The 143,218-nt window shown below is 35.5% G+C and overlaps 8 protein-coding genes and 1 long non-coding RNA gene across 20 annotated transcripts in view; 5 read left to right on the forward strand and 4 right to left on the reverse strand.

Annotated features, from left to right (window-relative positions):
- Positions 1-2,132: 2,132 nt before the first annotated feature.
- Positions 2,133-10,617, forward strand: sycp1 (synaptonemal complex protein 1). Its single transcript, NM_001118894.1, has 32 exons — positions 2,133-2,215; positions 2,468-2,594; positions 2,710-2,791; positions 2,905-2,948; positions 3,125-3,289; positions 3,390-3,457; positions 3,537-3,610; positions 3,725-3,783; positions 3,871-3,937; positions 4,453-4,526; positions 4,699-4,807; positions 4,878-4,972; positions 5,053-5,237; positions 5,369-5,436; positions 5,526-5,587; positions 6,325-6,441; positions 6,526-6,630; positions 6,771-6,874; positions 7,214-7,331; positions 7,418-7,488; positions 7,582-7,663; positions 7,752-7,814; positions 7,895-7,957; positions 8,095-8,211; positions 8,308-8,418; positions 8,513-8,605; positions 9,013-9,138; positions 9,221-9,361; positions 9,448-9,522; positions 9,603-9,710; positions 9,804-9,887; positions 9,979-10,617. Exons 2-32 carry the CDS (start codon positions 2,469-2,471, stop codon positions 10,123-10,125), a joined length of 3,003 nt encoding a protein of 1,000 aa, NP_001112366.1. The 5' UTR covers positions 2,133-2,215; position 2,468; the 3' UTR covers positions 10,126-10,617.
- si:ch211-105j21.9 lies at positions 10,400-12,420 on the reverse strand. 2 transcript variants are annotated; one of them, NM_001386781.1, is made up of 4 exons: positions 12,394-12,420; positions 11,187-11,694; positions 10,941-11,096; positions 10,400-10,722 (listed from the first exon to the last, which is right to left on the reverse strand). In NM_001386781.1, exons 2-4 carry the CDS (start codon positions 11,671-11,673, stop codon positions 10,481-10,483), a joined length of 885 nt encoding a protein of 294 aa, NP_001373710.1. In that variant the 5' UTR covers positions 11,674-11,694; positions 12,394-12,420; the 3' UTR covers positions 10,400-10,480. The 2 variants fall into 2 exon arrangements, with proteins under 2 accessions (NP_001373710.1, NP_001373709.1); NM_001386780.1 differs by having other exon boundaries at positions 10,941-11,099.
- Positions 12,421-12,686: 266 nt separating this feature from the next.
- Positions 12,687-27,661, reverse strand: slc5a8l (solute carrier family 5 member 8, like; the record flags this gene model as incomplete). The annotated part of the gene is given in 15 exon segments (NM_001034969.1): positions 12,687-13,105; positions 13,644-13,732; positions 13,810-13,919; positions 14,386-14,576; positions 14,703-14,789; positions 15,131-15,198; positions 15,318-15,430; positions 17,491-17,579; positions 17,657-17,786; positions 18,302-18,442; positions 20,485-20,639; positions 21,946-22,013; positions 23,465-23,516; positions 23,734-23,799; positions 27,218-27,661. Coding segments are annotated over 15 exon segments (1,833 nt in total). The 3' UTR covers positions 12,687-12,985.
- A 623-nt stretch (positions 27,662-28,284) lies between these two features.
- On the forward strand, positions 28,285-34,684 carry tshba (thyroid stimulating hormone subunit beta a). 2 transcript variants are annotated; one of them, XM_073952639.1, is made up of 3 exons: positions 28,285-30,593; positions 32,269-32,382; positions 34,108-34,683. In XM_073952639.1, the coding sequence occupies exons 2-3, from the start codon at positions 32,281-32,283 to the stop codon at positions 34,393-34,395; spliced, it is 390 nt and encodes a 129-aa protein (XP_073808740.1). In that variant the 5' UTR covers positions 28,285-30,593; positions 32,269-32,280; the 3' UTR covers positions 34,396-34,683.
- Positions 34,685-45,352: 10,668 nt separating this feature from the next.
- slc25a55a (solute carrier family 25 member 55a) lies at positions 45,353-56,764 on the forward strand. 9 transcript variants are annotated; one of them, XM_005172109.5, is made up of 11 exons: positions 45,353-45,432; positions 48,280-48,389; positions 49,735-49,860; positions 50,687-50,742; positions 51,561-51,634; positions 52,738-52,828; positions 52,908-53,026; positions 53,537-53,726; positions 53,817-53,971; positions 54,946-55,021; positions 55,136-56,764. In XM_005172109.5, exons 7-11 carry the CDS (start codon positions 52,933-52,935, stop codon positions 55,293-55,295), a joined length of 675 nt encoding a protein of 224 aa, XP_005172166.1. In that variant the 5' UTR covers positions 45,353-45,432; positions 48,280-48,389; positions 49,735-49,860; positions 50,687-50,742; positions 51,561-51,634; positions 52,738-52,828; positions 52,908-52,932; the 3' UTR covers positions 55,296-56,764.
- tspan2a (tetraspanin 2a) lies at positions 56,765-108,809 on the reverse strand. Its single transcript, NM_001018150.1, is given in 8 exon segments — positions 56,765-59,377; positions 62,225-62,308; positions 64,661-64,717; positions 64,802-64,885; positions 64,962-65,036; positions 65,795-65,892; positions 89,603-89,705; positions 108,592-108,809. Coding segments are annotated over 8 exon segments (636 nt in total). The 5' UTR covers positions 108,661-108,809; the 3' UTR covers positions 56,765-59,311.
- Positions 67,536-70,396, forward strand: LOC137496020 (uncharacterized). The gene is made up of 6 exons (XR_011016089.2): positions 67,536-67,595; positions 67,916-68,028; positions 69,002-69,128; positions 69,311-69,396; positions 69,715-69,757; positions 69,855-70,396. It is a non-coding gene; the product is annotated as an uncharacterized lncRNA (long non-coding RNA).
- LOC103909845 (uncharacterized) lies at positions 100,548-108,026 on the forward strand. The gene is made up of 2 exons (XM_073954618.1): positions 100,548-100,664; positions 101,200-108,026. Exon 2 carries the CDS (start codon positions 101,423-101,425, stop codon positions 107,075-107,077), a length of 5,655 nt encoding a protein of 1,884 aa, XP_073810719.1. The 5' UTR covers positions 100,548-100,664; positions 101,200-101,422; the 3' UTR covers positions 107,078-108,026.
- Positions 108,810-119,190: 10,381 nt separating the features above from the next.
- Positions 119,191-143,218, reverse strand: part of ngfb (nerve growth factor b (beta polypeptide)) — a 46,471-nt gene continuing 22,443 nt past the window's right edge. For both annotated transcript variants that reach the window (NM_001351718.1, NM_199210.2), the window contains 2 exons: positions 123,518-123,630; positions 119,191-120,173 (listed from right to left, as the gene is read on the reverse strand). In NM_001351718.1, the coding sequence (NP_001338647.1) occupies positions 119,575-120,173; positions 123,518-123,593 (675 nt within the window). In that variant the 5' untranslated portion in view covers positions 123,594-123,630 and the 3' untranslated portion in view covers positions 119,191-119,574. The remainder of the gene's footprint in view (positions 120,174-123,517; positions 123,631-143,218) is intronic.

Consider the following 143,218-nt stretch of genomic DNA (forward strand, 5'->3'; position numbering starts at 1 on the left):
GATCGTCTTGACCATGTCTACATGCCTAAATGCATTGTGTTGCTGCCATTTGCTTGAACAAGCAGTTAGACAGGTGTACCTATTAAAGTGGCCTGTGAGTGTATATATCTTTTGAAAAGATACTGCCCAAGTGAAAGTTCCTGTACTTTTATTTCTGAGAGTGTGGATTTATTTTCGTCAAAGTTTACATTACCTTTGGACCCTTGTGCAACACATATTTTAATTCATATTTAATATTATATTGCTATTATAATGTAATTATAGTTTAGTTCATTAATAATTTATCCGTTGACTTCATATTTTAGCCTTTCTTGTATATTTTGCAATTATATCTTACATTTTAAGCTATTACAATTCATTTTTTATTTAGCCTAAATAATGAAGAATGTAGCCTATACGCTTTAATTATGAAGCAAAACCACATATTTGTACATGACAAATGTGAACTTAATTTGAAAATAAAAGAGGCTTACTCTGAACTCCATGTGGATCCACATAAAATGAGAAAATTAAAATGATGTTTTTCTCATCAAACGTTTGTATGCCAGCAAAGAGGACAATTATGTTGTAATTATGATTCTTTATAACAAACTGTAGGGTAAATATTTAATTTTAGATAAGTTTTGACTGATTTGGGACAAGTGTGCATTTCGATTGAGAGTTGTCCAACAGCTGTTTTTTTTATTGTAAACATGTACAAACTTAGGAGAAGAAAGAAGAAGATACATCTCTCAACAATTATGAACATTCATTTTCTTTTCGGCTTAGTCCCTTCATTAACACAACGGAATGAACCGGCAACTTATCCAGCATGTTTATGCAACGAATGCCTTTCCAGCTGCAATCCATCATTGGGAAACACCCATACACTCATTTACACCCAGACACTACGGGCATTTGATCACCCAATTCACTCATAGCACATGTCTTTGGACTTGTGGGGGAAACCGGAGGAAACCGACGTGAACAAGGGGAGCAGGGACGGATTTAGTGATTTGGGGCCCCAAGCAATTGCAGCCATGTGGCCCTAAAGTTCTAAAATGCACCTTTTGTACTTTCATTTATTTCAATGCTGTTATTTTCGCCGTTATATAACTTGCTCTCTTTTTCTACATTTTATTTTAATGCAGAATAACATGTAAAGCATCTTGTAACACCTTATAAAACTTTTGAATTTGAAATCACAACTAAAAATTGAACTAATTCAATAAATGAAGAATTTAGTTTTTAAAATTAAATCTACTGATTTGTCTGGTCCATGATTAAGGGTGGGGGACACATTTGCGCAGATGTAATAACTACATCCAAATTTTCATCATACAAATTATAATGGGAAAAATGTTATATAATTTATATAGGTATAATTCTAGGTATTTATTTAGGGGTCCTCTGATTTCCTGGAGCCCTAAGCGGCTGCTTACCTTGCTTATTGGTTAAATCCGTCCCTGAAGGGGAGAACATGCAGACTCCACACAGAAATACTAACTGACATAGCTGGCTCGAACCAACGGCCTTCTTGCTGTGAGGCGACAGCGCTACCCACTACACCACCAATTATGGACAAAATGAATAAAAATGAGAGAAGTTATTTTAAATTATATTATATATTCTTGAACAATACGACAAAAATTGCAAGAGTTTTCTCCACTTCAAAACGTTCAAATAAATCTTTTACTGGATAAATTCTGTGTAAAATTTTAAAAAATACCCATCTTCATTATTACTTATTAAAATGTATCTTTTAGTAACTATACTTCTACTTAATGTTTCCAAATTCAGATGACCTGAAGACTGTTGAACATTTGACCATTTTGACGGATGTAAACAATGCCATAACGTATCGAAAACAAAACCAACTTAACCGCGCTCTTCCAGTTTTACATTTTTTATTTTTATAGCTTTCCGAGAGTCCAAAAATGGCACGTAGCGTACTAATAATGTTATGACAGCTGCTTTAACGCTAAGTTATGACAGAATTACCTCTTGCTACAGTTATGAAATAGTTTGAAATGCTTATGGGCCAGCGACATCAACATGAACACACTGAAATGGTCTATATGAGTATTTGTTTGTGCGATGTGACAGCTGTGTTGAATCAATTAATTTAAAATCGACGTCACGCGTTTCAAACGGAGGTCAGTTAAAAACCGTTGGTGGTCATTAGAGTCCTATTCAACACAAAGTCCGTCGAGAAGCTTTGGTGACTTGTTTAAAGGTAAAACTTGTTTTTAAAAATATGTTTACGTACATAAACGCGACTTATAATAAAACAACAGTAACAAATAAGGTTACTTTAGCAGTCTTTTTTGCTTTTATTATCAGCCGAATTCCATCAATCGCATCTACTCGACTCGACGTTTCTTATTCTGCTAGCATGTCAAAGGGGAAAACCTCAACACTAAAGCATTTCGGTGTATACATTAGTTCTGAGGGTTTTTGAAGTGATATATTTCGTTTGACTCCACAGCATGCAAAAAGCATTCAACTTCAAACTGTTGGTGCCCTCAAGAGCTCATTTACATCAAGTGTCTGCAGTGAAGCCTCAGGAAACAGGCTTGTTTGAAGAAAAAACGCTTTTTTCTGCTTCAAATCAGGTTGGCAAACTTCTTTGTTTGTGGTACAATGTTGCTAACGTTATTTGACCTCTGGCTGCTAAAACTACTGTGTGAGCGTTTAATTGTTGGATGATGCCAGTATTTTTATTTGTAGAGTTATAGTAAGTGTTCAGATATGGAGACGAGCCTGCCATTTCCATCCAAAATGGTGCTTCCTACTAAGTCACCAAGGGCTGGTAAGGTTTAAATAAATTCAAAGGTGTATTGTAATAAATAGTTGGCTTTATGTGAATGTCATTCTTAAAAGCAACATTGGACGTACATTATTCATATTCCTTTATTCTTCAAGAGGGTATGAAGAAGGCTGCAGTCTTGCCAATGGAAAAGGAAGAGGTCTGATTTAATTCTTATTTAATTTTGTATTGAAGTGTATTGCTTAAAAGGTGAATTAAACATTCATTTTATGTTTTACAATGGTTTAAGGCCTGTGTTGTAAATTCATTGCATAATAGAAATATATCAAAGTACTGTAAATTACCAAGGAGCTTTTTGTTGTTGTTGCATTGTAGACGTCTTTAAGATCTAGCCAGCTGTACTCCAAACTGCTCGATGAAGCTGAGAAAATCAAACTCTGGAAGTTCAGAACCGATTCAGATATTTCACAAAAAGACAGAAAAATTCAGGAGAACAGAAAAACCATAGAGACACAGCGCAAAGCTATTCAGGAGCTGCAGGTAAATTTCATCAGCAAATACAAGTACATTACATGCATTTGTTTTTGCCTGCCTTATACTGAAGAACGAATACTTAATTTATCATGTATGTCCTTTGCAGTTCGCAAATGAAAGTCTAAGCATTAAATTAGAGGATCAACTCAATGAGAATGAAGACCTTAGAAATAAGTATGTACATCTCCTTTGTTAAAATCTATATTACATTTTGTATACTATTGTTTTTATCATGATTATTTTTATTATGCAGAACTAATGCAACCAGAAATTTGTGTAACATACTAAAGGACACATTTGAGAGAACTGCTGAGAAAATGAATTTTTGTAAGTGTGACAGAACATTATAACATGATTAATGTCATATTGCATAATAGCAAATTATTAATTCGATGCCAGTTATTAGTGAACAGTAATGTGTTTTTTACTTTGCCTGAATAGTTGAAGCTGAACGAGAAGAAACTCATGATCTGTTCATGCAGATCAGTGAGAATGTTCAGGTAACTATATCATTTTTATTTTCCTATTTTATATATTGTGTATATTTTTTATTTATTCACCTGGCACTGTAATTTGTTCATTTGCAGAGGATGGTGGCAGCATTTGAAAGTCTTCGGAAGCAGGCAGAAGCAGATCAGCAGGATATGTTAAAATGTGCTTTTTTATTATTCAGGGTTTCTGCGGGGTGTTAAAGTCTTAATGTTTAAAATCCCAAAATCTAAATTTTCTGAGTTAAAAGTTTTAAATTTACTGGAATATTGAGTTGTAGGTCTTAAATCTTTTTTTAAACAAGTCCTAAATTTAATGTATGGATACAAGTAGAGGTTGCTTGTTTTTACACAATATTTAAATATTTTAATATTTAAAATATTTTTCTAAGAAATGTCTAAAATATTTTTTAAATGTATTAATAATTTATTATTTTGTTATTAAATGTATTAAATTATTTCTTTTTTTGATTGGGCAAATAAAAATCTTTTCTATCTTGGCCATTTGAAAAATTCCTTAGTCTTTAGCTCTTTATGAGTCTATAATTTAATTCAAACGGTCTTAATGTCTTAAAGTCTTAAATTTAACTTGATAAAACCTGCAGAAACCCTGTTATTCATCGGTTTTACGAATGTACTGTATTTGCAACAACGTAATGAAATATTTAAACTATCCTGCAGTAAGAGAATGCCTTGCACAGTTTGAAGATCTTAAAGTGCAGCTTGAGAGTGAATGCCATTTCAAGGAGGAGCAGGTAAGTGCCTTTGCTTATGAGTCTTTCGTTCATCCTGAAGAGGGCAGTGTTTGCTTGAATAATTATGAGTTTGAATAGTGTTACATTCAGTAACATTCACCTGTATTTGTTTCCCTATTGTAACTAAACACTCATTTTGTTGATTTATTTATTTTTTATTATTTTTTTTAAGGTTGCCATTTTTCAAGAAAAACTCCAAAAGAAAGAGAATGATTTCAAAGATGTTTCCCTCAAACTTCAGGAGACACAGCACATCTGCAGTGTGCTAGAGGAGTCTTCAAGTATGAATTAATGAAACATTTGTATCAACACTTCCTTGAAGTCATTTAAGATTCTTTATGTTGTTTATAGGAAAACACCAGGAACTACTCCACAGTGCTACACAGGACCGAGAAGCACTTGAAGAGAAGCTCAATGTGATACAGCAGCTCAAATGGGAGCTGGAGGTTTGTTCTTGTACAAAATCTGATTATTCAAACTTGCTAGTAAAAACATTAAATGCTACATATTACGTCACCTTTCCAAGGAAAACCAGAGAGTCTTAACTTACAAACTTGAACAAACCATGGAAAACCATGAGAAACTTTTTCAAAAGAAAGACACAGAAATAGAGGACCTGAACAACATCAAAGAGCAACGGACAAACCAACTTGCGGATATGCAGCTGACAGTGAATTCTTTGCAGTCCTCACTAACGTCTGAAATACAGAGGTATGTTAAAGAGAGCATATCAGGACAAGTACTAGCATGTTTTGCAAATCCAGCTCAAGCCCATAGCACAAGTAAGCAAGAAATGCAATATTTAAGACCTTAAAAAATTCATGATTCCTTTGTTTTCTTAGGGCACAAGACCTTGAGACAAAACTAAGCTCAGTGATGAATGATCTCAGTGAAAAAAATGCAGAAATAGGTGTGTTAGAACTGTTCGTGTTAAGAAAAAATTACACAGCTGCTGCTTTATACTATTCTAACATCACCGTTTCCACCGTCTCTAATCAGAAGTTACCAAGAGCCAAAATGTGGACCACTGCGAGCAATTACAGATACTCAGAAAAGACCTGGTATATATTTACAGCTGTTTGAGCATTCACATTATTTGCTATATGCATTTATGAAACACAATAGCTACATTTCCATCCACCTATTTTTAAAAAATCACTTTATGGAAACGCCAAGATGCACATAAATCTTGAAAATGCACATAAAAAGAGATAACAGATATGTGCATAACAGATTAGGAAAAACTTTTTATTCGATAAGAAAAGATGCGCATAAACTATGATGGTAACACTTTTACCAAACAAATTACAGTATGAACATTGAAAATGGTCATGTGATGTTATAAGAGATCATGTAATGATAAAAATGTGAGTGAATGGGCAAACCAGAAGGCTGAGCACACTGTAAAACATCTGAAATTTAGTTTTGGTCATGCTAAAACACCTTAACTGTTACAGTATTAGTGTTATTATATTATTAATGACCTCCAGAACTGTCAAGAGCGTCTGCACTCCGTGTCTCATGCCTTCAGAGGCCACCGGCCATTCATTGTGTTATGGCATTTGTCTGCTGAGGTGCAAGTCATTTATTAAATAACGAAAAGCTTCTCCTACCCTAGCAAATTTCATTTTTACTGTTGATATTAGGTGCCAGTTTATCAGGCATTGACGATTTTGTTCTTTTTGACTAGTTGGATGGAAACGCTGCTGTATTTGCTCATCTTTTATGTGACATTCAAGTTTTTCACAAAGTTAATTTGCATTTTTGGATGGAAACTTAGCTAATGTTTGTGTAACAGGATGAGAAGTCCAACTCTCTTTGGTCCATAAAGGAGGAATTAAAGGCTAATGAGACTCAGATACTCAAACTGATTACCTCACTTGAAGAGAAACAAAGTGAAGCAAATCATTTGAAGGTAAGAGAGTCTTTAAGCATTCATCAATGTTTGTGAAAACAATTTTTAATAATGGGGATCTTAACTAACATTTAACTCCCTCAGGACACAGTAGAGAACATCACCACAGAAAATAAAAGCATGCAGGAGACCCTGACTAAAGTTAGATGTGAAAATGAAAACCTTCAAGAACAAGTCAGTTTGAAAGAGGTAAAGAGGTTGTTTCTATGTTTGTGCATTTGAGACGCATTTTGTTTTAAGTTTTCATTATATTACACAGGAAATATTAATTTAAATTAAAGGATGTGAATGAATGTGGTCAAACAGATTGCATGTTCGATTCATTCTAGGCTAAATTGAAAGAGATGGAGGAAGAATTGTCAGGAGCTTTAGAGAGTCGTTGTAAATCATCAAAAAAGGTGGAAAAATTGGAGAGGGACATAAAACAAGAGAAGTAAGTTTAAAATGTTTATGTATTATTATTATTTATTTATTTTAAATCTGGAACTGAATCTCTCATGTTAAAAACAATGAATGTAAATGTCTGGTATATATAATGCTTACTATTTAATATACTGTACAGCTACAGTCTGCACAGGTGGTTATACAAGCAATGGAATTTAGCTTTTAGTTCCAAAATATATTTGCAGATAATTGTGTTGCGAGAACGTTTATGTGGAAACAGGGTAAAAAGAATATGAGATTAAACTGATATGCAAGTTACAGTTCCTATAATGCTAAAGAATAAGTGAGATCTGTTCAGTGTTATGGAACTTGTTTTCTTGTCTTCAAGGGAAAAAAATAAGGAGCTGAAACTGAAGCTTAATGACCTGCAGACACAGAAAGACACCATTCAAAAGCAGGCAGAGAGTGGTGCCTTAGAAAAGAAAGTCCTTCAGTGTCAACTAATGGTTTGTAAAATAAATCAAGATTCTAGGTGCTTTAAATATGAAATTTGACCTGTTTGACCTTATATAATGTTTTTGTTTATTTACAGGAAAGCAAAGCAAATGCAGAAAGAGAGAAGACTGAAGTAGAGAAACTTGAGAGAGAAAAACGACAGCTTCAGTAAGATTAGAAGAGACATTTTATTGCAGCTTTGAAGATTTAGTTTTATTTGTAGTTTTAGGTTTTCTACTATGAACACTTTTCATTTTTCAGAGAGCAGGTAGATATTTTATCAGCAAAAATCACTGGGCAAGATGAAGAGAGTAGAAATGTTCAGGAGCAGTTGAGAGAGAGTGTATGTTTATACTATTGTACACTTACAATTCTTGAAGTTTGGAAGGGTATTTCGTCTAACAGCAATTCATGTTTAATAATTCCAATAGGGCAAAGGTGCAAAGAAAGAACTTCTGATGAAAGACAAGCAAATCAAAGCTCTGGACACAAAAGTAAAGAAAACATATACAACTAAATTGTGCATATATGCACTGTTGTGCTCAAAATCATTATGTCATTATCTTTTGTTTAGCTGACTAATCTTAAAACAAAACTAGAAACCAAAACAAAGGCTCACGAAGAATGTCTGAAAGAGGTATGTCATTTACTTACTATTATTTTGGTCAATGGATCATGTTTAATTCAATCATGGTGACAACAGTTGTTTAAATGGTATCCAGTAAGAGTGTTTTATATACCTTATTATACAATATTTGACATTTCTTCTTGTAGGTGAAGGAATTGAAGGAAGATTTGGATCGTGTAAAGAAACATCACAACGAGGAGCTTCAGAAAATAAGATCAGACCTTCATGAGAAATCCACATCTGAGGCACAACTCGACCTTGAGGTGTTTTTTTTATTTTATTTTATTTTTTATTGTAATGCAGTACCTACAAAAGAAGCATAAAGTGATCCTAAATTGTTTAAAATATTTTGTTTGCAGGTGCATAAATTGAAGCAAACAGCCACGGAAGCATTGAAGAATAAAGATGAGACCGAAATCAAATGCCAGCAGAAGATATCAGACATGGTTGCTTTGATGGAGAGGCACAAGGTATTTTTCATTTTTTTTAAGTTCCTTTATGTTCACTGAAGTTCTAAAATATGTAGCATTTACACATTTGTTATGTTTTTTCCCTTTTTTCCAGCATGAGTATGACAAAATGTTAGAAGAAAAAGATGCAGAGCTGAGTGAAAAACGAATGAAAGAAGCTGAAGTCAATGCAAGCAAAGCCTCACTGGTATTTATTTGAACTTTTTATGGCCTAACTTAACAACTTGCAATTTAATTTGGTAATCAGAATTCAATTATGAAATATTATTCATAAATCCACATTGTTTTTGTGGCGGTCAAATAAAGTCTGCATAACAGGACTTAGATTCTTTAGTTCAGGGGTGCCCAAACTCCGACCTGTAGGGACGGTGTCCTGCATATTTTAGTTTCAACCCCAATTAAACACGCATAAACCAGCTAATCAAGCTTTTTCTAGCTATACTAGAAACTTCCAGATTGTGTTCAAGGAAGTTGGAGCTAAACTATGCAGGACACCGGCCTTTTAGGTTGGAGTTTGGACACCCCTGCTTTAGTGGTATAATAAAGAGTTTTGGGATTGAAAATATAACTGCTAATAAATGCCTCTAAATTTAGGAACTGGAGCTGTCCCACTTGCAAGTGGAGAATGATGAGCTGAGAGAACAACTTGAAAAGCTAAAAGCAGAAAAGGTGGTCCTGAAGACACCAGTGTCACGTTGTGAAAAAGACACACTTCAGCAGGTATCAAATCTTGTCAGTTGAAATACCAAATGTGTACATGGCAATTGAAAGAGAACAGTGAAATATAAAAATCTTGTTTTAGATAACTGACAACAAAGCAAAGAAAGGTAGAAACAAAATGTCCAAAACACCTAAAGCTAGCTGCACGAAGAGGAATGTTTACAATCTTTTAAATGATGAAGAAAATGAATCTCCAACAAGCAATGCATCTTGCACTCCTGCTGTAGGTTTCATTCCATTATCATTTTGTATGTTCATATTATTCACATCTACCATCTAACAGTTTCTTTGTTTTATTATTGATGTAAGCGAGAAGTGCAGGAAGTCCTTCATAACCCATTATGGACCCGGAGCAAAGCAACTGGAACAACGCCTCAAATAAAGGTATGGTGCAGCCTGAACAGTTTACGCTAGTCATCATTCATCTTAGGCGTTTATATGAGCCAGTCTATTTTCTGCTTCAGTCATTCCGAATTCGCACACCTCCCACACCTGCGATTATGGGGTCTTGGAAGAAAAATATTTTGAAGCTGGACCCGAAGTCAGACACCTCAGACAGCAATGATATACTGGTAATTTTTTAACACTAGTAACTTACCTACACATTGACATTTAGGTTTGTGGCTTGTGCTACTCTTTCTTGATATACTATATCTGGTGTACAGAGTTTCTCTCCAAGACCCGTTAAATCAAAGAAACCAATGCAGCCAAAAGATCCAAACACAGAGAGCCTGGACATGTTTAACAAGGTAAAAAGAAGCACACATTAAAACAGTTTTATTAAACATAGACTTTTTATCATTCTTTTTTTTACTGTCAACATGTGCAAATGATGTACAGGTGCAGGTGCAGAGTTCATTCATGAATAAGTCTCCAGGTACAGCGTTGAAACTGGCTGCGATAAAGCGAATGCGAGATGCTGGATGGACCACCGTCAGCAGTTCAGATAAGAAGAAAAAAAAAGTAACAGACAAAATCTTTGCTTGAAAGTGTTTTTGTTAAACATTACAGCTTCTGCTGAGTGAGCAAAAATATTTACATTATTTATTCTAAGGTTTCAGTAAACATTTTCTCCGTAATATCTTCGTTTAATATACAGTACCTTAAAATCTTTATTTAAATAACCTGTTCTGTCGCAGTTAGTTAAATACTTTGTTTACATTGTTTTGCTGTTGTTCAGTGACTTCATCAATTTGGAGATTTTAAAAAATGCAATTTAACAGTTAAATTTAACAAAAAATAAACTGTTCTTCTCTTGAAATTGATGCTTCATTTTAAAGTAGCATTTTCAGATTTTTTTAAATTTTGTTTTCTTTAATAAAAGTGGTTTGTTGCTGAGATCTCAAGGCTCTTGGTCTTGTGCTTGGAATGTCTGAAAGGTGGAGGTCTCATGGTCGAGTGCTTTGTCTTGATCCTCTCTCAGAAACTCTAAGCGGAACTGAGTGGGTCTGGAAGCAAATCCATATGCGTCTGTCTGGAATTCTTCCTCGTTCTGGACTGTCATGGTGGGATTGTAAATCTGAGGGCCGTCATAGAGTCCTCCTGAAATGACCATTGTGTCATCTGCCACTGCAAATGGCTCACCTGTAAATGTAATATACAGACAACAATACTATTCTTAGTTTTCAGTGAACATTACATCTTTTTAATGACCGAAAACTAGACTCTAGATTAAATGTGCATGACTGATGGCATAGTGTTGAAAATGAATGATTTTCCTAGAATATAACCTATTTCTAGACTATTGTGTGGACTTTATTTAGTTAACATTGCTAATAAGATCATAAACAGTTTTACTTTACCTGTATCATCATTCTGGAGACGGCGATGAGTATATTGGATACTTCTTTCTTTGCTCCTGCTGAACTTGTACACAAAGTGTACCAGAGTTACCAAAACTATTAGACCAAGGAGAACGCTGAAAAAAATGGTCAGAGACTGCTCTGAACGATTCAGACCTGCTAAAAAAGTAAAAGCGGGAATAATTAGGGAGGGTAAACACCTTTATTTGCTTTACATTTTTATTGCTGATTTATGTTTAAACCAACCTTGAGAGTCAATGACAGAATGTGTGCTGTTTGGAACTGTGTAAGTTATCGCTGTTGTTTCGGTCACTGGTTTCGTGCTTAACAATGTAGCCTTTTCCGTGCTGTTTGTGAAAGCGACTGCTGTTAAATTGGTGGTGGTGGTTGTTGAAGATGTGACCTTATCATTTTCTGTTGTAGTTGGGTGTTCTGCTGATGCTGTGACTGTCAAATTGCTCAGGGTGGTTCCTGAAGTATTGTTCGTGGAGACAGTAGGGGTCATCTGGGTTGTCGAGCTGCTTTGAGTTGTTGTATTATTACTGTATACTGAATTGCTGGATGCATTTGAGGCATTGTTTGCTGTGTGGTTTCCTGTTGCATTCAGAGGTGGAGCTGTTGTTGCATTCTTCAGTGACTCATGGGTCTGTTGTGCATCCGTTATTTTATTTAAGACTAATGTAAGTAGGATTAGTTGGCCCCATACCAAATGTCGAAAAGTAAACACACCCATGACTGTTGCAATTGCTGTCAGCTTTAAAACAAAACATAGCATATATACAGAGCATAAGTCACTGTAGGTTCAGAGTTAAGAGTTGAGAGTTTCATACAGCTCATGGCCTAGTTTGCTGTGTTTTATCTGTATGTGGTGTTGACATGTGGTTTCCTGCTAGGCGGTTTGCAAACTTTCCATTTGCGAAAGTATGTTTATTTCTGGTAAAGTGCATCAGCATGACTTCCTTTGTATTTTATCACTTATTAATTCAACTTTACATGTTCTTGTACGAAACAATAGTTACTTCTGTGCTCAATATTTAAATGAACAATATGTACAATAAAATGAAATGCACACAATATGCGAGTTTAGAAGAACTCAGAGATATTTAGAAGATGACTCATAATGACTAAAATGGCGCTGACATGAAACTGAAGACAAGAAAGAACCACATGGTTTTGAATAGACTAACAAACAACCATGACCGACCCATTTTTATTGATGCCAACCATCTCAGAATTTCCTCAAGTGGCCTCATGCTCTCGCAGACAATTTTAATTACTTTGCATCCAGTATAAGAACAAGTCATGTCAGAATCTTTTTAAAAACAGATATTGCTTGTCTCTTTTTGTTTTACAACTATCATCGCTTTTATCTCACATTCATTCACAGTGTTTGTGTTCTTGTAGTTTATATATAAAGACAGTATTTACATGTAAAAACAAGAGAAGAACTTACCTGTAAGCTGAAACAAACTGTTGTAGTATAAGCAGGAAGTGCTTCGCAGCAGTTATTACCCTCCCCCCACCTGCTCGAGTCTTTTTCCACTCCCTAAAGAAAACAACTCGCTCGGCTCCACGTCAAACAAACAGGTAGAAGGGGCTGGGCCTGAACGCCTGACTGCCTATTCTGGCAGTGAGGAGGCAGGTGTTCAGCCATTTTTAACACTTGCGCATACTTTACACTGATGCACATGTACTGTGTTTATCTTTTTGTATTGTATGTAAGAGCTGATTTATTAGATTGACACAGTCGTTCATCAATTTTTATTTCAAAACAGATTTAATACAAAGCATAAAACAAAATATTGAGGGGCAAACTATTTCATACTTGATCAGGAAAATCATAGAATTTAGCATTTATGCAAGCCCCTATAATATCATTTAGAACACTTGCCTAAAAATAGAAATATTTACTATTCATTTATTGCTTCTCTTCTCTTGTGATGCATTATCATAATTTAGCAATTTCCACATGCATATATACATATATCTATAAAACAGTTATAATTTACTATTTACATCATATGCAAAATGGTTTTATGTTACATTTAAAGCTTTGTGATCTTCTCCTGCTGGTCTTTCTCTTTCAGTACAATTTCATTGTCATAGAAAACTGGACTGTCCAGACCCTGAATATCTTTTGGCTTAGTCTCAATTAGGTCTGACACCTAAAAAGGAGAGAAATGCAGTTAATAAGTGTAAGTAAAGCTGAGCTGGGGATAAACGATATGATATCGAATCGCAATAAAATTGATGTCAATAACAATAAGCGCTGATGATAACTTCTTTACTCTATATTGATCTAAGAACCAATCAATCACACAGCTGAAATGTGCAACAATGGGAATCTAAAAGTGTGTTAATAGTGATGTACTGGATTTTCAGCAACTGAATTTATTGGCTGAAAATGTTATGCTCTTTAATGGACCCTCTAATTTTTGTGGCTTCAGTCATTGTTGACTCTTTGAAATCTGAAATAATAAACAACTTATATCAAAATATATATTATTATTGTTCAATATAGAAAATACTAATCGAGATTGCATTTTTTTCCATATTGCCCAGTCCTAAGTGTAAAAGGAAAATTTCAGAGCAATCACTTCATCAGCATTTGTAAATAACAAATGTAAAGGTAAAATCTCTCAAAGACATCAACCTTTTCAGAAGAGAAACAAAGTATACTTCAAATCATTTAATAAATCTCACCTCGGAGTCTGATTTTTTACATCTGAAGCAAATGAGATCTGATTTGCTGATAAAGAGCTCAGGTCGAACCTTCTTCTGCTTACAGCCACCTAAAGTACAAAATTTTACGTTTATGTTGCTTGAATGTTTGCCTCACTAACAAGACAATACGACAGACTTATCTTACCTGAGATTGCACTAACTATTAGTCCGATGAACATGGTCACAATTATGCCAACAGGAGAGAAATACAGATATGACAGAGAATACCAGTTGTCTGCCAAAGCTGGTCTAGGCCTAAAGGATAAAATGAGAAATTACAGTTTGCATTGATTTCAACATGCTTATTAATCAATTAAATGTGTATAGATTCAATTTAAACAAGTGAAGGAAAAATATACGATATGTGTTTAATAGATTTCTCTATAAAATATCCATTAAATTGATAGATGACAATTAAAACAGATTTAATGTTACCAAAACTAGCAGATTGGTATGATTTCTGAAGGATCGTGTGACAAAAGGATTCATAAGAGTATTTAGATTAGCCTCACAAAAATAAATTACATTTCAGTTATTTATAAATAGAAATTGGTTGTTTTCAATCATAATAATATTTAGCAATATTACTAATATTTCACTTTATTCTTAATAAAGTAAATGCAGCAATGGTGAGCATAATTGAATAATATAAAATTTTTACAGACTCCTCCAAAAATTTCATTTAATGCGTATTTACAACAACAGAAATAGCCATACTAACTGTGGAGTTGTGGTTTGCAGGACTGTGCTGAATGGTGTCATAGTGGTGGTTTCGCTTGTGTTCAGAGCAACACATCCTTCCACACTCAAGGGAAGCCTGAGGGTCTTCTCTGGCAAAGGAGGATATAACTGAGCTCCAATCCCCACCCACAGCGTTATTGCCAAGCCAGAAGCCAAACCAGCTAAACCTCCCTATAGAGAATCAGTATACAGTAGCTTTTAGTTCGATACTAATACACATTTAAATGACACTGCATATTTAAATAAGTCAATATTAGCAGTATAATTTATAATTTGACTAGTAAAGATGTTTCTTACAGTGGAGTTTGCGCAGCGGAAGAACATGCCCAGCATGTATAGACCCAGAAGAGGCCCGCTGATCATACCAAATATGGACAGAGCTGCCTGTGGAGGAAGAGATCGATAGTGTGTCATTACAGTCTCTCACCAGCAGAGGGAGCGGTCACACTTTATTTTAGTGGTCTGTTTGTTGCATTAAATTATAAATAAAATAGACTGTTAGGATTGGGGTTAGTGTAAATTGACATGTACTTGCAAAGTTTCTTATAGTCAGTTAAATGTCTGTTGATGGAGCAGTCAACAGATATTAAGTAGACAGTCTACTACTCAAATGGAGCATCAAAATCAAGTGTTACAGAGGGAGTTTTAGATACAGTGAGGAAAGTCAGAAGATTATACAAAACTTCAAGCAACGTTTGCATTAAATTGTTGGCTTTGTGTATTACCTGCAGTATATTTCCCATCATGGAGGCAACACCAGCCATGCCAATGCAAACAGCGCCATAGAACACACCTAGAGACAAGCAGCATTTCTATTACACTTATACAGTAAGCTTTCACATGAAAGTCAATCCGTTATCCACTGCTTTACACTGAAGGAAAGCATGCGGATGTTAGTGTATATGGACTCACTCATGCCCATGTTGATCCAGGACAGCTGTCGTTCTGTCAGTGAAGGCCATGCAGGTTTCATGAAGTCTTCCACTGTCACAGCCACAAGAGCGTTGATACTCGACGACACCGTACTGTTGAAAACAAACTTGTGAGAGATCTAACAGTGAAAACCAATGTGTGACATGACTAACAAAATTTAAAAATTGTTACATCAGGCCAAAATTAGAGCATCTAACATCATTTTGTCAGATAAAACACAATGATTTTGTTTAGGTATTTTTATGTATATTTTAGTTTTTATTTTATTTTAGTGTTTACATTATGGATAAGTACTGTAAATTTACAATGTTGGAATAAAATCGAAATGAATATAATATCAGTTACTAACAATTCCTTTGTAGTTTATATATGAGATCTATTAGAGCACAGGTGTCAAACTCAGTTCCAAAAGGGCCGCAGCTCTGCACAGTTTAGTTCCAACCCTAATTAAACACACCTGATCAAACTAATTGAGTCCTTCAGGCTTGTATGAAACCTACAGGTAAGTGTGTTGGAGCAGGGTTGGAACTAAACTGTGCAGGGCTTCGGCCCTCCAGGAATTGAGTTTGACACCCCTGAATTAGAGCGTTTCAAACTCGCGGCTGACGCCAAGAATATAACGAGATTCGGTTCCCCCAAACATGTTTTAGAATCACTATCGTTGTGCATATAGCCTCTTGTGGTTTTCACCCCTCAAACCCCTCCCCCCACCCTATTGAACTTTTAAGTATTGCGCTATATTTTCCTGTATTTCAGTTTACTTTTTTTTTACTTAGTTTTTTTCTTAGCGTGCGTTCGGAAGTAACGCACATGCAGATTTTCTCCGGCTAATTAAAACATTGAAATAAATGTGCATAAGTGCTCTATTTTTGTAAATATTCAAGGATCATTTGATTAATTTCAGCTTTATACCACCTGTATTTTGTTAAACAAACTCTTTCATGGCGTACACGTTATGCTGGTGGTGTAACATGCTAGTTTTGTTCATATTCGATTCAAATGGTCTCATTTAATAGGTTTTCCTCATAGGCCTATTTAGATTTATATGAAAACTATGTAGATTTTACTAGTGGTTGAATATAATATGTTAAAATGGGAATGGGAATATGTCATTGTTTTTCCCCCTTTGTTGTAGTTTTACAAAAAGAAAGATACTAAGACGAACAATTGCCAGTAAAGTTTCCCAAACTTTTTCTTCTGTTCTTTCGCTATCTGTTAAACCTTTGGTAATGCAACAGTTGGTTGGGACAGAAAAATAATAATTATTATTATTATCATAATGACAAAATTATGTCAAAATGCTAATTTAAACAGCCAAAAATATATTTCAGCAAATGTGTGAAGAAAAAACGTGCTGATTTGTTGATTTGTGAGGCAGTGCTTGAATTAGAAACATCATGTATGTTGTTCTAAGATGCACCAATTACATCACTTTTTTTCTTGTGCTTGAATGTTAAAACAGCCCTCCTATGAATTGTCAGTTACTGAAATGGCTCTCTGCCAAATTGAGTTTGTGACCCCTAAACTATAATTACAAATAAAAATAATTAAAATATGTTCATACACATGGAAATGCATTAGCATATAGCAAGTAAGCTTATTGTAACTTGAAACTGTTATGGTTTTACCAAGCTAAATAAATTTTTTTATTTTTAAATGTTTTTTTATTTTTTTCCTTTTTTAAAAGTATAAATGAATCACAGTGGCGCAGTGGGTAGCACAATCGCCTCACAGCAAGAAGGTCGCTGGTTCGAGCTCCGGCTGGGTCAGTTGGCGTTTCTGTGTGGAGTTTGCATGTTCTCCCCATGTTTGCGTGGGTTTCCTCTGGGTGCTCCGGTTTCCCCCACAGTCCATAGACATGCAGTATAGGTGAATTGTCCATAGTGTATATGTGTGAATGAGTGTGTTTGGATGTTTCCCAGTGATGGGTTGCAGCTGGAAGGACATCCGCTGCATAAAACATATGCTGGATAAGTTGGTGGTTCATTCCGCTGTGGCGACCCCAGATTAATAAAGGGACTAAGCCGAAAAGAAAATGAATGAATTTGAATCAATCTTTTCAGTTGTTTCACTCTGATGCTAATGTTTGTGCCAAAATGATCAAGATGAATTTACATAGATTTACAGCAGATATCTTAATAACAGTGTTCACCTTAATGTCCCACTGTAAGCTGCAGCCACGAACAGACCTGGCAGTCCTGGGAAATCTGCCAGGATGTCCATCACTAGATAAGGAAGGAGCTGCAAAACATTTTATTAGCTCAAATTAATTGTAAACTGAGTAAACATGAAGAGGTTATTGCTGGGATGAGTTTTACCTGGTCCGTGGCTCCTACGTCTTTATTAGTGAAAGGATCACAGTCTTTATAGATGGAGTACATGGTGAGACCAGACATCATAGCCAAACTCACTGTCACCCACAATCCCACCATGTTCACATACAGAGATCTGTTAAAGCAACCATTTACTGTTAACATGTATTCTTTAAACATGCTGTCTCTTTTATTCAAAGGGGAATAGGGCAAAAAAAGAACTTTAGTACAGATATACAGATAAAAACTAAATAAATTATTAACCTTTCTTGCATTATTTTACAAAATAAGTGCTCTTTGAAGGAGAGATTTTTTTTCAACACCTTTTAAAAAAACTATTTTTTTTATTACAGATTTCTTTTCTCTTTTTCTATGAAGATACATTACATTTTAGTAGTTATTTTGCCATTTAAAGTGCAATTCAAAGACTAAACTAGGTTAATTAGGCTAGTTGCTGGACGGTAGTGTTCTGTAGAAACTGGAAAAAAGAAATAGTACAAAATGGGTTTTTATTCTAGCCAAACTAAAACAAATAAGAAAAATATGTAATGAAAAGCAGTTGTAAAAATCTTAAAAAGCACTGGAAGTATTTGAAAAGAAAAATGGTTTTGGAGGATCAAATGTTGATCATGTTTTGAGTGAAATACTCACAGTTTGGCATGAGTCATTGTCCGGCAGGAAATATAGCGCTGGACCTGTGATTGGTTGATGGAGTACATGGATGCCCACATCAAACTGCCACCAACAACGATTGTCCAAAAACTGTGACGCCTCAGAGGGTCAGGGTCAAAGCTGAAGGAGCATTTCAGAGGTATGAGTTGGTAAGGGTTATGTTAGGTTCTTTATTGATTATTGAAGAATGTTTTACATCTATGCAAATGTTTTCATTCCCAAAATATTCATTATAGTGTAAAACGCTCTTAAGATGATTGAAATGTTTTTCAGACAAAGAAAAAATGTTTAGATCTAAGGTTATTTGGGGAATGTGTGTTGTCTTTCTGTGGCATCATGGTAAAAACTATTTTGCATCTACAGTGCTGAGCATAATTGAGTACATTCATTTTGAAAATGAATATTTTTATCCATTTCTCAGTGAAAATAGGCAATACATTTTACTGCATTTAAACGAAACAGATACATTAAACAGATATATTTATTAAAATAATGTCTTAATCACCAAACACATGTAGAAATTGAAAGATAATACAATTAAATTCAACCTACAAAAACTCTTTTTCAAATAAGTATTTAATATTTTTCTGTAACACATAAATTTGGCTGTACTAATTTTTGGACTGTAATCGTAAGTTCAAATTGTTAGATAAGCGCCAGCTTTGTCTTCAGTAATGACTATTTTATGTATATGCACAAATATAATATTGTATAGTTCCCTTTAAAAAATATGAATTTAACAGATAGATTTGTGAGGGGTGTACTTATATATGCTGTGCACTGCATTTCACATTTCAGGTTGGACACAAAGAATCATTGTTTCAGAAATTTTAATAATAATAATTAAAACAAATTTCCATATCAACAACTTCTTATTTTTGAGTGAGCGTTTATTTATTCTGAATTAAATGGTGAAAAAAAATATTTCTTATTCTATGAAAGTCAAATTTAATGTAATTTATTCACTTGCTTGGTCTATAGTTATCCTGCGTTTCCTGATGTGTATATAATGGGCTGAGGGATGGGGGATATATACGGGTAATAGCTGTTAAAAGCACTTTTATATCTGATTGTAAAAGTTATATATTCATTGTGGAAATAAAAACTGAATTACAAATATATATATAATTTTTAAACTTACTTACTTAAAACGTTTTATTTTTAAAACAACCTAAAATGTATTAAACCTATTCTTATTTATTTTTAAGAAAATCAACATGAAAACAAAAATTATAGTCTGAAATTTATTAAAGAAAAACAAGTTTATATTTTTTTTTTTTATACTCCAAACACACATAAAAAAAAGAAAGGATAAAGTTTTACGTATAAATAAAAATCTGCAACAGGTGGCACGGTGGCTCAGTGGTTAGCACTGTCACCTTACAGCAAGAAGGTTGCTGGTTCGAGTTGGCATTTCTATGTAAAGTTTGCTTGTTCTCCTCGTGTTTACGTGGATTTCCTTCGGGTGCTCCGGTTTCCCCCACAGTCCAAAGACATGCGCTACAGGTGAATTGAATAAGCTAAATTGGCCATAGTGTGTGTGAATATGAATGCCAGAGTGTATGGATGTTTCCCAGAACTGGGTTGCAACTGGAAGGGCATCCGAGGCGTAAAACATTTGCTGGAATAGTTGGCGGTTTATTCCGCTGTGGCGACCTCTGATAAATAAGAGACTAAGCCGAAGGAAAATAAATGCAAAAGGGTCTTAAATATAAATTTTGTGTGACAAAATTTCTCTAATCATCCTCAAGTGGCTTCAAACCTTTAGTAATTTCTTCATCCTGTTGAACACAAAATGAGTTATTTTGAACTCTGTAAGTTTTGAAAAAATTATGTTTTTTCAAAAACATTGACTTCAGTAGTGGGAATAATAGATGTTGTGAATAACAGTGGTTTCTTCAGAATATCTTGTTTTGCATTCAGCAGAAGAAAGAATCTCAAACAAGTTTGACAAGTGAAGGATAAATGTTGACAGATGTTCAGTTTTGTGTAAACTCGCTTTAAGGCAATTTCCAAGCTTTGGTTCCCTTACTTAAAACTATGCCATTATTAGAATTTTATATGCATTCCTCAAAAGGCAAATTACACTGTAAAGGTTCAAATGTATGTTGCAACAGTTGCATATACTGAATGTGACCTGCTTTTACACCAGTTTTCTTTACCTGAATGTCTCCAGGCGTCCTCCATAGAAGCTGTCATTCCAGACCCTCCCCAGTCCTCCCTGCAGAACCGCCCCGCGAGCGATAACAGCCACAAAACCACCCAACATGATGATCATCTGAAACACGTCTGTCCAAATCACTGCCTTCAGCCCTCCCTGACGACAACAATACAGTCAGATCCAACACGCATTCATAAATCATGCAGGATATTCTTTGTGCACACCATAAACACAGGAAGGACAAAAAGAGCACAAAAGACATCAATGAGTTTACAAACTGTAGACCATATTTACATTACTTTACATTAAATTAATCGTGTATACTTTTAATTTAATTTGACTTTATTTTTCAATTTGTGAAAAAAAGGTTTTCAATAAAGGGTTTCTAAAGTTTAATCTTAAGAAAACGTTTAGTTTTTAGGATATCTATAAACTAGTGTGCTCCAAAATAGTGACAAAATTCACATTTAGAAGATATAAAACTGATATAAACATGTAAAGCTTGTAGTTTGTCACTCCCGCCCAAATGGATCCACCGTTTTATTCACATCACCTCATACTACAGTTTCTCATCACATCATAACCAATCAAATGCTAGTTAGTATCTGACATGACCCGCCCCTTCAAGATGCTGTTCATTTGCTTTTCATTTGATGCACTTCAGCTCAACCACTCTCACAGAGCAGTGATAAAACAAAACTCTACTGGCTGATTTTTAAAAAAGGGAGGGCTAACTCTTTGTAAGACCCTCTGACCGTGTTTCAGTTGAGATTATGTCAAACATCGAATAAAAATGCACATTTCATAGCACTTCATGGAACCTTTAAGGCTAATAATAGATAGAAAAAAAATAAAATTCTCCTGCATTGATCATTAATCTTAAGTATAGTAGTATTAACATACACTAAGATATAGATACAACATTTTATTCTGCAAAAAAAGTAATTTATTTTTCCTGGATTCTTGCAGTATTTACTGAATTATGGAATGATTTTTCTGAGATTCCCAAAAAATCTCAGCTGTAAAAACATTTGACTTTATTTTGAACTCAACTTTAACTGAAGTTAATATTTTTGTTCTAGAAACTAAGAGGTTGCCATTGCCAGTGATGGTTCCATAAGGAACAGAACACTTAGCATATATGGATCATTTTGCCATTGACCCAAAGATTATTTCAGGTTCAGGTTAGTTTATTCATCCCTTAGGAAATTTGATTTGCACAGGTGAAACAGTTGATTGACAGTTACAAAAACGAAGAACAGAAAACAGTTTCACACATGATCATTTAAATACATAATATAGACATCCTGAGCACTAAATTTATGGTTATTTAGATATTTTTCTAATTATGAGCTTTTCAGAGCGCTTAAAAGATGGCTAAAACTAAAATGTGCATATGATATGTTTATTGCAGTAACAAAAATTCAGTGAAGTTGTGATTAACACGAATGAAGTTACTGACCAGGGTGCAGTAGATAATGCAGACAGCCCCCGTTGCCACTAACACTCCCCACAGATCCAGACCAGTAACTGCAACACAAGATGTTTTCCACAAATCTTAGTAAGATTTTTACTTTTAAATGGGTCAGTATAGACATTTTCAATTTATTAGACATGACATTTTAGATATTCATTATGTTACAGAATAGTTTTTATATACATTTACTTACATTTATTTATAATTATATTTTTGATTGGCTACAGAACAATCACTATTGTCCAATGACTTGCTTAATTAACTTAGTCAAGCCTTTGAATTGTATTTTAAGCTGAATACTTATATCTTAAATATTATACACTACCTCATAAAAGTCGTGTCGCCTATCTAAGTTTTAGAAAGTTAGTTTATCATTTGGCATCAGAAGTGGCTTATATAAAAGGCAAAAGCCTCTAGATTACGCTTATTTTACCAAAACAAAATATGATCATGCCTTGATTTTTAATTATTTAATTAGGTCAGTAAGGTCTAACTTTGCTTAGAAAAAAGTCTTGTCACTTAACTGAAATAATGTACAGTATAGAATATATAGTCATGGTGCAGTGGAAACAGAATTAATATTGTGTATTACTCCCATGAGCTTGGAGGACTGCAACCATACATCTCTGCAGTGACTCAAATAACTTAATAAAGTCATATGCAATGGCAAAGAAAGCGTTCTTGCAGGACTCCCAGAGTTTATCTGGATTCTTTGGATTCATTTTCAATGCCTCCTCCTCCATCTTGCAGCAGATATGCTCAATAATATTCATGTCTGGTGACTGGGATGGCCAATCCTGGAGCACCTTGACCCTCTTTGCTTTCAGGAACTTTGATGTGGAGGCTGAAGTATGAGAAGGAGCCCTATCCTTCTGAAGATTTTGGACTCTCCTGTTGTTTGTAATGTAATGGGCAGCACAAATGTCTTGATACCTCAGGCTGTTGATGTTGCCATCTACTCTGCAGATCTCTAGCACGCCCCAATTCTGAATGTAATTCCAAACAATGATTTTTTTCTTGACCAAACTTGACTGATTTTTTGGACTGAGAATTTTGGTCTATGTGAGTCCCATAGGTCTTCTGCAGTATTTGTGATGATGATTGGGATGCAGTTCAACAGATGATTCATCTGAAAAATCTACCTTCTGCCACTTTTCCAAATTATCAACTAGAAGTCATTATTTTTTGCTCTTATAACTGGGATCGATGACAAGACTTTTGTCAGGTAGTGTATACTGTAATCATGTCAAAAACATTAGTATATTAAAATGGTTTCAGAAGAATAGTGTGACACTGAAGACTGGAGACGTGTTGCCATAAAACACTATCACGGGAATAAATAATTTTTTATATTGAAATGCTAAACATTTGTTTTAAATTGGAAAAAAAAATATTTCACAATATTGTCATTTCAATCTACTTGTTGAGAACAAGAGACTATTTCTTTTGTCAGGCTTTGCTCTGTTCTTTGGCATTAATAAATGTGACGTAGTTATGTACTTACTCTGATTAAGTGCGAGTGCAGGTGCAAAGATAACCATGCCTGTGTATAAAGCCTATAGGAGATAACACAACCCATTAGACGATTAGACAAAAATCTCTTTCACAGGAAATTGTTCAATATATTTATCACTTATGTGACTTTTAGGAATTGTAAAATGCATAGACGCAACAGACAATGATTTTCCAAAACTATATGCTATAATGCAATCACTCATCATTTGCATCATTGGTTATGTATAAAGTCATGCACAAAGCTAAAAGCCAACTCACGGTTTGAATAATATACATGCTGGTTCCAATCACTCTGATGAGCTTGTTGTAACGCATTTCCAAGTACTGCAAAAACAAGTGACCAATTCAATTAATTATTAGCAAACAAAACAACACATTTGCTTTATATAATTCACACAATTACACCAAACTCACGCGTGTACGATGAACTATTACATGCTGTTTTTTCTCAGATTAACATCGATGTTGTTTTAAAGGTTAATCATAAGAATAAAGTGTGATTCGAACACTTCATCGCTGCTGACGTTGAAATACACACCATTTTCTATATCGATTAACATATTTTTATCAGCAAAAGTAACGACACATTTGCTTTATTTAATTTACACAACATACACATGTACGATGAACTATTACATGCTGTTTTTCCTTAGATTAACACAGGTGTTGTTTTAATGGTTAACCATAAGAATAATGTGTCATTCGAATAGATCAGCGATACTCATTAAAAACAAGCTATTTTCTATTTTGATCTATTAATTATTATTAGCAAACGTAACGACACATTTGGTTTATATAAATTACACAATTCCACAAAACTCACGCATGTATGATGAGCTATTACGTGCTATTTTTTTCTCAGATTAACATTGATATTGTTTTAATGGTTAATCATTGGAATAACTTGTAATTCAAACACTTCAGCACTACTGATGTTGAAATACACACCATTTTCTATTTCAATATTCATTCATTCATTTTCTTGTCGGCTTAGTCTCTTTATTAATTCGGGGTCGCCACAACGGAATGAACCGCCAACTTATCCAGCAAGTTTTTACGCAGCGGTTGCCCTTCCAGTCGTAACCCATCTCTGGGAAACATCCACACACACACAAACACTCATACACTACGGCCAATTGAGTTTACATGTACCGCATGTCTTTGGACTGTGGGGGAAACCGAAGCACCCGGAGGAAACCCACGCAAACACAGGGAGAACATGCAAACTCCACACAGAAATGCCAACTGAGCCGAGGCTCGAACCAGCGACCTTCTTGCTGTGAGGCGACAGCACTACCTACTGCGCCACTGCCTCACCCGATTTCGATATTTTTTTTTTATTATTAGCAAACGTAGACATTTGCTTTATTTAATTTATGCAATTACACAAATCTCATGCATGTACGATGAACTACTATGTGCTGTTTTTTTCTCAGATTAACATTGATATTGTTTTAATGGTTAATCATAAGAATAACGTGTGATTCAAACACTTCAGTGATACTGATATTAAAATACACACCATTTTCAATTTCGATTAATGTATTATTATCATTAGCAAACGTAACAGCACATTTACTTTATATAATTCACACAATTACACAAAACTCACACATGTAGGATGAACTATTACGTGCTGTTTTTTTCTCTGATTAACATCGATATTGTTTTAATGGTTAATCATAAGAATAACATGTTTCAAACACTTCAGGATTACTGATGTTGAAATACACACCGTTTTCGATTTATTTATTTTTATTAACAAACATGACAACACATTTGGTTTATATAATTTACACAATTACACAAAACTCACGCATGTACGATGAACTATTACGTGCTGTTTTTTTCTTAGATTAACATTGATGTTGTTTTAAATGGTTAATCATTGGAATAAGGAGCGATACTGATGTTGAAATACAAGCCATTTTCAATTTCGATTTATTTATTGTCATTAGCAAACGTAACGACACATTTACTTCATATAATTCACACAATTACACAACTCACACATGTAGGATGAACTATTACGTGCTGTTTCTTTTCAGATTAACATCAATGTGGTTTTGATAGTTTAGCATAAGAATAACGTGTGATTCGAACTCAGTGCGTTTATTGAGATACTCGCCATTTTCTATTTCAATTCAATTATTATTATTATTTATTTATCACTATTCCACAATAAAACACTTAAATAAAACACTCACTATTAAAACCCCAAATACAGCACAATGTCAAAGGATAACTTTGAATATAAGTAACTATTTAACTATAAGTCAACTAATAAGTATTAAAATACTTATCTGCCGTATTAGTAACTTGACGCACTTGTGAAACTAGACGCACTTGTGAAATTACTCATAGATAACAGAATAACAAAGGGGATCAATTATTACATGCTGTTTTCCAAGCTAACACTGACAGTGTTCATTCATTCATTCATTAATTTTCTTGTTGGCTTAGTCCTTTTATTAATTCGGGGCCGCCACACCGGAATGAACCGCCAACTTATCCAGCTAGTTTTTACGCAGTGGATGCCCTTCCAGCCGCAACCCATCTCTGGGAAACATCAACACACATTCACACACACACACACACACACACTACGGACAATTTCCCAATTCACCTGTACCGCATGTCTTTGGACTGTGGGGGAAATCGGAGCACGCGAACGCAGGGAGAACATGCAAACTCCACACAGAAATGCCAACTGAGTCAAGGCTCGAACCAGGGACCCAGCGACCTTCTTGCTGGAAGCCGACAGCACTACCTACTGCGCCACTGCTTCGCCACTAACAGTGATTAATAGGTTAATCGTAAGAATTGCATGCCAATAACTATCTGGACTATTTTAAAATTCACTTCATATTCTAACTATTTTAGCTTTAATTGTGCTTTTTTTCCACACAGACAGCTCTTTAATGGCTTTTGCACATTGGAATTTACAATTTAACACTCTAAAACTGCCAAACAGTTACTGACAAACAGATTTAACACCTCTGGCATTGTACTAAGTTACACTTTAGACATTCTGTCAACTATATAAGTAACTATTGCACATAACAAGTACCTTTCATTACAGTATTTGCAGACCTTTAGGTTAGGCTTGGAGTTAGTAGAATAAGTTCTATTAAATCCGCTGTTGTTGAAATGAATAATGATTTATAATATCTCTAACTTTTCCTAATGCTAATTGATTTTACTTATATTTTAGGTATTTCCACACAGACATTGACCATTAATAGCTTTTGCACAGTAATATATAATAAAATGCTATTAAAATGTCAAAAACAATAGTGCAATGCCAGAGAAGATAAATCTGTTTGTCAATAACTAGGTTAAGCTAGTAATTTTGTAAACTATTAGTAACTTTAAATACATGTTAACTACCATATTACTAGACTGTTTTGTAAGGGTTTGGAGAATAAGTATACATATAGTCCCAAAATATCTAAAGGAGAAATTTATTGCATTTTTTTTTTTGTTTTTTCATTTGGTATTAGTAGTAGTACTATTAGACTGTTGCAAAAGTATTCATTTGGACATCCATTGAGGGACCATCAAAAACCCAATGTTACCCCTTGACATCCTGACATTGATCCTGTCTTTTACATCCCTTTGATTTCCATTCCCCTATCTCTCCCTTGTCCTCATTTCACTCTATTTATTGATCTTTATTAAGCACAAATGGCGAGTCTTTTCAGTCTATTTGTGTTCTCTGTCCTTATGCAAACCCTCTCACCTCATATGTGCTGGTGATGTTCAGCCGGTAGAACAATGGCACAAAGATCTCAGCACTGATGGTGGACATGATGGCGTAGGAGATGAAGAAGAGCCAGAATGGTGTGCCATACAGGTACGCCTCGGCAGGAGTGCCAATAACAGTGATGCCAGACATAAAACTAGCCGTTAGAGACAAAGCCACAGGCACCGCAGTCATCTGACGGCCCCCCAGTAGAAACTCATCACTGCTTGCCTCCTTACGTCCACGAAATGATTGAAACAAACCAATGCCTGCTGCAACAAGAATCAAGCCAGCAAACACCACATAGTCCCAGACGGAGAACGTCGCAACTGGACCTCCAGAGCCCGGCATGATTAAAAAAAAAGAGAGAGATTTTAGACCGTTATATAGCCGATGCCACACCGGTCAGACGTGATGTTCTCCTGAAAAGTCCTCTGAAGTCTTTGCCAAAAGGAGGACGAAACCATGTAGCTCCTGTGTGTGCCAATAAGTGATAAGAATTCACGTCTTGGGTTAATGATCCCTCAAGGCCAGAAGACATATCGAGTTACATTGTAAAAGGAAGTGAATGTTTCTTTTTTTTTTATTCCTAATCTTGGAGTTGCTTAATGAATTCAGTAGGAAACGTCATGCTAACTTAGTCAAAGCATTTGCCTCCGGTTGATAAGCTTGCAAAAGCACAAGAAGAACTAGTGAAGATCGGAAGACTTCCAGAATATGACTAACATAACATACCGTTTCATCATCGCAGGTCATGTCAGACTCCTCAGTTCCTGGTACTGTAGTGAGGTTTGCTTTTGTTTTTTTAAAGCTTAAAAAGTTTCCCATTGGTGTTGAATCAGTGTCTAGTACTGACACTTTCAGGTAAATCAGAAACAGTGAGCAGTTTTCCAATCAGTTACAGCTTGACTGGGACATTACAGGCGATAAGATGAAGCAATTATTAACAGCAGGGTTCTATAGGAGGTTATAAGATATGCGCAAACAATTGAAGTTGTAAAATCACACTATTCTTCTGCACAGGTGTACTGTGAACCTTACAGTAAAATAACGTCATTTAAGCTGTGGCGTTGAGGAGGTTAAGGTGTGATACTGTGAAAACACCTTGTATTTGTGATGCTCGTAAAGTTTGTAGAGATTCGAAAAATGTATGTTGAAAATAAGCATCACTCAGCTGGAAAGAATTGCTTGCTTTTCCATTTTCAATTGTGTGAACTTTACACACAAGATAAGGCCTGGATGATTTATATGATGAGAGCTTGTTAAATTGACTGAACTGGCAGCATGTATCTTTATTAAAGATCACGTGTGTGATCTGCCAAGCCAGATGACTAAATGAAGCTCATTTGTTGCCAAGTTATGTGATAATACAGGCTAATTAGTGTACATAAATGGCATAGGATATGTTTCGACACTGAGTATCTTAGAAACGCCAAAAAGGTATTAAATAAATCCAGGATTTATTGTAGGAAAGTAACATTAAACGTCTGGTTATACCAAAGTTATCTACAGTTGAAACATTGATTTTGGATTGGGCCCAAAAAGCTACTGTAGAAAAGAAAAATCTGGCCCTCTAGACAGCAAAACATGTTAATTGATTCTCCTTGGAAACATGTCTGATATTAACAGGCACCTATGATGAAAATCATCTTTTGTAAGCTGTTTGGACAGAACTGTGTGTAGTATAGTGTATCCACAGTCATATAAAGACTTTTTTTTATTTCCAGATGTTAAAATAGGATTCAAATCCCTCCCATTTTGAGGCCCAACGCAATGTGACGTAAGAGTGAGGTTTCCCCACCCACCCATTTGATTGACAGCCATGTATTAACATGTCTCCATAGTAATGCGTATAATCATATCAACAAAACAGGATGTGCGCAAAGCAACTGGAATTAAAAGATCTTTTCGGCTTTCTGTGATCATCAATCATCATCATGAATGAGTTTTACAAGCTTAAAACGTTTTTGAAACATGTTCGTGTATGTTTGTAATAAATTACAGTGAATTTACCATCTTTACTTTATCACCACAGCCGCATATCAGTGCAATTATAAAAGATAACACTTCAGTCTCGATTTGTGGACATTAAATCAAGTTTTTTTTGTACATTAACATAAAGGATATCCATACAACAGTGTATATTAACGTGTATCCTGTCACATTTGCATACAAAGTTAAACGCCTGTGTGTGTGTGTGTGTGTGTGTGTGTGTGTGTGTGTGTGTGTGTGTGTGTGTGTGTGTGTGTGTGTGTGTGTGTGTGTGTGTGTGTGTGTGTGTGTGTGTGTGTGTGTGTGTGTGTAACGATATTGTGTGTGACTTTTTGCAGAAAGACTTGAATTAACTCCACAACAAATACATCAAATAATCATTGGGAAAGTTTTTACTGTAGTATTTCTTACAAATGTAACATGATATATGCTTCTTTCATGTCTGTCAATGTGCTGTTTATCTGACGCAGCCGAGGTGGAGATTTAGGCACACTCTGACAGGCACATGGGAATGGTTGGTGGGGAGCTGTTTCTGTGGCCTGTGCCTTTAAAGCAGAAAAATCCAATATTCCGAAAAGTTTAATAAATAATCTGATGGGTGTTTTGAGCTGAAACTTTACAGACACATTTTGGAGACACAAAATACTTATTTTAAATCTTGAAAAAGGAGTAAAATATGTGCCATTTAAGACTTTCATATAAAATGTTATGTAAATAGTCATTAACGTTTTTTTTATCAAATTCTCTTAAAGGGATAGTTTACCCAAAAATGAACATTTTACTCACTATTTTCTCCCTCGAGATGTTTGAAAATTTTCTGAGTTTCTTTTTGTGTGTGTTGAACACTACAGAGGATATTTTTTAAAAGGTAAAAAATCTGCAATGATCAACTTTCATGCTAAGAAAAACAAATACTATGGAAGTTAATAGTTACAGGTGTCAAGTTGTTTTCAAAACATCTTCTTTAGTGTTCAGTAAAAGAAACTCTTAAAGGGTGCGTTACTGATGATACAATTTTCATTTTTGATGGAAGTATCCCTTTAAGAGCTACACTAAAAAACTATATTTTAAAATTATTGCTTATAAATTAATATATTCATTCTTAGATTTTTATTTTACAAGGGATATTAGAAGAAATATCTGAAGTTTAACAGACCTCAGTACACCGAGAAAATCTTGACTAATTGACATGCATTGAATATTAAGCGGGGTCTGAATAGTAAGCATACAGCATGTGGGTAATTTGATTAGAAAGCTTCTGTTTTATGCATGTTGCAGGGTGGATGATAATGATGATGATGAAGACAGATGGAGATCAGGATCAGTGTCTGTATAAGAGCAGAAGCCTTTCAACACAAGCAGGTTAATCCAGACCCTCCAGGTAAGGACTCAGTTGATTTACTGTAATACTGCAGTGTAAAACAATATCTGTTATGTGAATGTGTATTTTAACAGAACTGCTATTTAAGTGTGTTTTACTTTTGAATTTGCATTGTGGGTCTTTGATCTTTGCTTTGACATCTTTTCATGAGGAAACTTTAACTTGGCTTAGGTTTGGACCTGATTGCTTTTCAAGTTCATAGAAATTTGAGATTGTAGATGATACATGGGTTGCTTTGTTGGGATGATGGAGCTGGGCGTTGTTATCGGTATGAAACATGGAAATCCCTAAGGTTGGTTAGGGCCAGCTTCTTCCAACTAAACCAACTAAGAAAGTTAAAGTCCTTTATTTCTTTTAAATACTTGAAGAATGTTATTCATGTTTATTTCTTCTAGGCTTGATTATTGTAATGCAGCATACACAGTCATCAATCTCACACTTACAGAAAGTCCAAAATGCAGCAGTCCATCTTTTGATTGGAACAAAAAGAGAAAACATATTTCTCCCATCCAGGCCTCTCTTCACTGGCTCCCTGTGAAACAGAGAATTGATTTTTAACATATGTATTTAAAGATCTCTATAGACTTGCCTTGGCCTAGATATCTGAACCTTTAAGTTTGTATTCTCCCCAAAGATCCCTCAGGTCCTCTGCTTAGCTCCTGCTAATTGTACCTAAATCTTTCTCAAAAACAAAGAGACAGACTTTTTTTTGTCTATGCGCCAAAACATTGGAACACATTACCTTTAGAAATTAGAGCTTCATCCACATAAAAATTTTTTTTCTTTAAATCAGTCAAAACTTACCTCTTCTCTTTGGTCTATTGATATAAATGTTAACACATTTTTTTTTAACTCATTAACCATGTTTCCATCCAAAGTTGTGAATTCAACGTATTCGCAAAACTGGATTATCGCTTAAAAGTAAAAAATAAAGTAAAAAATACAAATTAGATTAATGGGGCTTATAATTTGTCCCAAAAATGTCTTTTATTCTAGCCGAAATAAAACAAATAAGACTTTCTCTAGAAGAATAAATATTATCAGGCATACTGTGAAAATATCTTTGCTCTGTTCAACATAATTTGGGAAATATTTTAAAAAGAAAAAAAATCAAAGGGGGGCTAATAATTCTGACTTCAACTGTATATATATATATAATCTACAGAGAAGTTTGTGGAAAACATATCAATAGAAAATGGCATTAATTACTTCACATTTGATTGTGATACCATATAAAAATAAGTTTTTGAAATGAATATTTTGGTATTTAGAATTCAGCTGTAGGTATTTAGATTTATTATTCACAATACAATTATTTTGATTATACTCATTTGATCTTATGCTGTAACATGCTGTGTGACAGGCTGTTATTTAACTCACAGGTTTGTTATAAATGGCTCAAGTACGCCTAAAGCCCTCATTTATACCTATTTACAACTCTAAACATCAAATTGGCGGCAGGTGTAACATGTTTATGCCAAGTAACTTTGGCTGTTTACCAAAAATATTAAATGTAATATAAGATGACTTTTCAGTTGTGTTGCTACTGTGTCTAGTTGTGTAAATTTGTCATTACATTCACTGTGGTTTCCCAAAAACAGACAGACATCCTCATACACTGCCACCTATCATGTCTCTCCTGTATGTTATTGGCATGCTGGGACTTTTAATGAAGGTTGCCGTGCCTATGTGTGCCCCCACTGACTACACCATCTACATTGAGAGACAGGAGTGCAATTACTGTGTGGCTGTCAACACCACCATCTGCATGGGCTTCTGTTTCTCCAGGGTAAGTGGACACAGCTTAGTGTATGTGAAGAAGACGCTATATATAGACAACTGGGTCCATTAGCACACAAGTTTCTTCTTGCAGTGCGATAAGCTGATTTACGCACTAGATAATTCTGTTATTGTTTACTCACCCTTATTCTGTAGAATACAATCAGATGTAATGGTATTTCCATTGTACACTCTCAGGAATAAAGGTATAAACAAGCTGTCGGTGGGGTGGTACTGTTTCAATAGGTACCTAAGAGTTAAAGATATTATAAAACAAAAACTAGTTCATTTTACTTTACCCATTGGATGATTTTTTATCTTGTTTTTAGGAAAAACTCACTTAATTTGACATATTATTTCTAAAAATAAGACACTTAGCTTGTCTAGACAATGGTTTTTGATTTTCAATTCATGTTTATTTCTATAGCACTTTTACAATGTAGAAACTCAAAACACTTAGCATAGAAGTTCTAGTAAATAAAAAAATTCATATATGCAACATACTGTATACGGTATTTAAAAATATAGCAAAAATTGCCATTTATATTTGTTTGAACCACTGGAATTACAAATATGTGCATATGTGTTCAAATATTCATTCATTTTCTTTTCGCCTTAGTCCCTTTATTAATCCGGGGTCGCCACAGCGGAATGAACCTCCAACTTATCTAACACATGTTTACGCAACGGATGCCATTCCAGCTGCAATGTCTGGGAAGCATCCATAAACACTAATTCACACTCATACACTACGGACAATTTAGCCTACCTCAATTCACCTGTACCGCATGTCCTTGGACTGTGGGGGAAACCGGAGCACCCGGAGGAAACCCATGTGAAAGCAGGGAGAACATGCAAACTCCACACAAAAATTCCAGTTGACCCAGCTGAGGCTCGAATCAATGACGTTCTTGCTGTGAGGCGACATCGCTACCTACTGCGCCACTGCGTCGCCGTGTTCAACTATATTATCTATAATTTATTTGTTTGTTTCTTCATCTATATTTTCAGTAACGCTTTACAATAAGGTTGTATTAGTTAATGCATTTACTAACAAGAACAAACAATGAACAATACATTCATTACAGTATTTGTTAATGTTACTTAATGTTAGTTAAAATACAGTTGTTTATTGTTAGTTCATGTAAACTCATGGTGCAATAACTAATGTTTACAAGCATGAATTAGAATGGTAATAATACATTAGTACATGTTGAACTATGATTGATTAATGCTGTACAAGTATTGTTCATTATTAGGTTATGTTAGTAAATACATTAACTAATGGAACCTTGTTGTAAAGAGTGACCATACGTTCATTCTAATGGTTGATAAATGGCCATTTTTGCATATATTGAAATATTAGTTGCATATACAGTATGACAGTTTATACATGTGAAATCCAAATATCTCATATGTAATTGGTGTATATTTTTATATATCAAATTTCTTTATGGGATTTCGAGTTGCCTTTTAATATTTAATGAACTGTGAAGAGAATAATGACACCTCATTGTTCCCTATTTTTCCCTATTTTCCTACACTTATCACTGATTGTTTACAATTTATCAGAAACTACTTTCATAATCAATACAAAGCATCATGAGGCATAAAAAAATAGTGGGTATCATTTCATTTTGGGTTCCACAGAAAAACAAAAGTGCTATAGATCAAATGCTTTCGGAATTACTTAGTCATAATATGGCTAAATATGCACCAAACATTCATTTCACAGGACAGTAACATAAAGGAGTTGGTGGGTCCTCGTTTTATTGTTCAGAGGGGATGCACTTATCAGGAAGTTGAGTACCGGACAGCCGTCTTGCCGGGATGCCCTTCACATGCAGATCCTCACTTCACCTACCCAGTGGCACTTAGCTGCCACTGCAGCACCTGCAAAACCCACAGTGATGAATGTGCCCTTAAAACCCGCAGCGCTGGGATGAGATGCTCCAAACCTGTGCATCATCTGTACCCCGAGGAGAACAACTACGCCCAAGCATATTGGGACCAGTATGAGTAATATTTGATTATTCCTTGGCTGAATCTAAAATTAAAGTCTTCATGCTCATGGGAACAGTTGTTTGTTAGATAATTGTTGAGTAAACCTTATGTCATAAAGTTACCTAATCCATTACGTTACTGGATTTTATATCCAGCATCTGATGTGTTTATTGAAGCCAAACATGATTTAAAAAGAAGGTGTGGTTTTAATAGGGTTCAAATATTTATGCTTTTAAGGATGATATACCTTTTGTGAACTTTAATGGTGTTTTAGTGTTTGACTGGCAGGGTTGCCATAAAAAATACAGTGTAAAAATGCTTTCATAAAACTGAGCTTTATCATTATTGTTGGTGTTTATGGTTTAACAGTTTGTGTTTATGAAATTATTCCTACTCTATTATGGTTTACAGTTGGTTTAAAGGTGAAAGGCTACTCGTGCAGTGGATTAAAGCAAAACAAAAGTTGAAGTGAGTAATTTCAGTCCAGGAACTAACACACAGCAACTTTTTACAAGCATTTGGTTTTGTATAGCTAAGGGAATGTTTTATGATGGTTATGTAAATGGTAGAATAAAACTTTTTTAAGTAACCTTAACATTATTGATGTTAATGTTCTGCTTTCTCATAATGCTGAGAGAACGTTCTTAGGACAACATTCGTACATCTTTATGTTTAACTTGATAAACTTTCTCTCAACTTTCTCTTGATAGACAATGTAAAAATTTTCTCATCACTCTTAATGTTTTTTTATTTTGTAGATTGGTAACATTCTTGAAAGTTTTTAAACATAACAAGAATTAAATATTGTGAGCAATGGAGATTAGAAGTTGCGTAACATGTGCATTTAAAAACAAGGTCACTAATAAGGTCACTAATCACGACAAGAAAATTGGACATTTAAACATCTTAGAAACATTGCCATTCACAATGCTTAATTTTTTTTAGCTAGGATCTAATAAAAATTGTATATGTTCTGTGATGTTTTACTGATCTGGGAGTTAAGTATAACAATAAACCTTCATGCTTACTTTTTTTCTAAAATACTGTACAGTCCTCTGCAAATCACAAAGTCATAGAGAAATGTTCATTTGTAAGATAGATGTTTTCTCAAGATCCGATGGGCCAGAACGGCAAAAACAGGTTCTCCAAACATTCCTCTTGTCCAATTTGCCATTTGTTGTTAAACAAATATTCTTGCCTTTGGCCAATGGTTGAACCAAATGTTGAGACACTGAGCTGAAAGGGAGTGAATGGAAAACCTATTCTGGATTTTTGCAATAGTTACATGAAAACAAAAAAAGTTACATGAAAACAATGTTTGTGAGAGACTGAAAATGCAAATTTTAAAACCACTTTCAAAATGGCAGTTTTTGAAAACATGTTCATTATTTTGTCCATGTTGATTATAAAAACATGATTTTTGAAAAATGATTTATTGTTTAAATTAGGGCTGCATGATATTGGAAAAATCTGACATTGCGATATTTTATATTTATATATATATATATATATTGCGATATAATGCATCTATACAATTGTCCCAAATGATTGAATAGCACTACTTGGAAAGAATTTATAGTCACCTATTATTTTAAGGCTCACTTCCTGCTATTGGACAACCATTAACTCTGACTTTTGCTTAAAAAACTCGATATTAAGAACTTAAATATTAAGTTGGCTGAGGTTTTGTAAATTTTAAAACTTGTAAATGTAAACATTTTTGATGTATAAATAATTCAACACAAATATTCTTTTCTAAACTTCCAATTGGTAAAATGTCTTGTGCCTGCCCAGCAGACACAAAACGTCTTAAGACATTAATATAAGGTTAGATTTAGGTCACCGGCGTTCTAAGGACAATTTAACTTCGAATTCCAATAAAGATGTGAAATGACGTTGATATTTGATTGATTTTAGGTTGTGTTGGAAAGTAGCCAAAATCCAACGTCAAGCCAACATCTTAAACCAGCGTCATATTGACGTCAAATACTGACATTTATTCTTCAGGTATGGTAACCTAAATCCAACATCTGATAGACGTCATAGGGATAACGTCCACACAACATCAGGCTGTAACATCATTAGATGTTGATATCTGGTTGTTTTTATGTTGCGTTGGAAAGGGACCAAACGTTCTGTCTGATGTTGTACATTGACATCGGGCTGATGTTGGGTTCTGATGTCAACCTGATTTCCAAACAAAATGCCCATGATGCTCGGGTACAACGTCAATCTGACGTCATGTTAACATCCTGTGCCTGCTGGGTGACTACTTAAATCTCTCTCAGGCCTTAAAAACATGCAAATGATACAATTTCACTCCATTGTGGTTAAACTCTGCAGTAATTCCACAAATCTTCTGTTCTAAACTGTGGCTCTTGCTCAGATTTAATCCCAACTCAACATTGCAACTATGCGATGTGATTATTGTGAATGCACACATTGCGATATTGATGCTGTAACTATATTGTGCAGCCTTGGTTTAAATTGTCTTGTACATTTATGGTGCTACTGAGGTGGAGTATAGGTAAGGTGTCTAGGATAGTCACCATTGAAATTATTAAGGTAATTTAAGAAATTAATTACAGATGTAATTACATGCAGATCATTTTTAAAATAAGTACAGTTTTAAAACATGTATGTGCATTATACCAGATGATTAATTCAATTGTAAGTACAGTACTTAAGGTCATTTAATATAAAGTGGGATTATTTTCTTTGTAGGTGAGTACTTGACAGCCAAAACAACAACCGGCAAAGTACAGGACTGCACAAAGTTCTAGTGTTCTTTTTTTTTTTTTTTTTTTACAAAATCACATCATCAACTATAGTCTGGCATGCCTAATGCGGCATTTTTAGTCTAAGTAAACAGGGACTGTTTTGACAGTTGTCTTGTAATCAAACCAAGCACCCTGATGCCTCATTTTGATATCATGTCACTTGGTAAAGCATTGCTTTGCGTAAATGTTGTTCATTAAAAGAGCTGCTTTATACTTAACCAGGGTTTAGTGTCATTTAACTTTAATTGTCTAAGAAGCAGATGTCATTGGAGTGTGTTTGTGTGTGGTAAATGAGCACTCATTGCTGGATAATGCGTATTTAGAGAAGCAAACAGCTGTGGGTTATTTATATTACGAGCTCAGAGGATGCATGGTTAACCCAAGTTTGCATTCATTCTAGCCTTTACTTACTGTCTTCATAGGCCATACTGTGTTTTATAGGTAATTGTAACCAGAAGTTACTATGTTTTCTTTTATGGCTGTCACGCCATAATGAACCATCTTTTATTTGCCAGAAAACAGAGGCGTGTGGTGAGGGAATTGCCTAGAGGTCAAGAACTGATTCCATAGTCACATGTTTGAAGTTCATGGCAGGACAACAAATGAAATATGTCCCGCCTCATAGTCAATGTCCTGTCAACAGTACAAACATGAGTTACAGTATCACTCCTCGCTAACTGGAAAACTACCACACACAGTATCATCACATACTGCATGTCCTCCTTTGTTCCAGTGGAAACATAGAACAGGAACAAATGCATGCTAATTCCATTCATGCATGAATTGCAAATGACGTTGTTTCCCATCATTCAGTTCTTATTTCATTCTTTCTCCTTTAATCATGTTCATTTACTTGAAGAGATGCCATTCCACTGTGATCCCCTTCATATTATCCAAGGATTCCTGTCGGCTTGGTCACAATCCGGCCAATCAAATGTGAATGGCGCAGAGGCTTTCTTGACAATAGTGCATGAGTCTGTGTTGTGAAAGTTCAATGCTCTGATATAATAATACATCCACCAAAACCTGCTGGAATCCGGCTGCTCAGCAGTCTTTTGCGGGGTTGGTGGGACTAGCATACCTTGCCCATGTGTTCAGCGGCCAGTGGAATTTTTCTGCCACATTCCTCTTGCTAAACCTGGCTAGACTTGAAACATAAACCGATGGCTGAGAAGCTGTGAAGTTCAGATTTTGAGTTTGTCTATGCTAATCTGAATATCTTTGAAAATGTCATCTGGAAGTTGCTTATTCACACTGATACTTGTAAAAGCACTTACGTCATTGTAGAGTTCATAAATAAAACTGCCCTCGCATTACATCACTTAACAACAACTGTGGGTAAACATTGTTGACTGAATAAATGACGTACAATGAAGTATACAAACTTACATTAGTGTTGCAATTTGTGTGCTCACAAAATATGCCTTAGTGTAAGTGCAATGAGGGGTGGCGCAGTGGGTAGCGATGTCGCCTCACAGCAAGAAGGTCGCTGGTTCGAGCCTCGGCTGGGTCTGTTGGAATTTCTGTTTGGAGTTTGGATGTTCTCCCCGTGTCCACGTGGGTTTCCTCCTGGTGCACCGGTTTCCCCCACAAGTCCAAAGACATGCACTATAGGTGAATTGGGTACACTAAATTGCCTGTATGGGTGTGAATGAGTGTGTTTGGATGTTTACCAGTGATGGGTTGCAGCTGGAAGGGCATCTGCTGCGTAAAAAAACACATGCTTGATAAGTTGGCCCCTGGTTAACAAAGGGACTAAGTCGAAAAGAAAATGAATGACTGAATAAAGGCAAGTACTGTAAGTGTTCATGCTAAAATTTTCAATAAGAAAAGGCCAAAATTAATAGTGTTGAACTTGTATATTAAATAGGGAGCAGGGCTTGTGTGCATATATTGTAGCACATTGTAGTGTATACCAGTGGTTCTCAATACTGGTCCTCAGGCCTCCCTTTTCCTGCACATTTTGTATTTTTGTCTTGTTTGACAAACTAGGATCAGTTCATGGATTTCTGTGTTAGTAGGTTGATAATCTGAATCAGATGTGTTAAAAAAGGAAGACATACAAAATATGCAGGGCGGGGGCAAGGGGGTGTCATTGAGATCACTGGTGTAAAGGGTGTCAATTGGGATACACCTAATAATCAACAACATCTTGCTTTAGGCTAAATGAGTCATATGACTCCAGCACATGATTCATCATGTCCTCTTTCTTGAGGGCCTTCATTTTCACAGCACAATACAGAGTGAAATTTGCTTTATTAAAATATTCCACTTCAGAAAACATCTTCAAACAAAACATTTTCAAAAAATGCTTAATTTGCTCAACAAATATGCCTGTGGACACAAGACTAAAACAAAGAGAGAAAAGATGCATTTTCAAGCAAGATCAAAGAAGTTTGGATACAGTCTATGTGTGTCTTTCTATTACAGTGAACTTAAAATGGAAGCATTTTTCCAGCATGGATATTTTGGTTGCTTTGTACTCGTGCATTTTTGTAGAGTAAATTTAAGCCATATTCAGTTGGGACTACTTTTTCAAGGGCATTAGGCGATGATTTGGAAAAGTCAAGGTTTTAGAACTGCTAGAATTTTCTGTTAAACCATTCCTGTGCTATATTCAAGTTTTATTTTCAACTATTTTATTTAGTCTTTTAGGGCAGGAGATTCTCCAATAGAAAAGAACCATCAGGAGCTTTACATTAAGAGCTACTGGTCAGCCCATTATTCAGGAAACATTCATTCATTCAATTTCCTTCGGCTTCGTCTCTATTTATCAGGGGTCACCACAACGGAATGACGTCAAATTATTCAGCATATGCTATATAGTGCTACAGTGCTAACCACTGAGCCACTGTGTCGCCCCAATTTAAGAAACATTTGAAAAACAAATTGCTTTTGCACCAACATACAAGCATGCTAAACACCAGAACAGTGCAATGGCTTACTTTATATCCACAGAAAAGAACAATCTCCAAAGATGCCTTTTCAAGTTGTTTTTTAAACTAATGAAAATAGCAGAAGTTAATGATTTACTTTAATTATTTCGCCTGACATCTTTACTAATCCAAAATATTTAAAATGTTTATTTTTATCCAAGGTAACCATACCATCAGAATCTTATACCGGACTATGCCTACTGAGGATTTTAATCCCATCTGAATAAAAATGTTTGCGCCCACGTTTTGGCCACCATAAAATACCTTAGACATTTGCACCACTGCATATATTTTCTGCTTGGTGTGTGCCATTAATCATGTATGTACAAGTGTTTGCATTCAGATGTAGAAAATCTATATTCAAGCCAGATCATGTACACAGAAAAAAACTTTAAAATTGCACTTTAAAGCTTTTTTTTTTTTTTTTTTTACATTTTTGAGCTCTCAAAATGCAGTTGTCATGTAAATAAGCAACTCAAATGCATATGTGTTGAGTTTTTAGTCTGAAAAATCTGGGTCAGGTTTGTGATGACCTAAATAGTTTTTAGATGTCATTCAAGTCTAAACAAGTCAGTTCTTGGAAAATAAAGAGATAAGCCTGGAGCAAAAATGAACAGCATGACAAGATGCAGTCATGCAGTATATTAATAAGAAAAAACAATGAACGACGTTTACTTTGTAAGTCAGAATCTAAATTAGAGCTAATCAATAGCAGGAGCACATGCTATGAATCAATGAGCTAAATAAAGCTGTGAATGGAAACCACCAGCTAAAGTCTTGATACATGAATCCTTGTGCACTGTTCAAATTGACTACCCTTTTATTATGTTTCGGATGAAAACATTTCCTGAATTAAACTGCAATAAAATTCATCAGATAAATATTTTTTCAATTTTGTTTGTATAAATCTTTTAATCAACCTCAGTCTTGATCAAAACTACTAAATTGGTTAGAAAATTGCAGGATTTTATCTCTTTAATTGCCAAGTTTACAATTGATGCCAGTGATTTGGTGAAAATAAAACACAACATGATGCATTTTTAATATAAAAAGTAATTGTGGACTGTATTTTTTAAAAACCTTTTATTACAGTCTTGGACATGTGAACGATCAGTAACAACATTGGATTTGATGTATTGTTATATTTTCTTTTTTTCTCTCTCTAATTTACTGTTGGTGGCTGTTTTTGTACCATTGACTTCCATTATAAACACATTTGATGGTGCATAAATACACAGTTAATGGTGCGAATGGATGATCAACAGTAAACTACTAATTTGACCTCTTCCCAACAGGGAAACCACCAACAATCAAGAATGCATGATTATATGGTGTCATGGTTTTGCAATCCAAAAAGTGTGGTTATAATGGAAGCCAATGGGGCAAAAACTATACAGTAAATTAAAAAAATTACAGTAAATTATGGAGAAAAAAATGAAAATTAATCAAAAACTATGCATCAAAGCCAATGTTGTTTCACATGTCCAAGACTTTGATAAAAGGAAAAAAACAAATTCAGTCAACATTTTTTATTTATATTGAAAATACGTCATTTTGTGTGTTTTTTTCACCAAATCAGTGACATCATTGTCAATTAAAGAGTTAAAATCCTGTAATTTTCCAAGAAATTTAGTAGTTTTAATCAGGACTAAGGTTGATAAACAGATTTATGTAAAAATAATAATAATAATTAAAAAAATTATATATATATATATATATATATATATATATATATATATATATATATATATATATATATATATATATATATTTTATATATATATATATATATATATATATATATATATATATATATATTATATATATATATATATATATATATATATATATATATATATATATATATATATATATATATATATTATATATATATATATATTATATATATATATATATATATATATATATATATATATATATATATATATATATATATATATATATATGTATATATATATATATATATGTATATATATATATATATATATATATATATATATATATATATATATATATATATATATATATATATATATATATGATGCATTTTTACAGAAGTTTTATTCAGTGGATGTTTTGATTCCGAGCATAACAAAAGGGTAGTCAATTTGCTGAGTGTATTGTTAAGGGTTTTTTTTTTGTTTTTGTTTTATCAAAAAAAAAAAACATCAGAGGCTTTACTTAATGTGCGTCAAAATAAAACTTGTCACCAAATTCATTCAGCTAGCTGAAAGAACGAAAAAGTTATGGCCATATTAGGACTCAAAATTACCCATGGGTGCATTTCCCAAAACCATTGTTAGCCAACTAAGGTCGCAAGTTCCATTGTTAGAAAGTTCGTTGATTTGGCTTTTCCCAAATCCATCGTACCAACGAACATTCGCAAACAGCGTCGCAAACTTGTGGAAACATAGTTTCTGGCTTTGTTCTATTCTCAATTAACCCTCCTATGCCCTATTCATTTAGAACATTCTAACAGTTAAACTTGGAATTATTAAAAAAGCATTAAGGTCATCTCTCTTAGGTGTAATTTGTTTTCAAAGTATTTGTACAGTTCACTTTTAGTAATCTTTATGTTTATAATTGCGCTCTCTTCGCAGTGCACTTTGAAAACATTGATGTCATTTTAAAACAGCCGTGGCTCATAACAGAAGCTTTAGATGACCTTTTATTAAAAGACGGAATTTACATTATGTCTCCAAAGCGTGTGAAGACAAAAACATAGCATACATTAACAGTTTTAATTTATAGGTTATTTATCTGTACTGCATATGACATGGGCCTGTTGGTTAGAACATTTCTGCAGTGGTTTGCATGTGTCAAATTGTAAAAGTAGACTTTTACAATAAATAAATAAACAAACAATATCCTACTTTGATAATAGTTATAATCATCGTCACCATTACCTTCATTAATTTTCAGCGAAACTACGGGTTTTGGGAAACACTCATCACTACATCTTTACCCAAACGATGCATCGCACTTTGCTAGTTCAACCATGAGTTACGTCCTTGTTTGGGAAACGCACCACAGAGTGGACGAACATCCATCCCTAACAGTGCATAAGGGTTAAAAATAACACTTGCATGTTGATTGTGTCAAGCATTATCATAACTGTGCTTAATTTAGAAGATTATTTCTGTCTCAGCCAGAGACACAAAGTTCAGCACGTTAGTCACTGACCTTTCTGGAGTTTTCACTTAATCTCACTGAGAACGAGTGTGGTTAGATTAGAAACTTCCAGGTATTTACTTTCATCTTACTCTGTGGGAAGAGGTTGGCAGTGTTGTACTTAATCACAGTTAGGCTTCTTACTCCAAACATGTAAACACACCCTGTGCTTGACGACACCGTTTACAATGACAAAGGTATCTTTTGTAATGTGGCGAGAATTCTGGAAGGTTGTTTGCATTTCGGATTTGTCCTGTTTCTATGCAATTATAATGCTAATCAGGACAATCAAAGGAAAGCGCTAACTACTGTCTGTGAAAGTGTATCATTATAGTTTCTGTAATTGCTGGAGAAAATGTCAACAATTAATGTGATTTACTAGTCTACATTGATCAATGTCAGCTGGTGTTTGTTTTACAAAGACTACTATCAAATTTACAGATCTAAAGTCAGCGGTAAACATTAATTGAGGCCTTCAGATGAAAAACCATATGAAGTCCATATTTTCACATTGTGAGAATTAGGATTTTTTTTCAGATGGATTGTCAACATAATATAATATATATTTATTTTACTTGAAGATAGACAACAAACACTTCTCAATTCTAAGGAAATAAAAGTTTTCAGTGTCAGCATTAAAAATCAAAAGTTATTGTGATTTATATCTCTCAAATGTGGAAGAACGCTATATGTCCAGTTAGTGTGGAATAACAGTATAACTCCAAATCATCAGATCACATTAGCCAGTAAATTCCTTTATTTTGATTTTATTTCAGTAACACAAACTTCAGGTTGTTATTAAGCACTTCTTTCAAGTTTATTATTATCATTTAAAAACAGAAAATAAAATATGAATAATGTACAATACATAGTCCTTCTTACAATACAGGCAATAAAAATCAAGTATTAGCAACAAATAAATAAATACATACAATGCAGACAATCGTCATAGTTAACTATTGTCGTATATTATAAAGCTGGCACAGCGAACCTGTGCATATGCTACTTAAAACTGTTCTCACGCTCTGCCATCTCACGATATAAATAAATATTATGAACATAAATATATATAAACAATATATAAAATACAATATATACAAATACAGTATATACAATTCAAATAAACTCTGTTTGCCGTAGTTTCCCAGCAGGCACACAACATCATAAGATGTTAATAATAGGTTAGAGTTAGGTCACACATACAATTATGTCACATGGTCACATTGTCACATCTCTTTTTATTTATTTATTTTTATTTTTTTGGACCTATACTGTTGTTAATCGCACTCACTCAATTGTTTACCTAAAACTAAAAATTGACTCACCATTTTATTCACTCTCAAGTGGTTCAATGTTTTTTTCTCTCTCTCTGTTAAACACAAAAGAAGACATTTTGAGGAATTTTGGAAACAGGTCGACATTGGTCGACAATAGTCTTAAAAAGAAGCTAAATAACATAACATAACACATACTTTTACATTACATTAATTTAAAAGAAATTAAAGTAACATTTAGGTTTTCATTTTTTAAAAACATTGTAATATATTACTTTTTAAAGTAACTTTACAAAACATTGTAATGACTTCCGGTTTTCTAAATTCTCAGAGCGAAACTCAAACTTGTTTGGAGCAGGGTGAGGCTGAGTAAATGACAGAAATTATTGTGTGAACTGCCCTTAAATACAGAAGAAGCACACACACTGTCATGCTTTTCACCTAGAGTTTTTAATGTATATAGAAAAATATGTAAATATTATATATAATATCATATTAGTCTTGTTGATGCTTTCTATTCTTACTCCTTTGCATTGTGTTCATCACATGCTGAGCTTTTATTCTGTAAACGTCATCGAACAAAAATACCCTCAGCCTTCTATATGGCGGATGTAATTTGACACCGCGTCCACACGCGCGCCTCGCCTTTGACTCATAGGAGGACGTTCTTTGAACTGACTGGCGAATGAATTTGCTGTATGCAAATATTCGAACATGATTGGACAAGTAAGTCTACACCCGGCACGAAAGGCCCGCCTCCCAGGTTAAAACTGAAAGGAAATTTCCATTCAATCGCTCATTCAAATTTCTTCGTCGAAGAAGGTTCTGGCAAACCGAGACTCGTAAAAATATTTGATTTCTGCTACTTTCTTAGGTAAGTTTTTTTTAAAAACCCAGCATTATGTTTTATTACTGAAATATATTTAATATATTAACTTTAAATGTTTATTTGTACAAATGGAAATATTATGCAGCCAGCTTTCCACCCATATGCTTACCGGTGTTACGGTTTAACTGGTGACCGTGTTAACTGGTGTCCCTTTCCAGATGTAAGCTATTCACGTTTGCAGATTGGCAGATTCGTCACTTTTTCACAGCAACAAAACATGTCCATACCAAATAAAGATTCTTATTACTTGGTGTCAGTGTCATTGTGTGCATTATTGATTTTAATATCTGTGTAGCAGAACAGTATATAACCAAAGTAAATAAAAAAAATTATTAGAATTGACATGTCTTTAACAGGATTCGAACCCGTGTAGTGAAAAGATTTAGCACACGTATCAGTCAACTTATCTAACTGAGCTACTCAGAACTCCAAGCGAAGCGGTCTGTTTTAGTATCTTTGTCAATTAAAACATGCCTTGCTGTGGTTGTGGACCCGTGTTAACATGTTTCCATCGATGTTAACATGTTTATATGTTGTTTAGTTACATGTACTCGCGTTAACGTGTTTCTACAAACTCTCCCGCTGATAGAATAGCTCTCTGTGACTAAACGATGCTTCATCAGTTGCTCAAACCATGTTTTTCCTTAGTTCTAGACTCATGTCTACCTGTGCCTTTGGAGTCGTGTTAAGTCGTGACCCATGCTCATACATGTAACGTAAATAAAGATTTTATCCAAAAAATGAATACAATGACGATATTATTATGCAACGTATTATGTCTAATATATATAATATATATTTCATATATAATATTATGCAACAGAATATTAGAATATTATGCAATCAGAATATAATAGTCCCATTGACTCGTGTTAGTCTGTGTCTACAAAGTTACACGAGCTGATATTTTCTCAGAACAGCTCTAAATGACTACGATGTTCCGCTAAATAAGCATACGTTATAAATCGCAGTCCCCCCACATTTTATTTTAAAGAGAATTAAAAAAATCAGGCTACATAAACAAAACTCGTATGTGGATTCGAACCTACTAACAAAAGAGAAGCATGATTGGAACATACGTGCTATCTAATTGAGCTATCAAGCACTGTTGAAACGTAAGGCTTAGCAGCTTTTAGTTATTTTATCGTATGTAGCCAAATCATGTTCATAAGTACCTTGATACAGATGTGACCAAGATCATACATTGAAATGTTGCGATTTTCAATTAATATTCTGTTGCATAATATTATATATGAAATAAATATTATATATATTAGACATAATACGTTGCATAATAATATCGTCATTGTATTCATTTTTTGGATAAAATCTTTATTTACGTTACATGTATGAGCATGGGTCACGAGTTAACACGACTCCAAAGGCACAGGTAGACATGAGTCTAGAACTAAGGAAAAACATGGTTTGAGCAACTGATGAAGCATCGTTTAGTCACAGAGAGCTATTCTATCAGCGGGAGAGTTTGTAGAAACACGTTAACGCGAGTACATGTAACTAAACAACATGTAAACATGTTAACATCGATGGAAACATGTTAACACGGGTCCACAACCACAGCAAGGCATGTTTTAATTGACAAAGATATTAAAACAGACCGCTTCGTTTAGAGTTCTGAGTAGCTCAGTTAGATAAGTTGACTGATACGTGTGCTAAATCTTTTCACTACACGGGTTCGAATCCTGTTAAAGACATGTCAATTCTAATAATTTTTTTTATTTACTTTGGTTATATACTGTTCTGCTACACAGATATTAAAATCAATAATGCACACAATGACACTGACACCAAGTAATAAGAATCTTTATTTGGTATGGACATGTTTTGTTGCTGTGAAAAAGTGACGAATCTGCCAATCTGCAAACGTGAATAGCTTACATCTGGAAAGGGACACCAGTTAACACGGTCACCAGTTAAACCGTAACACCGGTATATTTATTGTTATTCAGTTGGATCATACTTTCTTAATATGTATGTGATAGAGTTGTGTTCTGTCATATATTGACACGTATTTTATCAGCTTTACGTTAGTTTGCCGTGTAACTAACCAGGAAATTAAACCGTTAGTCAAAACCCGGCAATTCATTTCCGCTTTTCTAGAAATGCTGACTGAATTTCATTAACCGCCTTTTGAAGTGGTGCTTTCTTTCATTTATAAGTGCATTTCCCTCACTTTAGCATTGCACTATCATTATTATTATTTTATAAGTATAATAGTTAATAGTACATACATATTTAAATGCAACTGCTAAAAAATGTTAAACTATCCTATTTGTAAATAAAGAAAATTGCAATCGAAATAACATAAAATGCATGTTTATTTGCAAGCCTGAAGCAATGGGCGTGTGAGAAAGGAATGTTACTGAAGCATGTCAGGTTCTGAGTAATCTAGATAAGGTAACATTCCTTTGAGGTGAACTGGCAAAATCTAACCCTAAAGTTCTTAAAACCGCAAGCCTGTGCTGTTCCTTCTGTTTGTTTTGTTAAATTGTAAATTTTATTTGTATAATTCGACACCTTGGTTTTAATAATAATATTACATCAGTGAAAAGAAATTAATTCAATAGAGAGGGTATCCAGTTTCACTCACAAAGCCAACCCCCCTTTGAACACACTTGCGCAGTAGAGCAGATGCGCGCGCAGTTACACTAGCCGGAAGTTGCCCGTCCCTTTTGACCTTATGGGTCAGTAGTGTTTTGGACAGTGGATTAAAGCGTCATGAGATGCGTAGGAAGAGCTTATGACAGTGAGTTGTAAGTTATTTTTTTCCGGTTTTAAAGCTGTCTGTTAACAGCCCCTGTGTTTTTCCGTCAGATCTCTGCTACTGAAGTTCAGACTTCATTCACTCGATCACACAAGAAGCTCTCGACAAACTTTCCAGTTTCATCACATCGCTGAAGTTTTACCATGTCTCAACAAATCAGGTAACATTGAGGAGAGCCTGTGAATCATTAATATATAATGTTTTATTTAATCAAGTTGTTTATTTTTAGTTTTTCAGCTTGAATGTCTTTTTTGATATTAATGATTAAGCACCCTTAAGTTTATTGTATTATTACATACAGCCAAATGTTTACTACTTTTGTTATGTTGACAATTAATTTATTCAACAAGAGTTATTCTTATTATGCCATGTAATTTTAATGATTATTGACAAAAACAAACATTAGATTTACTTTTAATTGTTAAGTGTTCAATTGTAGCTTTTAAAGTTATTTTAATAGTTAAATGTTGCTCTTTTTAATGTTTATTTTCTTTTTTAATGGCATTTCATATTAATGAGTTTGATTTTGAGATTTATAATGGTTAATTTCTTTATTTTATCCTTAGTTTGTTTATTACAATTTTTATTATGTTACTATGATTGAATGCAACAAGCTACTCTGAATTTTTTTGAAGGTCATTTATTTGTAGTTGGAAATTGTTTGATGTTTAATTTTAGAAAGTGAATGTATTCTTGAAATTAATGCATTCGACAAGTTCACATAGTCCCTTTAAATTTATTACATTCAACTTATTTGAAATGATTAAATCTTCAGTGAGATTTTAATTAGTTTATTTTTAGTTTCATCTTGAATGTCTCCTGATATTATTGATTTAACTAGGGTTAGATATTATTGATTTCTTAGGCTTATTGTATTATTGCATATTGACAAATATTCACTTTTTGCTATTTTGAAGATTTATTCAAGTTATTAATTTATATAAGTCTTATTCAAGAAGATAATAGTATAGTTTTTTTATCAACATTAATTTCTCTATAGAAGCATGTAATTTATTTGACTTGATTTGACAAACTTTCGATTTACTTTTTTAGTAATTAAATGTTCAGTTGTAGCTTTGCAAGTTATTTTTATTTGTTAAATGGTCCACTTTTTAATGTTTATTTTCTTTTTTAATGGCTTGAATATGATTGTATTTAAAATATTTAATTTCTTTATAATATCCATTGTTCATTATTATTTTTATGTTCCTTTATTTTAACTTGACAAGCTATTTTGAGTATTTGATGTATTTTTGAAGTAGTTTAAGTGTTTGTATTTATAGAAAATGTAATTAATGTAAATATTTTTTGATATTAATAAATTTGACAATTTCCATATAATCCCTTTTAAATTCATTACATCCACTCCTTATTTGAAGTAATTCAATTTTAGTAGGATTGTGTACATAATTAGACTTCATATTTAGCATTTTTCAGTTTTCTTTCGTATACTTCAGACATGCCTTCATTTTATTAAAAGCATATACTTTTTTCTCTCCTTTTAGCCTCCCAGCCAAACTGATCAATGGTGGCATTGCTGGCATTGTTGGGGTCACTTGCGTGTTTCCCATCGATTTAGCCAAGACCAGACTCCAGAACCAAAGACAAGGCCAGCAAGTCTACAAGAGCATGTAAGTGCTCTTCAAACCTCTCTCAATGCTTCAAACCTTTACATTTCATAAATACATTGGCGTAGCTCAATGTCAGTCCTCACTCTGATTTGATAAGCTGGCTTGCACTGCTGGCTAATCCTTCTGGAATGTGTGATGCAGTCAGACGTTAGTTTCCGCCTGACGTGACGCTCCACCACTATGGTCACTGCATAGGCTTATAAGGATTAAGACCAGACTGTGTCCAGTAAATGATGTAAACACATACTGGACACACCGCACGTAGTGAGCATAGCACACGTGACTTTTGTTGCCAATAGAGGTTAATTTGATACACAATAGTAATAAAGTCCTTTACGTAAACAAGAACATTAAAATAATCACAAAAGTAAGAGATATTTAATAAAACTGATTAAAGTTTTAATGAAATATGCATTTTTATTTGATGTTTTTGATGAAATTTCAACCGAAACACGAAGAGAGGGTGGAACAAAGTGTAGCTGCTCCCTCTTAAAAGCAACCAATAGTCATTTGTTTTATCACCACTCTGTCAGTGCGAGCAAATGCAAATGAGAAGCGCATTGAAGTGGGCGGGGCATGACAGATACTAGAGAGCATTTGATTGGTTATGATTTGATGAGAAACTGAAGTAAGAGCTGACATGTATAAAACTCAACTTCATTTAGGTGGAAATGACAAACTACGAGCTTTACATGTTAATATCAGTTTTATATCTTCTAAACGTGAGTTTTGGAGCACACTCGCTTGTAGATATCTTAAGAAATAACAATAGGGATACTAACATATAAACCCCTTCATTATGTTAACATCTTTGTTTGTTTCTCAGGATTGACTGCCTCATCAAAACAGTACGAACTGAAGGATACTTTGGCATGTATAGAGGTAAGATTCACTCTATTGACATGTTAGATCAGCATAGACTCTTAAACGGCATGATGGGTACACCTGAATAGACCTGAGAGAATCCAGTCCATGGTTTTGGAAAATGAATTAGAGTAGATTGGCTGACGATGGATAATTAACTATTTTTTTGGCTCTTTGTAGCGCTGAAATGGCAATATTGAAGCATTTCGGTTAACTATCTTATATTAGAGAGAACTTTGGCTTGTAAATGGCCATGCTAACAGTCTAAACTTGAATACATCTTATTTTTAGCCCTCTGATTCATGTGTATTTTAACCATTCTGGATTGTATGTAAGTCAATATTGTGTGATTTGAATCTCATGCATAATTCTATACGAGTTCTCATTTTATAATGGGTATGGATATTAACACATAAGATCAAACTCCAATATTTTGACAGTCTGGGTCAGCTTGCACATTATTAAAGTATAAATTTAGACAATAAATCCTAGTTTTAATTCATGATTGTATGTTCAACGTGTAACTGCTGATCCACCCTCTTTAAATTTTACCTTTTACCTTCTATTTTTAATAGGCAAACAATATATTTAGCAAGAAATAGTTTTTGAATTCAATAATCCTCTCAAATAAATACATTTTTTGTAATGAATAATGCATCAGAGGGTAAAAATGAAGCGAGTCATGCATGTTGTTATTACATCTGGTAGATTTGGCTTGAGTTGTGCTACTATAAGTGTCCTTGAAGAGTGTTTGGAGATTGGAGTCGGTGTTTTGTGCCGGGTCTCCGTTTCTGTGAGGAATGCTGTTGTTTGCATCTGTGTTTTTCATGTTACAGACATGGGTCCCCGCTGGGATAATGAAGGCTAGCCGATAAGGCGCAGCCACGCTGGAGGCAAATCATTTATCATGGTTCTTACCCACTCTGCTTTATTACAATTAGGCACCAACTTTATTTTGATTTTATTTATTTATATAGATAATTGTTGAATAATATTATACTTATTTTGCTGCTTTTTTTTTTTATAGACTCATCTATTTTGTTTTTCATCTTCCACTTTCTTCACTCTCCTTGCTCTGGTCTCATTCAGTACTAACCCATCTTGCCATGTTCTGTTAACATCTAGAATGTTTGGTTAGATATTTTTCCACTATCACTTTACGTTCATTTTCTGTTCTGTCTTTTAAGATCAGTTTGTAATTCAAGACAGTGATATCTTAAAATAACATGGTCTCAGTTAGGACTGGGCAGTATGAAAATATTTTACCTCTGAAGTCTTTGATATGTGTTACAGTGCCTGATCTTGATAATGTAATGAGGCAAAATGCTTCACAAAATAATTTGCAGAAAAGTAACTTTACTTAGTAAAGTCGATTTGAACAACCTTGTATATAAAGGGCTGGTGTAAGTGTAAAAAAACAACCGATTTTCACTTCTTCGGTTACAAAAACTATTCAAGTTGCAGTACAAATGTAATTAAGCAACATTTGAAACCATCATTGGTTTATCTGCTCTGTTAATGCTATGGTTGGCACATTTCAAGACGTTGCTGACTGATTGTTTTCTTATTGTAGACCAATTTAATGCTGCCCTAACAGCTCTGCAAACTCTTTAATTTGACACGCTCCATGCTTCAATTGAGTATATTGTCATACTACACAGCCCTAATGTCAGTCTCTTTCTGGAATGTGCCTGCATTCACTTGTCTCACTATATTCATCTCAATGTTCTGCCTATTTCTGTACTACCTGTTATGTACTAGTTATTTAGTTTTTTGTTTTCATATCATGTAAAATCCCCCTCCATCATCATCATCATCATCTTACAGTTCTGTTATAAGCTTTGCTTATTTTTCAGTCCGTTAGTGGTATTTTAGTCTTCCTACTGTTTGAATGGTATTTGATAAGGTCATGTTGTACATTTATATCTGGTTTGATGGTGGTGGGGAATGTGTTTGCTGCTGATCTGTGATCAGTTGTGGTTTTCTTTAACCCTCTGTTTGTTTGTCTTTTAGGAGCTGCGGTTAATCTTACCCTGGTCACTCCTGAGAAGGCCATCAAACTGGCAGCGAATGACTTCTTCCGGTGCCACCTCTCTAGAAATGGGTACGTTTGCTTCTACTGCGTTTGGTGAAGCATTAAAAGGGCTGCAGAACATCTAAATCTTCATTTTGCTGTTTTACAGGAGAGGGCTGAATGTATTTAAAGAGATGTTGGCTGGATGTGCTGCTGGCATGTGCCAGGTTATCGTTACTACTCCAATGGAGATGCTGAAAATTCAACTGCAGGATGCTGGGAGACTCGGTGGGTTCACTCTCTTATCAGTGCAGAAATTCTTTCATTTACATCAATTTGTGCCTTTTGTCCAAAACAACCCTTCATTGTGGGATTGATATATTTTATCAGTAATTACCAACATTACCCCATTATTTCTCAGAGTAACGTCTCTGTTGTAATCTGTTCCACTAGAACGTATCGGTCAACATTTGAAGTAGATCAAGATAAGTGTATGTAAATAGTCTAACACGATTGCACAACACCTGTTATGTCCTAGGATAGTTTAGAAAATCTTTTGATCCTCTTCAAATGTTGACCACTGTACATCACAGGCAGAGCCACACCACCCTATTATGTAATTGAGCAGAACAATAGTTGTTTTTCCAGAAAGTTCTCTTTTGGCATGTTGATTCACACTTCTGAAATGAGCACTTTTTAGCTTGGCTTTGTTCATAGTGGTAGTGTTTAGCCTTTACGGTTCTCACTGAGATGTGTTGAGTTACGCTAGAATAACTTTTGTGATCCTCATATTCCCAGCTGCCCAGCAGAGAAAGCCAGGCCTCATTCCTCCTACCAGACTGGCTGCGAACACTGTGCTGTGCCGCTCATACAACGTGGTTCCCAATTCATCAGCCAGAGCCGTATCTGCAACCCAGATCGCTAGAGAGCTGCTGCACACTCAGGGCATTCAGGGGCTCTATAAAGGCCTCGGAGCAACTCTGCTGAGGTGATGCATGCTAAAATCTCTGCTCTAAATGTCGACATGCACACTAATGACAGTGTAAATTAACATGTGGTCTTTTTTTCACTCTTTTAGAGATGTGCCTTTCTCGATCGTCTACTTCCCCCTCTTTGCAAATCTGAACAAGTTGGGCAAACCCTCCCCTGATGAGGCGGCGCCATTTTATTGGTCCTTCATCTCTGGATGTGTTGCAGGCTCAACAGCTGCTGTTGCTGTCAATCCATGTGATGGTAAGAGGATTTTTTTTTCTCTCCCTTTCGTATTTCGCTCTTTAGCAGTGAATTAAAGTGCCCATCCACTTAAAAGTTTTGTTTGGCTTTAACGTGTAATTTATTCAAAGAAATAATGTCAGCTTTCTTCATTTAACTCTTTAAAAAATAGTTTAAGTAAAATAAGATGAATTATTTAAAATGCAGAATAAAAGTTTCTGTGTTTGAATGTTAATAATGAGCTCTATCTATCTCTAAATATATATATATATATATATATATATATATATATATATATATATATGTGTGTGTGTGTTATTTTTTATATATATATTTATTTATTCATTATTATTGCTCTTTAGATTTTTAATTGTTTTTTATTTATGATTATTAAAAAATTTATTTATTATTTTTATTTGTTTTAATTTCTTTATTTTGTATTTTTATTTTTGTTTGTTCAGTTGTAAAAAAATTTATTGTTTTAATAAATTTTTCATATATTTTTTATTTATTATTATTGTAATTTAGATTATTTATTTTTATTCATTATTAATTCTTATTGTTTTAAATTCTTTTTTTTTATTTATTTTTATTAGTTTTAATTTCTTTATTTTGTATTGATCTTTTATGTATTATTTTGATCTATTTTTAATTTATTTTTATTTAAATTATTTATTATTTTTATTTTCTTTAGTTTTTTATTTATCTTTATTTTTTTTCATTTATTTATCTTTATAGATTTTTATAATTATTTTTGAATTATTAATTAATTTATTTTTTATTTATTTAATTAATTTTTTTTTTTTTTTTTACTTTATTATAATTATTTCTTTATTCCTAAAATACTTTGCATCTGATATAATATGTATGCAAATATGTATTTTACCACACTTGTAAAGTGCTAAATGTTTCAAAATGCACCTTGATAATGCTTAAATTTGACTCTGGAAAAGCTGTAAGAGCCCTGATGCCTCACTATTGTTGTTTCTGTGCAGTGGTAAAGACCAGACTGCAGTCTCTGAGCAAAGGAGCCAATGAGGATACCTACAGCGGCATCGTTGACTGTTTCAGGTGATTGATCAATCCTGTTACTGTTATATTACCTTTAAACAGATCTCCAGTTGTGAAATGTGAGTGCATCATCTACCCTGCATGACGTTTTCCTTTATTTCTTCACTTCTGCAGTAAGATCATGCGGCGTGAAGGCCCGTCTGCTTTCCTGAAGGGTGCGGGTTGCAGAGCGCTAGTCATCGCGCCGCTCTTCGGCATCGTGCAGGTCATGTACTTCCTCGGCGTGGGAGAGTTTATCGTGAGCCAGACCCAGCTAAAGCTAATCTCTGACTGAACACACATCGCTACCTCAGAGCGCAAGAGACTGTACATTACACAACAGAAGATAAACATTAATCAAGATGGCGGCGGAGGAGGAGATGCCAAGAGAACGGCAGCTTCTGCTCTGGTTTGCGTTCCTGTGAGTTTTTAAACCAGCCTTACCGCACTTCCTCTATGGTTTACAGGCTTATCTGATGAGCCGTGATGAGCCAGCATTTTGCACTTGTTGGTAAGGCATGTGTCTGGAGGAGAGAGAGCGCTTTAACACACGATTATGTTTTTTCTAGAAGCATATGTGAAAGTTTCCCCTCAGTGAGGGAGACCGGTGTCGCTGTCAAGACACTGACTTCTTCCTTTTCTCTCTCTTTTCCATCTGTTCTCTTTGTACAAATTCTTTTTGTATTGAACTGTCTCTTCTTTCCTACTCAGTTCCTGTATTTGTCAGTCTTTCTCTGTTTTCAGTGTCTAAACTTGAATCGAGTTACTTGAAATGCTTTTAAAGCCTTCAGAGTTTGTAACTCTCTAGTTTTAGGGAATGTCATTGACCTTTTATTCTGTTTGGTACTATCACATGCGCGCGCACACACACACTCTCTTTCTTGCTACATTTGAGTTTGTAAAAAGAGCTGATTTGGGTGAAAGTGTGTGAGGTGCAGTCTAAAATTCAGGATTATTTTGATGACTACCGAAAACAGGCATTTGATGCATATCGTATTTATGCAAGATTTTGTCACTTTGAAGACATGATATTATTATTTTCCATTACATGGACCAGTATGTTACAACTGTAGCTTTCTGGATTTTTCAACCACCAAAAGCATGGGTCATATTTTCAGTTTTTAGGTCATGTGTTTGTCTTAAAGGTGCAGTATGTAAGTTTGACACTCTATTTTGATCCAGAAATACCGAATTTAACCACTAACGCAAGTGCAGGTTGCCAGATTGTTGACACCAACAGGAACGAGTCTGACTTGTTTAAATTATGTTTAAAATAAAAGTAACGGCATGTGATAGTGTCCCAGGGGTTGCATTTCGGTCACGAATGCATACTTTGAGAGCCTTTCTAAGTAAATGAATGAAACGCACAGCTTTCCACCAAGGCAACCTGGAGTGCTGAAATATTGGCTAAACTGACAGGGGGGAGGTTAATAAGACCAAAACACAGACAGCCGTTACAGCATGTAACAAACATTTTCAAAGCAGAATATCTGACCTCAGCATTGTTTTTCAGAAAATAAGACTGTTCTGTTAGCATGTTTCTGAAATTCCTGCAAACATATGGTATTTATAAGTATATTAAGTATTAGAAGAGTCAAAAACGAACATACAGCACCTTTAAACGTACATGATGTGCAAAGTCTTGTCAGTTTGAGGTTCCCGGACTGTTTATTTGTCTACAGTATTAACATTAACTCATGAATATTCCTGTTCTGCTGAAATGGTATTAATCAACACTGCGAAAATAAAAACCAATCAAATGTGTTTGTGTGAGCTGTTTTATTGTTTGACCATATTTCCTCATTTCAAAGCTATTTACATGCAACGCGGTGCTATAAAAATAAGCATGAACCCAAAACTGCAAACATGTTTATAACGGGGCTTTTGTCAGTTATAAAGGCACATGACTACTAGTGGGTCAAACATTACTCAAAACTCACAGAAGCAAAATATAAAAAGGGAAAAACAGTGTAAGATATGTTTGATCTCCCAGTAATAAACTGCTGCTTCAACTTTAACAGATGCAAAATCAGCCACTTGTGGAAAATAACACGCATTACCCAGGAGCCTCGTCTGGCCGCTCTCGAGTCAAAGCTTCACACATGAGCTGCAGTTTATGCACTATTTTATAAACAAGGTCCCCGATTTGCACACCAAACAAAAAGATTACAAGGGCGATGCTTGAGTCAAAATTAATCAACTTTTTTTTTTTTTTGATGGACCAACATATTTTGAAGTCTGAATATTCAGTTTTCTATAAGCAGCTTTTTATTTTCAGCGCTGCAATTGTTACGATTAGGGCTGCATGATATTGGAAAAATCTGACATTGTGATATTTTTTGATTTTGCGATATAAATACAACTTGACCAGACTGAATCTCTATTAGGAAAGAATTTATAATGTTCAATTGTGATGATTCTGCAGTGGGAGTGATCTCCATCAAATCTAACAGACAATCTCTACCTTTTTTTTAAGGGTCTCCCGACACGTTGCTATTTGCAGTGCATTTCTGTATTTGCATGTGTTGTGAGTATTTTCATGCATTAAGTCTATAAATACAATCAGAAAAAAGATCCAATTGAAATCAAGACTATGCAGTATTATTTTACATCTGATTATTCAGTTACTGTACACCTGAATACATTTCCACTCCTCAGAAAACAATAAAAACCCTGTTTATTTAATTAGTTTCTTTTTCTTTATTGAACTTGTAGATTGTTTATTATAATTTATGCACTCATATACAGAATCATCCCAATCAATCTAAATTTGAAATTGTTTCCAAATGTTTATTCAGCTCATGTAGTGAAATTGTATTCATATCACAATATAAAACGCAGAATAACAAAAATATCGCACTGTTTGATTATTTTAATATGCAGTCCTACTACATGTATCATTACTTTTTGCAATGTCTTAAATGGCTATTTATACGTCTTGTAGGCCATATTTTTCTTTATTAATATTAACCAATCACCGATTAGATATCTGCAACATCATAAATAACATCGTTTTGATTAAAAACATTTACAAAACTTACAAAATCAAGTGTTTTACTCTGAGTTCAAGTTGACTTGAGGCATCTTTCTCATGCTCAATCCTTGGCTTCATTCAGTATCTATATATGATGAGGCAAAATTACAAGAACCAATTATTAATAACCAGCGAAACACAATCAACATATGACCCATCAACATCTATTAGCGCAGAAAACGGTCTAGTTCACTCAATAAATAATTAAAAGAAGAGGAGAAGCGGGCGATCAGTGAAAAGCGTATTTACATCAGTGAGTAAAAGTCCAAACAATAAAAGTCTGAAATTAATTCAAGACTCAGGACACACACACACAAAATCTCTATATTAAAGGCATATTTCAACCCTAAATTGAGCAAACCCTCCCTCAAAATGCAGTTTACTTCATTATCCACAGACTAGCCAAGATGGAGGTTTATCTTTAGTAGAACAGAAATGATTTTAGGGTAAACCGTCTTCATAAAATGGCACTTTAATGCTAAAAATAAAAACAATCAGTCAAGAAAGTGTTCATATTGTTAGGCCTATATCAGGGGGTGTCCAAACTCGGTCCTGGAGGGCCGTTGTCCAGTAGATTTTAACTCCAACTTGTCTCAACACACCGATAAGGATGTTTCTAGAAAGTCTAGATCAGGGCTGTCAAACTCAATTCTTGGAGGGCCGAAGCCCTGCACAGTTTAGTTCCAACCCTTCTCCAACACACTTACCTGTAGGTTTCATACAAGCCTGAAGGACTCAATTAGTTTGATCAGGTGTGTTTAATTAGGGTTGGAACTAAACTGCAGAGCTGCGGCCCTTTGGAACTGAGTTTGACACCTGTGCTCTAGATAGAGCTTGATTAGCTAGTTCATGCGTGTCTGATTGGAATTGAAACTAAACTTTGCAGCACACCGGCAATCCGGGACCGAGTTTGGGCACTCCAGGCCTATATCCTTGATTTGTTTAAACTAAAAAAAGTGATCTACATATTGGAAGCCATTTTGAGTTATTTTGGGTGAAGTGTCCCTTTAAGAGAGATCAGGTTTAAATTAAAGAACAGTACTGCGCTGTGTGGAATGTTCCCCGTGTGCTGCTTCAGTAATAAATAATGGAAGAGGAAATTAAAGTACTGGTTAATGTGGTTACAGCAGGCGTCCATGCAGTGGAGCTGATCTTCAATGCAAGAACAGAAAGACAGAAAGGATCGGAGACAGAATGCTGAACGCCGCACGGCCTTATGGGAGATCCGGATGGGCTCTGAAACAGTCCAAGTGGGCGAGCGGGAAAACCAGATGGTCCTAAATGACCTCTCTGCTGTTTCTGATAGCGCAGCATAAGACCATGCTGAAGATCATGCCGATCACCTGCACAACACACACACACACACACACACACACACACACACACACACACACACACACACACACACACACACACACACACACACACACACACACACACACACACACACACACACACACACACACACACACACAGATCATGTTCACATTCATCAACACTCCAACATTACTGCAGTACCAGCGTTATACAGTTGCAGTTACATTTTTTTTTTCTTTTTTTAACCCCATAAAGCCGCACATATTATATTTGATACACGAGTTTCTAAGACGTATATAACATCAACCTGATCAATACTTTGTTTAAAAACCTGTTGTACATGATGTTAACGCCATCTTGTGGCTGAATGTACTGCTTTTGTAATTAAAATCATAATTGTTTTGAGCAAAAAGTTGCCTGATGTATCAAATGGGATACAAAATAAATGTCATGAAAAAAATTATATGGTAATTTTTATTTTTTTTATTTTGCTTAATGGTTTAATAAACATCCCAAAACCAGAAAATCTGAATTTTCTGACTCTTTTTTGAAATGTCAGGTCTTACAGTGTTAAATATTTCCCAACTGATGTTTAACAGAGCAAGGAAATGTTCACAGTATGTCTGATAATATGTTTTCTGGAGAAAGTCTTATTTGTTTTATTTTGGCTAGAATAAAAGCAGTTTTTATTTTTTTAAACACCATTTTAAGGACAAAATTATCAGACCATTTAAGATATATCTTTTCAATAGTCTACAGAACAAACCATCGTTATACAATAACTTGCCTAATTACCCTAACCTGCCTAGTTCACCTAATTAACCTAGTTAAGCCTTTAAATGTCACTTTAAGCTGTATAGAAGTGTCTTAAAAAATATCTAGTCAAATATTATTTACTGTCATCATGACACAGATAAAATATATCAGTTATTAGAGATGAGGTATTAAAACTATTATGCTTAGAAATGTGTTGGGGGAAATAAATCTCTCCGTTAAACTGAAATAAGGGGGAAAAAATTCAGGGGGGCGAATAATTCTGACTTCAACTGTATGTCTAGGGAAGATGTTATATCTTCTTATATTATGTTTCCTTGAGGAAAAGGAAAGGAGGCTTATCACAGCACTTTGCAAAATCTGTTACTTTGTAAATAATATGAGCCATCCATGTTAATTTAAGAAATGTTCATCCCATTCATGTAGATGTGCTTATTTTCAATGGGCTGTTTTATATTTTGAGTTTCCACATGGCAGACGAATATTTGATATTGTTTTAGGTTTAATTGTGTACTTTATTGATTGATTCTTTGTGTTTTGAATGTATTCAACATGTAAATGTATTTGTCATATGTCGTAGTTTATCTTCTCAGTGTTTAAGTTAGTTTGTGAACAGCTAGCTTGCTATTAATTTAGCAGTAGCCACACTCACATTATCTTGTTATAATTGAATATTCACTGTAATCCGGAAAGTTATTTTGTGATGTGTTTTTTGTGGGAAAGTTGTCGCAGGGCCGTTTCTCACATGAAAGTGACAAATTTGGGAAAGGAGTCCATTTCATGGAAAACTAATCTGTTTGACTCTGGTGTCCTCCAGACATTTATGTAAGCAAATACGTTTAAATCTATACTTGCATCTACAATCACATGTATCTGCTTGTTTGGCGCCATCTTGTGACTGAATAATCTGTAAATTAGTATGTGCCTTATTCCACCAGTTTCGTTTCTGTCAGCTTTGCGTTTGTGACTGTTTAACGCCATCTTGTGGCTGAATGTGCCGCTTCAGCTTCACTTCTGTTTCTGACAGAAACAGAAAAAAGCATTGCGTTTGATAAAATATTTCATAAATATTAGGCTCAAAACAACTTCTAATAATTATGTTTTGTTATGCATGTACAGTACAGTACATGTTTTTGCAGAATAAAAGCCCTTCAAACTAGGCATGGGACAATAACCATTTTCAAGGTATACTGTGGTTTGGATAGTAAAGGTTTTAAAACCGCCAAAATATTCCATAATACACTTCCAAAGGTATGTGTAATGTTAAAAATTTTTTAGGACAATAGTATCTCCAGCAGAAAAGACATCCAAATATTCCGTCTTAAATTGTGAAGAAATCTGTGCTTGTGAAACTAATGAAGACAGCAGAAGTCAATGATTCATTTTCATTATCCAGCCTGACATGTTTACTGCTCCAAAATATTTTAAATGCTTCACAAAATAAAATATATTCTGTTCAAAGGGGAAAAGGGAATTTTGTTTTTTGACCAGACATTTAAAAATAACTTATTTTAGAGCAGTAATCAGAACACTGTGATATTTTTTATCCAAGGTTATCATACCGTCCGAATCTTATACCAGCCCATACCTACTTTAAACACACTTCATTCTGCGATGACAACTACTGGATGCACTTTTACATATGCACTGGGGTCCCTTTCTAACCTGGAAGAGATGTGCGAATTTATTTTATAATCTTTATGACATATATGTTAATTTTGCATAATTATGTAGCAAATTGTGGAATTATGGTCATGTAGCATATTAGGGTCATTTTAAATCCAAATATGTATTAACCAGAACTCTGTTTTGTTAAAGGATCAATTAAGTTCTGCCAGTGTCAGAGATAATGACAAATATTATGTCACTTTACTAAATCTAACTTTATCTGCATACTTGTGTGGGGCGATATACACTATATTTGGCATAAAATAACTGATTTGAAATCTCAAAAGACCTCAAAATATAATGTTTATATTAATTTTTAAATATTAATGATATTATAACCATTTCTGTAAAAATGAACATTTTCTTTAAAGCTGCAACTTTTCAAGCAAAACATTTTACAAAAAGCGTTTTTTAAAAGACATTTTCATTACCATAACTCCAGCGATGCCAATGCCAACATATCCAATTATGAAGAGCTTTTCATTGAAGAAATCTTCTATAGCCTGAACACAATCCTGCAACAACGGCAAAAACACACATTTAACCAGTTGAGTTTATTCAATGAAATGTTCATTTATCAAAACTATTTAAACTCATACAAACAAAATGTGTAGTACTACAGAAAACAAATATAATATTATTATGGTTAATATTCAAATGTTTAAATAAATTAAAATTACTCTTAAAATTGAAAAGGTTTACAAAGTTTAATTCATGAGAAAAAGTAAAAAAGCACCTATAATATTCCAAATGATCACGTGACACTGAAAACAGCCATAATGATGGCAATAGAAATAAATTACATTTGAAACATTACAATTGCAGACAAAATAATTAGGTAATTTTTTAAAATTGTCCAAAGGATGAAAAACAAAGGAATTCTTTTTAGTATTAAATATGTTTTTCAGGAACAAATCTTATTTCTTATATATACACTTTATTAGGTACACCTGTCCAATTTTTTGTTAATGAAAATTTCTAAACAGCCAATCCCATGGCACCAATTCAATGCATTTAGGCATGTAGACCTCAAGAGGATCTGCTGCAGTTCAAACCGAGCATCAGAATATCAAAGAAAGGTGATTTAAGTGACTTTGAACGTGGCATGGTTGTTGGTGCCAGACGGGCTGTTCTGAGTGTTTCAGAAACTGCTGATCTACTGGGATTTTCACGCACAACCATCTCTAGGGTTTGCAGAGAATGGTCCGAAAAAGAGAAAATATCCAGTGAGCGGCAGTTCTGTGGAAGCAAAATGCCTTGTTGATGCCAGAGGTCAGGAGAGACTGGCCAGACTGGTTCAAGCTAATAGAAAGACAACAATAACTCAAATAATCACTCATTACAAACAAGGTCTGCAGAAGAGCATCTCTGAATGCACAACATGTCCAACCTTGAGGCGGATGGGCTACAGCAGCAGAAGACCAGCTAAGAATAGGAAATTGAGGCTACAATTCACACAGGCTCACCAAAATTGGACAATAGAAGATTGGCAAAAGCGTTGCCTGGTCTGATGAGTCTCGATTTCTACTGACCCATTCAGATGGTAGGGTCAGAAATTGGTGCCAACAACATGCAGCAACGGTTCAGGCAGGTGGTGGTGGTAGTGTAAAGGTGTGGGGGATATTTTCTTTGCTCACTTTGGGCCCATTAGTACCAATTGAGCATCGTGTCAACGCCACAGAATACCTAAGTTTTGTTGCTGACCATGTCCATCCCCCTACACCACAGGGTACCCATCTTCTGATGGCTACTTCCTGCAGGATAATGCACCATTTCATAAAACATGAATCATCTCAGACTGGTTTCGTAAACATGAAAATGAGTTCACTGTACTTAAATGGCCTCCACAGTCCCCACTTTTCAATTAAATAGAGCACATTTGGGATGTGGTGGAACGAGAGATTCACATTATGGATGTGCAGCTGACAAATTTGCAGCAACTGTGTGATGCGATCAAGTCAATATGGACCAAAATCTCTGAGGAATGCTTCCAGTACCTTGTTGAATCTATGCCATGGATTAAGGCAGTTCTAAATGCAAAAGTAGGTCCAACCCAGTACTAGTAAGGTGTACCCAATAAAGTGGCCAGTGAGTGTAGTTTACATTACATACAGTATATAAAACCTTTAAATGTCACTTTAAGCTGAATAGTAGTATCTTGAAAAAATCTCTAGTAAATTAGTAAGTACTGTCATCATGGCAAAGAGAAAAGAAATCAGTTACGTGTTAAAAATCTCTCTGCTAACCAGCAGCTTTGGAAATATTTAAGTTACAATTTCATATGAGGTCTGATCATTCTTTCAACTGTATAAATAGAAAACCTGTAATATTTCAATGTATTTATATTTCTGGATATCAAATGCTACCTAGGTGAAGAGGCTTCTATCAAAAACATCACACGCATACATTTAAATACATTGATGCATTTAAACCCACACAGCAGCAGCGCTGCTATGGAGCTTCTCAAAGTCTCAATTCAAAGGCCAAAATCTGAATGTATCAATGTCAAAGGTCTGGAACATTCATTCATTTTTCTTCAGCTTAGTCCCTTATTTATCAGGGGTCACCACAGTGGAATGAACCACCAACTATTTCAGCATGATTACACAGCAGATTCCTTTCCAGCTGTAACTCAGTACTGGTAAATGGTAAACACCCATACACTCTCGCTTTCTCAAAACCGGGAAACCCACATGAACACGGAGAGAACATGCAAACTCCACACTATAATGCCAACTGGCCCAGTAACCTTCTTGCTGTAAGGCGACAGTGCTAACCACTGAGCCACAGTGCTTGTAAAATCAGAATTGGCCATGAACAATCACGATTGGTGGGATTTTACCGCAATAAAATAAACTTGAACATACTTTATTGCCTTCAGTGCACGTCTCAATCGGAGAAGACTCGGTCCCGCAGCAATCCAGCTGTAAAACAAGAATAAACATTATTATGGGTACAGATGATTTTCATTACTAACATTAATCTAGAAACACCAATGCTCGACTCACCACAGAGTGAAACGCGGAGGTGATAACAGTTCCGTTCTCCATCTTTGTAGCTGATTCATAGTAGTTTTGGACCTCTTTAATGATCTATAAACACACGAGTGAGGATCAGTTAACTTCATAGTTATGCTCAATGAACCGAGAAATACAATGTGTTAAATACCTGATCTTTATTAAGAAAGCCAAAGACTCCAGCAGCGACTTCTGCACCAAAGATCAACAAGAGACAAGCGAAGAACTGAACACGGAAGGAAAGAGACTTTAGTTTTTCAGTTTCAACTGCAAAATTTGCAGCATCACATCACAGGGGGTGTTGTCGCGCGCATTCTAATCTGTTGTGTTGTTGCGCACGTACTGTAAAGCGGGGAGGGGGGTTGAGCACACGTACTCAAGATCAGTGTTGTCGTGCGCCTGCTGAAGGGCGGGACGAACTGTGTGTCGCGTCGCAGGGGCACTTTTGATCATATAACTATATATATAGTTTAAGGCAAAATTAATAGCTTTCCTGTGAAAGTTTAATTCTTTTAAAAAATATTTCCCAAGTGCTGTTTAACAGAGAGAAGATTTTTTTTCAACACATCATTAAACATAATAGTTTTAAATAGTTAAATTTAGTTAAATTTCCTATAAGAGCTAATAATAATAACTTTAAAATTGATTTAAAGTTTTAACAGCCAAACAACAAAAAAAGCCTTCCCCCAGAAGAAAGAAATATTATATAAATACTGTGAAAACGTTCTTGCTCTGTTAAACATCATACATTTAGGGTCATACAGGAGAGTTAGGCGTTACATGTATTATAAAGTAAATGATCAATTCTGAGTTCATGTTGACTTTAAATGCATCAGTGTTATCCAAAAAGTGCTTATGGGCAGATGTGTTGTTGTATAAATAACAAAAGTGAGCAGACACAATATTTAGTCTTGGAGTAAGCAGCAGATGAGAATCATCAAAGAGGTGTGTTTGTTGATTTCCTGTTGCACAGTTCTTACCCACCGATCCCAGAAGACACTGTGACTCCCTCACGGCCCCGAAACAGCCGAAAAAGCCCACTATCATCATGATCCCACCTGCTCCGATCAGGATATACACCGCTGAAAACAACAGAGAGATCAGTCAAACCTAGCATGCAGTTCACTTCAGGACCACACGATGGCATGAACACTTCAGTGTGATGAGATCATTTGCTCATGATGACTGTAACAGTGAACATTTACTGTAAATACAACCGAGATTGTGTCTAAATCTGATATTCCCAATTTAAATTTTATCTTTCGTAGCTAGAATGTTGAACCAATTGATCATGTTTTTGTCAAATGCCCATGTTAAAGTGTTTTGGTCTGATTTATTTATTTTTACATCAAAATGTAAGTTTAACATTGATTTTGCCATGTGTGATATAATTCGTTACTTTTTTCATGATAGACATAACATAAATTTTATAGGCAATTAATTTACATTGATGGATAAATATTATATTCACAAATGCAGGGGTGCCAAAACTTTTCCGTATGAAGGGCCTAAAACCAAATATCATTGAGAGCCGTAGGTCGAAGATAAATATATACCAAACTATATTACATTACAGCTGCTACAGATAATTTCCTAATTTATTTTATAATATTTAAAAATAAATAGGAAACATAATTTTGATCCGTATTAACTAAATGCAGTAATGACACCTTACTGCAATAAAAACATAAACAATCACATTTATAACACAGTGGAGTTCAGTGCTGGATACACTAGTCAAGCAGAATTTACCTTTGCCTTGATTTGCTCTGCAAGGTCTCTGCATTGTCTTCTATCCGTCATGTGACTGTATGTACATTTTAAACTAAAACTACTACATTTAAATTGAAGCATTTAATTACAGCTAACTTTTTTTGTTGTAGCTTAACAATAAAACAAACAAATAAAAGGTTACATTAAATTTAAAATGACAATACCTAAACCATCCCATCATTCTCCCTCTCCTCTCAGATGGGATCCAGTGGAACTTTGGTCCACTGGCCCTAGTTTGGCATCTCTGCACAAATGTAAATTTTCTTCATCATTACCTAATTTGTAGAACTTTCTTTGTGACTTAAATTGTTTAATTACTACATAAAAATGTTTATAGTAAAAAAAAAAAGTGTAAAAACTTAAATTTTCTGTGAAAGGATTTTGTAAATATTATTTAATTTGATAATTTTGCTTCTGTGACCAGTTTTTATAATTATTTTATAAGTAGTATTATTTATTTTCTTCTTATTTAAATTTCTTTTGTTTATAAATGTACTCGGTGCAATCCAGTGTTATGGGTATTAATATGATTGTATTGTTAAAACTTAAACTTATCAGGTGTCGCTAAAGCAGAATGAACTAGCAACTATTCCAGCATATGTATTGAGAAACACCCACTCTCACATTCACACGCACAGCCCATTTAGTTTATTCAATTTACCTATAGCACATGTCTTTGGACAGTGGGGGAATCTGGAATACCAGGAGGAAACCCATGCCAACACGGGGAAAACATGCAAACTCCACACAGAAATGCCAACTGCACAGCAAATTCATCAGAGTTAAATTCTCGGTGTTGAAGCATTTCAGAGTAAAGTGTTGACGTTAAAGAGTTAGATTTTGATAAATGAATATAATAAGAGTTAAAATTGATTTTATTCAGTGCGAAATCAAGGAGTTATCTTTTCAACACTTGGTGGTGTTATTTCCAACATCCGGGAATTCATGCAGCCCCAGTCACTGAAGAATTTTCCAGACGCCTTTTTCCTTCTGAGATTTAGAACAGCAACTGGTGAGTCAAACTACCTAAATGTTGGTATTTTACTGACTTTCTTTAAGGAAATACAGTTGTAAACATATTGTTAAGTTAATAACTTTAGAATGGAGTGACAATTTTAATCTTCTGCGATTCATTCATGGTCGCTTGTGTATCTAGCTTAACTGCATTACTATTGACTTCTTTTCAAGAATGTTTTCATATATACTCACGCATACATAGTGCATAAAAACATCAAATGTACATGTTCAACACATTTCTGTCACGCTTAATGCCATTTTGTGCGTTGTTACCCATCTGTAAAATAAAATCGACACTTCTCCTTTAATTCGAAGCAAACTAGCGAGGGAATCCCCGGAGCCGCCTAACGTTAGCCTACTCTGCCCGGATGCTAACGGCAACACAGGACGGTTTCCATGAGCTCTGGAGAGTTTCTAAAACATATCTGGTGAGTAAATTAACATGCTTACTTGTAAAAGGCTTCCTGACTAAAACATATGATTGTTTGTTATTCGTGTACGTTAATTTGGTTATTTTAAACACCTTGGCCCTTTTAAACTGGTTCATTCGTGGCCGTCCATATAACGTTACCGTTCGTCCATAGACTCGTGTGATAACGTAACAGTTACGCTTGAATTATATTAAGTGTTGACAACCATTAAAGTCGGAATGTTAACATTAATGTCTTTAAATGACCGCGTTTGCACTTTCTCAGACATTTAACGTTACAGAAGTCTCCCGGAAGTTGCGGGACTAACGTTAACGTTATCCCGCAAATGCACAGAGACTCTCAGATGCCCAAGTAGATGCCCGCAAATGAATGATAATCTCCTGGAAATCGCGCGTCTCCCGCCCGGTCATTAAACACTTTGCACACCCCTCTCCACCGCATCCCTCCCAGCTCTTCAGGTACGTCGCGCGCAAGTCACCCCCACCGCTCTTTAGGTACGTCGCGCGCAACTCATCCCACCGCTCTTCAGGTACTCATCTCTCCCGCTACCTCCCGCAAATCAACTCTGTATCCCCCGAAAATTACTTTTCCCAACTCGGGATGTCTGACGTTAGTAAGTTAGGCTATCTCTGTAGTCAGGAACATCTTAGTCAAGCTTTTTCTCCCACATGATATTGTGCTTAAACTATAGGCTAAACTTAGCATGTACTGTACACAACATTTCCTTTTTATTAAAGACAATTTAGTGCGTTGTAAACAGCCACCTGTCTGTAAAATTAATCAACTGATTCATATTTGAGCAGCCTAATTATGATACAGGTTTGATTTGTAGATTTATTATCAATAATCAACATCTGAATCAAAAGATATCTGAAAAAGTGTGAGGCATACTTTGTGATGTTTATCTCTCTTTTTTATCTGAAGGTTATGCATATGTGTTAGATACTAATGTGTTGTTGTTTTTTAACAGCCACAGTTCTCTATACAATAACACAAGACCCTGTGACGGTGGCTGATTAGAGACGGATGGTGTATTTCCAGAGTTGGTGAAATGACCAAGCACACCTTCTTGGTCATATGTGGTGATAATAATGAAGGTATGATAATATTTGATAAAGTTCTGTATTTGTTTCACAATAAGCTGAGAGGGTATTAGAGCATTAGAGAATAACAAATGACATGAAGGTGATAAGTTTTGTATTGTGGGTGAACTGTTACTTAAATAATGTTTTGCTCTTTGCTTTGCACTTTTCCTCTTCTGCTTATCCTAATATTTTAGATTATATTTGGACCTGAAACATCTGCTAGACTCCAGGAAAGGTGGCGTCAATACTGGACCTGAAAGGGCCTAACAAGTTGAATCTGGTAAAGAAACACACACACACACACACACACACACACACGCACACACACATGCACGCACACGCTTACAGAAAACTGTAAGTTTATGAATATTTTTTACACTGTGGCCAATATTTTGGGGAAGTCAGCATCACTAAATGATATAAAAGATTTTAAGCTCCTCTAAATTTTGCTCCAAGTGTTGTGTTAAATTCAGGATTCTGGACAGACAGCTGCCTGTTTTTCCAGTTCTAGCCATAGTGGTTAACCTAATTGTTTTTGGAGATCCAACAGTGATGTATGTGTTTTTTCTACTTTTCCATATCCTGTCACCTCAACCAGCTGGGAGAGTCAAGTTGTGGATCATCATGAAGATTTTCAAAAGGTGAGTTTAGATTTCTTAAATGTTTTATTTACTTTAAATGTTCTTTTAAATATATCATAGAATTTGATTGCAATTTGTTTTCAAACATTTTTCTTAGTCATGCTGGAGTCTTGAAGAGTTCTTAGATGAGCATCACATTATATCCGTGCATCAGGAACCACCAGACGAGCGATCAGCAGCTACTACATCGTCATGGATAAAAAGGTCATCCTGTGGCTGGGAAGCACTTCATTCACAGGACATGCTTGATGAGATTTCCTAGCTCCAGTTTGTTTTCACACAAGTTTACAGCATTTATACCTTCATTTAAACTGCTGTGTTTGATATGGAGGACCAAGGAAATAACAGAAGTGAAAGATTTGCACACCAAGCTATTTAAAATGTAATTTCGGAAGAAAATTATGCGTTCAGAAGAAAACTATGAGTGACGATATATTGAACTTTCAAATGGCTCTGATGAAACATCAAGTTTGGACCAAAGGACTGAAACAGCCTTTTTGAGCACTGGTCATACATATTTTGTTGATACTGTCTGTACTAATAAAACATTTAAAGCATATTTGACATTGTTGCATTTTAAAAACTGAATGAATTGTTGAAGTGGTGAATGTTTTCAAATAAAATGTTTTTATTTTATAATTTACAGTCTATTTGACCTTTTTACCATATTTACACTCAAGAGAGTTGAATAAAATAACAATATATTACACCAGGCGGTGTTAAATATAGTTACATATTTTAACTCTGCCCAGAGTTAAAATTAACCCTTACTTCGGTGTCAATGTGCCAACCCTTTTGAAAGTGTTGATTTTACTCTGTTTTGAGCGGACCCCATGAGACACTTTCAAAGGGTTGATATTAACACCCATAGAGTTGTTTTGGGTCCCCATCTTTTGCTGTGTGGTCCAGTCAGGACTTGAACCAGCGACCTTCTGACCAGACAGACCACTGAGCCACCGTGCCACCCATATACATATACATGTAACGTAAAGCTAGCTTAAAAATTACCCTTGATTTACACTCCATCTGCTATAAAGAGTACTTTATGCAATTAGTGTAATATTTTAGGCATATTATTGTGTTCAAGACAATGTTTTAATATATTGTCAAGGTGCCACTGTTCATTTCTGTGAATAAAAGCAACCTTTCGTTATATCAAAAATGGGCCCTAAAAGGTTGAAAACACACTATTTGGTGAAAATCAACACAGCCTAAAAGGCAAGCAACATCAATACCATTGATCAAACTAGTAGTGTGCAACACTGACCAAAAAACAGATTTTTTCTATACAGAAAATTACAGGATATTTTGCAGAGTGTTTTTGTTTATTTTGGCTTAGGCCTGGTTTAGATCAATAATAGTCGATACGGCTAATTTAAATAAAAATAAAGCAAGTGACTAAATATTTAAATATATCATTGAATCATTGGCTGAAATTATTAAATTAAAAACAGATTAATTTAGGAAAAGCACAGTGTTGCTCTAAGATTTATTTATCTGGGGTCGCCACAGCGGAATGAACCGCCAACTCATCCAGCAAGTTTTTACAAAGTAAAACACTCATACACTACGGACAATTTAGCCTACCCAATTCACCTGTACCGCATTTCTTTGGACTGTGGGGGAAACCACACAAACACACAAACTCCACACAGAAATGCCAACTGAGCCAAGGCTCGAACCAGCAACCTAGTGACCTTCTTGCTGTGAGGCGACAGCACTACCTACTGTGCCAATGCTTCGCCTGCAGTTTTTCATTTAAATAACATAAATATTTTTATCACCCCTAAGAATTTTTTTCAGATTGGCCACAGAACAAACCACAAACTTACAAACTAACCCAATTAAGCTAATTAACCAATTAAGTATCGTCCAAAATAACTAGTAAAATATTATGTGCTGTCATCATGGCAAAGAAATTAGTTATTAGAAATTAGTTATTGAAACTATTATGCTTAAAATAGTGTTGAAAAAATGTTTCTCCATTTAACAGCACTTGGGACATTTTTTATTTAAAATTTTACAGGAAGGCTAATAATGAAGTCTTTAACTGTATCATCCTATGCTAAAAATAGAAAACCAGAAACTCAAACAGACATACTTTTTATATCACCCTGCAGCCCAAGACCTGTTACTCACTGAAGCTAAGCAGGGCTGAGCCTGGCCAGTACCTGGATGGGAGACTACATGGGAAAGCTAGGTTGCTGTTGGAAGTGGTGTTAGAGCGGCCAGCAGGGGGCGCTCAACCTGTGATCTGTCCTAATGCCCCAGTAAAAGTGAAGGGGACACTAAACTGTCAGTGGGCGCCGTCTTTTGGATGAGACATTAAACAGAGGTCCTGACTCTCTGTGGTCATTAAAAATCCCATGGCACTTTTCGTGAAAGAGTAGGGTTGTAACCCCGGTGTCCTGGCCAAAGTCCCTCTATAGGCCCATCATGGCCTCTTAATCATCCCCATCAACCGAATAGGCTCTATCACTGTCTCTCTACTCCACCAATAGCTGGTGTGTGGTGAGCGCACTGGCGCCGTTGTCCTGTGGCTGCCTTCGCATCATCCAAGTGTATGCTGCACACTGGTGATGATGTAGAGAGACCCCCCCTCATGATTGTGAAGCGCTTTGGGTGTATGGCCATACACAATAAATGTGCTATATGAATACACATTACATTACATACTTTTTGCTTTTATCATTTATATTACAGGATTATTTTAACTGCAATCCAGCAAGTGCTTTTGCACTCTAAACACGTGTTTTAGTTTGTTTAGTGAAGCGAGTGTCATTAAAAAAATAAACCTTAAAACACCAATCACAGAATTATTAGACTATGAATATTGCAAGCTCCTCAAACAAGCCTGTGCTATTATTCTACAATGTGTAATATAATATAACCATGCTCTGTTTTTATCTGAATTTCAACTTTTGCACTTCACTGAGGTTTGTAAATATAAACACAGGTGTCGTTTTCGATGACAGAGAACGAAAGTGGCTGATTCTAATTTTATAAAGGCTCTGTGGGCTTTTCCTGACAGATGGTGGAAATCAAACTCGCTCTTAATGTTGTAGGTGCTTTCCTTCTCGATGCAAACTAACGTCCTACTCAAAAACACATCAGCTCACTGCAGCGCTTGTGTTTTGCATCTTCTGCGTAAGGAAGTCTGTGGCTGTGTAAAATGCACCCCCCACCACATCTACAGTCAAAGGCTCGTCTCAACAGAAACAAACAGTCTTTGTGTTTTAAACGTACAGACCCCAGGAGATCAAACACTACCCTGAGATGCCAAACCAGTACAGCGCAAACATCGCCTGTGAAGAAAAGTTCAGATTTGATGGATTTTCAGTTCAGACGAATCATGGATGGATCGTAGATAGATAGATAGCATTTCTTCTAGGCACGGTTACTTCGCACAAGTAAATGGGAGCGTGCACGTTTCTTAACAGTCGCGTGCATCAAATCACCTGTGTGCGCTAGTGATCATCCTCTTATTCGCTATTCACCTGCTTTCTTTTGCTTGCGGGAACTCTAAGATCACAATTGCACAAATATTGGGCCATCTTTATTGTCGAACCCTGCTTTTAAGAAATCTACAATTTAAAAATTATTTCCAACCAGCCAAATTGGCTAGTGGGAGTGTCTGTCTAACAGCTGAACACAGCTGAAATCTACCCGCATTTGGCAGGTTGGTAGGTGTTAATGTCAAGCCCTGATTATAATGAACAAATAAACAATAGAACAATAAAATGAAAAGATAAAAAAAGATAGTATAAACAATAGAACAAACAAACAAACAAACAATAGAATAAACTAACAACAGATGAAACAAACAAACAATAGAACGAACAATAGAACAAACAGTAAATAGAACAAACAACAGAACAAAAGAACAAACAATAGATCGAACAAATAAACCAACAATAGAACGAATGACAGAACGAACATTAAATAGAACGAAAGATCGATAGAAAGAACAAACATACAATAAATAGAATGAATGAATGATAGAATAATCAGACTGACCGACAGACTGACAGACCGACAGACAGATATATATATATATATAACAATGCACACTTTGTATATTTTAATAATAAATATATATATATATTTTACCAATAAATTATTGCTACTTCGCATACCACAATAATTACAAACAAAAACAACAACATACATTTTTATTTTTTACTTATTATTATAATTAATGCTGTGGTTATTGCTATTGTTGCTAAACAGCAAAACAAGTATAAATATAATGAATACAAATATATTGAAACAAAATATGACAAAAAATATTATTACTATTACAGTCAAGACTGAAACTTTGGGCTTGACTGTAAATAATATAATATAATATAATATAATATAATATAATATAATATAATATAATATAATATAATATAATATAATATGAAATAATATAATATAATATAAAATAATATAATATAATACAAAATAATATAAAATAATATAATATAATAAAATATGAAATAATAGAATAGAATATAGCATAATGTAAAATAAAATAATATAATATAATGTAATATAATATAAAATAATATAAAAATATATAATATAATATAAAATAATATAAAAAATATAATATAATATAATATAATATAATAAAAAATAATATAACATAAAATAATATAAAAAATATAATATAATATAATATAATAATATAATATAAAATAATATAAAAATATAATATAATATAATATAATAAAATATAAAATAATATAATATAATATAAAATAATATTAAAAAATATAATATAATATAATATAATAAAATATAAAATAATATAATGTAATAGAATAGAATATAGCATAATGTAAAATAATATAATATAATATAATATAATAAAGTATGAAATAATATAATAGAATATAGCAAAATGTAAAATAAAATAATATAATAGAATATAGCATAATGTAAAATAATATAATATAAAATAATAGAATAGAATATAGCATAATGTAAAATAATATAATATAATATAATATAATATAATATAATATAATATAATATAATATAATATAATATAATATAATATAATATAATATAATACTATTTTTGAATAGCAGTGCCCTGGCATGACACTTCAGCATTGTGTCAGACTGAGCAGGTTTTGCATAAACAAGCCTCTCTCTAATTTTCTTCAAAAAACCTAGTTTAGACATAACATTTCAGCTCTATTTTGGACGTTGAAGATTACAGGATCTTCATGATCTTGTTGTCATTCTCCTCTTCTTGCCAATTAACTCACCATGGCAACAATTCAGGCACTCCAGACGCAGGGCACTAACACTGCTGTGCCAGATTCACTAGAGACTGCCGTAGCTAGGATGGTGTAATGTCCCTCGCGGAAAAACTGCCTTCCCTCGACACTTCAGCCTTTAGACTAGAGTCTTATGCTAATTAATGGAAAAAGAGCAGAATCTGAGCGTCTGATGAAGCTAAATCTGCTACAACCCCTGCTGCTTAACTGTGGTTTAATGTTTCAGTCCCGTTTCCACTCGTTAACAAAGGATTGAGTGTATGTTTACATCAGTGTGTTTTGTTATCAAATAAAAACAACCGTTGTTCGCACTTTTGGTTTCACTATGTTTCAGAAAAGATCTTCATCCACACTACATGTAGCTATAAATTTCAGTCACACTTTATTTTAATGTACAAATCATGCTATTTACAAACTATTTACTTAGACCTTTAGCTCAATAAACTACTAATAAGCTGCTTATTAATAGTTATTAATAGTAAGGCACAGCTAGTTAGGTTTAAGGATTGTAAGATTAGAAAAGTAAAATAAGATCATACTTTCTAATGCTAATAAACTGTTAAAGCACGCATGAACTGGAAGCTGCGACTGTCTTTTTTTGTATTATGATGCAGTTCATAGAGAAACGGAATATTAAATGAGAAAACAGTGGGTGTGGCTTGCTTTCTACTGTGAGCTGATTGGATGGAGTAAAGTAGGTATATCATTCAGAAAGATCGGGAAAGGGTTTGGGGAAAGTTATTACAACCTAACAGACTCCTCCTACTCAACATTTCTGTTTGCTGTCAAAACTGAGAGTTAGAGGGGCGTGGTTAAGTACGTTAGCCACACCCAATTACATAAAAACATAAAAACAGGAAGCTGATTTTCAGATTTCAATTAAAAATCATAAGGACAAACAATCTTTTTCTTAATGACATGCACAGATGAAGTTTTATCACAAAACTAGCATTGTGAGGTAACAAAGTCACATGGTTATCCTAATAATATGCGGGTAATACACCAGTAAATCATGTGAATTGTTACTTAAACTAAAGTGTAAACAAAATTATAGTACAAAATTGTACCATACACAATTGAAAACAAAATGATTAGCCTTCCTGTACATTTGGGATTCTTTTTTTAAATATGTCTGCTGTTTACCATGTTTTTCAACACATTTTAAACATAATATTTGTATTAACTGATTTATTTTGTCTTTGCCATGACGACAGCATAAAATTTTATTAAAAGATACCAGTATTCAGCTTTATTGATATTTATTTAATTCAGGGTTTCTGCAGGTTTCTTCAAATCAAATTTAAGACTTTATAAGACTATTATGAAGGAAATGTTTGACTTATAAAGGGCTTTGGATTTGTTCTAATGGCCCGGTTACTTCTGAAAACATAACTGTTTAGCTGTGCCTCTACTAAATGAGCACTGTGATATGTCTGGCAGATAGCACTATTATGTTTTTCTCTTCTTTTTTTATTCTTTTATAACCTGTTTTTTTTAAACACATTTTATCTGTTTTTATCAGGGGTTTTTTTAATCATTTTTATTATTTTTTTTTATTTTCTTATACTTGTCTCTTTTATTCCTGTTTATAAGCACTTTAAATTGCCACTGCATGAAATGTGCTATACAAATAAACTTGCTTGTGAACGACTTTTCCTGATTAGGGAATTTAACTTGGAGAATTTGCTGTAAAAATATCTTACAGTTGTTGTAAATTGTATCTCTTTGCAATAAAAACTTACATATATATATAAAAAGAAGTTTTGAGATGGATTATAGGTGATTGGGTATTGGCCAGATTGGGTAGCTTTACTTAAAAGACCTGTTTAAAATGATTTAAGACCTACAACACAATATTCCAGTCAATTTAAGATTTTTTAAGGCCTAAAATTTTGTTTTTGAAATGTAAAACATTTTAAGACTTTTTAAGGCACCCTGTGTATTACTTACACATTATATTGAATGAAGTCCATGAACACAAAGTACAGATTACTCAAGCTTTAGTCTTTGAAATATAAGCCCCAAGAGATCACTGAAAACTAAAACTGACCTGGTTGCCAATCATAGGGTTTTAACAAAAATTGTCCAGTTCCATTTTTAGCAGTTCAATCGGTGCATTGAATTACACAGAGATTGAACAATGAAAGTGAAACGCCTGGTTTTAGACCCCAATAATTCATTAGTATAGTGTAGGACCTCCTTCTGCAACCAATACAGCATTAGTTGGTCTTGGGAATGACAGATACAAGTCCTGCACAGTGGCCAGAGGAATTTTGAGCCCTTCTTCTTGTAGAATAGTTAGCAGGTCTAGGCCTGTCACAATATCTATTTTTTGTTGTACGATATATTGTGGTAAAATGTATTGAGATAAATTATATTATTATCATTTTAAAACCATTTTATGTCACTCAAAATATAATACCAGAATGAGAATATAATAGCATCATAACACATTTCATTTTATTCTAGAGAATATTTAATTTAATTGAATTTAATTATAGTCATTTTAATAACTCAATAATTGGACTTGTGACAGACCCAACCAGGTCTATAATATATAATATTTAATTCCCAGCATTATGTATGATATTTGCTTTTATATTTTACAACACGCTGTGGCTTACTGAAAAACTTCTCAAACAGCTGTTATTATTATCTTGACTTCATTAATCCCTGGTTAAATCATCTGGAATCATGTTTTTGTGTAGCCTAATGAATTATGACTCTTGTGTAAATGCTGCGCCATCTGAAAGCACCTGATGGAGATTTACTATATGTTTACTAACAAAAAATGGGCATGAAGTTCACCTTAGATTAATCGCTCAGCCTGTAAAAATACATGCATTTTGCACTTCCTGCCATTTGGGGTCCGTTCTTCGTACGTGGATTACTCAGTTAGCTGGATTTGGTTATTGCCGATTTGACACAATCCAGGATCGTTTCGTACTTCAAAACTAATCCAAGAGTTGTTGTCATAGCAACAGTTCTGGTAGCTCAAACCTGGTTGGGAGCAGGTTCAATTCATATAAACAGGATTAGATTGGGTCAGTTCAAGCAAAGATAATACTGAAAGTATGTACCGAATTCTGATATTTTCTTGCAGTAGTTATATACACTTGGGAAAATAGTAAATATTTTTTTACTATATATATATATAAAGTTATATATATATATATATATATATATATATATATATATATATATATATATATATATTAATAAAACTTATGCAATCTGCACCCCACGAAATGAAAGTACAAAGGCACCTGGTGGTGCAAAGAGAAAACTTATTTATATGAACTTTTTAGATCGCTTTAGAACAATTTCCCCCGGTTTTACAGACAAGGCATAAGCCTAGTCCTAGATTAAAATGTAAGTCTGAGCCGTTTTAACTGAAATAAAATTGCACTGATTGATTTTTAAATATATCAGTGCCTTTGTTTTGTCTCAAGATGCACACCCGTAATGTTTTTTTTTCTAAGCATGTTTTTAAAAATTACTTAAATGTCCTAATTGAACTATGGCCTAATCCTGGCTATTGTCTAAGCCCTGTCTGTGAAACCGGGCCTTTGTGTATGATAATAGAAATGCACAAAATGTGACTTTTTTTAAAAGCAAAAATACATTTATGCAGTCATAAACATGTTCTGACAGTTAATATGACGGTGATTGGATGCTTCATAAAAGTTGCAGACATCTTAACCATATCAAAATGCTTTTGTAAACATCCAGTTATTCTTTACACTGATTAAAAAACAGCTACAATAATATTACTATAATAAGGAAAATCCGCTCTAACTGTAAAACTAAACGAAATTGCTATCGATGCATAAAAGTATAAAGCATTTTAAGTAATTTAGCTCACATGGATAATTGAATATTAATCAGATGATGTCATTACGCTCCTGTGCAGTCAGCCAATCGTTGCATTGCTGATCATGATTTCAAGGATCGATAGATCAGTCCTTTACAACAAATGCAGCGATTTTAGATCAGTTCATTCAGACATTTTAATCTGATTCACGAACTTGTTTGAAGAACCAAATTAGCCAGTTATCAGTTATCAAGATTAATAGATCTAGAATCTGCCAAATCATCTTAGATCATTTAAGCGAGCTACGAAGAACAGACCCCTGAACTTGATCTTGTGCCACAAAAATGAAACAAAACCCAGTTTAACCCATATTAAACACTCCTAAAAAAATCTGGTTGTTGTAACTTACCGTTAGGTCAATAATGGACAAACCTTAAATACTTGGTTAAAAGCCTGTGATTTTGATTTATTAAAAAAAAAAAAACAACCCAACGTTAGGCTGGTTTACATCTGACCAAACATGTCTTAGTGTCATAGGCTTGACATATCAGAATATGTAATGCAATTATCCAGAATAGTCAAAGAGCAAATATAAGCTGCCATGTCTTTGTTTTGCTCCCTATACAATGAAACACAATGAGGGTCGATACTTAAGGTTAGTGTGGACGCCATGCGAAACCATAGCCAATTCTGTGCATTTAAAATGAACAAGCTAGTTTAAATGTAGCCTCAGATAAGACTCCGCTGACATTTCCATTCTCAAAGGAGTGGAGAAGACCAGAAGGCTAGCCAAAAACCACAGCGCTGAAGCTAAGCCAAGGTTTTATTAAGGCTAAGGCAAGACAAGAGTCACAACACACCATAATTAACCCCCGAGGGAGAAAATAGTGTTGTTTTGCGAGTACGGGGCAAAGGAGATTTGGCTCAAGTCCTCTGAGAGTTCAGCAAGCTAAAAACACAGAGCCTCCACTACTCTTGACTTCCTAATTGCCAAATGGATGGAAAACATGCTGGCATTTCATATAAACATCCCTCCTGCTCTCTCCTTACTCTATAAACACTGAACATCTCTGAACGGACAGATCATTTTCTAAACCAGGGAACAGTTCAGGTGGCCGACACACATGAGCAGGGAAAATGGACAATTGTTGTTTACTGATGAGGCAAACATGTGAAAAGATGAGTAAACGGAAAGCTTTGACTCATCCGTGAAGATGTTTAGTTGAAGATGACATGCTGTCGACTGTTACTGTTAAATGCTTCATTGCAGAATGCTAAAATGCAAATTCAGTAACCGCTATGACACACACACAAAACTGTTCGGCAAGTAGAGACTAAACAGCACAAATAGAGACTAAACATTAATCTTAGCACTTCTCTTATACATACAGTTGAAGTCAGAATTATTAGCCCCGTTTATTTTTCCCCAAGTTCTGTTAAATGAAAAGAAGATTTTTTTCAACCCATTTATAAACATAATAGTTTTAGTAACTCATTTCTAATAACTGATTTATTTTTTACTGATTTCATTTTTGACAGTAAATAATATTTGACTAGATATTTTTCAAGATACTAATATTCAGCTTAAAGTAACATTTATAGGCTTAACTAGGTTAATTAGGCAAGTCATCGTATAACAGTGGTTTGTTCTGTTGGCAATCAAAAACATATTAATGTTTTTGTAATTTGACGCAAAGATGATATAATACATTTATAAATGCAGATAAATGTTCAAACGTTTTTTCAAAGGTCTAAACACTAAAAACTTATTAAAAATTAAGATTATCATGACAGTTTTGTTAAAGGGTCCATACAACTGGCCTCTAAAGAAGCTGAGAAAGGATCCCGTGAGCTCTACTAATGCTCCTATTGGCTGTCACTCAAAATAGTCAAAATTTATTTGCATAAAGTTGAAGGTTTCTAAACTTTGTCGCATCGCTCAACACTCCCACCCGGTCGGCAACGGTCACTGTTGCTCGCATAAACTGAGATCGCTGGATGTCGCTCACTCTCCATTAAAATATTAAAATGAACAGTCAATTGTCATTTTGCCACTGCAAGGCGCTCATAGCGTGATTGACACTTTAAGCATCATATGGGAAATAGTTGAAAAAGAAAAATATATATATAATTTTGACCTCAACTGTATATGTGTGTGTGTCTGTATTTAACTAAATGAAGTTTGTTTATAAAGTCATTTTGAGAGGATCACATGCTTATAATTGACCACGGCTGGTCCCGCATTAACTATTATACTATTTACCACTCAGACGAATCCAAACGCACATAAATAACCAGGTTTTCTTACATTAGTCATCTCCGCCTCAAAGAATGCCCCCATCCACCACTACTCCTCCCTCTCTTTCCTAGATTAATCCAGGACGGGGCAGCATGGTGGCTCAAGCCTGATTTATACTTCTGCGTCAAACACCGGCGTATGCTACGGCGCTGACGCATAGCCCTTCGCCGTGGCCATCGCCGTCACTGACGTGCACCTCTCAAAAAATGTAACTACACGTCGCAACGACGCGTAGCATAAGCTCTGTGATTGGTCGGCTTGGTAGCGCTGACGAGTCTGGGCGGGACCGAGAGGCGCGCGAATGGCGCGACGCCGTGCGAGCGATTGTTTACAAGTGTGGAGTCCCGTGAAGGAGCTCCGGATGGAAAGTTTTGTTTTGTGTTTACCTCATAGTTAAAGTTGTTGCACGTCCGCCGGTTCCTGCCTCAAAATGAGCGAGTTTGAGCCACTTGTACATCCCGGAAGTGTTCAGGAAATGCAAAAAAGAAGCGAAGAAACTCGACACAGAGGAACATTTACACCTCACTGCCCACTAGCGTTTCGGAAGTGTTAATGCAGACCGGCAGAGACAGCGCGCAGAAGTATAAATGCACAGCCACGCGCGTTGCCTGCGCCGTGGGTTACGCCGGTCACCTGACGCAGAAGTATAAATCAGGCTTCAGTAGTTAGCACTGTCTTCTGGGTCAGTTGGCGTTTCAGTGTGGAGTTTAAATGTTCTCCCTGTGCTCACATGGGGTACCGGGTACTCCGATCTCCACACACAGTCCAAAGACATGCAGAATAAGTGAATTGAATAAACTAAATTGGCACAGTATGCAAGTCTTTTACTGGGCATTCACCGCACAGCCATATGCTGGTATAGGGGTATAGTTGGTGGTTCATTCTGAAACTACTTGATAATTAATAATCAGCTAAGTGTGAACTCTTGAAAATGCAAAATGAACAGCGTACTCATTTTATAAACACAGAAATGGTTTAGAAGTAATACTATAGTGACTTTTTGCTACTGGCGCCACTAATCTGCTTGGCTTAGGTCTGGTAGATCTGCTCATTGGTGAAGTTGCTCTTCAGGGTTTTGGCAGTGACATTTGCATTACACTGAACTGAACTGTGACAAGCAGATTCACTTTACTAGAACATGATCTGTGTTAAGCTGCTTTGACAATCTAAACTGTAAAAAGCGCTTTAATTAATAAAGATTAACTGAATTGACTTTAAATTACACTTTCTCCGATAAGTGTAATTTTCATATTGGTAAATACTGCTTTTCACATGATACCAGTATTTGCATGTGTCTGAAATATGCAAATATGAAGCTACAGAAGCTACATTTAATATGTACAAGAAACTACTTTGCAAATATCATTTAATGCTGACACCAAATGGGATGTCTTGTCTTTAACCCATTTACAACTGTCAAAGAATTTCATGAAGGAATAGTTCACGCCCCAAAAAAGTGATCCAAATATTTACGTCCTATAAACCGAGGTCCTGACTCTCTGTGGTTGTTAAAAATTCCAGTATGTCCTTCGAAAAGAGTAAGGGTTTAACCCCGGTATCCTGGCCAAATTTGCCCACTGGCCTCTGTCCATCATGGCCTTCGGACCATCCCCATATCATAACTGGCTTCATCACTCCATCTTCTCTCCACCAATCAGCTGGCGTTTGGTGTGCGGTCTGGTGTGATATGGCTGCTGTCGCGTCATCCAGGGTGGATGCTGCACACTGGTGTTGAATGAGGAGATTCCACCCAATGTGTGAAGAGCTTTGAGTGTCCAGAAAAGCCCTATATATATATATATGTAAGGAATTATTATTATTATTATTATTATTATTATTATCTACAAAAAAAAAATTTGTTTTCTACAAAAGCCCATTGCGTCCTTCATAAGGCTTTCATTACCGGTAACAATTTACAATATGCAACACGTAGGTAATTTTAGTTAATGTATTTACTAACATGAACAAATGATGAAGAGTGCTTGTACACTATTTATTAATCATAGTTCAACATTTACTAATGTATTATTAAAATCCAACGCTGTGCTTGTTATCAACAGTGTACGATGAGTTAACATTAACAAAGCACAAACAAATGTCTTGCTCACAGTAAATACATTAACTAAGATTAACTACATTTACTGTTTTGCAAAGTGTTACCTTAATAGTTGTATGGATTACTTTTATGAAGGATGGATGAGCTTATTGGAGCTTTAAAACATTATTCACTGATATTATAAAGCTGGAAGCAAGAGCTAGTGTTTCAGAAGTGCTATTGCAGAGCAATACAAACAGCACACTGCGTATATTAATGCACAGCTACACGCAAGGCAAGTGCCATAGGTCACGCTGATTACTTGATGCAGATGTATAAATTAGCCTTAAAGTCTGAGGCTGATTTATTCTTCTGCGGCCACTTTGCAGCCACATGATCTCTGGTCAAGTAAGATGATGGACCCGTTTTTGAACCTTACTTTGCAATAAATTGACGATGCGATTTGAAGCTGCGCCTTTCACGATCCCCAGCGATCGTAACTCCTAACTCCTGATTACACACACTACTTAAGCAGCACACACACTCATTCCCATTGCCGAGTCTTGTTATCAGTAAAGTGACATTTCAACGGGTTATCCTTGTCTTGTTTTACCGTGTTTTGACCTTAGCCTTGTTTGCCTTTTTGTCCCTGTCTGCCGCCTGCCTTTCGACCTCTCGTCTGATACTTTTGACTTTGATTCTGGATTGTCTATATACACCTGTTTGCACCTGTGTTGACCATTGCTTGCTTGACTACCCCAATAAACCTGCAAGTGGATGCTAATTCAGTTGTCTCCGTCACTCCCTGTCTTACAGTGCCAGAGATGCATTGAGGTGGCATATTTTCCATTACATTCAAATTATTTACATTAAAATGTTTGTTTACAGAAGACACAAGAAACGCACTATTTAAAAATATGATATACAGTTTATTTTATTTAGAAGAGATACTGTTAATTTTCTACTTTTAATATGAAAAGCACTGAAAATAATTAATTTGTTTTCCAAAAGTGCAAGTTAATTATTTTCACTTTTTTATAACAAATAAAGTGGCAGTTTGTTTTAGGCAATGTGTGCTTTAATTTCAGTATTTTAACATTGATGTTCAATCAGTGCTCATAGATAGATGTGTTTCCTTCAGTTATTTTAAAATCAAGTAATGCATCCTTCATTCAAACATCTCTGACTAGTAATATGTGAGCGTACTGTTTTGTACAAAACTTGTCAGTAAAGCATGAAGGCAAAAAATATTTATTTATTTATAGAAATAAAATAATCATTCATTAATCGTAATTGAGTTAAAATGTAAATTGATTGAAATTTTCATTTTAGGCCAAATCGCCCAGCCCTAGGATAGATATACCTTTAAAGAGACAGTTGACACCAAAAACGCCCTTATCATTTGCTCAGAGGTTCTAAACCTTTATGAATTTCTTTATTCTGCTCAACACAAAACAAGATATTCTGAAGATTGTTGGAAATTAGCAGCCATCAACAAACAATACTATGGAACAAATAATACAATGGAAGTCCATGGCTTCTGCTGAACAATATTCTTCAGAATATCTTCCTTTGTGTTTAACAGAAAAAAGAAACTCAAACAGGTTTGGAACAAGTGGAGGAAGAGTGAATGATTGGAGAATTTCCATTTTTGGATGAACTACACATATAGACATGGACAAAATTTAAATTGTTAGCGTTCTATTTGATAGCCTAAACGTTAGAAAGAAAACCCACAGTGGTCACTAAAAAAACCTGAAACAAAAAATGATTGAAAATAAACTAATGCAACTGCTCTGGACAAAAATGAAAGATACCAACAATTCTGTAGCTGTTTACATATTGTATTATTGAGAAATACACAGAAAATCAAGAATTATTTCACCAAATTCTTCATGTTTCTTGTTTTTGTGTGTATGCATCTGTTACATTAGCTTCATAGCACATTTGTTGTTTGCTATTTGGTATTTTTCTGTTTCTGGACAGAAACCGTTTGTTCAAAAGCTTGAGCATATTGCCAGGAAATGCTTGTTATCTTTCAGTGCATCAGAGATGGATCCAACGAGCTTCTCTCACTTCTCTTTTTTTCATATTTTGCTGTTGATAGACATTATTGAAATGGTTTTGCTTTAGGTTACACCAGTGATAATTAACCTTGGTGCAGTTCAGTCTCTATGTAAGGTATCAGAGTTAAATGATTTCAGAACTTAAAGGGACAGTTGCCCCAAATATAAAAATATCATTATTTACTGATCCTACACTTGTTCCAAATACATTTCCTTTTTTTTAATGAACAAAAAAACATTATTTTGTCGGTGCCAATGATGTAGTGGTCAGTGTGTTGACACATGCACTCTGGTGCTCACGGCAACCTGAGTTCAAAGTTTACATGTTCTCCCCGTGTTCGCATGAGTTTCCTCCGGGTGCTCCGGTTTCCCCCACAGTCCAAAGACATGTGCTATATGTGAATTATTATTAATAATGGTAATAGTAATAAAAGCAATAATAACTGGAGTAATAATTTCATTTGAAACTACATACAATAAATATGCAGTTATTTGAAATTTAAATACATATATAACATTTTTTACATTTAATAAATAATACATACATACATACATACATACATACATACATACATACATACATACAGTTGAAGTCAGTATTATCAGCCCCTCTGTTTATTTTTTCCCCTAATTTATGTTTAACGGAGAGCAGATTTTTTTAAAAGATTTCTAAACATAATAGTTTTAATAACTCATTTCTAATAACTGATTCCTTTTATCTTTGCCATGATGACAGTAAATATATATTTGACTAGATATTTTTCAAGCTACTTCATCTTAAAGTGACATTTAAAGGTTTAACTAGGATAATTGGGTTAACTAGGCAGGTTAGGGTAATTAGGCAAGTTATTCTATAATGATGGTTTGTTCTGTAGACTATCAAAAAATATATAGCTTAAAGAGGCTAATAAAATTGACCTTGAAATGTATATTAAAAAATTAAGAACTGCTTTTATTCTAGCCGAAATAAAACAACTAACAAATATCTCCAGACGTAAAAACATTATCAGACATACTATGAAAACTTCCTGGCTCTGTTAAGCATCATTTGTGAAATATTTTAAAAAGAAAAAAAAAGAAAATCAAAGGGGGGGGGGGGGGGGGGGGGCATTTTTCTAATGATCTTTTTTCAAGAGAAAAAAGAAACTATTGAAACAAGTAGAGGGTGAATAAATTATGAAGAGATCATTTTCATTTTTAGGTGAACTATCCCTACAATTCAGCATAGCAACTTCTTTCATAAACTTATTAATTCGTTTTTTGTCTATATAAAATGCTCGAATGAAAGGTCAATAGAGGGTATTATCAATCATCTCTTTGCTGCCATGAGAGGACAAACATGATGAAGCTGGGTAATCATTATGTGCAATTAAACGCCCATAAACACCTACCGACCCCTATCAACACCTGAAGCATTATAAACAAACAAATCACTACAACCAAGACCAGGGAGGTATATGGAGAAACCAACTTCACAAGCAAGAGCACCTCTGGGGACTAAACTGGAGCTGAGGAGGAAATAACGGTTTTATAATTCACCCCCAGCAGTTACACGTTCTCTCCTGTGAGAAATCAGCATTAGCCATTAGCAAGGACTATCTGTGTCCCTGCTCATTCATCACGGCTAAAACCAATATCAGATACGCCATTACAGAGGCCATTGGGGCTCCATGACGCAGATGGGAAATCTCAGGCTGAAATTGCTGTAGGAGCCTGCTGCTTTGTTAACTGGTGTTGTGTTTATGAATGAAACAGTGAGCTATGGGCGTCTTTATTACCGTTTCTGTGCTGTGCGATTGATGATATACAGGAGGTGGTAGAATTATGAGCATAACAACACATGCTATTAATGTAGAGCACAATGGAAAATTCAGCATGATAAAAAAATATGATAACTTACTGTCTGTCTGATGTTTATTTGGCAAATTACAGTTTTTTTTACTTAATCTTGCGAGATCTAATCTGATTTTTTTAGCATTATGTAACGAGTCAGTATGCCAAGATTTATTTGGTGTGCTTTTGTTGCATTTACAAAAATATTTAATTTAACACAAATGACTACTGGTCAGAAACAACGCAACTAAAACTATTAAAACATTTTTGCCAATTGTAGCGGTGGATAGTAAGTATTTTTACTTAACTGCTGTACTTAAGTATATATTTTAAGTATGTGCTCTATAAAAGTATATTCATTTTAGAAAACTTGTACTTCACTACATTCCAAAATAAAATAGTGTACTTTTTACTAGGACTCTGTGATATTACAGAAAAATATCATGAAATCATGTTTAATTTCATTCAATATCAATAATTATTGAATATTTTTAATAATCCATTTAGGAATAATATGATTTTTTAACCACTTTATTTTAATTTTTCCAACACTGCTAAGGCAAATAGTTTTAATAGTCAACAACAAAAATATTTAAACAAAATATCTCATCTCTTTACAATAAAATACTGTTAAAGTGTTGAAGAGACGCTTAAACTTGATACATAAAATGTTACAAAGTGTGTGCAATGGTAAAGTGTAAATTCTGAACAATCAAAGCAAACCTTAAGATAGATCAACATCTGTAAGGTGTACATAATAATAACGATACAGTAAACCTCAAACTCTGTAAACAAAAGAAATTATGATAATTAAATCTGAGCTTTCAAGTAAAGGAACAAAAGATGCTCAGAATACCCGATTAACCGTTAACTGAAAGGGTGTGTTTGTAACCGATTAATGGAATCAGTTAAATTATTAAAAAATATTATTTTAAATATTTTTGGGGTTTGGCTGCATTAGGGGCCGATCACAGTGAACGCGCTTTTTGCGTTGAGAGGTGAATCTTTTGAATGGTTTACTAACAGCCGTGAGTGAAAAAGCATGTTACCGCAGACGCGTCTTTTTCATTCTTCAATCAAATGAAAGCATACATAAAAAGGAAATAAATGTCCACAATAAGGGTTATTTTGGATAATAAAGGTATTTTAAAAAAAGCACTTTAATCCAAAAAGAACAAAAGAACCAAAATAAATGAGCTACACTTAGTAGAAATTTCCCAGAAAGAGCTGGTACATCAATGTCACTTTAAAAATTTCTGCAGAACCAGCTTGACAGGAAATAAATAAGAAATCTTTAAAGGGGTGTTATATCATTTATTACAAGTCTGTAAGACTTACTTGAGTAAAAATTTTGTTTATTTACTAAAATATATCATTTAAATCATTTAAGAAGCTGAATGCAGTAAATATTCTAAATAATAAGAAAATTAAAAATAAAAAGGTCGAATAAACCTGTGCAAATCTAGGCATTATGAACAAATAATTTAACAAAAGATGATCCAGCAGTACAATATTTGCAGTCTTTTAATAAGCATGATGTGTACAAGATAGGGAGGGTATAAAAAGTTAATTGTTTGTTTTGAAATTTGTGAGACGGAAGTTGTCCAATAATAAATCTGAAACACACGTGGTTGTCGTCATGCGGTGAACTCGGGCAATTGTGTAATATCAGTGTCGTCATCGCAACTCCTGTCGTCGCTTTTCAGATGCTGCACCGGTTGAATCGATCGTCTTATCCTGTCGCGGTACTTTGATGCCACATGTGACAGTCACGTGGCATCCACGCAGCATCAATACGGACAAAATTTCTAACCGGCATGCACTGCTTTAAGACAGATTTCGATCAATCTGCACAGCACTGATATTATATCATTCAAATGATTCAATCTGGGTGAGTCTTCAGTAGACAACTCACTGATTCAAATGATTCAATCTGAGTGAGTCTTCAGTAAACAACTCACTGATTCAAATGATTCAATCTGAGTGAGTCTTCAGTAAACAACTCACTGATTCAAATGATCCTTTGAGAGTGAGTCTATAGTAAACAACTCAATGATTGAAATGATCAGTTTAGAGTGAGTCTCCAGTAAACGATTCGGTATAACTTTATTTTGATGGTCCATTTGAGTATCTGTTGACTGTCTGCTTAATATCTGTTGATACTGCTCCTTCAACAGACATTTAACTGACTATAAGAAACTTTGCAAGTACATGTCAACTTACAGTAACCCTAACCCCAACCATAACTCTAACCCAAACCTAACAATCTACTTGTAATCTTATAAGAATTAGTTGGCATGCAGATGCAATGTAACTTAAATTCAACAAACAGATCATCAAAATAAAGTGTGACCAAGATTCACTGATTTTACAACCTGATCTGAATGGGGATCAGGGAGTGAATGTGGTTTCCACTCCTAAAGTCACTATATGTTGCCTTCAATTTATGCAAGTGTATGAAACCTGTATGAGACCTATTATGTAAACATTAGGTGTGGGCTAAAAAAAAAATCTACAACTCACCAATGAAGAAGTTTTCAGGTGCGTCATTTTCGGATAAGAGGCTGGTGGTGTCTGGGTCAAACCTCAACCATAATCCCACAGCCAACACCAGAGAGCCCGAAAGCTGAAACATGAGAAACACATCAGACACACAAATGTTTTCATGACCTTTACTGTTTTATTCCAATTGTGGTACATTTAGGTAGAAACATAAAACACAGGGGTTGACTTTGAGAACAGGATACTTTATATTTTTGCCCGTCACCGTAACAGGAGGGATAACCTTGACTGAAATAGAGCATTGATTGAAATTCTGTAAGATAAAGTGATTTATTGTGACACTGGAAGCAACCTTTTGGCTATCCGTAAGGACACCAGAGAAAGTCTTTCTGTTATTACAATTCTAGTTCGAATCTAGTTGGTTCATTTAATTGATAAAATGAAATTATACGACTAGTTCAATTGCGTTCACAAGATCCAAAACAAAAACGACATATAGAAGCTTATTTTCGCCACATGAGAAAAAACTATTTTTGGCAAGTTAGAAAAATGACATAGAAAGGCATTATTATAAAAGATTAGGCCATAATTATGATGACATGCAAAAAACATTACTGCAGACAGTGGTTAGGCAAACATAAAATGCTGAAATCATTGGCTTTGAGTTATGGAATCACTTTGGTAAATATGACATTGGCAGTTATAAAGTTATTCAATTGTGTGTGTGTGTGTGTGTTTTTAAGGTCTGTGTTTAACATTTTAAGCTAGTTTAAACATTTGGACACAAGCAATTATTACATTTGTAGCTTTAACAAAGATTAATTCTATTATATATATCATTCATTCATTTATTTTCTTTTTGGCTCAGTCCCTTTATTAATCCGGGGTCGACAAAGCGGAATGAACCGCCAACTTATCCAGCACATGTTTTATGCAGCGGATGCCCTTCCAGCTGCAACCCATCACTGGGGGAAAAAATAAATATATATATATATAGTTGATAGATAAATATATATATATAGTTGAAGCCAGATTTACTATAATTTTGTCCTTAAAATGTTTTTTAAAAATTTAAACGCTGCTTTTATTCTAGCTGAAATAAAACAAATAAAGCTTTCTCCAGAACAAAAAATATTATCAGACATACTGTGAAAATGTCCTTGCTCTATTAAACATCATTTGGGAAATATTTCAAAAGAAAAATAACTTAAAGGGGGGCTAATAATTCTGACTTCAACTGTATAAGCGCACACACACACACATATATATACACACACACACACACACACACACACACACACACACACACACACACACACACACACAAAAGACTATACAGCTTTATTTTATTATTTTATTTTGAAACCTGAGTACTGCTTTACTGTATTTAATTATGCTGGTAATTCGTTTTTTTACACTTATTTGCAAATGAACTACAAAATCATCCCAATCAATCTAAATTGATTCATTATTTCCCGAATGAAGCTCTTAAAAGTTATCTGGTGAAATATTGCAATATAAATAGCAGAAAATCAAAATATCAAAACAAGTTTTTTCCAATATCTAACTCCCTGAGCCTTAACTCAAATGATCTGTTCAAATAATTAGTCTCCATTAAACAACACACAGATTCAAATGATTCATCCGGAGTGAATCTATGGTAAACAACTCACTGATTGAGTTGATTTGAGTTATGACAGCACACTTTGGTAATTTATGAGATAGACAGCTATGAGATACAAAGTTATAATAATTATGATAGACAATATCAACATTATCACATACAAAGCCAATTATAACTGAGTTATAAATATTATTATTAATGAGACTATGACTTGTAGAAGCTCATTTTTGCCAAGCAAGAAAAAAACATACTTTGGGAAATCATAACTATGACACTGAAAGTCATAATTACAAATGACTAAGCTTATTTCATACAAAGTCAGTTAAGTTGTAAAAAGCTGAAATTAAAAATGGAAGCTCATTGAAGCCACATACAAAAATAATCATAATTTGATCATTCATAATTATGACTTTTTTATTATGACAAATTTGTCTATTTTTTATAGACATCATCAGTATTTATTTGTCATAATTATGTTTTTATTATCTCATTATTGACTTTTTATGTCATAATTACTCAACAGAATCTCATAATTTATTTTTTAAGCAATTATTTTGTTGTTCGTAATTATATCAATTTATCATATTTAAGCTTCATAAATCCTATAAACCAGAGATGCCCAAAGCAGGGCCCATGGGCCAAAGTTGGTCTATTGTAACCTTTGGTTTGGCCCACCATCCCATCTGAGAGGAGAGGGAGTGTTATGGACAGTGTTGGAGTGAATGCCTTTAACACAGAGATCATCATTTCTAATTTGACGTAACCTTTTTTGTTTGTTCTACTGCTGAGCTACAAGAAAAGCAAACTGAAATTAAAAGTTTCAATTAAATATTGTAAATGAATCAGATTTTTAAAAGACTGTTAATACTGCCGCTTAACAAATAGTCAACTATCCAGAAGGTATCAGCGAGCAAATCAAGGCAAAAACGAGTGTAATTCTGTTAACAATTAGATTGTTTTGTTTTTACTGTACTAAGTTCATTCGAAAATGTACAAAAATATATAAAAAGCAATATTTTCTATTCATTTGTAAACATTATTAAATAAATTAGGAATTTACCCACGGCAAATACATTTACCTTTGGCCCACTAGACTCAATCAAGTTTGGTTTTTGGCCCTTCCTAAAAAAAAGTTTGGGCTCCCCTACTCTAAACGCATTTGTGACACACAAAATAATATTACAAACATACACTGTAAATTGAATCAATTTGTGTTAAGACAACATGAAGGAATTAAGTTAACTAATTAGTTTTTACAAATTAAGTTGATTGAACACAAAACAATTAAGTTGTCCCAAAAACTCTCTAAAATTGTTTTGTTTCAGCTCAATTTATGTAAGTAGATTTAACAAACAGCAAAAGTCATATTTCCAGTGTTGCTAATTATAACAGAAGATCTAACACTGTCTAACGTGTTTTGTGAAATTCCCATTTCAACAGTAATTAACTTAAGAAATAGTTTTTAATGTGACTGTGATCCGCAGGCAGGCTGTGCCAGTCTGACCGACTCGCTCTTCTGGCATCCACCATCCCCTGGTGCCATCCTCATACCCACCCTGTCCAACACCAGAACATTAAACTGCACAGGACAACGACCCACTTCTTTTTTTTTTCTTTTTTTGCCTGCCCTCCTCTAAAACAAAGGCCCTGCTGTCCGCTGCAGTGAGACCACTCCACTGATAACCAATGACTGACGCCACTGTGCCCTACATTACATCTTACACTAACTGTTTAGGCCAATGTAATGTGGCCATTAGTGCAGTAACAAAATCACAGTGTGATGAGGATTGGAGGAGTGACATGCGGCCTTTGAACGGTTCCTGCGGCTTTTGTGTGGCTTTGAGCAACCAAGACTAAAAATGGTAGAAAGGCTTTAAAATGACTTCTTTCACATTCAAATAAAATGGAATAATGTGTAGAAAACGCAGCTTTTAGCCAATGCAGCGTGGCTGCCAAAATTAAAACATATTTGTATTAAGCCAAAATTTAAAATATATAATTAAAAAAATATCTTTTGATTGCAAGTATTAAAATTATTATTTGATGGTTACAATTCAAATACTGAAATAAAATAACTTAAATTTAAGCAAAAACTGAGCAAAAAAGGTAATAAATTCAAGATAATAATACTACAATAGTAACTTGTGCTATCTTATATGTTCTGTGTAATTATGCATTAAATGTTTTGACTCTAAGACTTCATGTGTATATTTAAGCATTATTTAAACATTTTTGTACATTTAAATTCTTATATATATATATATATATATATATATATATATATATATATATATATATATATATATATATATATATAGGGTGTAATGATAGGCATATTCGTATTGAACCGTTCGGTACGAGACTTTTGGTTCGGTTTGCATTACAAACCGAATGATTCAATTCAGACTAATATCTAAAAAGTTAAAAGGGAATAAGTACAAAATACAATGTTTTCAGTGCAGCAACGCTCAACATGGCATCCCAAATGACGTGGCAGACAACATGATGCCTTCTCCGCTGTCAAGTTAAACAGTAGACCATTGCTTTTGAACTCAGAATATCACTTTATTAAAGCATGCGCTCATTAGCAATCTTGATAGCTTCTGTGTCAGCCTGACTACTAGTGCTGGCTCTGCCCCCCTTGCCCCAGCAACCCTGGACCCCCGACACAAAAGAGCCAACCTCCAAACACTACTCCAGTCAGGCACGCCACGCGTTACACTAGCTCGCGAAATGGCGAGTAACGTTAATGTAATCCCAGACAACAAAATTTTCAGAGAAACATTCGTTTAAAGCTAAAATAAGAATAACTTTCATTTAAAGTACAAATGAAATCAAAACTAACCATATGGTTTTGTTAGCTCACATTGCTAGTTCTGTGATGAATTCATGTGGATATCATTAAGAAAAATAGTTTGCTCTAGTAATCTAAAATTATAATGTGAAATAGCACTTCCTGTTTGTTTTCAGTTAAATTCTAACATCCGCCCGAGGTATTGGGCGTGGCTAACATACTTAACCACACCCCTCCAGCTGTCAGATTAGACAACAAACAGAAATGGTGAGGGGGAGATGTCTGTTAAATTGTAAAAACTCTTCCCAAACCTTTTGTCCCATCTTTCTGAATGAAATGCCTGCCTTACTACACACAATTTGCTCGTAGTAAAAAACAAGCCATGCCCACTCTTTGCTCATTTATTATTTTATCTTTTTATAAACTGTCGCAATGTGGGAAAAAAAAGTCTAGATTATATGGACTTTATAGATAGAGAGTCTTGAATTTACTCATTTACAGCACTAAAGGCTAAATTCTAAGTTCATCAAGCAACTGATAAAAACGAAGAGTGTTACAAGCAAGAAAGACAATAAAATGATAACACTAACCTTAGTTCCACCTCAAGGGACATGCTGTAAGCGCATTATCTGAGGACATTACCAATTCATCTCTCTACTTTGTATGTGATAATAATACGTAATCGTCACCATGGCCTTGCCTTTGAAGGTGCGATTATCCAAAAAACGCTCAGTCAGAGTTGGAAAACAGCCCTCAGGACTCAATGCAGGTGAATAAAGAAGTGTTCAATGCAACATAAAGGAGTGGAAGACTTTCAACAACTCTGCAGTAACCTGATCTTGTACTACAGACTGAAGACTGCCTTTTGAAGATCTACCCATTCAGCGATCTTTAAAACTGTTCAAAACAGCCACAGAGGAATTTGTAAAGCCACTTATGGCGGATTATGCATGTTGTTTGCTTCTTACATACTGCAAGTATAAAATGATGCTGTTGGTACATTTTGCTGCATTACAAATAATTACATTTTTTCACTTTGCAACACAATACAGACTCATGCGCTGTTGACCAAAGGACATCACATTGCAACCTCAAATGATTACTGAATGCATATAAACAGCTTATTTGACTATGCATGAGTTGTTGAACGTTGAAATGTCACAACATTCTGAGAGTCTGTATAAACATTTGTCCCTCTCATCTGGTGGGGCATACTAGAAAATTACTCTGGGAGCCAAATAAATTATGCTAGGACAACATCCAGCATGCAAATGGATTGACAGAAAACCAAAAACAATAAGCAACAGATTTTCCTATTGTGTGGCATAGAGATACACTGCAGCTTCATTCATTCATTCATTCATTCATTCATTCATTCATTTACCTTCGGCTTAGTATCTATTGAAGAGGTCAACACAGCAGAATAAATCACCAACTATTCCAGCATATGTTTTATGCAGCGGATGCCCTTCCAGCCGCAACCCAGTACTGAGGAAACACTGAAGATTATGCTCTGCAAACATAGTTTGTGTGTTGGTTTCACACCTACAAAAATGTATTTAAAAGTTTACAAGTCCTAACGAAAAAATGGCAAGCAATACATTAAATGAGCAACATTTAGACAACAAAATACCAATGCAGGGCTCAAAATTAACCTTTTTGCTTGGTAGCACCGGTGCTCCTAACTTAAAAAATGTAGGCGCATCAGCCAAAATTTAGTCGCACACACCTATTATAAGCACCGTTACTACAAGTTTTATACAAACATATTTATTGCATTTGAAATCAACAGTAATCAAACAAGCAAAAAAAAATAAAAAATAAAAAAATAATATATATATATATATATATATATATATATATATATATATATATATATATATATATATATATATATATATATATATATATATATATATATATGCATGCATGAGGAAACGAAATCTCAACGAAATCCCAATATCACAAGAAAATAGATTTTTATAACATAACTGAGTGACCAAAAGATACACGGACCACTTACTGGCCCTGCAGGCACTGTTTGACATAGATGAATCTGTTAACAATATAACCCTGCTGTTCTCACAGGTGCTGTCTGATATTGCACTGATGCTTTTGACATGTACTGTACCTTTATTATGTGCATATGTCATATAATAGCAATACCGGCCTTTTCATGAGTAGCGATATTAGTTTACTCAGTGCAAGGCCGTTTGCGATGGTGTACGTGGTATTAAATTTGACATATAGCTGCCGCTTGCACGGCGGACAGCATCTGCCGATTAAATGAAGGATTAAACTGAAAGTTGCGTGCTAGATGTGGCAAACAGTTACCTGAAAATTTATTCCATCCCACAGACTTTTTAAAGCGGACTTGAAGCCAATGGAAGTCTTTTATCCACTCTTGGAAAAGTGTAGATGGTGGATTAACATTCAGCACATGATCACTAGTAAGATGTGTCATTATTTGTAACTTTAGATGCCATGGTTTCTAAAACAAAATCTGTCAGTGTTACCTTCGTTCTCATCTTCAGCAATTTACAATTTTTCGCGGTAGTAGCTCTCTCTGTCATCCCAAGCCAGAAGGCATTGACTGAGTGATTGACAGCTGATATTTCAGTGCTAGAGCAGTGGTGGGCCAATAAGAAGAGCGCGAAGGTGGGGCAAGCATTACGGACTTGGCTTTGTTTACTGCAGCAAGTTGACATGATAACTGTTTTAAACCATTCCTGAGCGCTGCGTTTCGCGTTTCAGGTGCAGAGATGCATTCGGCGTGCATGTCTCCTAAATCCACGCATGAGGTGAACATTTTGCAGTAAAAACTGGTCGCACACAACAATTTTATACACTCACACAATGGCTCCCAAATATATTTTGAGGTCGCATAGACAAAATTACGGGCGCATATGCGATCAAAATGGTGACAATTTCGAGCCCTGCAATGTAAGAACTTTAACTTTTAACATGACTTGCTTTAACCTAATTTTTAATCACAACAAACAGCTGTGATTTTAGTAAATTGTCCTTTTCTGAAAAAAAGTAATTTAAATGACATTTTGGATAAACATTATCCATGTCCTGTAAAGTAGCGGTTCCCAACAGGGGGGGGGGGGGGGGGGGTCCCCGGCCCACAAGGGGGCTTCAGCAAGATCTGCTGGGGGGGTTGTGTCATATTTTAAAAACTTCTCACTGATTCACCTTAAGCAGCTAATAGCAATGACCCAAGCATATTGAACCCAGGTGAGGAAGCTCCAAACATTTCAGGTCGCAACGCTAGCAATAACGGAAACACGAAATGCAGGAAATACCAAGATAGTTTACCTGAACTATGGTTTTATTCAAATTTCTCAAAGCAGAGTCCCTGACCCAGCCACAGTGCATTATCTGCAAAATTCTTGCTAATGAAGGCATGAGGCCGTTCAAATTCTATAGATATTTTGCGGACGACTCATCCCCAATACCGCAAGGTGCACCCAATACAAATGGCCTACTAATGTTTTGCCTTTAGATTGTACATTAGGCTATTATTTGTGCATAAACATATCTAGATATATTAAGAAACATAGATATAGTAGTAAAGTTTGAAAACAACCCTTTTTGTCATACCTACTGAAAACTTGTATGAGCGATAATATCATTAAATGTGAACAGGGGCCTTACAATAGGGGGGGCAGGCATAAAACGGTTGGGAACCACTGCTTTAAAGTGCTTTGAAATGTGCATTTTTATTCGATGGTTGACGTAATCTCAACCAAAACACAAAAGAGAGGGTGAGATATAGTGTAGCTCCTCCCCTTTATATAAAACAGCCAATAGTGTTTGCTTTATCACCGCTCTGCCAGTGAGTGGTTGAGCTCAAGTGCATCAAATATGTAGCGTCTTGATGAGGGCGGGGCATGTTAGATACTAGAGAGTATTTGATTGTTAAAGATTTGATGAGAAACTGAAGTATGAGGTGATTTGGAAAAAAATGTTGATCCACAAACTACAAGCTTTGCATGTTTATATCAGTTTTATATCTTCTAAACGTAAATTTTGTCACTGTTTTGCAGCACACTAGTTTACAGCACAAATCTAATAAACCAAGCAAATCCAGAGAAATGTTTTTTTTTTCCCATAGGATTTATATGTATACATTTATATGTATGTATATATTTATTTTTAACAATTTTAACATTTTAAATGGCATAGTGCAGTTTCATCTATTGTAAATTTGAAACATTTTGAAAAGTATGTTTAACAGCTCTTGCATTAAAAGTGAACACATACTACTAGCATACTCTAAGTAATTACTGGTTTTAATTACTTAACTATTTCATTATCCTATTTTTATCTTAATAAAAATATGACCATATTTCACAACATATGTTTTAAAAGTCAATAAATAATACATTACTAATAAATATTACAAATGAGAAACATAATGATACATTTAATTAAATTACTTATTAATTATTATAATACAGTTGCTATTGTCCTATCAAGCCTTGCACCTTCACCAAAAAATGTAGAAAAAGTAACATTATGACAGCTAGCCCAATGTATAGCTTTATTCTGAAACAAAGCTACATGTTGGCTGTTTCAGTAATTGAGCTTAAGTGGTTTTATATTCACACATTCGTTTAGTGACAACTTATAACACACATTCGCTATATTGTTTACCAGGCTACTTTGAATATTCGTTCAAAAACAGCAAGCAAATATGGCTTCAAAACAACATTGACTGAACTAATGTTGTACTTTGAAAGTCTTTGACTAGGCTACTAATATGATTTACTTATGTAAAATTTGCAAAGAATACATTATGAAAATATAACATTAAGGAGTCCGAATATGGGAATATAAAACCAACTTCACCACAATGTTTAAGTAGTCTAACATGTCAACAGTAGCTTATTTGACGCACAATGGATGCTCAAAATGTCTACACATGCCTCAATTTCTAGTGAGTTGCCTATCTGGACAGTATAGTGAGTATGCTCACTAGATATTAGGACAAAGCCGACATCTGTCACCTACTTGCACTTCACAAAAACACTGGCATGAGCAACTGTTAGACAACACAATACCAATTTATCAACATTAACTTAACTTGTTTTAACCTGATTTTAATCATGCCAAGTTCTTTAATCAAGTTGATATTTTGGTTGATTGTCATTTTCTGAAAACAAATGCTCTAAATGACTTTATTCATTGTTGAAATTTTAAATAAATATTAATACTAGACCTGTATAGAATAAAACATTTTACTCAAACACATATCTAATAAATCAAGCCACTCCAGAGAACTTTTTTTCCACAGCTGTTGATGAACATATATTAAGCAAAAATATTGTTGTATTCCAAACTACTTTTTACACTTCATTTAATTGCATAGTGTAGTTAAATCTTAAATCAGAAATATTTTGAAGACTATATGTATTTGTTTATTAGCTCCTGTGTAAAAAGGTGAACACATACTACTAGATTAATAGACAACATACATTAAATTGGGTAATTATTGGTAGTTTTTATTAATATATTTTATCTAAAAAAAATAATATTTTATCATAATTTAAGTCTTTAAAAAGCCAATAAATAATACATTACTAATAAATATTACATATCCATTATTAAAAATAATGATATACTTAATTAAATTCCTATTGTCCTAACTAGCCTTCCTCCACCAAAAATGGTAAAGTGGTTTTATATTCACACATTCGATCAGTAACTTATAACACACTCCTTATATTGTTTACCAAGCTACTTTGAATATTCGGTCAGAAACAGCAAGCAAATATGACTTCAAAACAACATTGACTGATCTAATGTTGTACTTTGACAGTCTTTGGCTACTAATATGATTTACTTATAATATTTTCGGAAAGAATACATTATGAAAATATAATATTAAGGAGTATACGAATATAAAACCAACTTTACTTCAATGTTTCAATAGTGTAACACAGTGGTTCTCAAACTTTTTTCATCAAGTACCACCTCAGAAAAAATTGTCCCTCCAAGTACCATCATAATGACCAGTATTGAAATACAGTAAGTTAGTGTAGTAGGCCCAGTAAAGCAGCTACAGTTCTGCTCAGTTTAAAAACGTGGCCGATTAACTACTATTATTAGGAGTATTAATTTTTATCAGCCGCTTTAAACACTATAAATAGTTTAAACATTAACACTGTACTGTGCTTATATGTGAAAAAACAAACAAAATAAAATGTCAACGTTTAAATTAAAATGTGCTTTTAAAAGTAAAAAATGGTAGCTTACTGTTATTAAAAAGTAAACAAAAAAACTTAAATGTAAAGTGTTAATCTGTAGTATCCTATTGATCAAAACCTGCAAATGTTGCTTGGACCTCATAAATATAGGCTATATTTCATCATATTTATATATAAACCATGTAAAAAAGGCTGCAGCTTATAAGTGCAATTCTAACCTCTGTCTTTTGTCCTTTATGATGAGGCACCCCGCATACACCAGAACACGTTACCTGAGCCAATCAGCGTCCAGGATCTGTGACTACGCAATCTTCCCCACCCAAACAGATTTTTAGTTTCTAGTGTAGCGAGACACATAGACGGATGCTAAAGTTTGCGAGGAATAGATCACGGACTGTTTTCATCATTGTTTGTCAGCGGTTGCCACAAGTGTTGTGCGTGAATGCAGAAGTAAGTTTACAATCCTGTAAATGACGAAAGTTGTTCTGTTCTGTGAGTAGTTATTATGGCCGTGACGTCGCGATGCCGCGATGTATATGTGTGTGCGTTAATACATATTAGGTGTGTCAATAACCCCGTAATTCATATTGTAACACTTTTATATATCTATATTTACATATTGTGTGTATTAGAGTTCCACTTATGTTCATTAGCCAGTGTTATCTTCCTATTTGAAGTGTTGAAGTGTAACCAAATCCTTTGTTTTAAACAAACTGCGAGGCGCATGCGCCATTATAGCCTTTGTGAGTGAGGCGCTGTACAATCTGCGCTCTGTTAACAAGGTTTCAGGTTACATCAATGCATGCTAGGGTATATTGAAGTAGCAGCTTGTCACAGCTTGTCACATTTTGCCCACAATCATTTGCACATTACTTTATTATCAAGCTTAATGTTTTGTGCTGTGTTGTTGACTATAATTTACTATTGTAATTTGTTTGATTATCATTATTTATATTCATATTCCTTTTTATTGTTTTTATTTTAGAAAAACCACAACACAAGTGTCATAAGTCAAGTCTATTGAGTGGTGACAATAAATGGGTTGTTCACACAAACGTTCATCTTCGCCTCATCTCTAATCGGATAGTCTCTGGTGGGTCAGCAATCAGAACTGGCAATTAAAAAGTCTATGGTGCAGAGCTACTAAAAGCCAACCAATTTTTCATGGTCCTTCGAGCCGGATCGAGGACTGACCAGAGAAATAGAAGATGTCACAGCATTCAGGGGATGAGCCTGCTGTGCGCGTCAGGAGGAAGTCAGTCCTCCCCGCACGTTATGATGAGTACGACCTCACTGGATTCACTCTCCCTAAGCCTGTTCCACCGCCCCCGTCACCACTCACTCATTCACCTAGACTGGCTGAATGCGATGATACACAGGATGGAGCATTTGGTTTTACTCCAGTCCTACCCGGTCATGAAGCTGACAGCCCATCACAGTGGTCTGATGATGAAGGAGCTTCTGATATCGTAGCAAGAGAAAATGCGAAACTACACAACAGTCTGTGGACGATACAGCAAGAAAGGGACATATTCCAGCGTGCAAATGAACAATATGCAAAGGAGCTCACTCAGCTCCAGCACCAAATGAGACAGCTACAGTTTCATATGGGGCAGCAAAGACATGAAAGTCAGCCCCCTGCACCTGTTGCCCCTCCAAGGCAGTATACCTCCACCCATGCTGTACCTGCACCCCGTGTCTGGCCACAGGGGGGCACTAACGACATGAGCTTCACCCCTACACCCGCTCCACGACTCAAATATCAGTCTGAGTATAAAGCAAGGGACCAGATTAGAAGCCTACCTCACAGTTCTGCCCTCAGAGGGAACTTGTCATACCCCTATGTGCCTCAAGGAGATCAAAGCCTGAATGCTCATTATTCAAATCCTCCTTATTGGCACTTGCAAGATCCTGTGAGACATCCACAGATCCCGTTTAGGACACAAACTCCATCACCTCCACCTGAACAAGGACCATACCGCGGTCCAACCCCCATGATTCCTGACTTTAGCCATCCCAGCCCTAGAGAGTTCTCACGGCTAAAAATTGCTCTGGAAAATATACTCCCAGCCAATGCTACAGAAAGTTTCAAATTTCAGATACTGACTGACCATCTGAAGTTAGAGGAGGCTCTGCTAATAGCAGACTCATACTGCCATTCACAACATCCCTATACAAGGACGATGGCTGCATTAGATCAGCAGTATGGACAGCCGCATCAACTTGCACTGCAGCGGATTGCTGAGTTAATGGATGGCCCAAATATAGCTAGTGGAGATCAGAAGGCCTTTAGACTTTTCGCCCTTAAAGTTCGTTCTCTGGTTGGCATGCTGGAGCAGTTGGGCAGAAATGGCTCCTTTGAGTTGCAGTGTGGGTCTCATGTGTCTCGGCTCCTTGGGAAGCTTCCACATGACTTAAGATCAGGGTTTCGGCGATATGCACATCCACATCAAGTGCCCATCCCTACCCTCTTAGATTTCGCAGAATGGCTAGATTTCGAAATCCAAGTTCAGGAGGACACCACAAGGTTTGCGAGCAGTCAACGCAGAATGCCCCAAACACGCACAAGAGAGAACTTAAGAGACTATAAACCAGCCATTAAACCCACCACAATCTATCTGGGCACGGAGAAAGCAACTGTTGAGCCTACACCGCCTATTCCATTATCTAGGAGCTCTTTGAAGCCTTACTGCCCCTATTGCGACAACAGTAAGCACTCTCTCAATAACTGCAGCAACTTTAAGCAACTTACTAAAGACCAGAAACAAAGCTGGATCAAAGAAAATAATAGATGCTGGCGTTGTGGCAGAACACATAAATCTGCAGATTGCAACCTGAAGATGCGCTGCAGACAGTGCAGCAGCCGACACCTTATGGCACTGCATGAAATCAGTGTTGGAAGGCCTGAAAACCCAAAGCTCACTCAGGATGAATCTGCAGACCCAAAGACTTGTCTGTTGAACACAATGCAGGAGATTCTCCTTGTTCATAAACCACCAACTAGTAGGAAAGTCCTACTTAAAATCTGCCGGGTGATTCTCAGTAATGGAAGCAAAAGGATGAATGCCTATGCAATTCAGGATGATGGATCTGAGAGAACCATAATCCTCCATAGTGCAGCTCAACAACTTGGCCTAACTGGTCAGCCTGAAGAACTCCCACTTCGAACTATTCGACAAGAGTTGCAAGTCCTCAAAGGGGCAGCTGTTTCATTTACCGTCTCACCCATTGCTCAGCCTACTAAACGGTTTCACATCACTAGTGCCTTCACTGCTCAGCAGCTAAGTTTGGCAGAACACTCACATCCAGTGAAAAGTCTGAAGGAGAGATATCGGCACCTTAAAGGACTTCCACTCCAAGAATTCAAAGCCGTCTGCCCTGTATTGCTCATTGGGTCAGACTATCCCCACCTGATCACCCCAGTGGAACCAGTCAGGCTAGGGCCACATGGGGGACCAGCTGCTATAAAAACTCGTCTTGGTTGGACCTTGCAGGGTCCAGTCCAACACATGCCGAAAGACGTGACAGAACAGCATTGTCTTTTCACTTCAGTCACATCCTCAGAATCTGATCTCTACAAGCAAGTAGAGAAATTATGGCAAATGGATGTATTGCCATGGCGCAGCGACAAGGCTTGCATCAGATCCAGACAGGACCAGGAGGCTGTGGAACTTCTGGAAAAGAGAACAATAAGGGTTGAGATGGATGGAGTGAAACGATATGCAACACCCCTCTTGCGTGTCAAGAATATGCCTGAACTCAAGGCACCAAAGGAGGCTGTTTTGTCACAACTGAGATCCACTGAACGGAGACTGGCTAAAAATCCACAGCAAGCAGCCGCCTACATCACAGAGATTGCAAAACTGGAAAAATCAGGTTATGTTAAGAGAGTGCCACCAAACGCTGTGACAAACACCCCCTGCTCCTGGTACATCCCACACCATATGGTGGAACACAATGGCAAAAATCGCATTGTTTTCAACTGTTCATTCCAGTATCACGGTCAAAACCTCAATGAACTTCTGCTTCCGGGGCCTGTGTTGGGGCCATCTCTTCTTGCTGTTCTCCTCAGATTTAGAGAACATTCTGTTGCGGTCAGCAGTGATATCAAGGGAATGTTTCACCAAGTTAGACTGCTTCCAGAGGACAAACCCCTTTTGCGCTTTCTCTGGAGAGAGCTAAATGTCCAGGAGCAACCCACTGTTTACGAATGGCAGGTTCTCCCCTTCGGCACTACTTGCAGCCCCTGCTGCGCCATATTTGCACTGCAAAAACACATTCTTGATCATAGTCATCCCGGGGATGATGTTCAGAATTCAGTACTGAAATCCTTTTATGTAGACAACTGCCTACAAAGTTTCACTTCAGCTGAAGCAGCAAAGGAATTCGTGGACAGTATTAAGAATCAACTGGCAGATGGAGGTTTCGAGCTAAGACAGTGGTCCAGCAATATTCCTTCCACCATAAACCACCTGCCCCCTGAATCTATATCAAGCAGTGCTGAACTCTGGATATCGCAAGGCAAATCGGACATTCAGGAATCAACATTAGGGCTCCTCTGGAATCATCAGTCTGACACACTCTCCTACAAATATCGTGCCAAAGATAGTAGAGAGACTACAATGCGTAATATATATAGAATACTGGCCAGTCAGTATGACCCATTGGGCTACCTCATTCCTTACACCACTCGTGCCAAGATTCTTGTACAACAACTGTGGGATAAAAAACGGGATTGGGACGATCCACATTTGCCTACAGATCTGCTACAAACATGGACTGAGTGGGAGGCAGAGTTACCAGCTCTACAAAACATTGTCCTTCCTCGATGTTACTGTAGTGCCAACAAAGACACAGAAACGAGCCTAAGAGATATGCATGTTTTCTGTGATGCCTCTGAACGTGCTTATGGCTCGGTGGCATACCTTCGAACAGAGGACCAGTATGGACAAGTGGAGGTGGCATTCCTAACCGCCAGATCTCGTGTAGCACCAAAAAAACAACAATCTATCCCCAGACTGGAGTTGTGCGCTGCACTGACTGGAGCTCAACTCTCCAAAGTACTCTTAACTGAACTGAACCTGCCCATTCGCCACACAATCTTGTGGACCGACTCCACAACAGTACTGGCATGGTTACAGTCTGAATCATGTCGATTCAAAGTATTTGTTGGTACTCGGGTTGCAGAGATCCAGGAGCTAACTGAGCAACACTCCTGGCGATATGTACCCTCCACCAGCAATCCAGCTGACGACATCACTCGGGGAAAAAGTCTCTGCGAGCTCAACTTGGAAAGTTGCTGGTACCAAGGACCACATTTCCTAAAAGATCCGGCTAATCAGTGGCCCGAATGTCCTAGTCCTAAGGAAATAGACAGAGACGAACTACGCAAAACTGGTACACATGTACAGGTCTGCTTCGCATCATCAGATTACAGCCAGTTTAAGACCCTGGAGGAACTAATTGATTTCACAGCTCTTCAAGGGGCGGCCAATGGTAACCCCACAGCCAGTGACTATAGGCGTGCTGAGATTGATGTCCTGCAAAATTCCCAACAAGAATCCTTCCCATCAGACCTGACCCAGTTAAAGGCTGGTAAATCACTTTCCAGCAATAGCAAGCTAAGAGCCCTGACGCCTGAACTTGATATCGAAACTAATTTAATCAGAGTTGGCGGACGTCTACGACATAGTCCATATCTGGGACCTGATAATATGCACCCCATCATCTTGGATCCAAGACACCCGACAACCAAGCTCATAATTCAAAGTTACGATTCAAAACTTCGTCATCCAGGTCCAGAGAGATTGTTTGCCGAAATCCGCCGGAAATACTGGATCCTGCGTGGTAGAGAGGCCATCAAGCACTTACAACGAGAATGTTTACATTGCCAAAAATGGAGGAAGAAACCAGAAGTACCTAGAATGGCCGACCTTCCTCCAGCAAGATTGCGGCTCTTTAAGCCGGCCTTCCACTCTACTGGCATGGACTGTTTTGGGCCTTATACTGTCAAAACGGGGCGACGCAATGAAAAGAAATGGGGAATAATATTCAAATGTCTTACCACTAGAGCAGTGTACATTGATATACTTCACAGTCTGGAAACCGATTCCTTCCTTATGGCTCTCAGGCGATTCACAGCTCGACGAGGAAAGCCACAGGAGCTCTTATCTGATCAGGGAACCAACTTTAGAGGTGGTGAGAGAGAGCTGAAGGAAGCTTTCACAGCTCTTGCCCCTGATCTGCAGAGTCAACTCGCCAAACAGCAAATTGAATTTCATTTCAACCCTCCTAATTCACCCCACTTTGGAGGTTGTTGGGAGCGAGAAATTCGCTCTTTAAAGAATGCCTTGATGGTCACGCTTGGAAATCAGTCAGTGACCTTTGAAGTTCTTCAAACAGTGCTAGCAGAAATTGAAGGAATTCTGAACTCCAAACCATTGGGATATACCTCATCTGATGCTTCTGACTCTAATCCCATTACTCCAAATTGTCTCTTAATGGGGCGGCTGGATGCCTCACTCCCCCTGACAGTGTACCCCCAGTCAGAACTGGTCAGTAGACGTCGATGGCGCCATAGTCAGATCCTTGCGGACCAATTCTGGAGACACTACATCAAATTCTACCTCCCTGGTCTTCAAAGCCGCCAGAAATGGCAAAATGATACTCCAGACACTCAAGTTGGCTCTACAGTGCTGATAGTTGACCCACAACTACCAAGATCCCTCTGGCCTGTAGGAAAAGTGGTAGACGTACACCCTGGAGCCGATACTAGAGTGAGGACAGCCAAAGTTCAGGTGGGAAAAAAGACTTACACACGACCAGTAGCCCGCCTCATACAACTACCTGCTATTCCAGATTAAATTAAGCTTAAATCCCACAACAGTATAAAGCCTTTTTGTGTGTGTACATATTTCTTACATAAATATGGGGGCGGCTGTAAAAAAGGCTGCAGCTTATAAGTGCAATTCTAACCTCTGTCTTTTGTCCTTTATGATGAGGCACCCCGCATACACCAGAACACGTTACCTGAGCCAATCAGCGTCCAGGATCTGTGACTACGCAATCTTCCCCACCCAAACAGATTTTTAGTTTCTAGTGTAGCGAGACACATAGACGGATGCTAAAGTTTGCGAGGAATAGATCACGGACTGTTTTCATCATTGTTTGTCAGCGGTTGCCACAAGTGTTGTGCGTGAATGCAGAAGTAAGTTTACAATCCTGTAAATGACGAAAGTTGTTCTGTTCTGTGAGTAGTTATTATGGCCGTGACGTCGCGATGCCGCGATGTATATGTGTGTGCGTTAATACATATTAGGTGTGTCAATAACCCCGTAATTCATATTGTAACACTTTTATATATCTATATTTACATATTGTGTGTATTAGAGTTCCACTTATGTTCATTAGCCAGTGTTATCTTCCTATTTGAAGTGTTGAAGTGTAACCAAATCCTTTGTTTTAAACAAACTGCGAGGCGCATGCGCCATTATAGCCTTTGTGAGTGAGGCGCTGTACAATCTGCGCTCTGTTAACAAGGTTTCAGGTTACATCAATGCATGCTAGGGTATATTGAAGTAGCAGCTTGTCACAGCTTGTCACATTTTGCCCACAATCATTTGCACATTACTTTATTATCAAGCTTAATGTTTTGTGCTGTGTTGTTGACTATAATTTACTATTGTAATTTGTTTGATTATCATTATTTATATTCATATTCCTTTTTATTGTTTTTATTTTAGAAAAACCACAACACAAGTGTCATAAGTCAAGTCTATTGAGTGGTGACAATAAATGGGTTGTTCACACAAACGTTCATCTTCGCCTCATCTCTAATCGGATAGTCTCTGGTGGGTCAGCAATCAGAACTGGCAATTAAAAAGTCTATGGTGCAGAGCTACTAAAAGCCAACCAATTTTTCAAACCATTTTAGATAAGTTTTGAAATATATGTTGCTTGTACATGTCTTGGATTATTCTGCGTACCGCTAGAAGACAGCCCGCGTACCACTAGTGGTACACGTACCAGTTTGAGAACCACTGGTCTAACATGTCAACAGTAGCTTATTTGACGCACAAATGATGCTCAAAATGTCTGCACGTGCCTAGAATGCTCACTATGCTGTCCAGATAGGCGACTCACAAGATATTGAGACGCAGCCGACATCTGTCACCTACTTGCACTTCACAAAAACACTAGTACCCCATTTTTTTGTGATTTTCCCCTCTATTGTTGCCAGAAGCCACGCTGAATGAAAACAAATGTACACCAAGATACCAAAAATCATGTGACCGCGAATGTGCCACATTATAAATACAAGCATACTGTATATGTGTGACACCATCACGCAGAAACCATCAACACTTTCTGCACTTACCCAGAATATGAAGTTGAAGACGAACAGCAGGTATTTGACACATTTCATGCAGCCCTGGACTTCGCTCATCCTGCCTGCCGTTTCGTTGCGCGCGCTCGCCGTGTCGACCAAAATGTTTGCGCAAATGTGCGGGCCTGTGTGAGAGATGTAGGTCAGGAATATTATTATTCAGACACAATCCACTCGCAGTCCGTCAACAGCAGCAGCAGCAGCAGTGTGTGTGTGTGTGTGTGTGTGTTCACTCCGTCAGCGTGACCAGCTCCGCCCATTGGTCCAGCAGGACGACGGGGCGAGGATTGGGCTGTTTTCCCGCGTTTTCCAAACACATCAATAGCGGATAAGACAGACAGACAGACAGACAGACACACAGACAGACAGACAGACAGACAGACAGACACACAGATAGATAGATAGATAGATAGATAGATAGATAGATAGATAGATAGATAGATAGATAGATAGATAGATAGATAGATAGATAGATAGATAGATAGATAGATAGATAGATAGATAGATAGATAGATAGATAGATAGATAGATAGATAGATAGATAGATAGATAGATAGATAGATAGATAGATAGATAGATAGATAGATAGATAGATAGATAGATAGATAGATAGATAGATAGATAGATAGATAGATAGATAGATAGATAGATAGATAGATAGATAGATAGATAGATAGATAGATAGATAGATAGATAGATAGATAGATAGATAGATAGATAGATAGATAGATAGATAGATAGATAGATAGATAGATAGATAGATAGATAGATAGATAGATAGATAGATAGATAGATAGATAGATAGATAGATAGAAATAGGCTAAATTGTCCATAGTGTGAGAGTGTGTGTGTGTATATTATTTCCCAAAGATGGGTTGCGGCTGGAAGGGCATCCGCTACGTAAAAACGTTCTGGATAAGTTGCCGGTTCATTCTGCTGTGGCGACCCCAGATTAAATAAAGGGACTAAGCCGATAACAAAATGAATGAATGAATGAATGAATAATATATGATATAACATTCATTCATTTTCTTTTCAGCTTAGTCTCTTTATTAATCTGGGGTTGCCACAGCGGAATGAACTGCCAACTTATCCAGCATTTATTATATTATATTATATTATATTATATTATATTATATTATATTATATTATATTATATTATATTATATTATAATTGGGTGAGCTAAAATTGACTGTAGTGTATGCAAGTGTGTGTGCTGAATGAGTGTGTGTGGATGTTTCCCCATTGAATGAATGAATGAATAATATAATATAATATAATATAATATAATATAATATAATATAATATAATATAATATAATATAATATAATATAATAATCATTCATTTTCTTTTCGGCTTAGTCCCTTTTATTAATCCGGGGTCGCCACAGCGGAATGAACCGCTAACTTATCCAGCAAAGTTTTTACACAGCGGATGCCCTTCCAGCCGCAACCCATCTCTGGGAAAATAATATAATATTATATAATAAAATACAATATAATAATAGCTTCGGCTTGGTCAGTTGGTGTTTCTGTGTGGAGTTTGCATGTTATCCGTAGTGTATGCGTGTGAATTAATGTGTGTGGACGTGATGGGTTGCGGCTGGAAAGGCATCCACTGCGTAAAAACGTGCTGGATAAGTTGGCGGTTCATTCCTCTGTGGCGCCCCTGGAATAATAAAGGGACAAAGCTGAAAAGAAAATTAATAATTGAATAATATAATTAATATAACAGAATATAACATAACATGATATAATATAATATCTTTTCTATTCATATCACTGTATTAATTTATTTAGATATTTCTTTTAAACAAAATTGTTTTATTTTAATTTAATAGAATTATTTTAGTCAAGTTTTAGATCATTTGAATTTTATTATGATGATGATGATGATGATGATGATGATGATTATCATTTTAAGAATTATTTTATAATTGTTTGATTCGATTATTTGCACACACACACAACCAAAATGAATAAACATTGGATTAAGATAATCGTATAAAATAATTTCTAACCATATAATATAAATTTTATATTACATTTTACATTGTATTAATTTATTTTGATCCTATTGTATTATTTATTTTAAACATAATTTGTTTATTTTCATTTAATTGGATTTTTTAAATCAAATTTTTGTTTATTTGAATTGTATCTTATTATTTTATAATTATTTGATTTGATTATTTAAACTTAACAATATTAGATTAAGACAATCAAATGATATAATATAAATTTTATTTATTTATAATTATTTCTTCTACTCACATTACTGTTGTTTTTATTTTGATGTGATATTTATTTTCATTATTCTGTATTTATTTAAAAAATAATTGGCTTAATTTAATTGTTAAAATTTTATTAATATTCAGTTTATTTGAATTTTGAATAATTCACACAAACTCAAAATAAAATAAATTGGATTAAAATAATCCAATAATTCTAAAATAATTGCTACAATAAGATTAAAATGAAAACCTTTGCATTTACCCTAAAATCCTAATTTAATAAATGTATAATATTTATATAATTTATTATTTTCTATTTGGTCTTTTTTTCTAGTAAAATGTTGCCATGACATTTCATATCACATTTCATCATTCATAATTTCTATAAATGAAAACAATTGGCTTGTACAAGTATAAACCAGTACTCACACACACATGATTCCCAGATTGAGAATCAATTTCAGGCATAATGTTTGAACCTACGGTGTAATTTACAACGCCTTCATGATGTGGTCAGACATTCAGGGCATTCATTATTGAGTCTCTTTCATAAGGTTTGTCTCACTGCACAATACATCAGTCACAATCACTGTCATCTATTGGTGAGAGGATGCCTTTGTCTGCTGCTCTGAGGTCAAACTCAGGACACGCTGAGATAATCTTGAGATAATCTTTCTCACATTTTCACTTTCAGTCATTTTTGTCTACTAAATGTATCTAAACCCATTATTGTTTAGTATATAGCATATAACGGCCTTAAATTAAACAATATAGACTATATTTCATTGTGTTCCTTGACCTTCTTTGTTTGTGTGTAAATTTTAAAACTCTTTAATACGATGATGCCAAAATATAAGCAGTGTCAACAAAGAAGAGAATAGATCTGGTTGCATTTCACTTTCAATGACGAGTTCAATGTCAAGCTTAGTTTAAATAACATTTAGCTTGAGATAAACCGCAGGCTATACGACCAATATCAGACTTTATTATCAGACTATAACAGAGACTTCAAATGCTTGCAGCAAATGGTTTGAAACTGCAAATCTACAAAATGTGTGAAGAAACGTTTTGAAATCACTCATATATATGTTTTGCATATTGCTACTATCTAAGTCTTAAAAATATTGAGAAATAAAATATAAATTTATGGTCTGAAGATATTTTACGGAGAGATAATGTAATTCCATAGCCTAATATTTATTTATTTATTTAATAATTTATTTACATATTTATTTTATTATTTTATTTTATTTATTTATCCATAATAGGGAAGTGTTGATGCCATTATTGTAATTATTCATTAAAATGTAAAAAATGTGAATTTATATAGCAATTTTAAAAGTCTATGCTCGATATAAGGTAATATTTTATGCAAATATCTTTGCATAAATTTGTACATTTATTAGTAATTTAGGCCACCAAGCACAAACTAAACAGATAACACAAACAGCCTTCCAAAAATCTGTAAAAAAAAATAAAATGGGTGATGTTATGTTCAGCATTTAATACAGTAGGCCTATGCTTATACAATAGCCGGGTGCTAAATTAATGTAACATAGTTTATGTTACATTAAATTAGCACCAGGCTACTGTATGAGCAGTGCTCCCTCTAGCGGTAAAATACGCTTAGTACAAACGTACTGTAGTACAAAGTACTCTCAGCCACATAAGGACAAAGAAAAAAAGTAAAATTGTCTGAAATCACTTCTTTAATCACATTTCTGCACAAAATTAAATTATTTCATACCATTATGGAGGAAAATGTCAACAGTAATACGTACCTCATCAACCAGGAAAGCCTAGATTAGTGAAAGAACCACTAGAGGGCGAGCGTTGTTTATTTTTTGCATCCAAAGCTGTTTACAGTAAACTATATCGTTTTTAGACGCCTTAAAAGCATTTACTCACGATGAAGGTTTTTATTTGAATGCAACTGGAGTATTTTTAACCTTTCAAGATAACGATACATCCTTCATTCGTGTACTATAAGCGGCTGAGAGGTGGCCGTAGCCTTGTTTGAAATCTCCACGGTATGGCACTACCATCCGCAGTTCATTAATCTGCTTAATATTCTTTGTAAATTAAACAAAAGGGGCTCTCTTGGATTTGTCACAGCAGATTCTCCACTGGGAGCTGTCCTACAAACAACCAGAGACACGCTTGTTTGTTTCATTAATTCTCTCATTCTTCATTTGAGTGCAGATGATTGTTTGAAATAAGCGACGAGCAAAACATCCTGTTCTAATGAGAGCAAATGAGTGTGCGAAAGTGACTTAGTTTAAAATGGCGACCCCTTTACCACTTTGACCTGCACTATATGTGGCTAAATAAACACGTGCTGATGGTGGACTCGTTGGGTAATGTGATTTACAGGGTTCCCTCTTTAATTAATCAAATTCCCTGACTTTCACTAAAAGGCTGTATTGAAATATATTATATTAACTGTTCTAATATTGTATTGTCAATATGTTAAAATAATCACAACATCAAAATGGAATATCAGTTTGCCTAAGAGCAATCCTAGCGTTATGTGACATTTGCAGTAAAATCTCAAAACATATTCACATAAAAAGTATATATAGACTATTATTTTTATATTTACCAAAACAACTAAAGTTATGGGAACTAGAGTTATGGAAGCAGAAAAATATCAATCTGTAAACAGTTTTTATATTTTTAATGAGCAAAATAAACATGCATTTAGGATGTGACCAAAAAGTCTGCGAGTTTACAGCATACAACATAGAAATTCTTTTAATTAAACTGCACAACCCAAAATAAATAATGCTCATCAAAAGGATAAGAGTTGGCTCACTATAGAACAAAGACGATTGATTATATTTTATTTGACATTTTTTGCATTTATGAGGAGAAAGCTCCGTTATGAATGTGCCCGATGTGAAATTGGCACTTGTGTGATTTGGTAAATCAAATATAATTGTTTGAAAGCATTAACAGATACATTTTTAAGTATTTTTATAGCACTGTAAAATATTTGCTTGCACAAAAAAACGAACTTAACTTAAAGAAAAGGTTTCACAATTTTGGTGACAATGTAATTTTGTCATGGGTAGGTTGACATTTGCATAGAATTGCTCCTGAGACATTTTGACAACAACAGTGGATAAATAATTTTCCTGAAATCTTTAGCAGGGAAAAGAAATCGAATAAAAAGTAGTTATACAAAACATTAAGCCTTTTCTCATTATCTTTTTAATACCCGATTTTTGAAGTGGTAATTTTGAAACCAAAGCTCTTAAAATTGCTCTTGGTTTTGTTTTAGTTAACAGGTACAGTTTAGTGACCTCAAGCTCCTTGTAAAAATATCTGGTAACAGTTTCTGTGTTTTGTGATTCACAAGTGTGTGAATAAACGTTATAAAATTACTCAAATATATAATGTTTTGTAAACTGTTTTTTAAAAATATTGAAAAATAAAATATTCATTTATAACCTGAAGATATTTTACTGAGGGATAATGTCATTGCATAGACCTCGAGTACACTGTAAAAATATTTGTTAGTTAACAGTTTCTGTATTTTGTGAATTGCATTACGGGATCCCAATCTCTGCTCGGTCGACTTTTGATGTTAAAAAATCATCTCTACAGATTAACAAAGTGACTTTCATTGACATTTTAGTAGTTTGAAATAATATAATGTCTAAAAAAATAATACAGAAAGAAATAATCTCTAAACTAAAAAAAAAATGTGCTGGCGGTTTATTGCAAGGTTTTTGTATGGTAATATTAAACACCGACCTAGACAAAATATCACTTTAAACTATTAAAATGTAAATAAAAGTCACTTTTTTTTTTTTACTTTTCAAGGTTAAAAGTTGTTGGAAGAAAGATCAAATTCCCATTTTGCAAATCTAAAGCATGTGAATTACAGAATGTGAATTACAAAATATAGAAAACTTCTCATTTACGACATTATTTACAGTGTAGACTATGAAAGAAACAAAATGGAGCTGAAAAATAGGCTAAATCATTATATGTTTTGATTTGAAATATGCGAAATAGCTAAAGTAAAATTTTAAGTGACGAAAAAATCCCTGACTATAGTAGGACAAACAATATATACAAATTCACTGACTTTCAAAATCTGGAAAATCCTTTTAAAATTCCAAGATATTCCATAAATTCCATGACCTGTTGGAACCCTGACTGGCTAAACCACCCAATCCTGTTGATTATTCCACAGGAACTTTGACGTCTGACCTCACAGATCTAAGCAGGCTTCCAGACATGAGCTCATCACCCGGCCACACAGCTGACCTTTGGCATGTGCTCTCCTTCTGTTTACACAATCAAACCTGAGGTGGGTCTCCATCTGTTTTTTTTAGGACTTCCACACATGCTGCCTAAACAAATGTATTCCGAGTCTGATTGGGGTGACACACCTGTTTGTGGTTGTTTCAATTGCTTTTTAACGATTTTCAGTCTCAAGGCCAGCTCTGTGAGCGTCACGTGGAAGCCTCTGGAAGGAGAACATCTAATGCATTCCAGTGAAGCTCTGTTTCCATGTGTGAGAGCAGCACATCTGTTCTGACGCGAGCTCGGTTTCAACAAACTCTCAGACTTACTTGGAGTGTCTGACAAAACTTGCCCGAACCGTTTAGCTTTTCTGCCACATGTCTGAAGGTCACATCTGAGTCATGATTTTTTTTTTTATTACACCAAACCAAACTCTTGGCTTAAACTGAGGCTGTTCCGGAAAGTTCAGTTGCTTTTTATGGACTACAAGTGCAATGGAAATTTTGCAAAGCAATATTGTGGGTTAATTTGTCAGCAGAGGACAATTCTCTTGATGACCACAGAAAATAATCTGTCAAAAAAATTTTAAACCCTAATTTTTCATTGGCTGAAAGTCATATCTAAGTCAAAACTCACCAAATAAAGCATCTTGGCTTAAACTGCGGCTGTTCCGGAAAGTTCAGTTGCTTTTTATGGACTACAAGTGCAATGGAAGTTTTAACATAGGCTCATTCTGAAAATGTAGCCCTATATACATTTCTGGAGATCGCAAATTGTGTAGCCAGAAGTTCGTTGGGCTGCATTTTATCTTTAAAATGAACTCTACGGGCTACCAGCTGGCCGCTTACCTCTGTATGGACGGCTTTTCCGCTGTTACCAGTTTGTTACCTTGTATGTTGGCGGACTTGAAATGCAGAGCGGAGTTGACTACGACAAAGGGGTTTGAGTTTGGTAAAGAACCGTTTCAGAAAGCAGGTAAGACAAAAAGAGAAGCCAAAAAAGTTCAATAAACAAGTAAACAACAGGGTGAGAATGTGGTAAAATCTGAAAACATGGTGAAAATCAGGTGAGGGCTTTTCTTTTTCTGGATGGCTTTTTATAACTTTCGGTTGACTAGGAAAGTGGATGAGTGCTGGTTAATCTGTGCTTTTGAAAACACTTTTGGTTGGGGTTTGGGAAGAGAGAGAGTGGGTCAGTCAATCAGTCAGTACATCAGTCAGTCGACAGCAGCCTCTTGTGGATTTACATGAGAACAGCAGGCACAAACGGTTTTCGCAAGAGAAAATTGAGATGTCAAAAAGAATGCAGAATGCTGTAGAATGCTGTTGATGACCACAGAAAAACAATCTGTCAAAAATGATACAAAATATTTGTTTAATTGTAATTTTTAATTTTCTTGAATCCCAAATTTTTTTTAATGGCTGAAGGTCATATCTGAGTCAAAACTCACCAAAGAAAAACATTGGCTTTAACTGAGGCTGTTCTAGAAAGTTCAGTTGCTTTTTATGGACTACAAGTGTAATGGAAGTTTCAACATAGGCTCATTCTGAAAACGTAGCTTACAAAACTATTTACATTTCTGGAGATCACAAATTATGTGGCCTGAAGTACACATGACTAAAACGAACTCTACGAGGCGATTTGACACCTTCATTTTCTCACTTACCAGCTGGCCGCTTACCTCCATTTGGACGACTTTACCTCTGTAATCAGTGTGTCCAGTTAGCTTGCCATGTACGTTGGCAGACTTGAGACGCAGAGAGGAGTTGACCACGATGACGGGGTTGGTGTTTGATGAAGAACAGTTTCAGAAAGTGGGTAAGAGAAAAACAGAAGCTAAAAAATAATAGAAACAAGTTAATCACAGGGTAAGAATGTGGTAAAATCTGCCAATATGGGAAAAATCAGGCGAGGGCTTTTCTTTTATTGGATTGCTTTTTAAAACTTTCGGTTGGCATTAGAAACGTGCGTGGGTGGGGGGTTCGACAGGATGTGCGAGACATGTCTGAAGAGCTAGGAGGGATGCGGTGAAGAGAGATGAGAATGCTGGGCAAAATATTTGAGGACCAAGAGGTAGATGTGTGATTTCACACACATCAAAGATTATCATTTGTTTGCAGGCATCCGGGAGTCTCTATGCATTTGCGGGAGACTCCCCAAACTTCCGGGAGATTTGGGATATCTGCAAATGGCACTTGCGAGAGAAATCTGAGATCTAAAAAAAGCGTACACAGCGGCCTCTGGTGGATTTGCGAAAAAAAAAGTACAAAAAAGTAGCTCCTGGCACGTATTTGGTGCTCTTCAGAAATGTATATAGCTAAACATTTTCAGAATGAGCCTGGGTTGGGAAATTATGTAAAGCAATAATCTGGCTTAATTTGTCAACAGAGTAGAATGCTGTTGATGACTACAGAAAATTATTTAAACATCTCACAAAAATGATACAAAATATTTGTTCAATTGCAAAAATGTTTTAATTTAGTTTTTTAAAAATCCTAATTTTTAAAATGATTTTTTTATGGTGTAAGCATCACAGTATATGTTTTATTCCTGTAAAGTGCTGTCCATTGAGCTGGAATCAACATAAAACAGATTTCCTTGACCACTTCCAGGAATTATAATTCAATAAGGTGACGTACTTCATAAACAAAAGCAAAAAAAAAAAGAGTGAATGCAAGAAATCCCTTAAGAAAAGCCTTGACAATACACTGCTTATTGCAACAGGGTCCTTGATTTTTTTCTTTGTTAACTATTGGGAATGGATTGGCAAGTTGCTAATTTGTTGACAAGTGGTTGGACAGGCCAAAATGAAAATCATTCATTCTTTATTCTCTGAAATAAAATGCACTAAACTAAAATTCCGGGAACCAGTATTATGAAGTAAATTAGGTTCCTCTTGTCATGTTAAGTTCATCCAAAAACAAAAATTCTGTCATCCTTTTCTTTCATCTTATGTTTGGCTTTTTGCAACATAGGCTCATTCTGAAAATGTAGCGCTATATGCATTTCTGAAGATTGTGGATTATGTAGCCAGAAGTATGTATAGCTGCATTTCATCTTTAAAACCGAACTCTACAAGGCGGTATGACGGCATTCCTTTTTGCGCTAGAAGCTGACCGCTTACCTCCGTATGGACTGTTTTCCCTCTGTCCAGTGGCTCGCAGCGTATGCTGGCAGACTTGAGACACAAAAAGTAATTGACTGCAATGATGGTGTTCAAGTCAGGTGAAGAACGGTTCCAGAAAGCAGGTAAGACAAAAAAAAAAGCCAAAAATAATAATAATAATAATAATAAACAAGTAAATAACAGGGTGAGAATGTGGTAAAATCTGAAACTATGGCAAAAATCAGAGGCATATTCTTTTTCTTGATTGCTTTTCAAAACACTGTGGTTGGGTTTAGGGAAGTGGGCGGGTTGGTCAATCGGTGCTTTTTAACACTGTGGTTTGGTTTAGTGAAGTGGGTGAGTGGGTGGGGCTAGCGGTCAGTCTGTCAAGCTGCGGTCACACTAGAGTTTGAGCATGCGATATTCAGTCGTGTGGCACTGCGAAAAGGGGCGGGATTAAACAAGATGATTAAACATTTTAAAAAGCCAGTGTTTGCTCTATGTTTAAATTTCTGTCAAAAGAGGTCATGTTTTGATCCTCGATTGGTCTCATGCAGTCAAGTGCACCAAGCTTGAACTTTGCACTGCAGCGACCTGCGAAACTTAGACCCTGCGTTTCCGGTCTGACGCATTCCTGTGCGTATGAATGGAAGTGTATGGGAGGAAAAGCCCAGAGTGACCGCAGCTTTAGTCAGACAGTCAACAGCGCCTCTGGTGGATTTACATGAGAACAGCAGGCGCAAATGGCACTTGTGAGAGAAACTTAAGATCTCAAAAAGCATAGACAGCGGCCTCTGGTGGATTCGCAGAAACAAAAACTGCAAAAAAACTTCGCTCCTGGGATGTATTTGTCGCTCTCCAGACATTTATACGGGGCTATGTTTTCAGAATGAGCCTGGGATGGCTTTTTTTCTACAATGAATAAAAAAAGAAAATGTAATTAAATCGAACAGAGCCTGCGGTTTTCAAGCATGCAATAATGATGACTGAACTTTAAATTAAACTTTTTATTTAATCCAAAATGTTCCTTTATTTTATCTCTTAATATGCACACTGAGGACCCACAGTAAATGAACAATAATGCTGCGGTTTAATAAATAACAGTTACCACACACAACAATATATGTACATGTTCTCGTACTGCTGAGAATTATTCTAAAAAGACGAAAGCTTAAAAAAAAGACGTGGAAAAACCCAACTCATTCCACTGTAGCATCCTGTGACACAAACACATCATAATTATCCTCCTTGGAAGGTCTGTTTTGTGTCACTAGTTGTCAAGAAGGGTTGGAAAACATCCACCATCACATACTGTAATAGACTCGAGTTTGATATCATTAAGGCCGTCGCTGGTGTGTGGAAAATCTGCTAGTTTGTCATGCTCTCCAAGACTTTCTGCTCAGCACACACACGCAAGCTACATTGATCCTTATGAGTCTCCACGCCACCAGGTTCTTGAATGAAGTCAGCGCACGTACAAATGTATGCGAATTGGTGCAATATGAGTTCCAATGGCGGGCGTCGATCCCTAAACACCCAGAGCCTCCGGTTCGCCCGCTGCTGCAGGTGGTCTCAAAAAAGTATTGCTTTTTCTTGGAGTTGTTGATGATTACGTCAGGTAAAACGGTGACCTCATTGCCTGTGATGTCTGTGGCTTTGGTTTTATTTCCCTCCCAATGGCTGATGCTCTCGCAGACGGAGTAAACGCCGCGATGTTGAGGCGGTCCTGCTTTCCTCTTGGTCCTGCTCCGGGAGGGTTCAGAGTCGGGCGGGTGTTCGCTGAAGAGCACGCGTGGTGAGCGGTACCGCCTCTTGTTGAAGAGTTTGGGATCCACGGTGGGCACAGTGTTGGCTGTGACATCTTGACCGTGGTGGGGGTTTTGTGGGCAGATGTCTCCTGGGCGCTGGGCAAACGTCTGGCTGCAGGACAGGAGCAGCAGGACTAGCATGGACCACCGCATGGGCTCAACGTGACCTAAGTACAACACATATTAATGTTAGCTTTTATACATCGAATAAACAGACATATTTATTCATAGAGATACACAAACACCTTGACTTGCAGTTTTTGTTGCCATCGTAATGCTGCTGCAAGGATTTTAACGAGTACCAAAGGTCATGACTACCTCAAACAAGTCTAACGCCAGTTTCATCATGTTTATTCATTCATTTTCCTTTGGCTTATTCTCTACTTTAGAGGTCGCCACAGCTGAATGAACCACCAACCATTTCAGCATATGTTTTACACAGCAGATGCCATCCTGCCGCAACCCAGTACTGGGAAACACTCATACACACTAATTCACACACAAACACCATGGCCAATATAGCTTACCCAATTCACCTATAGCGCATGTCTTTGGACTGTGGGGAAAATCGGAGCAACCGGAGGAAGCCCATGCGAACGCAGGGAGAACATGCAAACTCCACACAGAAATGCTAACTAGACCAGCTAGGACCAGAACCAGTGACCTTCTTGGTGTGAGGTCAGTGCTAACCACTAAGACACCGCGCCACCCTACTATTGTGTTAATTTAAACATTTTTCTCTTGGTTTTTAAATCACTAAATGGCTTAGCATCTTCTTACCTGACAGATTTATTGACTGAACATTAGCCTGGGTGTTCTTTTCGGTCATCAAACTACAGATTACTATGCACCACTATATTGAGGCTGAAATGCAGGGGTGACTGTATGTTTGCAGTAGCTGGTCCTACATTGTGAAATGCTCTGCCACTCTGTATTACATCTGTATCATCTCTTCCTGTTTTTAAATCTAGGCTGAAAACATATCTTTTTGATTTTGCATTTTATCAGCAAGAATTTCAGAATTTTCTGTTTCTCTTTTGTGAATCTGCATGTCAATCTCACGTTCCATCCTTCCCTCACTTGTGAACAAAACCCCAAGATACTTGAACTTCTCCACCTGGGGTTTAGGATTTTCCTCCAACCTGGAGATGGCAAAGCAACTTTTTCCGGTGGAGCACCATAGCCTCGGTCTTAGAGGTCCTGATTCTCACCTCAGCGATTTGTACTGTGCAGCATATTGATCAACATCGTTGTGCTTAAAGGTGTTGTATGTAAGTTTTTGACTCTTCTAAAGCATAAAGATACTAAAATATGTTAGCAGATATTTAGGAACATGCTATGTGAACTTTCTTGTTTATCTGACAAACAATGTTGAAGTCAGATATTCTACTTTGAAAATGTGCGTTACATGGCGGAATGTCTGTCTTTCTTTTGGTCATTTAACCCACCCACTACCAGTTTATATTTCAGCACTCCGGGTGACCTTGTTGGAAAACAGCATCTTTCTTTCTTTCTTTCTTTCTTTCTTTCTTTCTTTCTTTCTTTCTTTCTTTCATTCATGAAGGCTCTCAAAGCATGAGTCTGTGACCGAAATCCGACCTCCAGTGGACAGTAGCCGACTCCGAAATGAGAGACAGATTCAGAGTTCCACATGAGTTTATTAATTAGCAAATAATATAAATATTACTAATGTAGACATTAGGTGAGCAGGTTACATTGTAACCCAGTGTCCCAACAACACGCTACGTTTCTAAAATATAAATTTTAGGAGTTGGTTAGGTCAAAACTTTTAATATGAGAATATTCCTTCTATCTAGCCTGTCATTGGTTTTATTCAGAACATGATTTAAATCAGCTCTAAATCATCCTTTAGGTTTGATAGTTAGGCACACCCTCAATCTGGCAACCTGCGCTTGCGTGTGTTTTGATCCAAGAATGAAATTACCTAGTTCAACCACTGGGTATCAAACTTACATACTGCACCTTTAATAGTGCTATATAAATAATATTGACATTGTAGGGGCCGATCACACCAGACAAGCTTTTCAGTTCTGAAAATGCGAGGCGCACTGCACTGCCATTTTGTTGACTTTAGAAAAGAGCAGTGCAGTGCATTGCGCTTTTTATGTTGCTAGGCAACTACTGTATCAGTGGTATTGGTGCTGGAGCATATGACATGGCGCACTTTCTGACATTTTTCGACCTCAACCGCTCAGAGAGCTCCATCAAAAATTTGAGGCATACATTGTACATATTTAGGGTTAACAGAGATAAAAAATAAATAAATAAATCAGTAAAAGAGTAAGAAAATAACTTGCTGATTCTAGAGGGAAATGACCAGCAGGTTCATCTGACCCATCATGCTGAATGAAGCTCAACAAACTAGGATGAAAAATGTTTATATATACAGTTAAAAATTATTTGCCCTCCTGTGAATTTTTTTCTTTTTTAAACAGTCTATTAGTCTTATTTCTTTTATTTTGGCTAGAATAAAAGAAGTTTCTAATTTTTTAAAACTATTTTTTAGTACAATATAATTAGCCCTCTAAGGCCATGTTTTTTTTTTATTGTCTACAAAACAAACCACCATTGTACATCGACATGTCTAATTACCCTAACTTGCCTAATTAACCTAATTAATCTAGATAGGCCTTTAAATATATATACTAGCATTAGTATACTTATTTAAGTATACTAGTATAGTTAAATATAAATACTAGTATCTTGAAAAATATCTAGCAAAATATTATGTACTGTCATCATGACAAAGATAAAATAAATTAGTTAATTGAAATTAATTATTTATCTATTTTCTGAATCCCCAACAATTCAAGAATGACTAGAAATAGCATATGATATTTATGTGATGGAAAAAATTACATTCTCGCATCAACTCCAAATTAATGTATTTAGAAATATCTAGTCCAAGTGAACTAAATACATTAGGTTGCTCCATCCAATCTTTGTAGAAATATGAAAATGTTACAACCCAATTCCCAACATTTTTCAATTTATGACCCGAGGTTCGAACCAGCGACCTTCTTGCCGTGAGGCGACAGCACTACCTACTGCAACACTGCCTCGCCTCTGATCTATGTTTATTTAGTTATTGTTGATATTATTTTTGTTACCATTTTATTGTTACTGTTATTTTCATATATTTTATTTCATGAAACTTTTGTTTTGTATTGTTTTCTGTTACTTTATAGTTTGTAAAAAAGAAAACTGTTTAGCAATGGGAAATGTACACTCTCAAGTGAAATCATTGTATTGTCTATACTACTACTATAAATAAAATAATAAAAAAATAAAGAGTTAAAACTATTATGTTTAGAAATGTGTTTAAAAAAATCTTCTTTCCTTTAAACAGAAATTGAAGGAAAAATATAAAAGGGGGCTATAAAATATAAAAAGGGGGCTAATAATACAGGAGGGCTAATAATTCTGACTTCAACTGTATGTATCTTTTTCCTATAAGTAATCCTGTGCTAGGCAAAAAAAAAGTGTTTACCTGTGAAATGTGTCCAGGTGAAGTGTTTTCTCTGTTCTGTCTTTAGCGTAGATCTCCTGTGCTCCTCATGGTACATGTATCGACCAGCGTGGCATCTTCTGCTTCCAGCTCCTCTGCACAGAGGTACAAAAATGTACGACGCAAGCTATAATTTCATATAATTACCATTTACTCATTTACTCTATACACCATGCTCATGCGGTGCTGGAAAGTCCGATTCATTCTGGTGAATCAGTTCAATTTGGGAAAATTTACAAAAATATTTCGACTTTTTTTTTTAAACAAAGATTGCTCACTGCTCTTAAAGGGACAGTTCACAGAGAAATTAATATAATTTGAAGAATGCTGTTCACCAGTAGACTTAAACTGTAGGAAAAATAAATAGTATGAAAGTCATTGGCTTCCAGTTTCCAACATTCTTCAAATACCTTCATGTGTGTTCAACAGAAAACAGAAACTCGAGAGTGAGTAAATGATAACAGAATTTAGATTTGTTTTTTGCTTTTGACTGAACTGCAATTTCAGTTTTTTTTAAAAAAAGGGTATACTGTAGCAATCTCAAAATGGAGAACTGATGAATTGCAAATTTGCCCAATTGTTCATCTTTAAAGGGCACCTATTTTAGCCTTTTTTAAGATTGAAGTATTTTGTGTCTTCAGAGTGTGTCTGTAAAGTTTCAGCTCAAAACACCCATTAGATCATTTATTATACCTTTCAGAATGTTGGAATATTCTGCTGTGAACACAATGTAGCTGTTTTTGTGGCCTGTGCCTTTAATGCTAGTTGCATCAGATAAACAGCACAGTGACAGACATAAAACAAGCAGATCTCGTGTAACATTTGTGAGAAATACTACAGTAAGGATTTTACCAATGATTCTTTAATGCATGTGAATGTAATTTAAGCCTTTCTGCAACAATGAGTCACACACAATGTCATTACAAAATTAATGCACACACAGCATGCGCGTTAACTTTAAACTGTTTTTGCACACAAATGTGACGGGATACACGTTAATATCCACTGCTGTATATGGATATCCGTTATGTTAATGTACAAAATAAACCTGATTTAATGTCCACAAACTGGGATTGAAGCATCTTCTTTTGTAATTGTACTGACATGCAGCTGTGGTGATAAAGATGAGAAAATTGCTGAAATTCATTACAAACATGCACAGTTTTAAAAACGTTTTATATTTGTAAAACTCATTCTTGATCACATTTGTTGATGATTGATGATCAATTTAATCCCAGTTGCTTTGCGCACGTCCTGTCTTGTTGATATGATTATACGTGTTACAACGAAGACGTTAATATGCCGCGGTCAATCAAATCAGTGGGTGGCAGTGCTTAATTAGTAAATGAATAATTACAGGAACAAAACCAGGAAATAAAAGATACTGGACTGACGTACACCAAACAATTTCAGTTTTCCCAGAACATGACGTCATTAAACGGTGAAAGCCCAAAAAAGAGCATCACATTTCTGAACGGTCTTTAATTATTTTGTACCAAGTAACGTTATAGTTCAGTCATAGATAATAAAAACCGGTAGCTACAAACATAATTTGTACGAACAATCACTATTCAGTTCACTTCACTATTATGTGCAAAGGGAAAAAATAAATAATGAAATCACTCCCCAGGTAGCAAAGAAGTGTGCTATAGTGCATACAGTGCCATAGTGTGCTTAAAGTGCAATGCTTTGTTAGTTTATCAATTTCATTGCAATCGTGACACACCAACCTATCTGGCCCAGTTCAGGCCCAGTTATAAGTTATTCACCTGGCTGAGACTTGACCCAGATACGGTCCGTGTTTGGCCCTTGTCTGGAAGCCATATTTGGTCCAGTCATGTACCATAATTCACTGCAGCATGTTGGGTCAAGCAAAACCTCATTGTGTGAGCCAGAGCAGGGCCAGAGAATATTTGCTGTGTGGGTCACTCAGTCTAATCTTCAAGAAGAGCCCTCAGTAGCTCTTCCGTCATGTTTTTTGGCTGACTTGAGATCGCTTTGCTTCATCTACCTCTATCCTGATCCATTCACGCAGTTTCATTTTCACTAAGCCAGTATTTATTTTCGATGCTCAATGTGTGCGAAACAAACACCAACCAATGAGAGTGATTATAAACATAAGAAAGCCAATTGGCTGAAAATATTGTTGAGGGCCAATAGTTAAACGTGACTTTTGCTTTAACTTGCTTAAGGTATTCACCACACACAAGTTATTGCCGGATCCTCATTCATTCATTTTCAACCGATTTTCCAGGGATGGGTGGCCAGTGCAGCAGTCTTAGGAGAAAACCCCAGACTTCCCTCTCCCCAGACACTTCCTCCAGCTCCTTCGGGGGGATCCCAAGGCATTCTCCGCTGAGAGACATAGTCCTTCCAGCGTGTCCTGGGTCTTCCCCGATGCCTCCTCCCAGTGGGACATGCCTGAAACAGGTAGGCGTCCAGGAGGCATCCAAGGATTCCTGAGCCACCTCAGCTGACTTCTATCGATGTGGAGGAGCAGCGGCTCTACTCCGACCTCTTCCCGGCTGACAGAGCTTCTCACCCTATCCATAAGGGTGCGCCCTGCCACCCTGTGAAGGGAAATCATTTTGGCTGCTTGTATTCGAGATCTTGTCCTTTCGATCATGACCCAAAGCTTCTTTACCACAACGGACCAGTACATCGACTGCATTACTGCTGCCACTGCACCAATCCACCTGTCAATCACACATTCCATAATTCCCTCACTCGTGATCAAAATCCCAACGTACTTGAACTCCTCTACCTGGGGTAAGGACTTTCCTCCAACCTGAAGATGGCAAACCACCTTTTTTCGGTAGAGCACCATGGACTCAGACTTTAAGGTGCTGATTCTTATTCCAGCCACATCACAGATGGCAGCAAACTGCCCCAGATCCAAATCCATTAAAATAAATACAATAAATACCAGAACGGGGGTTGTTGAATCCTATTTAAACATCAGAAAATGTAATAAAAGAGACTTGTTTCTATCACCCTTATATGACAATGACAATGGACACATTATACTTACACATAGTTCTGTCCAAACAGCTTCCAAAAGATGATATTCATCATAGGTGCCATTTAAGGAACTTTTGTCAGCTCTCCTATGACTTATTTTTCTCCAACAGGGAAACCCACCTCATCCGTCCAAACACATTCCTTCCATTGGCCAAACATTGAGGGAAAAAAATGCACATTTCAGCGATGTGTAGTAATCACTGTCAAATTACTGCCCAAGCGTAAAACTCGCAGACAAACAAGACCGACCGAAAACCCAAATGTGACACGCATCGACTTGCGCCCCACACCCAAACCATCCGACCGCCACAACATACACAAACCTCCAGTCAATTGTACAGTCTCTCTGTGTGGCTTGAGTCTAGCAACCCACAGCCACTGACCTCAAACTCATTAGCTGTGATAGAGACAATTTAACACGTCCCGTCTGGTTATCGCTCTGACACAAAGAGCCGAGCCAGGCGGTGCTCTCCTTTCAAAACAGTCTGCTTTCATATGGTAACAGTTCCTGGGTGGCATGGGTTTCAGCATGTAACGTGAGCCCTACTTAGCGCACATACATGCGGCTTTATCTCCAGCCTCCACAGGGCTATGAATTCCAGCGCCTAGAGGCCTGCGTTCGGTGGGCACTCATGTGTGGCAGAGCTCAGGGATGAAGCCTGGCTTTGTGTCGGATCTATGCCTGTGGACTAGAAGTGCCTGTGTTGACTGTATCTGGTTTAGTGCGAGGCGAAGAAGAACTTAGGTGAGAGAGTTTACATCTTTTACCATACACTGAAAAAAACTATTAATTGAATTTAGATTCTTTTAAGATAAGTGGTTGTAAACAATGTGTATAGTTGTAAACAATGTATACTTGCCTTAAAAACAATTAGTAAATCCAATAAATCATTTTTTTGTGTAGCATTAAATAATATGAGAATCATCCAGGTTTTTAGAATGAGGTGAAATGACACGCATGCTTATACCATCTAAAAAAGAAGATGAAATAAATAGCCTGATTAAAAAAAACAGGTATAATTAAAAAAACTACTCAAATGTCCATGATATGAATAAATGTATTGTAATAAGTTTTAAAAAATGGCTATTTATATTTATTTTTTTAAAACCTGTTCTGTCCTCCTGAGACCCCACCCACTGACTTGTGTCCTCTGTAGTGGACATTGTGTTTTCATGAATTTTCTTTGAGTTTTTGAGCTACTCTGTCAAGTCCTGTTGTACTGTTTAGAGTTTAGAGTGTTGTAGTAATATGTTATATGATTGGCTGGCATGCTAGGAAGCACTTCTTACACTGTATCCAAAATGGCGACATACAAAAAAGCACATTTCATAGGAAGGAGAGAGGCATTTAAAATTTAGCTTTTTAAATGTTTTTTTTACTATTATTGTTACATATATATATTTGTTTATTAAAGTGTCAGGAGCAAAACATTTACCCTTTAAAAGTGTTAACTTGTTTGTGTTTCAAAATATCATGCTTTTTTAAATGTCCACTATAGTGGACATCAGGTCCATCTTAATGTAATTAATGACTGCATGTTGTAGGAGGCAGAACTGAAGCAGAGAGGATTCTTTATAAGATAGTTGAGGGAGACTCTGATTTAGAGTCTGACAATCAGACAATTAGAGAAAATTAGAGACAATTAGAGAATGACAATCAGTTGTAAATCGCTTTTATGTTAAATTTGTTTTGGATTAACGTCACTTCTTATTTTGTTTTTATTTTGTTTTTGAGTTCGGCTCTGTTTCAGGAATTTCAATACAAAAGGAAATATGGCTTTTGTTTAGTTTTTGTTACATTAATATGAATTATTATCCCTTTACAGCCATATCCTGTACAGTTTTGTTGTTTGAGTAGCAGTCGTTTTTAACTTAATTGATACTATGGTCCACTACAGTGGACATGCTGTAAAATTTAAAATAAAAATTCAAATGTAATCAAAATGTAAAATCAATATTAAACATGTAAGTGACATTCTAAGTCGGTCTCTCTCTTTCTTTTTTATCTTTGATTGCAGGTTTTAAGAAAGAATATATTAAGAATAAATTTTAAATAATTGAAATTAAAATATAAATATCACATTTAATCAAAATTTTAAATGTAAATATGTTTTATTTTAAAAACTACTGATAACATTTATTTAAAATTGGAATTTTAACCTCACCTATATCAAAGAGCTTAGAATCACCAAGAGGCGACACTCAATAGTACATTCCATTGCAACAGGAGCGCCCAGCAACAGCCCCGGATAACGCCATTTTGGAGTAAAAGCGATCGGCTGTCTATTGGATCTTATTGCAGTCCCGTTGACAAGTAGCTGCATTGTTTTTTTATTTATTTATTTAAAAAGCACATTAAAGCTGAGATACAACCTGAAAGACGACAATACAACACTTACTATCACAATCATCAGCACTTTTAATAGTTTATTTTACAGACTTATAATATGCTGCTGTTCTGTTGGAATTTTCATTCCAAAATGGCCACCGCCCCATCGCCCAAATCACACTAGAGTGTCACCTCTTGGTGATTCTATGCTCTTTGCCTATATGCAGAAAACATACATAAGTTGCATATTTAGTAGTCAACGTTTGAAGAAGATCAACAAATAAATAAATAAATAAAACAATGTGTTTTAGGGGTGACACGGTGGCTAAGTGGTTAGCACTGTCGCGTCACAGCAAGAAGGTTGCTAGTCTGAGTCCTGGCTGGCTCAGTTCGCATTTCTGTGAGGAGTTTGCAAGTTCTCCCCATGTCCGCGTGGGTTTTCTCACGTTTCTTCACAGTTTAAAGACATGGACTACAGGTGAATTGAATAAGCCTAATTGGCCATAGTGTATATGTGTGAATGAGTGTGTTTGGGTGTTTCCCAGTACTGGCTTGCAAACAGAAGGGCATCCGCTGCGTAAAACATATACTTAATAAGTTGGTGGTTCATTCTGCTGAGGTGACCCCTGATAAATAAAAGGACTAAGCCGAAGGATAAATAAAAAGACTGATGGGTGTTGTTTAACAGTTTTAGGACATCTTTTATAAATGTTGTGTTTTACTTTAAATGTTCACAACTGTACGTATATCCATATAGCTACATAACTTTTTCAATTAAATTGTGAAAAAAATCCATGTTTACTAAATGTTTTAATATTTAATATATGGTTGCTAGGGTGGTATTAGTTGGTAAGTTACTCAAAAAAGCCCTGAGCTGTATTGTTTTGTGTTCTTTAGATATTTCTCAAGCTTCTCCTTCCAAGTCTTCTCGAGATTTTCCACTAGTTCATAATCTGCCTTGAGAAAAGCATAAATCTTTTGCTGTGTACAGAGTATTAGCATAATGAGTTGTTTTGAAATATGTTAATATGAGGACTTTTTATTTATAAAGGCAGAACATTTGCTTGCACAAAAAGACAAAGTGAAAATTAAAAACAACTAGCGCAGCGTTTCAATGCTACCATCATAGTTTATCAATGTTTTACTGACACATTTATGATTGTTAATAAAACCAACCAAGGATGTAAAGCACACAACACACTCGCATACATACGTCCAGATGGCTGTAATGAGATGGTGTGAAAGACTTATCGCTGATGTTATTGACAACAGATGACGATGAATGCAGACGGAGGAACATAATCAGCACTGGCTATAGACCTGGACATTATTATACCATCATGTAAACACCCTGTAAGCAACTAAACAAATATCAGACCTCATCTCCACCAAACATAAACATACATCTATGACTTACAGAGCAACATGATCAAACATCTAACCCGAAGTAGAAAACTTTGTTGAGCAACAGCACTTACAGAATTCAATTATAGTGCAACCATCTAAAATATCCAAGCAACTGCATAGGAACATCTAATGAACTGTCATTATCATGCTAATGTCACATTACTACATGGTATTGGTGATAGTCATGATGTTTAAAAATGGACTAATTGTGATAATACATTTGAAGTGCTAAACTCTCACATATAGTTTACATTTCAGAATCACTGCCAAAGCGAATCCTCACAGAGAAAGTCCAATCATAAGTTTGGCTTTGCCAAAAAAAAAATGAGACTCATCTAAATTCAGTATTCTGTGTTCGTCAAACAAACTGAGGTTTTTAGGAAAAATATGTAATGTATATTTACAGTGGTGTACACCACCTGACAAAAGTCTTGTCGCATATCCAAGTTTTAGGAACAGCAAATAAAAACTTGACTTCTAGTTGATCATTTGGGACCAGAAGTGGCTAATATGAAAGGCAAAGGCCTCTAGATTATGCTTATTTTAATAAAATAAAATATGATCATGTCTTGATTTTGAGATATTTAGTTAGAGCAGTAAGGTCTGACCTTGCTTAGACAAAAGTCTTGGCACTTAACAGTAATAATGTACAGTATAGAATAAAAAGTCATGGTGTGGTGGAAACAGAATTAATATTGTGTATGACTTACATGAGCTTGGAGGACTGCATCCATACATCTCTGCAATGACTGAAAAAACTTAATAATAAAGTCATCTGGAATGGTAAAGCAAAGAGTTCTTACAGGACTCCTAGTTTATCAAAATTCTTTGAATTCATCTACAAAGCCTCCTCCTTCATCTTACCCCAGACATGCTCAATAATGTTTTATGTGGTGACTGGGCTGGACAATCCTGGAGCACCTTTACCTTCTTTGCTTTCTGCATCCCAATCATCACAATTACTGTGCAAGACCTACTGGAACTCGAATGGACCCAAGATTCTCATAGAAATCAGTTAGGTTTGGTGAAGGAAAAATCATGGTTTGGCGTTACGTTCAGTAGAGGGGCGTGCGAGAGATCTGCAGAGTGGATGGCAACATCAACAGCCTGAGGTATCAAGACATTTGTGCTGCCCATTACATCACAAACCACAGGAGAGGGCAAATTCATCAGCAGGATAGCGCTCCTGCTCATACTTCAGCCTCCACATCAAAGTTCTTGAAAAGAAAAAGTTTTAGGTGCTCCAGGATTGGCCAGCCCAGTCACCAAGGCATTGTTGAGCACGTCTGCGGTAAGATGTAGGAGGAGGCATTGAAGATGAATCCAAAGAATCTTGATGAACTCTGGGAGTCCTGCAAGAAAGCTATCTTTGCCATTCCAGATGACTTTATTAAGTTATTTGAGTCATTGCAGAAATGTATGGATGCAGTCCTCCAAGCTCATGGGAGTCAAACACAATATTAATTCTGTTTCCACTGCACCGTGACTTTATATTCTATACTGTACATTATTTCTGTTAAGTGACAAGACTTTTATTCAAGCAAAGTCAGACCTCACTGTCCTAATTAAATAACTAAAAAGTAAAGTCTAAAAGCATAAGCTCTAAAAAGTCCTAAAACCCCCAAATCTTAATGCAGCCAGTGTTGTGGAAAGAGCCACCCAGCAGGTCAACCAGATCCAGATGAAGAACCTGCTCTTCCTGTGTGGACAAGCTCATCAGAGGCAAACACACGCATCACTTCCTCTGTCAGAACGAGTGGCCAGAGGCTGCATGTGTGTGGCTTCACTTTATTATAGTAGACAGTCTTCAACACTGCCTCAAACTCTAATATTGTTTGTCTCTGCGGTGATGAACACATGTGGCGGTTAAAGTTTAGTCGAGTCAAAATCTGTTTATCAAGTTTCTACAAGCTCCACTGAAGAAAACACAAGTAGCAGGACTGAACTACTTAAATGTACCTCAGTTATTTATTTATTTATTTTTTTTGGCACAGGAGGCACAGTTGTAAAATAAAATAAAATAAAATAAAATAAAATAAAATAAAATACAAATGTTTTATTCATTCTTTGATATTCTTTTCGGCTTAGTCCCTTTATCAATCAGGGGTTGCCACAGCAGAATGAATTGCCAACTTATCCAGCATATGTTTTACACAGCGGATGCCCTTGCAGCTGCAACCCATCACTGGGAAAAACCCTTACACTCTCACATTCACACACATACACTACGGACTATTTAGCCTACCCAATTCACCTATAGTGCATGTCTTTGGACTTGAGGGGGAAACCAGAGCACCCTGAGGAAACCCACACAAACATGGGGAGAACATGCAAACTCCAAACAGAAATTTCAACTGACCCAGACGAGGCTCAAACCAGCGACCTTCTTGCTGTGAGGTGACAGCGATACCCACCGTGTGCCACCGGGCTGCCCTAAAAATTCCTTCATTTTCTTTTCATTCATTTGTGGAGCCCTTTTGACCCAGCCGAGGCTTGAACAAGCAACCTTCTTGCTGTGAGGCGATCGTGCTACCCACTGTGCCACCGTGACACCCTGCCCTAAAATGTTTAATTTAATTAAATTTTTTAATTAAATAAAAAAAAAAAAAATTATTAAAATTAAAGTCATGTTTAGACATTTTAATAAGATTTTAGTGTTTTTAAGCCTATTTATTCTTTAATAGTCAATTAAACCAGACAGTATAAATATATTTACAGTGTTACAATTCTATTTCACATAAATACTGTTCTATTAAACGTTTTATTCGTTTAAGGATCCTGAAATAAATTATATTACAATTATTAACATAGATCAGGGGTCACCAATCTCGGTCCTGGAGGGCCGGTGTCCCTGCAGGTTTTAGCTTCAACTTGCTTCAACACACCTGCCTGGATGTTTCAAGTATACCTAGTAAGACCTTGATTAGCTTGTTCAGGTGTGTTTGATTAGGGTTGGAGCTAAAATCTGCAAGACACCGGCCCTCCAGGAACAAGTTTGGTGACCACTGACATAGATAATAACGTTTCTAAGCACCAAATCTTTTGATCAAATCGGAATTATTACTAAAAAGTAGGAGTAATGTTTGTTTTTTTAAAGTCTTTTCCATGATAGAAATAAATAGCATTTTAAAATGGCACTTACTAGTTACAACGGGGAAAATAAGTATTGAACAGGTCATGTTTCTGCCTGAGATTAATATATTTCTAAAGGAGCTGTTGGAATTGGAACATGGAATTGAACCAGATTTTTTAAAAAACCCAAACAATACAAACATAAAAAATGACAAAAGAGTTCTGTGTAATAACAATGCATCGACCCAATAAGAAATCCTGAACTACTGAAAGGTATTTAATACTTCATATAAAAGGCTTTTTTTGGTGATGGCAGCTTAAAGACACCTCTCATATGGAGAATGAAGTCACATAAATTGCTCAGGCATTGAGTTTTTCAGACTTCAACAGAGTGTAAAAACCTTGATGGTTCTGTGGGTCTCATCTATCAAATTTGATCTTTATTTTGTATTTTCTATTGGATTCAAGTCAGGTGATTGGCTGGGCCATTCTACAGCTTGTTTTTTTCTCTGAAAGCATTTGAGAGTCTCCTTGGCTGTGTTTTTGATCATTGTCTTGCTGAAATGTCCAACCTGGTTTCATCTTTATCATCCTGGAAATGTAGATGTTGCACTGAAGCAGTTAATGTTAATTTACAATGAGGAAGGGCAGATGGTTACTAAATAACTACTGATAGATTTCAGCTGCTGTCTGGGCTTTCACTGCCTTTCTTCATCTTCTTTTCTTCATGTGTTCAATACTTTTCCCATTTATTTTATTACATACATCTTCATTTGTAAACTGATTAGATTTGCATATATGGATTTCTTTGGTTGTTACCAACATCCAGGTGAAAACCACAGCACAAAGTTAACAGCACCTTTACAAATATGTTGTCTGAGAAAAATGGTGCCGTGTTCAATACTTATTTACCCTGCTGTATTTAAAATTATAAAACATTATTGTGTTATTTTAATGATTCACATTATAATATCAAATATAGAAATGTGATGTAAATATTTAATACATTTTACAGTTTTTTTTTTTGGTCACACTTTAATTTAAGCTATTAACAAATCTTTAATTAAGACTTTTAGCTTAATAAACTCATAATTTGTTGCTTATTAATTAAATTAATTAAAATTAATTAAAATTAATTTGAATTAATTAAAAGCTATTAAGGTCGTAGTTAGGTTCCGGTATTGGGTAGGATTAGGAATAAGATCATACTGAATATGTACTTTATAGGTACTAATCAACAGCCAATATCTTTGTAATAAGCCACTATATAATAGTGAGAACTGCTACTTAAACTAAAGTGTCACCATTCTTTGAATTTTAACACTTGAAATATTTACAGGACATATGTATTTATATAATAATATGGCAGCATGGTCTGTACCGCAGCTGTAAACTTCTAAACACTTTTAATGAGGGAAAAAAAGAAAGTAAGGACACGCATTCCAAAACATTACTCATTTGTTTATAACTTTCTACCAATGTTAAATGACGCTTCCAAGACTTTCACAAATCATTCAGACAGAACCTAATCTGTGTCAGCCAGCTAGATAACGTTACCATGGTGACGTATAAATTCACAACAACAGTATTCAATACATCATCACACTGAACCAAATGTGCATGTTTGCATAAAACACGACCAATTCAGGACTGTGAGAAATAAATCGAAATAAAATCTTTAACCCACAACAACATGCACTGAATGCACTTTTTTTGTTCTTAATTAAATATGTTTTTTAGAGTTAAAAACATAGTACTTGGTAAGTCATTAAATGCAATAAAAACTACCTGGACTTTGAGGGTAAAAAACCCCACATACAAGCAAAAAAAGAAAACTTAGTTTTGTTACTTGTGACTTGTGTCTCCTTAGTCAGTCAGTCTTTATTAATTTCCCGAAGGCAATTTGGCTGCAGCATACAAGCATGTCACACATAATACACAAAAGCACATTATACAATACAAATTCTACCCTAAATTTAAAAACTTTACAGCTGAGGGAATGAATGAAAGTCTAAACCGATTTGTTTTTACTGTTTTACTAATAAGTGTTCTGTATCCTGATGATACATTGAGGTCCTATGAAGCAAAACGATCAGTCTGAACGTTATTTGAGAAAATATATGACGGTATAAACATTTGCCGTTTGTTCAATTTACTTATTTAAACAACACAATTCTTTAGTTTCTTGGGGGAAGAACTTAATTGTTTTTGTTCAATCCACATATATTTGTAAAAACCGATAAGTTCACTTAATTCCTTCATGTTATCCCAACACAAGTCTTAAAAACTGATTTTTGCTGCTTGTTTAAACTGCTTATCATAAATGAGCTGAAACAACATAATTCCTATGATTTTTAGGGGGACAACGTAATTGTTTTATGTTCAATCCACTTTAATTTCTTAAGTTAACTTAATCGATTTGTGTGCTGACTTGTTGACATTAGTTAATTAGTTAATACTAGAAAGTATTCCAGCATGTCATTTAATTCAATTCATGACTGAATGAGTCGTTTTGAACAAATCTGAATGGGTCATTCAGTGACAAAAACCTTTTTGTAACACTTTAAAATAATCACCCATTAGTTAATGCTATAGTTAATGTACTTAGTAACATAGACAAACAATTAGTAAGAAATTTATTACAATATTCATTCATCATTGTTAACGTTAGTCAAGGTTATTTACGTAAGTAACGTTAGTTCATGTTAGTTCATGTAAACTCACTGCACATTAACTAATGTCAACAAGCACAACTTTAGATTTTAATAATGCATTCGTTCATGATAGAATATGATTAATAAATACTGTAAGGCGAAAGTGCTACCCACTGAGCCACCATGTCACCCAAATACATTAACTACTATGGATTATTCTACAGTGTTACCGACTTTTTGTTTCAACTGAATGTATAAGATTTTTTTTTAAATAATGTAATATTAGGAGTAAACTGCAGTATTTCAATGTTGTTAACGAACTTGGGACAAACATTGAAAATTTCCTTAGATTACTATACTATACTATACTATACTATACTATAGTGCTTAAATATTCATTTATTAATTTTCCTTCGTCTTAGTCCCTTATTTATCAGGGGTCGCCAAAGCGGAATGAACCGCCAATTATTCTGGCATATGTTTTAGCAGCGGATGCCCTTCCAACCACAATCCAGTACTGGGATAAACCCACACTCTCATTCACACACACACGGCCAATTTTGTTCATCCAATTCTTCTATAGCGCATGTCTTTTCACTGTGGGGGAAACCGAGGAAACCCGGAGGAAAACTGGAGGAAACCCACGCGAACATGGGAGAACAGGCAAACTTCTTTTGACCCTCTTGCTGTGAGGCGACAGTGCTAACCAATGAGCCACCATGCTCAAATATGACTTTGGAATATATGGAAGAACCCTGTGGTACTCAGTGGACTGTAAAATATCTAATAATAAACCATTTCTCTATTTTAAATAGTTTTGTGTTTGTTTATGGTTGTGAATTGTATTATGGGATGTTGATCTCTGCTCTGTCGATTTTTGGTGTTAAAATTCGGCTTAGAAAATGTGACTTTTATAGACAATTTAGTAGTTTGAAATAATATAACGCAAAAGAAATAACACACAGAGAAATCTGAAGTCTGTAAAGTAGCAGAACATTTTCTGGCAGTTTATTACAAAGTTTTTGTATTGTAATACACAACATCAACCCAGACAATATACCACTTTAGGGGTCTCAAGCTCAATTTACCTGAGGGCCTCTGGAGGCAGAGTCTGTGTGAGGCTGGACCGCATCAGGTTTTCCACAAGAAATTAATTATATTATTCATTTTGAATTTTCATCTGCTTATTTTTTCATCTTATTTTGTTTTTTTAAAAAAAATAAAAATAAAGAGATTTGAAAAGACTGGATTTTTTTAAACACAAAATAAGTTCAATCATATTGAAATCAATCAGTAATAAATAGTAATATTATTAGTAATAATAATAATAATTAGATTTACTGTTATCCGCCATGCTGTTGTTAAAGGTAAAAGAAGCAACACTGTGTTGTTGTTATTTGTTTTGACTACTTTCACATCATATAAAAATATTTGTAATGTTTATTGTGTGAGGCGATGCAAATGACCCACAAATAATGGTGCGACTCTATAATTGGTTCGGGTTACCGGGTACAGGTGTCGATGTGTGACTGCAGACGACATTAGGCTGCATTGAGTTCCTTGCGTTTCTTTTATCCCGCCACGATAGGATCAATTGTTAAAGGGTCACGAAACACCAAAACACATTTTTTGAGCTGTTGACAGTCGTATATGTGTCCCACACTGCTAAAAACACTATTAGGACACCTATATTTCACTAAAAAGTGTAAATTGGTTGTTTTTGCGTTATTTCAAGCAAATTCGTACTTCCGGTTTGAAACGAATTTTTGAAGCTGCGTCACGGTCATGACATAATAGCGTGTATTCCAGCGTGCAGACTGGACGTCTGTGCCAGAGTGTGTCTTATTACGTCTTACAGTGTGATGCATTAATGCATGAGTAAGGCTTGGTTCAAACCAATCAGCGCGCTCTATTGTGCAACTTCATTAATATTCATTACTATCACCGTGTTTTCAGGACAGGGACGCCACGTTGTGTTGGCAAAACAAGCGTGAAGTGTTGCTTTTATAGTTTGCTGCAGTTAAGTTTCGTTTTCATTTTCTCTCTGTGAGAGATCAGAGTCACGTGTGGACTAACAGTGTACGCGACGCGCGACAACAATAAGGAGGATTATTGTTTACCTGAGAGCTGTTCTCATCTGCAAACACTGAGATCCGGATTCGCTTGTAGTCTTCTCTTCATAAAGACGCGGCTCTAGTTGCTGGTGATTGTCCTGTCTCTACAGATTTGGTAAGTGAGCGACCAGTGCTCTTTGTTTATTCAGTTTGTTCGTATCTAACAAACTATTGCACAGAGTGTAAACACGTTAGCACCACAACCAAACTTTAACCTTGTGTAGGGTTTTTACCACATTTAGTGACCGGAATAACACACGCGGCTTTCTGACACTACCTGTCGTGTGCATCTAAGTTTCGAAATGCGGAGGTTTTTTTTCTCTTATTCGCTGTGCGGTATAAAACATTGCATGAAAAATACACGCTTAGAGCAGCTCCTCAAATCAAATATCTCGTGTGTCGCGAGGGGCATGAATGAATTACCTGAATGAAAGAGCCAAACTGCAGTTAAAGTCCACCATTTAATAATTTGGCAAATAATTCGACTACAGATGCCCATGTAGGTTAAACACCATCACTTTCTACTGTGTGTGTGTGTGTGTGTGTGTGTGAATTTTGACTCTGAAACTCGCGCGTGCCAAAATAGACACTCCCACACCATCCCACTTTTCTTCCTCCGACACTCCCCCCTAAACAGAGATGGACACGCCCACTTTTCTGACTTTTTCCAAAGTAGAGGTGTGAAAACACCCTGCTGAAACGAGGGGGTTTCATGGCCCTTTAAACATGAATTTTGCTTTAACTTTGCGAGCGCACACACATTCCACACAGCATTCGCTACACTCATTTGCTGCATCCGAAATCGCAAACTTCCATACTATATAGTAAGCTAAAATCAGTATGCGAGCCGAGTAGTATGTCCGAATTCATAGAATTCGAAATTCAGTATGCGAGAAGTGCCCGGATGACTTACTGCTTCTGGCGAGATTCTAAAGTGCGCATCCTATGCACGCTGCACTATCCTATGATGCCCCGTGAGAGAATTCATGAAAAGGAGATAAGCGACACAACTGACGCAGGTAGGTCACGTGACCATGACAAAATGGCGGATGTAGTACGTCCGAATTCCATGTATAGAACAAACTTTTCTACTGAGTATTGCATTTAAATTCAAATCCAGTACCTACTGAGTAGTAGGCAGTTTCAGACGCAGCCATTCTCTCTCTCTCTCTCTCTCTCTCTCTCACACACACACACACACACACACACACACACACACGTATTCACTGTGCACAAGTTATTGCTGAATCAATTAAAATAAATACCAAAAAAAAAATACAAATATCTGAAATTTCCCAGAACAGAATCTGACAAGATCCGGCTCAAATTAAGCACTGATTTATTTATTTACAATTATATACGTATAATGTCCCGCTGGGCAGCAACTTAAAAAACTTTTTTTGAAGTGTTGTGAATGAAGCGTGCTGGGACGAATGTCCTCGTGTGCTCAATAGATATGAGACAGCCAGCCATGCACGGAGAAAAACACTCCATGACAACACTCAAACAACTTTCACTCATGGGGAAATGTTTCTCTGCCTGTGTCAAGCCCAGCCGATGTCCCACCCCGAGAGGTACGTTCAGCTCCACACACAAAACTGTAAAGTGCTACACAACTTTCAAATTAAGGCGGGGGCCACAAACTTTCATTTGGCGAGTTTGAGTCTCCTGCTTTAAACTATTAAAAATGTTAATAAAGTCACCTTTTTTCCAAATTTTTAAGGTTAAAAGTTGGTTTTATTCTTCATAATGAAATTCTAAAGCATAAATAAACGGGGAGAAAAAATTAAATAAAAACATAAATCACAAAATAAGGAAAACTGCTCATTTTATGGATATTTTTTACAGTTTCGAGTAGCAAATGACATGTATAAAAATGTTAGTCTCTCATTAATGGCTGTTGGATTAGCTGATATTGTTTTAATAGTGTATAAAAGTAACATGTGGATGAACAATAAACATTTCAAACATGTTCGTGTTCTCGTAATGACAATGGTTTGATGTTTCTTTTACGAAAACACAGCTGAGACTCTTCGACTGACGAAAACAGGTCGAGTTTTTTCCACCGTCGTGCTGAAATGTGAAGACATCAATGTAATATATTACTCACATCTCCCGACTGTAAAGCCAGATCTGCTCTGCACCAGCTGTGTAATTTAACAGTTTCAACAAATTCCCTTCAATGAGAAACAGAAGTTACATCATGGACTTGGACAGTGACGGGGCGATAGGGACGCTGCTGTCCAGAGGCCCTTCGCTGTTTTTTGAGTTATGGCTAAATTTGTGGATTTTTACTCCGCATTGAAGTCCCATCCAAGCAACAATCGGCAAGTGAATTTTATATGGCTCATGCTTTTATACAGTGATGGTTTTGATATTTTAGTTATTCTGGAAAGTTTGTTTGTCTTTTTGTTTTGTGTGCACATAAAACATCTTTATAGCTCATTTAGTTGATTTATGTGCACATCAGGTAAACAAAAAGACAGATAAACTTTCCAGAATAAGTAAAATATCAAAACCTTCATCGTATATAAAAGGATAAGATGACATAAAAAAAAAATCCATAAAGCCAGGGCTGCATTTGTGATGATTTTTGCGACCATTAATTAAATTATATTTCATAATTAAAAAATATATGTTGTATGAATTTGCATGACTTTAAAACAATAATTAATTAAGTTTTTTATTTGTCCCTGCCCTTTGAAAAAAAAAATCTAAACGTGACAAAAATAAATAAATAAAAATAATAAAAAATAAAATAATAATATATATTAGTCCCTTTAATAATCTGGGGTCACCACAGCGGAATAAACCGCCAACTTATCCAGCAAATGTTTTTTACAGCGGATGCCCTTCCAGCTGCAGCCCATCTCTGGGAACAACCATACAAACTCATTCACACACATACACTATGGACAATTTAGCCTACCCAGTTCACCTGTACTACATGTCTTTGGACTGTGGGGGCAACCGTAGCACTCGGAGGAAACCCACGCGAATGCAGGGAGAGAACATGCAAACTCCACACACAAATGCCAACTGAACTTCTTGCTGTGAGGCGACAGCACTACCTACTGCGCCACTGCATCGCCTATTTATATATATAATTTTTTATCTTTTTATATATAAATTTAGGGTGATTCAGTGGCGCAGTAGGTAGTGCTGTTGCCTTACAGCAAGGATTATTATTGTTGCTATCGTTATTGCTATTATTATTATTATTGTTTTTATTATTATTATTGTTAATATTATTATTATTGTTATTATTATTATTGTTAATATTATTATTTTTGTTGTTGTTTTTGTCATCATCATCATTATTATTATTATTGTTATTATTATTATTACTGTTATTATTGTTGTTATTATTATTATTATTGTTGTTGTTGTTGTTATTATTATTATTGTTATTATTATTATTGTTATTATTATTATTGTTAATATTATTATTGTTGTTGTTGTTTTTGTCATTATTATTATTATTATTATTGTTATTATTATTACTGTTATTATTATTGTTATTATTATTACTGTTATTGTTATTGGTAATATTATTATTATTATTATTATTATTGTTATTGTTATTATTTTTGTTATTGTTATTATTATTACTGTTATTATTGGTACATTATTATTATTATTATTATTATTTAATAATTATTTAAAAGTTAAAAAATACACTTTTAATACACATATATTTTTTCGTAATAACATTTTGACCATATTTATAATTACATTAAATATTTCACAAAATGGTCACGCATGACGTCCCTATGTGTGTGCGTGGCCTTATCAAACTGTTTTATAGTAGCTGTCAAAAACACAGAGTGATTCTCAACTAAAGAAACCCTTCAAAAAACAAGCACAAAAGACAGCTTTGATCAGGCAATCCATTCAAGTGCTTTACAAACGTCTTATAAATCATGTTGTTTTAGTAAATTCGCTTGGACAAACTTACAGTCGGCTACTTGCAAAAAACAAAACCCCCCAATCAAACCACAATGAGCTGATCAGAGGAATAAAAGCTGCGGCCAAGCGAATGCCTGAGCAGGATTGCGTGTCGTCGGCCAGCTTCGGCTTGCTTGGAATCCAGAGCCAGAGATTTTGCTCTTGTTTTTTGCCCTCTGGACGTTATTTTGTGGAAGCCGTCTTAAAAAACATAATAGCAGGCAATTTAAGGCAACTGTCAAGTGTCCCATTTGGTCGACAGCCTTCCTGTTTCTCCACGTCGAGGTGTAAGCTCCACAATTACTGAATTACTGGCATTGAGGAGCTGTGGGGAAATCGCAGGCATGGAGACAAAGATAGCTCGAATCGGACCGCTTCTGTCAGGCTATTTCAATCGGAAACAGATGTGCTGGATGTTTGGAGCAGAATCAGGAGGTATTGAGGACTAAGCTGAAATATTTCTCCTGGAGTAGCAGAATTAAGGGCAAAAACAATGTTATTTTAAGGCCCTTTTTTTGCATTTGTGAATGTATTCAATAAACCCCGTTATGATACTTTAAATGTTTATAATTTAGTTTTGAAGAAAAAAAAATCTTCAGTTAAACAAAGAGAAAACTGAAGCCATTGCATTTGGGAACAGAGATGAGGTTCTCAAGGTGAATGCATACCTTGGCTCTAAGGGTCAAACAACAATAAATAAGGTCAAGAATCTTAGTGTGACTCTGACATGACTATTGAAACTCAGATCTGACTCTAAAGCAGTAACTAAATCGACATTTTATCATCTCAAAAACATTGCAAGAATAAGATGCTTTGTTTTCAGTGAAGACATGCTTTTATCAGCAGCAGGGTGGATTACTGTAATGGCCTCTTCACTGGCCTTCCCAAAAAGACAGTCAGACAGTTGCAGCTCATCCAGAACGCTGTGGCCAGGATTCTGACCAGAACCAGGAAATCAAAGCACATTACACCTGTCCTTAGGTCTTTACACTGGCTCCCAATTACATACAGAATAGATTTTAAGGATTATTACTTGTCTATAAAACACTAAATGGTCTAGGACCTCAATACATTGCAGATATGCTCACTGAATACGAACCTGAAAACTGACTCTTTAGGATCATATAAAACAGAAATT

The sequence above is a fragment of the Danio rerio genome, chromosome 6, assembly GCF_049306965.1.
Source record: "Danio rerio strain Tuebingen ecotype United States chromosome 6, GRCz12tu, whole genome shotgun sequence".
In the NCBI taxonomy this organism is placed as follows: Eukaryota; Metazoa; Chordata; class Actinopteri; order Cypriniformes; family Danionidae; genus Danio; species Danio rerio.

Bases quoted from the DNA above. Each gene is read 5' to 3' on its own strand.
- sycp1 (NM_001118894.1), top strand. From the start codon at position 2,469: ATGCAAAAAGCATTCAACTTCAAACTGTTGGTGCCCTCAAGAGCTCAT. The intron at 3,611-3,724 runs GTAAGTGTGACA...TTGCCTGAATAG, and splicing joins TGCTGAGAAAATGAATTTTT to TTGAAGCTGAACGAGAAGAA. The intron at 9,711-9,803 runs GTAATTTTTTAA...TCTGGTGTACAG, and splicing joins CAGACAGCAATGATATACTG to AGTTTCTCTCCAAGACCCGT.
- si:ch211-105j21.9 (NM_001386780.1), bottom strand. From the start codon at position 11,673: ATGGGTGTGTTTACTTTTCGACATTTGGTATGGGGCCAACTAATCCTA. The intron at 11,100-11,186 runs GTTGGTTTAAAC...TTACTTTTTTAG, and splicing joins TTCTGTCATTGACTCTCAAG to CAGGTCTGAATCGTTCAGAG. The intron at 10,723-10,940 runs GTAAAGTAAAAC...TTACATTTACAG, and splicing joins TCTCCAGAATGATGATACAG to GTGAGCCATTTGCAGTGGCA.
- tshba (XM_073952639.1), top strand. From the start codon at position 32,281: ATGTGTGCCCCCACTGACTACACCATCTACATTGAGAGACAGGAGTGC. The intron at 32,383-34,107 runs GTAAGTGGACAC...TTCATTTCACAG, and splicing joins TGGGCTTCTGTTTCTCCAGG to GACAGTAACATAAAGGAGTT.
- slc25a55a (XM_017356461.3), top strand. The intron at 50,743-52,737 runs GTAAGATTCACT...TTTGTCTTTTAG, and splicing joins ATACTTTGGCATGTATAGAG to GAGCTGCGGTTAATCTTACC. The intron at 52,829-52,907 runs GTACGTTTGCTT...GCTGTTTTACAG, and splicing joins TGCCACCTCTCTAGAAATGG to GAGAGGGCTGAATGTATTTA.
- LOC103909845 (XM_073954618.1), top strand. From the start codon at position 101,423: ATGTCACAGCATTCAGGGGATGAGCCTGCTGTGCGCGTCAGGAGGAAG.